Genomic DNA, 121,203 nt, shown 5'->3' with positions numbered 1-121,203 from the left:
AAGGGAAAAGGAGCAAGCAAACAGCAACAGGGAGGACACTCCCCTGCAGCACCGGGCATACCAGAGGCCGCAGCAGCAACCTCTCCCTAACCCCCTGGGGAACCTGACAGTCTCACAGGAATGGGCAGCGGTGATGGAGAAGGTTGAGACTGCGATCGAGGAGCTGCATGCCCAGGTCCAAACCATCGAGTCCATGCTGCAGAAGCATGAATGGGAGCTTGAGGGCCTTGGAGTGTGGATGGAGGAGGTGGAGGGTCGAACCAAGGCCTCGGAAGTGGCGATGGAGTCCTCATCTGGATGGATCCAGGAGCTGGAGCAGGGAGTGCGGGCCTTACGAGTCCAGGTCGATGACCTTAAAAATCGAGGTTGGAGGATGAATCTTTGGATTGTTGGGCTCCCGGAGGGTGAAGAAGATGGGCAGCCAGTCAGCTTCTTTGAAAACTGGCTGCCGCAGTTCCTGGGCCTTCAAATTAAATCCATACGGCTGCAGATTGAAAGGGCCTATTGGATTGTAGTGTACAGGTCTGAGCCAGTACAGCGCCCGCCCATCGGGTCCTAGTGCACATCCACACATAAAGTGTGGAAAAAAAGTGATAGAAGCCTCCAAATTACTGGGAAAACACTCACAGGCACTGCTGCACAAAGGGTCAAAAATCAAGCAGGATTCTCCGTCCCGGGGGTTCAAGGTTCTCTGAAAGGGGATATGGCTAAGTGTCTTGTTAAATGGTGCATCTGGAACATCAAGGGAAGTCATTCGCATGTTAAAAGGAAAAAAGTGCTTTCTAGCCATAAGAGGGAAAGGGTTGACATTACCCTCTTGCAGGAAACCCATCTAGGTGATGGGAAACACCTTAAGTTACCATAGCGGATTATGATCGGGTATTCTTTTCATCCTTTACTAGAAAGTAGGGGAGTGGTGGTACTTACCCAGAAAAATTGTTTGTTCACATTATTAGAGCAGGTGAAAGATGAGCAGGGACGGTTTGTGATACTTAAAGCCCTGATACATGGGGAGGAATATGGCATTTTAAATGTCCACTGTCCTCCGGCACATCCCCTCAAATTTTTGATTAGTGCCTTTTCTAACTTGAGTGCCTTTGGAACATGCACTATTATTATAGGGGAGGGGATTTCAATTGCCTTCTGGATCTCTCAGCGGACAGGATGCCTTGTGGGCCCCCAACAGTTTCTTCGCAGGCCAAGCAGGTGGTTGACTTATGTGAGGAGTTGGGGCTGGTGGATATTTGGAGATGTCTTCACTGGACCAGCAGGGACTTCACCTTTTTTTCCAAACCCACATAAACGTCACATGAGGATTGATTTTTTTTGGCTCTCTCGACCCTTCTGGATTCGATTATGTAAAATTGGGAACATAGCTACCTCTGATCACGCGGTGGTATATTTGGAGGCTAAAACCTAGAGTGAGGGCTAGGTTTACGGCACTGGCATCTGGATCCTTTTCTCCTTAAGGATTCCAAATTTGTGGAATACTTTTTGAGGGAGTTTCAGGAATTCTTGACTATCAACTCAGGCACAACTAGTAGTCCGTCCATGCTATGGAGACTGCGAAGGCCTTTGCTTGGGAATTAGCCATTTCCTGTTTGGCTAGCCGGAAATGGCAGAGGGGGAACAGCAGCGTCTACTTGAGACGCAGCTGAAAGCCACATTTTGTGAAGCCTTGGGTGACTAAGCTACAGCGGATCACGGCCCTCCAGGGTGCCTTGAATTCAATACTGACACAAAACGCAAAGAAAGAACTTGCTTTTGCTGGACAGAGGCTGTTCAAGTATGGGGAAAGGCCAGGGAAGTATTTAGCGTATCTGACTAGGAAAAAGCGTGCTCCCAATCCATTACTGCAATTAGAGACAGTGCAGGGTCCTTACATACGATGTCAAAAGGATTAACGAGGCTTTTTGGAGTTTGTACTTTGAGTTGTATTGGTCTGAAGGTTGCGAGGTCAGGTGGGCCAGGATGGAAGCCTTTTTCAAGAGCCTAGACCTCCTGGGGGTAACCCTGGAAGAGGCCTCTCTCCTTAATGCCACCTTGACAGTTCAGGAAATACAGGAGGCAGCTAGGCAACTTCAGAGTGGAAAAGTGCCTGGCCCTGATGGTCTCCCGGGTGAGTTTTATAAGGAGTTTATAGGGATTCTGTCAGGGTTGATGCTGGAAATGTACAATCACTTCTATATGCATGAATACCTACCACCATCTTTGAGAGAAGCTAATATTTCCTTAATTCTTAAGAAGGGGAAGGTTCCTGAGGATTGTGCCTCATACAGGCCCATCTCTCTATTAAATTCAGATTTTAAGATTCTGTCTAAGATTTTGATGCTGAGATTGAAGAAGGTGTTGCCCTATATTGTCAAAGAGGACCAGACAGGCTTTATAAGGGGTCAGAGGTCTTCTAATAATATTAGAAGGTTGCTGAATGTGATCCAAGCATGTCAGCAACGATCGATTCAGGGGTTGGTGATTTCCTTAGATGCAGAGAAAGCATTTGACTGGGTGGAATGGCCATATCTCTTTTATGTGTTAGAGCGGTTTGGTTTGGGTTGGGTGGGGTCTTTGCTATGTGGATGGAGGTTTTATATTACCACCCTCTGGTCGCGGTCATCACCAATGGGGTGAAGTCTGGGAACTTTAGGATTGGTAGGGGTAGTCGGCAAGGCTGCCCCCTCTCACCGTTGTTGTTTACAGTAGTGATAGAGCCGCTGGCAGTGGCCATTCATCAGAATGTCCATATAACTGCTCTGGAAGAGGGATCAAGGGTACACAAGATTACACTGTATGCAGATGATGTCCTTTTGTTTTTATCAGACCCGATAACCTCTGTACCACATCTGATAGAATGTATTAATTTATTTGGGGCTATTTCAGGATATAAGATTAGCTTTGCAAAGTCGGAGGCTATGCCTTTGGGGGACCTCAAGGAAGTGCCAGAGGTTGAAGGTGTCACTAGATTCCTCTTTAAGTGGTCATAGGCAGGGTTCCGATACCTAGGTATCTTTATTACCCCCATGTTTGATCGGTTATTTCAGACTAATTTTGCTCACCTGCTTGACGATATTAGGCAGGATCGGGAGACTCTTCCAATTTTGTGGTTGGGCCAAATAGCCCTCATTAATGTGGTTCTGTTATCCGAGCTGGGAATTTGTGTTGCAGATGTTTCGTCCCCTGTCTAGGTGACATCCTCAGTGCTTGGGAGCCTCCTGTGAAGCGCTTCTGTGATGTTTCCTTCGGCATTTGTAGTGGTTTGAATCTGCCGCTTCCGGTTGTCAGTTCCAGCTGTCCGTTGCAGTGGTCGGTATATTGGGTCCAGATCGATGTGCTTATTGATTGAATCTGTGGATGAGTGCCATGCCTCTCGGAATTCCCTGGCTGTTCTCTGTTTGGCTTGTCCTATAATAGTAGTGTTGTCCCAGTCGAATTCATGTTGCTTGTCAACTAAGGATAGCTGGTCGTGTCGTTTCGTGGCTAGTTGGTGTTCATGGATGCGGAATGTTAGCTGTCTTCCTGTTTGTCCTATGTAGTGTTTTGTGCAGTCCTTGCATGGGATTTTCTACACTACATTGGTTTTGCTCATGCTGGGTATCGGGTCTTTTGTTCTGGTGAGTTATTGTTCACTACAAAACACTACATAGGACAAACAGGAAGACAGCTAATGATCCGCATCCATGAACACAAACGAGCCACGAAACGACACGACCAGCTATCCTTAGTAGCCACACACACAGATGACAAGCAACATGAATTCGACTGGGACAACACTACCATTATAGGACACGCCAAACAGAGAACAGCCAGGGAATTCCTAGAGGCATGGCACTCATCCACAGATTCAATCAATAAGCACATCGACCTGGACCCAATATACAAGCCACTGCAGCGGACAGCTGGAACTGACAACCGGAAGCGGCAGATTCAAACCACTACAAATGCCGGAGGAAAGATCATGAAGCGCTTCACAGGCGGCTCCCAAGCACTGAGGATGTCACCTAGACAGAGGACGAAACATCTGCAACACAAATTCCCAGCTCGGCGAACAGAACCACAACAACGAACACCCGAGCTACAAATCTTCTCCCAAACTTTGAGCCCTCATTAAGGTGGATGTTCTTCCTTGTTTGCTTTCTCCCATGCATATGCGGCCTGTAATGTTTTTCAGGTCAACGCTGCGGAAACCTGTGGGTTGATTTAGTTCCTTTATCTGGCATCGAGGGCGACCCCTCACCAAACTTACTAAATTGCAGTTACCTCAAGGATAGAGAGGAGTTGATTTCCCAGACATCAGGAGGTATCAGTTGAGTTCCCTGCGGTCCTTTGATTGAGCAGGTAATGATCCAGGCTCAATATGGCTAGATTTTGAGGCCTCCAAGGGAAACTGCCCTCTTATTAACCTGTTCTTCATTGGTAAGATGAGGTCAGTTGTGGACCACTGCCAGAACCCCATTGTTATTAATATGGTCGAGGCATGGAGGGTGATGCGTCAGTGTGAGGACTGCTTATCCAAGACTTTGCTACTCACCCCCATACTTGGCATGTCGGGTTTCCGACCAAGGATGATGGACTCAGGGTTCAAACTATGGGCAGTGAGAGGAGTTTCCAGTTTGGGATACTTGTTTGAGGGTGAGGTTATGATGTCTTTTGAGCAACTGAGCTGCAAATACTGGTTGCCCAGCAGAGACCTTTTCCTTTTTCTTTCAGGTTAGGGATTTCATCCAGAAGAAGACTACGCTTCTCACTAAGCCCTATAAGACCGATACAGAGAGGATGTTGCTGCGTTCCACAAGCACCCTTTTGGTTAGTGCCCTCTATCGTCTACTGGATGGTAGGGCTTGGCAGAATATTAATCGGTTATATGAGGTTTGGGAGCAAGAGCTAGGAGTGGAGATCTCTTCTGAAACATGGGAGGACATATGGGGGAATGTGCGAAAGATCTCAATCTGTAATAGGACATGCGCTACACAATTAAAAGTTCTGCACAGTGTACGTTTGGCAGCTGACCGTCTGACGAATTTAAAAAAGGGGCATCCCTAATGTGTCCCAAATGTAAAATAAGTATCGGTACTCTTCCCATTGCTTCTGGACATGCCACAGGCTCTGTGCTTATTGGAACGCTTTGATAGGAGAGATAGGGAGGGTATTGAGGACCAAAATTAAAGTAGACCCGATATCTCTCCTCTTAGGTCTACCAAATTTATCAACTTAGATTAGATTAGATTACTTAGTGTGGAAACAGGCCCTTCAGCCCATCAAGTCCACACCGACCCGCCAAAGCGCAACCCACCCATACCCCTACATTTTCCCCTTACCTAACACTACAGGCAATTTAGCATGGACAAATTCACCCAACCTGCACATCTTTGGACTGTGGGAGGAAACCCACACAGACACGGGGAGAACGTGCAAACTCCACACAGTCAGTCGCCTGAGGTGGGAATTGAACCCGGGTCTCTGGCGCTGTGAGGCAGCAGTGCTAACCACTGTGCCACCGTGCTGCCCATGCACTTACTGTGCATGGAAGAATATTCTGATGAATTGGGTGTCTGAGAACCCACCGGGCTTGTTGGGATGGTGGAAATTAATTATGGAGCATATTCCCTTGGATTTTTTTACAAATATAGTGCACCTCACAACAGACCTTTTTTTATAAGAAATGAGTTATTTGGATACAGTTTTGTCTGCTTTCTTAACTCGGCCTTCCGTTTAACCAGGATGGTTAAGTTTGTTGAGTCCTGGGTCTTGGAAGGAGTCTCCTGAGTTAATGCGGTTATATATACAATGCTCCCGGTTTTTTTGGGAGCTTTGCGCTGAGCATTGTTATTTTATGTTCTTATGTGTTCATTTGTTTTTTTTTGCTTTATTTATTGGTATTGTTTTGCAGTGTCTGGTTTTGTTTTGTATTATAGGGAGGTTGGTAATTAGTAGACAGCAGTTGTATTGTAATTTGCGATTTTTTTTGAAGATTGGTATTCGTTATGTTTTCCATAACTTTATATTTTTGTAAAGTCAAAAAAAAGTTTTTTTTGCCAGTAAGTATATTTACAAAATAAAGCTCTAATACATGGAAAAGAGTATGGTGTCCGGAATGTTTATTGTCCCCCGGCACATCCTCTTAAATTTCTAATTGATGCAGTTGCTAAATTAATTAATGTTGGGGTGCACCGCATGATCCTTGGAGGGGACTTTAACCGCTTAATGGATCCCAGGTCAGACAGGATGCCAAGGGGCCTGACAGGTAGGTCCACGCAATCTAGACAGTTGGTGAACCTGTGTGAGGAGTTGGGATTAGTGGATGTGTGGAGGCATCTCCACCCTAATAGAAGACTTTATTTTTTATTCCAACCTGCACGAGTGCCACATGCGAATTGACATGTTCCTTATGCTGTTGGTTTGATTAGATTAGATTCCCTACAGTGTGGAAACAGGCCCATCGGCCCAACAAGTCCACACGGACCCTCCGACGAGAAACCCACCCAGACCCATTCCCCTCCATTCACCCCTGACTAATGCCCCTAACACTACGGGCAATTTAGCATGGCTAATTCACCTAACCTGCACATTTTTGGACTGTGGGAGGAAACCGGAGCACCCGGAGGAAACCCACGCAGACACGGGGAGAATGTGCAAACTCCACACTGACAGGGGCCCAAGGCTGGAATCAAACCTGGATCCTTGGCGCTGTGAGGCAGCAGTGCTAACCACAGAGCCACCATGTTTGGACAGAACATCGGCTTGCAAAATTGGGAATATAACTAGCTCAGACCATGCGCCAGTGTATTTAGATGTTAAAATCAAGGATGGCGGTATAGATGCACGGCACTGGAGATGGACCTATTCCTGTTAAGAGATAGCAGATTTGTTGAGTACATGGGATATCAACTCGGATACGGCCAGTAATCCGGCAATACTATGGGAGGCCACTAAGGCATATTTATGAGGCCTGATAATTTCGTATTCAATGACTAGAAGGAGGCAGAGGGAGGAGCAGCAACGGATGCTGGAGACACGGCTGAAGGTAGCTGAGGAAGCATATCATAATAGGACTTCATTGGTCAAGCTGCAGCGGGTCACGGCTCTCTGGGCTGCTCTGGACTCATTGCAAACACAGGTGGAAAAAAAGAAGAGGTCACCTTTGCTAAACAAAGATTGTTGGAACTTGGAGATAAGCCAGGTAGATATCTGACATATCTGGCTAGAAAGAAAATTGCTTCCCAATCCATTATATCTATCAGAGAGAGGTCTGGCACAGTTACCCATGAGTTGAAGATCAATGTTAGTTTTAGGGAATACAGAGGAACCTCAGTTATCCAAATGAGATGGGCGGGTGCTTTTTCGTTCAGATAATTGATTATTTGGTTAATTGATTCAATGCCTCTGCCCTGGGGCTCAGTTTTCTGTAAAGTCTGCTCCCTGTTCAGGAGACTAGACAGCAGCACACCATTAGCGAGCCCCCGCCCCACCGACCCCCTCTGCCCTCAACCCCATCCAACTCCCAGCCCATCCGACATCGCCCCTCCCTTCCACCCTGTCCAACACTGCCTCCCGCCTGTCCCCCCACCCCATCCAAAACCACCCCTCAGCCCATCCAACATCACCACCCTGCCCGACATCAGCTCTGAACCCTAACCCTGCCTGCTCCCCAACCCTGCCCCCACTCTGTCCAACACCGTCCCCACCTGCCCCCTCGAGCCCCAACACCGCCCCCCTGAACCCCATCCACCCCCACACCGTCCAACACCACTCCCCGACTGCCCCATTCCTGTCCCCCAAGCTCATCCAACACTAACCCCCCACCTCATCCAACAATGCCCCCACTTGCCCCCCAACATCATTCCCCCACCCACTCTCCAACCTCGTCCACCACTGCCTCCCTTCCGGGGCAGCCAGACTGGACACTAGCAACAAGACTGCTGTTACTACTACTGCCTGCTTTTTGGCCGGGGGGAAAAGAGAGAGAGAGAGAGAGAGAGACTCCAATTAGCGTACACACACACACACACTTTTTACTGCAACATTTTGACAGGTTCCACCTCTGCTCTGTACTGGACAATGTTAGAGAGATTATCAGGAGAAGGGGGGGGGGGGAGGTGGACCTTCCAGACTTGAAGAGATATCAAATAAGCAACCTGTTAGTATATGTGGGTGGATGAGTGGAGGGGGATTCAGAGTCGATTTGGCTTGATGTTGAAGCCTTGCAGTTGAGATGCCCCCTAGTTAATTATTATTCATGGATAGGATGAAATCCGTGATCAAGCAGTATAAGAACCCAATCATTTTAAATACAGTGAAAGCTTGCCGAATAATGAGGTAAGACAAGGGCAATTGGCTTAAGACCTCGCTGTTTACCCCGTTTGTGAGAGCCCAAGGATGTAAACCTGGGGCAATGGACTCTGGCTTTCTGTTATGGGAAAGTAAGGGAATCTCTCGTTTGGGAGATTTATTTGGTGGGGAGGGGGGGGATCTTGATGTCATTTAGCCAACTAAGTCAGAAATATGGATTGTCTAATAGGGACATTTTCTGGTACTTTCAGAAAAGGGATTATATACAGAGGAAGACCACGCTGCTGGCCCAGCCTTACAAGTCAGACGTGGAGACGAGTGCTCCGGTGTACAGTTCGTACTTTGTATCGTTTACAGAAAGGAGATGTGGAGAGACTCTGTAGGACTTGGAATCGGGAACTAAAAAAGGATATTTTATTGGAAACATGGGAAGATAAATGGGAAAATGTAAAGAAAATCTCAATATGTAACAAAGCGCAGGCCACGCAGTTGAAGATTTTACACAGGGCCCATATGGCGCCAGAGAGGCTAGCTAAGTTTAAGAGAGGAGCATCTCCAGGGTGTCCCAAATGTAAAATTAGTACAGACACTCTCCACACTGTTACTGGTCATGTTGCAGGATCCAGAGATACTGGAGTACCATAGTAAGGGAGCTGAACGAAATCCTGGGAATTGAAGTCAAAGTGGATCCGGTATTTCTTTTTTTGGGGTTACCAAATCTGCCCTCTCTGGGGGGAACACGGGAAGAGACTGTGTAATATTCTTAGCCACTGTGTGAGGAGAACATTTTAATGAATCGGACATTGGAAAAAACCCCAGGTCTTCTGGCGCGGCGCAGGCTGGTGATGGAGCATTTCCCCAAGACGACCTCTCAAATGTGGTGCACCACAAAACGGAGCAGTTTTAAAAGATGTGGTAGCCCTTTCTCAATTATATTGACACAGACTTATCAGCAATATTAATTAGGGCCATGATATAGCCGTGGGAATCAGTTTGGGGCCTGTGAGGCCCTGGGAGGGGGAGGCTGGGGGTAAAAAGATATGGGTACAATGACTTTAGAATGGAAGCTTTAGTGGAGGTGTGGCGAGTGAAATAGAATAATGTGATATAATTTAAGCTAATTTGAATTCAGCTTATTTTTAATTTTTATTTAATTTGATTGTAGTTTAGTTTAAGTAGATAAATTTGTTCTGGTAGAATAGTAGATAGTTTATCATTAATAGTATTCTGATATGATATTATTGTACTACCTCTATTTTTTTTAAATAGTTGTTTTGTAAAAGATTTGAAAAAGTTTTTAAGAAAAATATTTATATATAAAAAACAGAATGGTGGGATCCTGGGATGTGAGACTTTATGAACAATGAAGAATAAGAGATAATCTCACTGAAACCTACAAAATGATTAAAGGAATAGGTAGGTAGATACAGGAAAGATGTTTTGCCTGGTTGGGGAATCCAGAACAGGGGCACAATTTAAAAATAAATGGGGAGGCCACTTAGGACCAAGATAAGGAGAATTTGTTTTTACTCAGAGGGTTATGAATCTTTGGAATTCTCCAGAGGGATGCAGTAGCTCATGTTTAATGTAGAGTTTGATAAATTTTTGGTTATCAATATAGTAAAAAATTATAGAGATAGTGTGTTAAAAGGAACTAAAGTACTCAATCAGCCATGTTCATATTGAATAGTGAAGAATATTTTGTCAGAGAAACATAAATATGAGAATGCATGGCAACACCCTCTCTTCAGACACTGGCACATACTCAACCATATCATTGTCTGAGCAAGGAATTTCACATCACCCATGCGATATTAGGAGCTGACAACTTCTGGATTATTGCCCAATCCAATCCATTATCTCCTCAGCTTGGCCCAAACACCACAGCAGCAGTAGCATTACCATAGGAAATTCAATGTGGACATACTCGCTGATTTGCAAAGAAAGACCTATTCAGTCAGTACCTTACAAATCAACCTATGAGGTCCTATGAACAGGAACCATGATTTCTACAGCATTGGTCTCCTCTTTTATTAATCTGTTCTGCAGCAGAATTGTGGGACTCCGAGCCCAAGACTGTCAAATTAGGAGAAGCAGCATCTGCAAAACAGCTAACTATTTCAAGCATCGCTGACAGGCCCTAAGTACCCCATCCACCCATCTCAGCAAATGTCATCTGCCCAGTCTGTGGTATGGTGTGTAGATCCAGTATCAGATGATTTAGTCACCTCAGGACCAAAGGATTGCACAAGTCGATGGCATTGCCTATCCTTACTGGATTTACAGAGGGTCCAGCAGAGATTTTCCTCCACATCCACCCACCTCATCTACTGTAATCGTTGCTCTTGATGTGGTCTCCTCTACACTGGGGAGACAGGATGCCAACACGCAGAGTGCTTCAGGGAACAACTCTGGGACACACTGACCAATCAACCCCACCGCTCTGTGGCCGACTACTTCAACTCCCTCTCCTGCTTCCCCAAGGAAATGCAGTGCTGGGCCTCCTCCACCACCAAATCCAAGCTACCCGACAACTGGAGGAAGAACGCCTCATGTTCCGCCTTGGGACCCTTCAACCACACGGCATCAACATCAACTTCACTAGTTTCCAAATCTCCCCTACCCCTCCTCATCCCAGATCCAACCCGGCATCACCCTCTTGACCTGCCCATCTTAGTTTCCCACCTATCCACTCCACGCTCCCCACCAACCAATCACAATTACCGTCCACAAGCATCCATTTATCACATTCCCAGCTACCTTCCCCCACCCCCATCCTCCTATTTATCTCTAAGCCCCTTTTCTGATACAAAGATATTCTGGGCAGACCATCACTTAGAATTTTCACAATGTTTTAACTACAACACAAACTGACAGTCCGTCGTTTCTCAGGCAAATCCTGAAAGTTCCCATCAATTGGTATAAGGTTCAAGTTGGTGGTTCCACCACCAGCTTCTTAAGAGATCAGAGATTAAGGGATAATGGATCAGAGATTAAAAACCAGCCCAGCCAGCAATGGCTGCAGCCCAACATAAAGCAAGAAAACTCTATCCAACTGGGGAAAGCTATTAAAGAGTAAGCCCACTGACTATTGTGTTGCATTCCTGACTTGAACCACCTCCTGAAGCACACTCAGGGGAATGCTGCAATGGAAAACATAAATATGTACAAAAAAGTTCTATTTTATTTGATATATGATGAAAAGCTGTACAGAGCATATCATAATACCTGATGTGATGGCTTCATTCATGGTGAAGTAACAATACAATAAGGCACCATCGTGTCAGAATTAAACATCATTCGCAGTAACAATTTAGTGAATCATAAGAAAACATATTTACAGTTGTAATTCTTTTATAAAAACGTGAATAAAAATCCAAATAATTTTTAAAAATGTAATGAAAAATGTTTAAAAAATGGTATTTTAAAAATTAAAAGCATTTTCAAGTCAGAATTTTGACTTATGAGGAAGAGACTGGACTCGAAATAGTAATGGGAACTCCCTGAAATGTTTGGTTATTAGTTTCTTTCCACGCAGCTGACCCCCACTGAAGCATCAGGACAGCGGCAGGACCGACTCGATGGCGTTGCCAAACATAGATGGGTGCAGCCACCATTATTAACAGCACAGTGGTTCTGTCCTATCAAAATAAAGACAAACAGACAATATTGAAATTGTTTTACAAGTTTTCTCACAAAATAACAACTGGCATTTAGATATTAATTTCTGCGTTAGTGTCTAAAGATTGTGGACTGAAACCACACTCCAGGACTTTCAGTGTAACCATCAATGTTGACTCGCCTTTAGAGCACTGAGGGAGTACTGCACTGCCAGAGATTTCACATTTCAGAGGCTATTTTAAAGAGAAGATCCATCTGTTCTTTAAGATGTACATACAATATTCTGTGTCACAATATTGATGGGAACAGAAGTGGAGGAGTTCTCTGGTCTCCTGGTCTATTTTTTTAAATCCCTGAATCAATACCAGAGAATAGGTTATCTGGTCGTGATCATGTTGCTCTTTGTAGGAGCATGCTGCGTGTAAATGGACTAGCATATTTCCTACATTCCAACAGTGAATACACTTCAAAAAGCACTTCATTGTTTGCAAAGCACTTTGGTACACTACGTAGACATAAAAGGTGCTATAGAAATGGAAATCTTCGTTTTCACACCTTTAGCATAGTAAAACATATACCAGTTCAGGCAGCATCCAAGGAGCAGTAAAATTGACATTTCAGGCAAAAGCCCTTCATCAGGAATACGCATTCCTGATGAAGGGCTTTTGCCTGAAACGTTGATTTTACTGCTCCGTGGATGCTGCCTGAACTGCTGTGCTTTTCCAGCACCACTCTAATCTAGTCTCTGGTTTCCAGCATCTGCAGTCATTGTTTTTATCTAAAACATATACCATAATAAGTCAGTCAGATATTTGGCCCTTTGAGTTTGTTCTGCCATTCAATGAGATTGTGGTTGATCTGATAATCCTTAATGGCCTTTTCTTCATAACTGTTGATTCCCTTACTGATTAAAAACCTGTCTATCTCAGCCTTGAATATATTTAATAACCCAGCCTCTATTGCACTATGCAATAAAGGAGTCCACAGATTCAATGCCCTCAGAGAAAATACTCTTCCTCATCTATCTGTAAAAATGACCCTGACCCTGAGTTGCCTGCCACTTCAACACTGTGATCCATGGCCAACATTTCTGTTGCAAACCTGCTGCAACCTTCCAGTGAACCTCAGTGCAACTTAAAGAACAGAATCTAATCTACCCTTTGGGATCCTGCAGCCTCAATGACTCAACATTTATAGCCGGAGTCTGTCCTTCCATTTTTCTTTTTACTCACCTCCATAACCAGTCCTGTTACGACATGGGTTGATTTTAGCACAGCCTACCCATTGTCTTCTACCCTCTGTTCTCACTGTCACTTATTCAGTTTCTCTCTGATCTGGCCTAGTAGCACTAATCCCCTTGTCTGCCTACCCCTTTCAACTCTCTCGCTCTGTCTAGGCGCCGCCTCCACCAATCCACTCGCTGCCCCCCCCAAAATTTCTCCCAACCTCATCTTCAACATAATTTCCACTTTTTCCTAGCAGCTATCAGTTCTGAAGAAGAATCACTGGACTTAAATTGTCAACTCTGCTTTCTCCTTACAGATGCTGTCAGACCTGTTAAGTTTTGCTACCAGTCTCAAATGTCTTGAAGAAAGTTTGCCCTCTGGTCCTGGGCTCCTCTGTCACGAGGAGAAACAACTTTTCCACATCTACCTTGTCAAGTCCCAAAACATTTTGGTACGTTTCAATAAAATCATTCTCGTAAACCCCAAAGAGCACAGGCCCAACGTACTCAAGCTCTCCTCAAAAGAAAATCCCTCCCTACCAAGGATCAATTTAGTAAAACTTCCCTGGACTGCCTCCAGTGGCTGTACATCTTTCCTTAAATAAGGGGACCAAAACTATTCATAGTATTCTAGCTGGGGTCTAACTAGTGCCTTAAATCATTTCAATATAACCTCCTTATTTTTGTATCCCATTCCATAGGAATTAAAAACCAACATTCCATTAGGTTTCCCTATTACCTCCTGAAGTTGGAAGCCAGCTTTTGTGATTCATGGACAAAGACCACCACATCCTTTTGTACCGCAGCTTTCCACAGTCTTTCTCCATTCAATATTCAGCTCTTCTATTCTTCCTGTCAAAGTGCATCACCTCAATTTTTTTCCAACATTACACTATATCGGCAAAGTTTATGCCCACTCAATCTGTCACTGATCAAAAATGTGACATGCTAAATGTCTTCTGAGGGAATAAGAGAGGCAGGAGATTTAGGGAGGGAATCCAAAATGCAGATTCTAACCATATGAAAACATGGCGACTAATTGTGAAAAGCTAGAAAACAAAACTCAGGAAATAGGCAAGAGACAGGAAGAGCTCAAGTTTGTATGGGTACAGAATGATATGTAGATAAGCAGGAAGCAAGGCCATGGAAGGATTTGAACATGAGGATGTGAAATTTAAATTTAAGGTTAATGGAGGTCAGTGAGCACAGGGGTCAGTGGACTGATGTGTTAACTGGTTCTGGGCATCAATTCCACTCATAGAAAACGAGTCTCTGTGAGGTTAGATCACAATGGTACCCAGTATTGGCCTGTAGCACAGGCAGATGTTCTGATTGAAAACACTTCAAAGGATATACAATCAACGATGTGATGTAAATATCCAAAATAACCTACTCCGTTATCCAGTTGATGCATACATTCAAAAGATATAGATGCTGAAGCAGTGCACAGAATAGTGAGTGTTACCTGGTGGACACTGGGAATAAGCTGTGGTTATTCCATAGAGACGAGATTGTTTGGATGGCTGTTGCTCATCAGTCTCTCGTCCAAAGATACGATCTACAGCTATGACAGATTCTCTGCATGAATAGAACAATTAAGATACAATGAAAGACTTTCCAGTCAAGAGACCGGCTCAAGGTGTTACATTTCTTCAGCATATTATCATCAATACACGTTGAGAGACAATATACAAGTTCGAAGTGAAATATTACAGATGTTGGAAACAAGAACAAAAAGAGCTGGATGAAGCTGAAAAGGTCAAGCAGCACTTATGAAGAATGAAAGATTTAATGTTTCAGTGATTTCTCAACAACTTGCAGTGTTAACTGTCCCATTTATCTCCACAGATGCTACTTGGCCTGCTGTGTATTTCACATTATGCCTATGCCAATGCACTGCACTCTTCAAATAACAGAATGCACGTGATAGTCATTTAGCTCATTTTAGCCCCCACCCGCTTATGGTAATTCATCTGCAAAGACAAAACTTTATTCCACTAACTGCATAAAGTCACAGTAGATGCTGTGCAGACACTTCATAGCAATACTGTTCTTTCCTTCATAAACCATAACCTTAGCAACAACACTGGAACAGTTAGCAGACAGCACCATCGCCAAGCCCAACAAAATTAGCTCTTAAAGAAATTAGCTTTCACTTCTTAAAAACTTTCCTGCACATTAGCATGTTTTACAATTTTATTGGGATGCAAAAGGTGAAGAAACATTCAATTTGCAAATTAAAAGCAAAAAAGCTATTGAAACTATATCTATGAAGGTGAAACTCAACTAAAAATACTTGCATGTTAGGTAATGGAACATAATAGGTAAAATAAGAAATGATTTGCAGCTTAACGTGAAGGGATTCCTCTAACATGGCGCAATTTCAGATCAGTTATTTTGGGTTCAAATGTTCAAAATCTGAAACAAAAACATTAAATTCTGGAAATACCAAATAGATTTGTCAGCATCTTCGTTTACATAAATAGATTAGATTACATTACAGTGTGGAAACAGGCCCTTCGGCCCAACAAGTCCATACCGACCCGCCGAAGCGCAACCCACCCATACCCCTACATTTACCCCTTACCTAACACTACGGGCAATTTAGCATGGCCAATTCACCTGACCTGCACATTTTTGGACTGTGGGAGGAAACCGGAGCACCCGGAGGAAACCCACGCAGACACGGGGAGAACGTGCAAACTCCACACAGTCAGTCGCCTGAGGCGGGAATTGAACCCAGGTCTCTGGCGCTGTGAGGCAACAGTGCTAACCACTGTGCCACCGTGCCGCCCACAAATAGGTCCAGGGTCTGCACAAAAAACTTTCTAAACTGTCATCTAGTCTAATTTAAAACATACAATAAATTTGGTGGACAGGATAAGAAATGCCAAATGCAGTTTCCTTCAATAAAATTGATTATGGTCACAATTACAAATGGTCCAAGGCCAGATCTAGGTCAGTTATCAACAGTTGCATTTTCCCAGAAAACAATCAAAAAGGCTCCTGTCTAATGCATGAGGCACAATTTTGGTGAATCAGAAAAACTGGACTTATCCCTGGTGGGTTAGCTGGGAAGGATCAAAAAGGAATTTTTACATTAAGCTTTGCCTAAATTGGCCCAGGCTTTTGATTCTCCCTGGAAATCACATGGTTTTGATTAGGGTGGGATTGTATACACTGATGGTATCACAATTCGATTTGACCTCTGCTGCAGTTTGTAATTCATCTGCAAGACTGAAAAAGGCTGGGACACCCTTTGACTGGGAAAGAAATGCTGACAAATGACTCCATAGACATCTTCAAAACTATAAAAAGCTTACATAAAATAGACAGAAGGAAACAATTTCAGTGTGTGTGGAATCCAGAACTCAGGTCCATCAACAAAAGACAGTCACTAACAAATCCAAAAGGGAATTCAGGAGAAACCTCTTTAGTGAGAATGGTTAATACACGAACTCACCGCTGTAAGGAGTAGCTGAGATAAGGATAAGTTACTTCAATGCACGAGGGAAAAAGGAATAGGAGGATATTCTGAAAGGGGTTTTTGAAGAGCTTTGTGTGAAGCACATACATCCAACATGGAACTGTTGGACCAATGGCCAATCAATATGCTCTAAATAAGATGACATTCAAGGCACAATCTAGCATAATCTCAGAAAACCTAAATATAATGGATATTGTACCTTTTCCAGTCTGTATAGTACAAATTCCTTCCATAACTTGTAATCCCAAAGGGATAATGGATGCCGTCAAGTACTCGTTTGCGTCCAGTTCGATTCGGGTTCATGCATTCCAACCTTTGGGTTCCTGCAAGAATAACACAGTTACAAACCCCACATGGAAGAGTATAGCTCAGGCGAGAGAGAATGTGAATGAGTGCAAGAGAACAAACATGTCTTGTCAGCAATTTAATGGGAAGCTGCTACCCATTACAGATCAGAAACATGGTCGACAGGTAGCTTTGTTTTGGCAGCTCATTCACTGAAATAAAATTAAATTAGTAACCATTAAATACGCAAGCTGTACTGTAACAATTCATCCAAGTCAAATCCTGAGAAACCTCTAGAGGAGATTTCAAAAATCTATCACATTAAAGCAGTTTTCCACATCAAGAAAATGTCATCAGGAATGGTAAACTGGTCCTTTAGCGTGCATTCAGCAACATTATCACACAGCTGCAATAGGAGATGCATCCAGCTTTAGGCCAAGCTTTTACAAGTATTTTTGAAATTAGAGGCAAACCTGGTTTTTATCCCTTGGAGAAACATTCCGATGTTGTACTCCACTGCCAGCACTGAACTTCTGTTAGGCTAGATATAGTGCTTCAATATCACAGACACACAGGGCACTTATAATCAAGATCATAGCCTGATTATTTGCTGTCAAGCATTACATCTATGTCACTCATCATCCCTGCGTTTGCTGTCTGAATTTGGAGGTGTTGCTGAATTGGGCACCAATTTGAATTTCTCATCCTGTGTGGTTAAAACCTCCATGACCATAAATGGCCAATAGAACTTTCATAACTATGGCATGCTCTAAAACTGCTCAGCAAGCGATACATCAGGTGCAGCTGAATGTTCCCATAAAGAGAAAATGATCCAGTTATGGTATTGATTAGAGTGGTGCTGGAAATGCACAGCAGGTCAGGCAGCATCTGAGGAGCAGGAAAAATCGACATTTCGGGCAGGGGCCCTTCGTCAGGAATGAGGCTGGAAGCCTCGGGTTGGAGAGATAAATAGGAGGGGGTGGGGCTGGGGAGTGCAATAGGTGGATGGAGGAAGGGGTAAAGGTGATTGGTCGGAGAGAAATGGGTAGCCATGGGCATCTGCATGGGCCCCAGCTACATCGGTTTCTTTTTTGGCTACACAGAACAGTCCATCTTCCGCAGTTACACAGGCACCACTCCCCAACTTTTCCTCCGCTACATTGATGACCGTATCGGTGCTACCTTGTGCTCCCATGAGGAGGTTGAGCAGTTCATCAATTTCACCAACACATTCCACCCCCGACCTTAAATTCACCTGGACCATCTCTGACACCTCCCTCCCCTTCCTGGACCTCTCCATCTCCATCAACGACGACTGACTCAACACCGACTTTTATTTTTACAAACCCAACTCCCACAGCTACCTGGATTACATCTCCTCCCACCCTACCTCCTGCAAAAATGCTTACCCGTATTCCCAATTCCTCCACAGAACACACCAGATGGCCTGTAATTTCCCCTCCCACGTGGTTGAAGATGCCCTCCAACCCATCTCATCCACGTCCCACACCTCTGCCCTCAAACTGCACCCCTCCAACTGCAACAAGGACAGAACCCCCCCCCCCCCCCCCAGTCCTCACCTTCCACCCCACCAATCTCCGTATAAACCACATCATCCGCCGACATTTCTCCCACCTACAAACGGACCCCACCACCAAGGATATATTTCCTTCCCCACCCCTATCCGCTTTCCGCAAAAACCGTTCCCTCTGTGACTACCACATCAGGTACACAGCCCTCCAAACAACCCACCCTCCCCTCCTGGCACCTTCCCCTGCCATCACAGGAATTGCAAATCCTGTGCCCACACCTCCCCCCTTCACCTCCATCCAAGGCCCCAAAGGAGCCTTCCACATCCAAAGTTTCACATGCACTTCCACACATCATTTATTGCATCTGTTGCTCCCGATGCAGTCTCCTTTACATTGGGGAGACTGGACATCTTCTCATAGGACACTTCAGGGAACATCTCCAGGACACCCGCACCAATGAACACCACCGCCCTGTGGCCCAACATTTCAACGCCCCCTCCCACTCTGCCAAGGTCATGTAGGTGCTGGGCCTCCTCCACCGCCGCTCCCTCACCACCCGACACCTGGAGGAAGAACGCCTAATCTTCTGCCTCAGGACACTTCAACCCCAGGGCATCAATGTGGACTTCACCAGTTTCCTCATTTCCCCTCCCCCCCACCTTACCCTAGTTCCAACCTTCCAGCTGAACACCATCCTCATGACCGGTCCCACCTGTCAATCTTCCTTCCCACCTATCCGCTCTACCCTCCTCTCTGACCTATCACTTTTATCCTTTCCTCCATTCACTTATTGCACTCTTCGCTACCTTCTCCCCAGTCCCACACCCCCTCCCATTTATCTCTCCATCATGTAGCTTCCAGCCTCATTCCTGATGAAGGGCTTCTGCCTGAAACGCGATTTTCCAGCACCACTCTAATCTTGACTCCAATCTCCAGCATCTGCAGTCCTTGCTTTCGCCCAGTTGTGGTATTGTCTATCACATGGACTAAAAGACTAAATGACAACAACTTACACAATACTTTCAATGCAATAAAACACGCCAGGATGTTTAAGACATAATTAAATATTAAAACCATATAAGGCAATATTAGACAACCGAACACGGTTCAGGAAACAGGTGATAAAGAGCATCTCAAAAGGAAGACAGATAGATAGAGGCTCACGGGTTTGAGAGCTTAGGGGCTTAGCACATCAGAGCCATGAAAATTAGGGATGGCGATGGGGAGCCGGGAGGGGCACAAGTTAGAATAAGTGCAGCAGAGTTTCGAATGAGCTTACGTTGTACCAATGGTGGAAGATAAATGGCTCTTGATTATAAGTACCCTGTGCGGCTGTGATATTGAAGCACTCAATCTAGTCTAATAGAGGTTCAATGACAGCAGTGGAGTATAGATCAAAGTGTTTCTCTGAGGGATAAAAACCAAGTTCACCTTTAATTTCAAAAATACTTGTAAAAGGTTGGCCTAAAGCCATATGCATCTCATACTGCAGCTGTGTGAAAGGAGGAAGATATAAAAGCACTGGAATGGTCAAGCCTAAGGTTAACAAAAGCATGGATGAACTGAGAGAGGAACAAAGATCAGCTATGTCAGGTAGAGTTAGTTAGGCTGTTTTGGTGATGGAGAAGCTATGAGGTCAGAAACAGAGCTTAAGAGAAATAGGACACCATGGTTGCCAAAGGTCTAGTCCCAAACATTGATGAGATCCTCTATCAATACTGACGTACCACATCCACACCATCAGCTTTCATCTTCCACATAAACTTTTATATGGCAATTTACTGAATGCCAGTTCCCAGTTGTCCATCCTGCTTGTTACATCCTCAGAGAACACAATCAAATTTCTCAACATGATTTTCCTTCCATAATCAAACAGTCAACATGGATTTTTGCTATGATCTTCCAAATGCCCTGCTACTAGTTTAATAATATTTTCTAGCATTTTCCCATGACAGATATTCAGTTAAATGATGTGTAGTTTCCTGCTTTGTCTCTTTGCTTTCTTAATTAGAGATAAGAAGGAGTGGAGCTCTGAATGGTCGTGTTTTCAAATAAGCCTATTGGTCTATAACCCGGTGTCATGTGATTTTTGCATTTGTCCACCCAAGTCCAATACCGGCATCTCCACATCTTGATTGGCGATCCCACCATTGCAGTATTGGATGATTATAACCATTGCTTCCATTACCCGTTCCATTTTTTGCAGACCCAGAGATTTAGTCATCAGCATTTTGTCCCATTACTTGACTCAAACAATTGCCTTTTCCTGGCTTCCCATTATTAAATTTCCCAGTTTCATCCTTTAAGGGGTCAATGCTTATTTTTGCCACTCTTTTTGTATACTTGCAGAAGATTTTACAAGTCTGTTTTAATATTTCGTGCAAATTTTCTCTTAAACTTCAATTTCTCTCTTTAACCTTTTTTTTGTTATGGCTTGCTGGTTTCTAAAAATTTCCCAATCTTGTAGTTTACCACTAATCTTTGCTGCATTTCAGGTTTATACTATCCTTAACTTACTTACTTAGCTATGGATAGTGCACATCTTTCTTAGAGCTTTCTTTCTTAGTGGCATACATCATTATTGACAGCCTTAAAATATCTGCCACAGATGCTCTAAGCTTTTGCCTTTTAACCTATTTCCTCATTCCACCTCAGCCAACTTTGTCTTTATAGTTTTGTAACTGCCTTTAAGTTTTAAGGCACTATTTTCAGAACTACGTTTCTCACCCTCAAACTGAATTTGAAATTCTACATTATGATGGCTCTTACTTAGATCATTCTTTACCATGACATAATTAATTCTCTCTTATTACATCACACCAGGTCTAAAATAGCTTGTTTCTGTAATTTACATGCCATTCTACAATATAACTGCTATCAGTAAGCCTATAAACCAAGGTCTTATTTCTTATCTTCATCCATATTGATCCTCTCAACCTAAATCATTTATCAATACTGTACCAACCTTAGCCTTTACTACAGACCTATGTTGTTACATTACACTACTGCCTTGTCTTTTGTTTTTAAATTTCCAAATTGGCATTGGATAATTACTTAAACTGCAACAGTGCACGAACTTATTGGACAAAGGCAAGAAATTGGCACTAATTTAAAGCCCTTAGAGAGCCAGTGCAAAAATGATGGGCCGAAATAATTCTATGATTCCGTAAAAGCTTCCCCCCCACCACACACTATTTAGTTCAAAAATTTCTCTATATTCCTTGTTATATTCAACAGTACATTGGTCCCAGCATTTATCAGGTGAAGGACATCTCAATAGTATAGCTTCTTCTGTACCCAATAACAGTGTCTGTGCCACAGGAATCAAAGCCCATTCCTCCCACACCAATCCCTGAACCATATATTCAGCTCTCTGATCTTATTTACTTTGTGCCAATTTGTTTGCAGGTCCAGTAGTAACCTAGATATTACCACCTTTTAGGTACTGCTTTTTAAATTTACTTCTTTGCTGATTATTACCTTCAGTAGAATCTCTTTCTTGCCTTACTTATGTCATTGGTATCCACATGGGTCACAACTGGATCAATCTGCTAGCACTTCAAGATCCTCACCAGCGCTAAGGTGAAGCTTTAGCTCTTGCACCAGAGCAGGTGACACAGCCTTTTGGACTCTTACCCTCAGCTGCAAGGAATGATATCCATCCCCTCTATTTATACTATGCCGAATTACAACTACAACCCATTTCATTCCCACAAACAGATGGTTTCCTGCACCACAGTGACACAGTCCATTTTCTCATGCTGTCATCCATACAGACTGCAAGAATATCAAACCTGCTGGACAACTGCAATGGCTGAGGCGCCTCCATTGCTATCTTTGGATCTTCATATCAGCCTCTCTTATAGTCACACCTTCCTGTATTTGACCATAAATTATACTTGAACACGGGAGAAGCAGCGGGCCATTCAGCACATCAAGTCTACTCTGCAATTCTATACAGTCTGAGCTGACCAAATGCTCCACAGCTTTTACCCACACTATTACCATAACCCTGCATATGTCACTGGTAATGAGAAATCGATCAATCTCTACTTTAAACAAACTCAAAGACTGAACTTCCACAACCCACTATGAAGAGAATTCCAAAAATTCACAACTCTCCAAATAAAACAATTACTCCAAAGTCAGTCCAAGTGGCATCTCCTTTTTTTAAAGTTATATCCTCTGTTTGAAACACCTAAATGGGGGAAACAACTTATCAGCATCTACTCTTTCTATCAGTATGACTATTTTTCAATAACGTCACCTCTCATTCATTGAGTCATAGAGTCATACAACATAGAAACAGACCCTTCGGCCCACACTGACCATGTTCCCAAACTGAACTAATTCCATCTGCTTGCACCTGGCCCATATCCTGCCAAATGTTTCTTATTCATGAACTTATTCAAGTATGTTCTAAATGTTGTAACTGTATCTGCATCCACCACTTTCTCTGGCAGTTCATTCCACACACAAACCACTCTGTGTAAAAATATTGCCCCTCATGTCTGTTTTCCATCTTTCTCCTCTCACCTTAAAAATATGCCCTCTAGTTTTGAACTCCCCCACCTAGGAAAAGACCTTTGTCATTCACCTTCTCTCTGCCTCTCATGATTTTATAAACCTATATATGGTCACCCCTCAACTTCCTATGCTCCAGGGAAAAAAGTTCCATCCTTTCCAGTCTATTTTTATATCTGACACCCTCCAGTCCAGGCAACATCCTGGTAAAACATTTCTGAACTCTCTCCAATTTAATATCATCTTCCCTATACAGGGCAACCAGAACAGCATTCAGTACTCCAGAAAGGCCTCACAGATTTCACAAGGACATCCCAACACCTACACTCAAAAATCTGAGCAATGAAGGCAAGCTCGCTAAATAACTTCTTAATCACCCTGTCTACCTGTGATACAAATTGCAAAGAACTACGCAACTGAAACCCTAAGTCTATCAGTTTTACAACACTTACCAGTGCCATACCATTAACTGTATAAGTCATGTCCTTGTTTGTATTAATGAAATGCAATACCTCACACTTGACCAAATTAAACTCCACCTGCCACTCAGGCCCAGTTTGCTCAATTGCTTTTCAAAGGACGTCCCACCATTCCAGAAATAAGTGTGATGAATCTATAGCAATAGTACACATCCTGAGAAAGGGAGATCAAAACAGCACACACTACTCCAGATGTGGTCTAACAAGCTCTTATACAATTAACCCAAGATTTAATTCCTGTACTAAAATGCTCTTGGAATAAAGGTTAACATTTCATGAGCTTTCCTAATAGTCTGCTACACCTGCATGTCAACCTTCAGTGATTTATTAACAAGGACATCTAGGTCCCCTTGTACATCTAAACTGTCCAACCTCTTATCATTTAAGGAATATATTGCACATGTATATATCTCCTACCAAAGTGAGTAAACTCTCATTCCTCACATATTATATTCCATCTGCCATGTTCTTGTTCACTCACTAAACCTGTCTAAATGCTCCTGAAGCCATTTTACATTTTCCATACAACACACATCCCCTCTCTATCAAGTACAGTAAACCCCCTCTATTATCTGGTTCCAGAATTTTCATGCAGGTTAACAGGGCATTTACTACACCATCTACAAATTTGGAAGCAATACATTTGGTCCCCACTTCTAAATCATTCATAAATATTGCAAACAGTTGGGGACAAGTACTAATCATTACAGTACCCAACTAGTTACAGTCTACCTATGGACAGCATTGTGGCTCAGTTGTTAGCACTGCTACCTTGCAGCACCAGGGACCCGGGTTTGATTCTAGCCTTAGGTGACTGTCTGTGTGGAGTGTGCACATTCTCCCATGTCTGCGTGGGCTTCCTCAGGGTGCTCTGATTTCCTTCCACGATCCAAAGACTTGGAGGCGAGGGGAATTGTCATGCTAAATTGCCCATAGTGTTCAGTGATGTGTGGGTTAGGTGCATTAGTCAGGGGTAAATGTAGAGTGGTAGGGAAATGGGTCTGGGTGGGTTACTCTTCGGAGGTCGGTGTGGACTTATCGAGTCAAATGGCCTGTTTCCATGCTGTAGGGATTCTACCAACATGAGAATTACTCCTACTCTCTTTTCTGTCTAATCGACCTTGCTGGGGATCTTATCAAAAGTCTAGCATTTTCCATATTACTGACATAAGGCTAACAACTCTGTAGTTACCTGTTTTCTTACTAACTTATTTTTTGAATAACGGGTAGCTGCTTGCTAGCTGCCAATCTACAGAAATCATTCCAGAATCTATAGATTTTGGAAGCTGAACACCTACGCTTCAAGTAACCCTATAGCCATCTTCTTCAGAATTCAGATACAGAATATCAAGTCCCAGAGACTTACAGTACAATCATCTTACTCATGCGAAGTATTAGTTCTATTCCTAATTCTCCCTAGTCAAATCAATCTCTAATTCTGGGAGATTCCTTGTATCCTCCTCAGTGAAAATACGCACAAATGAATCAATTAGCTTCTCCGCCTTTTCTCTACCACCCTTTTTAAATTCACCTCACCCTGACTGTAATGGACCCACATTTGTCTTAACAGCATGGTGGCTCAGTGGTTAACACTGCTGCCTCAGTGCCAGGGACCCGGGTTCAATTCCACCCTTGGACAATTGTCTGTGTGGAGTACACACATTCTCGCAATGTCTGTGTGGGTTTCCTCCAGGTGTTCTGGTTTCCTCCCACAATCCAAATATGTGCAGGTCAGGTGGATTGGACATGTTAAAATGCCCATAGTATCCTGGAATGTGTAGGCTAGGTGGATTAGCCATGGGAAATGCAGGCTTATAGGGACAGAATAGGGTAGGAAGATGGCTCTGAGTAGGATGCTCTTCAGAAACGTGATGTGGACCTAATGGTCGATTGACCTGCTACCACACTGTAGGGATTCTATGATTCAAATGTTTCCTTTTTATGCACCTATGGAAGACTTTAAGAGTCTGATTTTTAAAAAATACTAGATTGAATTCTTATTCTATTCTCCCTTTCTTTATTGGTTTCTTGGTCCTCCTTTACTTCATTCAAAAAGATTCTAATCCTCTGATTCACTATGAACTCTGGCAGCATTATGACCCCCATCCTTTCAATTTCACACATTCCAATCAACTCCAGTTGATTGATTGAGTTTCTGCATCTTGAAGGGATGTATAGTTGCTTTAAGTCATCTAATAGTTTATTCTTAAAGACTATCCATTGCCTATTAATTGACTTTAATGTCTTTCCCAATCCACCCATCAGCCAATTTGTGCCTTATGCCTTCATAACTTCCCTTATTCAAATTTAATACCCTTGTTCAGAATGAACAACCTCACTTTCAACTTAACATAAAATTCTACCACATTCTGGTCAACAATCCCTGAAGGTTCTTTTACAATAAGACTGTTATTCAGTCCCTTTTTCATTACATAATGTTGGATCTAAAATAATATTTACTCTCGCTGGCTCAACAAACTGTTCTAGAACACGACCTCTAACATTCGCCAGAGACTCATCCTCCATAGATTTAATGCTCATTTTGTTTATCCAGTCTATATGCAGATTGAAGTCACCCATGCTCTCTGCTTCTCTCATTTCCTGATTAATACCACATCCCACACTACCACTACTAATTTGTGGCCTATAAATAATTCCAATCAATGTTTGCTGCCCTTTCTGTTTCTTAGCTTCACCTAAATGGATTGCATTTACCTTCCAATCTGTGATTCTCCCCCACCCATGTACTGATCCCAACCCTCTGTGTCTGTGCAAATTCCATCTCCTTTGCATTCCTAAACATCGAATATCCTTAAATACTGAATTCCCAGTCCTGGTCACGTGCAGCTATTTTTCTGTAATGACAATCAGATAATACCCATTTAAATCCACTTTATATCATCAACTTTGTCGGAAGCTCAGACTCCAGTTCATCTTCTCAGAACTAAGAGTACAAGAAATAAAATTCAAATATTAACTTTACAAATCACACTTTAAAAGTGGAAATTTTATCTAAGTTCAACATACCTGCATCAGCCCAGCACAACAATGCACTATAGGGGTCATAGGTCAATCCATTAGGCAGGCCAAGATCATTTTTCACAAGGATCCGTCTGTTGGTTCCATCCATGTATGAAGTCTCAATTTTGGGAGCAGCTCTATTCCAATCTGTCCAATACAGGTTACTAAAAGGACAAGTTTGAGAATTAGGTCCAATAGCACAATGAATTCATTAAATATGCATAGATTTTAGGGTAGGTAGGTGGGCATGCATTTTGGGGATGGGAATGAGAGTTGGAAACAACAGGCAAGTTTTGGGCTTCTTACGTAAAGATGTATTCACCTTAGAGGGTGCATAATGCTAATTTGATTGATTCCTGGGGTTGGGGATACATACTTGCATTTTAGGATGATCTGGAAAATACTTTGAAGACTTTGAACTATTTGGTTTGAGAATGGTTTTATCATGTAATTTGTTGCAAACTGAAGTTAACACTTTATTGTGTGCTGTACACAATCAAATCTTTAATGGAAATCAAGTGAATTTGGAGGGATAGCTAAGGAATGCTTTCAAAGAAATAAGAGAGGAGTTTAATCCCTTAATTACTGAAGAAAAAACATCTTTGAGAGGCCTCGAGGCCCTTTTGCTAATTTTTGCCTAGCAACTCTCCATTCACATAGATTGCTGTTCTACAAAGAGAAGGAAATATAACAGTATAAAACTCTTTGCTGAAATTTTGCTCTTAGTCAAAGTTCTTGGGAACCTGAGTGTTTCCAAATATCAGCTTTTCTGCCTACTTAGTAAAACCTGAAGTAGTAGGCTGTGGCCAATTTTCAAAGATGGGATTCCAAGTTGGTTAAAATCAGAAGTGAATACTTATGATCGATCTAAGCTGCTAGCAATTCAACTTTGTCAAAAAGAAATTCTGTGAAAAAGAAAATACTTGGACTTGATTATCCGCGTAGTGCTCCCTTCATAGTCGTACCACTGGTATGACAAGATTACCCGACATGGAGAGATCAAGTAGACAAGCCTATATTCCTGGAGTTAGAAGAATGAAAGCTGATCTAATTGAGAGATATCAAGACCTTTAAGAATTTTGTAAGGTGAGTGCGTACATTCCTTGTTGGCACTACAGGTCATAGTTTTAAAATAAAGTAGCAGCCATTTAGGTCAGGGATAAGGAGAAATTCCCTGTTGTGGGATGTCGCTCTACCTTGATAAAAATGATCAATGAATTTTTTTGAATGCTAAGGAAATTAAGGGATATTGAGATAAATTTGGAAAGCGAGTTTGAGTAGAAAATCAGACCGGAAGGGCCAAATGACCCACTTCTGTGCTTTCACTTTTTTCCTTACATTTGGCCAATCAATATTCCAATTAATCCCAGTCCCCTGCTCTTGCCACTTTACCTGCATTATTCAAAAACTTTTGAGACTTAACTATTGAGTCACTGCCTATCAAGCAATGTATTCCAGATCATAACTTGCTGCATAAAGTAAATGGCAACTCCCACCTGATTCTGCTTGTCAAACATCTTAAACCAGCATCCTCTGGTGAATGATCCTCCTTACTGATCTTCTCTCCTAAAGGAGGTAGCCATGTTGTGGAAGAGCCAGTGTTGGACTGGGGTGGACAAAGTAAAAAATTCAGAACCGCTACCTGATGAAGGAGCAGCACTCCGAAAGCTAGTGCTTCCAAATAAACCTGCTGTACTATAACCTGGTGTTGTGTGATTTTTAACTTTGTCCTTTAAGGCGAATAATCCCAGCTTCTTTTATCTTGCTACAAATCTGAATTCTCTCACCCTTGGTACAATTTCACAAGGTCTCCACTGTGCCACTCTATACCATAAAATAGAAACCATTGTGTTATGATACAATTTTAATATACTTGTGGAAAGATGAAAGATTGGTGTCAATATCTTAGCTACCCACCCTAAAATGCTCCTACAGCAGAATTAGCACTGCTGTCACGAGATCCTGTGCTCTGACACTTTACCAGCGTTGAGGTGAACTGCAATCTACATGAATCAGAAACATGAACATTGCTGTTGACTGATCAGATTTCCCTCATTTCCTTAGTCAGCTTGCAACAGCTCCTATCTCTCGATAATGATTTCTCTCATAATTGCTTGTGCAATATATGACTTGTGTTATATAAAAAAAAGCCGTGCTCAGCTTGAGCCGTGCTCAAGCTGTACTCAACTTGAATAATTCAAACACAGTGGGGTGCAGTTGGAGTCACAAATGTGCCATACCAGATCTCGACAGGAACTACATCTTACTGTTTTATGTTTAATGAAACACAATTAGCCAGTGGAACAGGAAACAAGATAACCTTGAGTCCAGAAAAATCTGTTCCACTGAAGTTCTGAGAGTGGGATAAACAATAACTGATGAAGTTTATTGCAGATAAGTAGTATTTTATACTCATTACTGGATTATGGGTGTTGTTGGTCTTTTGCTCATTCCTAGTTATGCTGTTGTGATAGCGAACCACCTTCTTGATCCACTGGGGGGAGTTTGATATGACCGAGAGGCTTGCTTGGGTCACTTCAATGTTCACTGACGTGAAAATGAAGTCACATAGGGGTCCAAACTAGTCACAGATGAAAGGTTACTGCTTCACAAAAGGACATTGATGAACAAATTGGGTTTAAACAACAATCCAACAGCTTTACAATCACTTTCAATAACCACTGCGTAATCACATTTTCTACCTCTTGAATCTATGTAAAGTTGTGAATTATGTCCTTCCTTCTATTCATTAAAGGTAGCTTAATGTCAACTGGTAGAAATGTTACCTGACAGTTAGAGAGTAATAGAGTCGTAGAGGTGTACAACATGGAAACAGACCCTTCGGTCCAACTGATCAATGCCACCAGATATCCTAATCTAATCTCGACCCATTTGCCTGCACTTGGCCCATATCCTTCTAAACCCTTCCTATTCAAATACCCATTCAGATATCTTTTAAATGCTGTAATTGTACTCACCTTCACCACTTCCTCTGGCAGCTCATTTCATACACACACCACACTCTGCATGAAAAGATTGCCCCTTAGGTCCCTTATAAATCTTTCCCCTCTCACTCTAAACCAATGCCGTCTAGTTCTGGACTCCCCCACCTCAGGAAAAAGATCTTGTCTATCTACCCTATCCATGCCCCTCTAGAGTTTATAACCTTCTATAAGATTGTTGGAGTTAACTGGCTCCCTTGAATCATATAAAACATGGGATGGCCATTTGTACCTGTACTGACACTCCACAAGAGCATTGGTCTCACTCTCCTTTCCTCCTCTACTTGAATGGATTTTTCCAAGTATGCCGTTTTTCCAAACAGAAAAGATTATTTCTTCTGTTTTCAATATCTCCTATGTAGTAGCTAAAGCATCTGAATCCAACTTCTGTTTCAAATGGGATGGGTTACAGCCAGCTTTAGGGGCTTTAAAAAGATTATACCATTAGGGAACCAACGAAAAAGGCAAAGAAATACTGATTTGTGTCGATAGAGAGACATTGATATTGATGGTAATCCCATAAACCAGATAACCCACCTTTCAAACATTTCCTTAAAAAAATGACTGTGAAATTATGTGAATCCAAGGTATTTAGAATTCAAAAAGAGGCACAAGGAAGGAATTCCTTGCACTTAATTGGCCATGAAATGCTTCGGGATCTTCTGAGGAAGTGAAAAGCACTAAGGAAATGCAACTTCTTTCTTCCTGACACATTGAGGACTTAAAGGAGTTTGGGAGAGCTTTCATTCTAGTACATACCCGTGGACAGGATCTGCAACAATTGCTCTTGGGTTCACAAGGTCATCAGTAAAGAGCACCCGCCTCTGGTCTCCGTCCATTCTAGCCACTTCAATTCTGTCTAGTCCAGAGTCTGTCCAGAAGATGTTGCGGCCCAGATGATCGACAGCTATGCCTTCAGGGCTCTCCAGATCTTTAACACAATAACAGAGACAAATAAAGTCCTAGCAGAGATGGCAAGTGAAGATCCAAATAAACAGCAAGGTATGACACAGGGCAGATACCAAATTAAAATGTTGATATTAAAAATACTGTATTATTACAAGTTAATCGTGGAATCTAAGCCATTTCCCACTCTTAGTATATTAACTATCTTCCACTATTAATACATTAGCAATCTTTAACTGGAGAACATTTATTTAAATAATTGGAAGCTCTCTTCCGAGTTGAATGACCCAGACTGTGTCAGTATTTCTCATCTGACAGAAGCGGACATAGCAGAAGCTCAAATCTATGAGCATGTTCAAGACAGAATTGATAGATTTCTGCATACTAATGATATCAAGAGATATGGGCAGAGTGGGGTTAAATGGCACAGAGATAAATGATCAGTGGGCGTTTTGCTCTGTTTCAGTTTGAAAGAGGTTTGAAGTGTAAGAATAACAAGTGAGGGAGACATTGGGTGAGAACAGCATTATATTTAAAAGCAAGATAAAATAGAAAAGGTTTAGTTCTCTAAATTTCAAACTTCTAGATTTTGAAAAATGTAGGAACTCTTTAGAATTTAGTCACCGATTCCCCATCCCAAAATGACATCAGAAGTTTTAAAACTTTACCGCTGCTTTCAGTGTGACTTTATATCACATGGTCTGTACCTGTCAGTTACAGCAGATATTTGTATAGATGGAGACTAATGGAGCTCCAGAATGAGACATGTGAATGTGTATATGGAAAATCAAAGGCAAGCCAAGTTCAGAAATCTCCAAAACTCAGTAGTTTGACATTTCTTAGCATGGGAGTTTCACTGCACTGAAATGTTAGCCTGGACTTTGTACCCAGGTACATGGACTAATATAATTTTGCTGAGCTGGCCTGTATAGTTATGTACTGCTGTCAATATAGTTACATTGTAGTGGCGTTTAACTTATACAGCAGCTTTAACTGTTCCAAGGCACATCACAGAAATGTGAAAAAGCAAAAATAGATTCCTATCAAAATGAAGGTACATAGGACAGGTGTCCAAATAATTGATCAGTCACCTTAAAGGAAAAGAGATAGGTCAAGAGATGGAGAAACTGAGGATGGAATTGAGGAGATTTCAATCCAGGCATCTGAAGGTGCAGCCACTTACTGTGGAGCAACAGAAGCTGGTAACGATCAACAGACTAGAACTGGAAGAATGCAAAATTCATAGGGGTTCAGGGGCTGGAGGTAATACAGAGATAGGGAGGGAATGAGACAATACAGGGATGTAAATGATAGGCATTCAACATTTATAAGCACAAAACTACCTGGAGGTTGAGAGTCAGAATGTCAGCAATAAGCAATGTTGAGCAATGTCTGTGTATATCTAAGAAACCTATACTCTTGCTTATTTCTGTAACGTTTCTGTAGAATCTATTCATATCAACAGATGGTCATTGTATGGACAAATAATCAGAGAAGCAGTATCCACATGTGATAACTGGATATTCTTTGGAGTGGGCGAGAGCATTCCAATAGAATACTGCTCCTTTGTGGTTGTAGTTTAAGGCTGGGAAGGTCATAAATCATAAATAAATTGCATATTAAAACATAGTTGGGGTTTGGCAGATTGGATCTGGGATCAAAGCTGCAGACAATGACACATTTGTTTTCCAGATTGGGTAATTATGCTTGGTCTTTACACAGTACAGCAAGGAAGTACTGTTGAACTAAACATTTAATCCTGGTAACCAAAATCACAGATTACACAAAACAAGAAAAAGAACAAATTGTGGTCAACAAGTTATATAGTATAGGCTTATGGGCTACGTCCATCAGGTCTCAACTGATCGTGCAGCTGGGAGACCAAAGGAGAGTGGGAAAGTCAGCATTCAGAACTTGATCACAAAGTAAAACTGTTTTGTTCTGGGGAGGTCGGCATTGTTGGCAGTGCCATTTATTTCCCACCCTCTAATTGCCTGATAGCTGATGGTGGGCTTACTATTTGCACAACCACAGATATCATGATGGTGAAGGGGTGTCCATACAGAATTTAAGTAAACATGGAGTGAATTCCTAACAAAGTACGCAGACAGATAGGAAGGGCTTATGCCCGAAACGTCGATTCTCCTGTTCCTTGGATGCTGCCTGACCTACTGTGCTTTTCCAGCAACACATTTTCAGACAGATAGGAAATGCAACTTGAGGCAGAGATAGGTCAAGGTAAGAAAAGTAGGTAAGAAACTCAAGAAAGAGAGGTATTTTCTAATGAAAATACTTTGAAAAGCGCAAATAAACAAACACACCAGGCAGGTGGATAAAAGACACAAAACACCAGGATCTCATTGCTTACGAATAGGGGCTTGGAGTACAACAGCAAAGAGTGTAGAAACATGTCAATTTTTGGTGACTAGAAGAATGCAACAGTTTCAGAAACCTAATATACCAGAACTAATTAAACAAAAAAATTTACAAGATTAATAAAGAAAGTTGCAGAATCAATAATGAGGACAATCAATTTAAAATACATGTTAAATTGAAAGAAATAGAGAAACATTTCTTTATTCAGATTTTTGCTACATGAAGGAGCTGGAATCAATGTAGTTTTGAGAAGGAAAATGGGATAAGTATTTGAGGGACAGAGAGAGAGAGAGAGAGAGAGAGAGAGAGAAAGAGAGAGAGAGAGAGAGAGTGCAAAGAGGTTGCTCTAACAAAGGTCCAGCATAAATACAACAAACAATATTAGATTTGCTAAGTGCTTAAATTGGATAAGGTCAAATGATCAAGGAAATCACAACTCTAACCTAATTGCTGTAGCCCTCAATTTCAGACAATATTCTTAAATTTGATTTTTTGGTAACCAACTGAGTGATTGTCCATAACAGAGTTTGGCTGCTGCGCTTGCATAGGCGTGGCTACTGACCTCATCTGGCTATGACAGGCCATGCCAATTACATCACTGCGTTCTGTGCTCCAGCTGGGAGGTGTTATCTCCAATGGTCACCTGCCCTGAGCTGCTACTGTTGCCCCTGTTCCCTCCACTTCAACCTGTGCCCATCATTCACCAATGCAGATATTCACATCAGACATTTCCAAGAATGTCCGTCGACTCCATGACACGTGCACTCTTTGCACAACCCGGAGATAGCATTCATAGAAATCGGTCTTTAAACAAAATAACTGGTATGGAATATTTCCTATGTAATAGGGAGGCAAGGCTTGAACTTTACTGCCTCATACACCACACGGGATAAATGTGGATTTCAACAGCTTCCTCATTTCCCTTTCCTCCTCCATCCACATTATCCCAGTCCCAAGTCTCCAACTCAGCATCACCCTCTGCACCCGTCCAAAACTACCCCCTCTGACCTATCACCTTCTCCCTCACCTTCATCCACCTATCGCTTTCTCAGCTACCCACGCCACAGCCCTTCCATTTATCTCTCAGCCTCGGCCCACAAGCCTCATTCCTGATGAAGGGCTTATGCCCGAAATGTCGATTCTCCTGCTCCTCGGATGCTGCCTGACCTAATGTGCTTTCCCAGCAACACAGGCTCATCCAAAAGACAGCATTGCCAACAATGTAGCACTTGTTAGGTATTGTATCAGGAGTATAGTGGGAAATGAACTCACAACCTCCTGACTCAGTAGGTATATTACCAACTAAGCCATGAATGATGCAAAAAGGCATGTAATACCAATTAACCATGCACCAAATAACTCCACCAAGAATTGGGATCAAATCTACAGACATAATTGGGACTGGTTTCAAAAAAGATATGGGCCTGGTGGAGACTTCATTTCCTGCTGTTCTTCGGTTTCATACCAACCTATTCCGATGATTGTAGAGGGCTCCCCTCCATGTCGGCTAGCTCGGTTGATGGTGCGCCCAGCAATGTCAGTCCAGTACACCATGTTGTCTACACAGTCATATGCAACACCAATGACCACTTTATCCTATAAACAGAAGAAATAACAAATTATACAGAGAACAGACTATTTATAGGACATTGAAAGAAGACTTGTGAATAATTTAGTGGCTTGAGACAAGGAATTATTGAAGTGATTACCATTACAGAAATCATGTCCAAGTGTTTCACCTTCAAAGAGCTTTGGGAGTGAAATATGAACACATTTCATGTTCTGTTAAATTTTACATCTAATTTGGTTGCTGATTTTAACAAGTCTCCAAATTAGAACCCAATACATTTCAAACAAAGCAAATTTGTCAATGAGGAACATGAGAATAAACTAATGCTTGAGCCTTTGAAGACAGCACCCAGTGTTGCATGTGGGCTATATGGATGCAAATGTTTTCACCAAACTCCTGCATTCCAATGATGCCTTTATGGACTGTGATAGTTTCCTCCAGATGCTGACAAACTTTCTACATCACACAGTCAGAATCAGTCCAAGGTTATTTTTTTTTCCCAAATACTCTCCCAGCTGTGAACTTTCCCATGCCAAATAAAACCTGGCTCAGACACAGGATCTCTGAGCTGCTGCTAGGCAGATTAATTTACTACACCGACCTAGTTTCACTACTTTATGTCAAACATGGCCCAGTTGGAACATCCTTGCCATAGAATATTTTGGTTCAGGACTCCCACACCAGGACTTGGAAAATCCAGGCTGACACTCCTGTACTGCAGCATTGAGGGGGGTTGCTGTTTTATCACAGGTACTGCCTTATGGTTGAGATGTCAGAGTAAGATCCCATCTGCCCTAACAGGAAGATCTAAAAGTTATAGTAACGCTATTTTGAAAAAAAAACCCAGAGAGATACCAATGGTCACTATTTATTTCTCTGTAAACATCACAAATAGAGATTATATGTTATAACATCACATTGCTGTTTGCCTGAGTTTGCTGTGGGCATATTGGAAGGCCTGTTTCCTACATTACAAGTGACCATATCTTGGAATGCTTAATTGGATGTGAAGTGCTTTGGAAAGTGCTGGAACTGCAAAAGTGACTACATAAATGAAAGCTTTTAATCCCCTTTAATCCAATATTATACATAAATAAAAATGAAGCATCTGCCAAAAGACTCAATGCATGAATACCTTATCATCAAGAAAACTGCAACTCCTGCTTCTGTTACTGCTGAACAGCCTTCAACCTAATAGTGTAGCACCACTGGATCAGCAATTTGAATATATATGGCACCAATAATTAAGTAAAATGTCCCATAGAGCGCTTTAGACATGAAACTGACACCAAGCCAAATAAGATGATATTAGAACAAGTCACCAAATTTTTGGTCCAGAAGATGGAGTTTGGAAGAAAAGAGAGATAGAATGAAGAAGAGTTTTAGGGAGGAAATCCCAGAGTATTGGGCATTGGCAGCTGTGGGCATAGAATGAGAATCGGGAATGCTCAAAAGGCCAGAACTAGAAGTCATCTGGATGGGTATATGAATAAGAAGGATTCAGATGGATATGGGCCAAATGTTGACAACTGGGACTAAATTAATTTAGAATATCTGTTCAGCATGCACGAATTGGACTGAAGAGTCTGTTTCTGTGCTGTATATCTCTATGACTATGATTCTAAAATACAGAGTTCTGTGTGTTGGAAGGCTGAAACAAGTTTCAGAAATAAAAAGGGGAAGGATCAATGAATAATTTAAAAACAAGCCAAATGTGTCATATAAAAACTCCAGGATTACAAACTTCATTTTTGTAATGATAACGGTGTTTTGAAAATTAGCAGAGGGACCACAACGTTTGGCCCACTGGCACCTTTCTACAGATCTAAAATACTTTCTTTTGAACAAAGCCTGCAGAAGTAACAACATTTCAGACCTCACAGGCATTAGCAACACGAAAGGGAAAGTGCTCACCACTGACTTCAAAGAAAGCTGACCACAAAGATCTAGCAATTGTTGTGGTATGAACTTCCATTTTCCTAACCCCAGTTTGAATCTGGTATCAAACCAAGGGGATCTTCCTGATGGTGTAGTAATGCCACCAACTAGGATAAGCAGTCAACCACAGTCCAGCATTCTCACAGACAGCAAATAAGAAAGCAAAAGTACAATTACTTTTCCCTTTCTATCAAAAACTTTAAAAAGAGCAAATTAAATGATTCAGGCACATGGCATTCAGGTAGATTTTTCTAAACTAATCAAATTGGAGAAATTTGACATTTCAAATATAAAACTAGCTTTCCACAGACAATGAAGGCTCTTCAGCTGAATTTTATACAGTCACATTTCATTGAACAAGGTGCAATTAGAGATTCTAGAAATAGCATAAAAGCTTTGCGCTTGTTTAGTGATCTCTACTTGCTTTGCCATGCAGGGGAGTTTCAAATCAATGGCAGTAACTTCTGGATTCCCACACAAATCTGCACATCTGAAATCTACAGAAATTGTTGCCAATTTCAGAGTAATGATTATAAACATTGTGGCAGTATTAATAGCAAAACTGTCAAAGTCTGGACCATTGATTGGAGTTAGCAAATTGCTGCCAGTCAACACTGGAATACACATGAACTGGAACAGACATAACGTTCCAAATGTTAACAATTTGCTACATAGTTTGGCTTTTGGACAAGTTTATTGAGGTCTGCCTCATGTTTGGAGGATACGTTTTGTACAATCAAATAATCATTTACAAAATAAATTTCAACATAACTATCCTCATATAATTTCATCAACTAAAATGGAAAAAAGTAGTCACTTGGATGGAAGGTGTTTGTTGTTTTTATGGCTTGGAAATTAATCTGAAATAAGTTAACTTGCTGATTTTTTTTTCAAAGACAAACATGACTACTGAAACCCTTTCCAATAATTGTGTAAAGAATTTGAATACCACTTCAAATTACCTTTTTTTTTTAAAAACGGGCTTGCATATATGTTGTACAATGTGGCATGTATAATAGATTGTCCTTACATCAGTCAATTGATAAACAATGATATCAATTCCCAACACAGTGAAGCATCATTTCATTTATGCAATAGTGTGGGTAGTCACACAACATTTCAGCTATTCTCTTTTGTTGCAGTTATATTGAGCAAACTATTTTGAATGTTGCACCCAGAGAAATAATTTGAGGATTGCCAACATGTTATCTGAATAAATATTCTTCACTTATTCGTCTTCCTTCCGAAAGAATAATGGACACTGTAAACTTGATGTTTTATATTAGCACAAATTCTATAGTATTCTGAAATATTTGCTGATGACAAAACATTTTGCAAGCATTGTGAACTGTGGAGAGGATTGTGGTAGACTTCAAAAGGGATACAGGCTGGTGGAATGGGCAGACAAGGGGCAGATGTCATTTGATGCAAAGAAGTGAGAAATTATACATTTTTAAAGGAAGCACAAGGAGAAGCAATATAATAAAAATAATGCAGGAACAAGGTGACCTAGGTATATATTACTGAAATTATTGAAGGCAGTAAACTGATCCAGAAAATGTAAAAAGATGTATTCTGGGCTTTACAAATAGAGACAGAGCACAAAAACAAAAGAATTATGGTGAATGTTTAGTTCAGCTTCAACTGGAGTATTGTGTTCAATTCAGGGCACCACACAAGGATGTGAGGGCATTGAATGTGGTTTCTGATTACTTACTCTGACTTGACCTCTCAGAAGGTGTAAAAAAAAACAAGAGTTCAGAGATGAAAGTCTTGTGTCTGTAGTTAGACTGAAAAGCTGGAGCTGTTCACCATTAAAAAGGTTGACAGGAGATTTGATAGAAGTACTCAAACTCTTGAGAGGTCAAGTCAGAGTAAGTAATCAGAAACCACATTCAATAGCAGATGAATTAAGGACATGAAGGTACAGATTCAAGGTGATCGATAAAAGAACTAGGGGCATCATGAGATATTTCTTTATGCAGCAAGTGGTAAGGATTTAAATGGAAAGGTAAGCAGGCCATTCATTCCCTCGAGCCCAGTCATTATTCAACAGAATCGTGGCTAATCTGATCGTGACCTCAACTCCACTTTCTTGTGGTAACTACTTGTGATAACCTTTGAGTCTCTTGTTAGTAAAGAATCTACCTACTTCTGTTTTAAAACCATCCAATGACCCTGTCTCCACCACTCTCTGGGGGAGTTCAACAGACCTTTAGAGAGAACGCATTCTTGAATGCAAGTTGGAGACAGCTTTCAAAAAAGAATTGGAAAATTCACCAAAGGGATTTTTTTTTTGCAGGGCTAAGGGGAAATGGCAGGGTGAGTGGAACTAGTTGTGTAGCTCTTACAGAGACAATGCAAGAATCAATATCATTGTTCTGCTTCACAAAGAGATGGCATTCTGCAAAATATTTTAAAATATCCCTGCATCTGCCTGTCCTTGAAAATTTTTCACCATCCTTCAGCTGAAACCTAACTAATGAATTACAAAGCTTTCCTGTAGGTTTCCCATTTTGGTACTCTATGCCTCTATCTATAAAGCCCCGGATCTGTATTTTTAAAAATATAAACTGCTTCATGAACTTGACTGCCACCTTCAAAAGGATCTGTGTTCATACAGCCTCAGGTCACTCTGCTACTGCACTCTCTTTATTGTTGTACCATTTAATTTACATTGCCTCTCCTGATTTTTCCTTCTAGTACAGAAACCTATTACAAAACAACTATTCTCATTTGTTTCTGTTGATATAGAATATGCAGAAACAAATACACGTTCTCAGATACTCTTGTGGCTTTTGTGGATTTTTATGGCAGGTCAATAGCAATGTTGGGGGGGGGGGGGGGTAGAGAGGAGGGATAGTGAAGGAGTGACATTAAACAGTTGCTGACCTCAGTGTGTTTCAATTAATGAGGGAGCTGGGGAGGGGGGAGCTTGTGGTGGTGTGAGCTGGAAATGGAGTGGGGGCTGGGCAGTACTAACTTTAATAGTGCCTTGGAGCAGCCAAATCTGCCTAAGACCAGCTGCCTTCACATTCTTGCTTAGTCATTGGAAGCAGTAAAATCTGTTCAGGTAGGTGCACATGTTGCAGAATTCTCTGGATACAAATAAAATTATATCTCTTGAAGTACCAGAATTCTTTTACTCAGACAGTCAATACTACTACTTCAGTATCAGCAAGCAGTCCCAATAAAATAACCAAATAAAACTTCTGCCAGTTCCTGTCATTCTCCGAAAGGTAGATGTGCATTAAAAAAAGGCAACAATCAAATTATTTGCATTCAGTTGGCCATAAATGTCAGAGCCTTCTGGTTAGGAGGATAACCATTTAACTATTTGAGCTACAGTTGACATTGAACAAGTCTGCAACTTGTTCAAGATCTACAGCAGTTCATTCTTGCACATTGCCAATTTTAATTGGTCCAACATTGATAGCTCTACTTTCAGCCGCTAAGGCCTGAACTTGAAACTCCCTCCCCATATATCTCCCAGTCACACCTACTTTGAGATATTGTTAAAATCCATCTCTTAGACCAAGCTTCTGGTTAGCACTGCTAATATCTCTGTTTGAGGACAGCTATCAATTTTTGATTGATCAAGCTCCTATGAACAACCTTGAGACACTTACAAAGTTAAAGCTCCACATATATACATTTTGCTATTGCAGTAACAGCTACAAATTGGTTAAGAGTTCAAACCTGGGTGGAGAAACATCCACAAATCAGAGTAAATAACCTCTGCTCAAAAGGGGCAAGGACGGGAAACAGAGAATATGGTTAGCATCATTTTAACAAGAACAACACACAAAGAATAGTGCTGTGAAGAGAGATGTGCTACTGAAGTTTTACACCTTGCATCAGGACAAATGTAAACTTTCTAAATTTCAACTTATGACAACAATTGGTACTACAGGAGAAAATGTGCTGACTGGCTGACAGTTTGGCTGAAGCTTGCCATGCTGACAGCAATGAGGAACTTTGGGCTTTTCAAGCTCTGGATTAATTCAAAGAGGAGAACATTCCTTGGGTTTGGACAGAGCAGGTCCCTGTCTATGAATTTCTTTAAGAAGTTATTTGATCAACTGAAATTTGGCACTCTTGACTGTAACATGGAAAACTTCAGCAACTTGTCTGTATTCAACCTCGTACTAACAAGTGATTGTTTATACAGAAAGGCATTAACCTGCTTTAAAATACTTTTTTATGACTGCAAGGTGATCCAAAGCACTTCCAGTCAATTAATTATTTTTTGAAATATAGTTACTGTCATAATGCAGGAAGCACAGACAGACAACTTGCACATCACATGATCACACAAACTGCAATGAATGACTCATTATGTCACTGTTGTTTTTTCCATCATGCCATAGAATTTGGTAAGCCCACACAAGGACAGGCAGGACCTCAGTTTAATATCTTTTTCAAAGTTTAGCATTTCCAGCAGTGCATTTCTCCCTCAGGACTGCACAGGCAGAGGTGCCGAGAATACATGCTCAAGTTTAGAATATTATGGAGGTGCCGGTGTTGGACTGGGGTGGACAAACTCAGAAGTCACACAACACCAGGCTATAGTCCAACAGGTCACTTCACCTGATGAAGGGACAGCACTCTGAATGCTTGTGATTTGAAATCTGTTGGACTATATCCTGTTGTTGTGTGACTTCTGACCAAATTTAAAATAACACAACTTAATCTATTACCTAAACTTGGTACTTGAACATTTTGATAAAACAAAATAGTCACAAGATGGCAACCTTGGTGTATACTGGATCACTTATATGTTTAAAACAAAATTCACGAAAAATCTGCACAGATTATCAGAAAACTGTACAGTTACATTACGTTTATCTGATAGACTTTTGACAAAGTAAATGTTTTGACACACTGCTTACAGGAACGTGAAGTAAAGTCTTTGCTTCATTTTTCTTCAGGCTGGAACCTTCCACTGGGATGTAGTCTATTTTTCCACTTTGTGCATAGAGGAGGTGTGTGCCTGGGGGCAGTGGAATGACATCTGGTCTAGGTGTAGGCCCAACTATCACAGGAGGAGTGACTGCCTCAAGGCCTGTCAGAACAGTAGAAGAAAACCAGATGGTCATGTTTAGATAGCACTCCATCACACTATTTAAACAAACACACGTTGAGGGCAGTACATGAATTAATTCAGCCAGCTTTTTTTCTTCAGAAATGTGATACAATAATAAAATGATTTGGGGTACAGACACAAAATCATTAAGAATAACAGCATATGTTTAACAAGGCCACTAAAGTGCAAGTTGAGATTCTTTTCAAACCAAATTGAACTGAAAAGCAAGAAAGTTACGTTGAATTTATATAGACCTTGGCGAGATCATACTTGGAGAACTGTGGATACATAGAATAACAAATATAATATTGTTTTCCATTACTGAATATTGAGATTCTGGAGAAATGGCAGAGAAGATTTACAAGGTATGATGTCAGAGCTGAGAAGTGATTACTATAAAAAAGAAAGTAGAAAATGGGTTGTTGGTAGCAGGGTGGTAATGTCTTTGGATTAGTAACCCAGAGACCCAGGATAACACCCGTGGGCATAAAGTGTCAAATCCCATCACAGCAGTCAGTAGAATTTAAATTCAATTAATAAATCTAGAATATAAAACTAGTCTCTGTAATGATAACTATTACTGATTGCTGTAAAAACCATCTGGTTTTTAATACCTTATATAGAATGAAATCTGCTATCCTTACCTGATCTGGCCAACATGCAATGGCATATCCAGAGCTTACAGCATTAGAAAGAGCACTATCATGGAGGTGATTTTAACCAAGGATAAGAATCTTAGAACTGGGATATTTAGAAACTGGGAGCTAAAAGCACAAACGATCATAGGTAATAGAATATGTTAAGAGTTAATGTAAAGACAGCAGATTTTAGGATGTCTTACAATTTAGAGGGCCGAAGAGACTTCTCCATATATTGCTGGCAATGGGATTTATTAAAAGATTGCAACATGGCTGAAGCATTCAGTTCAGAATATCAGATAATAGCTTAGTTGATGCTTTGTTACAAATCTTTATACTGTTCTTGGCCTTAAACCTTTATCTTAGTAGTGCTTCAATAGATTCAATTACAATTTTCAAGCTTTCCCAGTCAGATTTAGCTGTTCACATATTTCACATGACCATCAGGTTCTCTGTCCTCCATGTGGCTGTACATTACATAACTGGGAATGTGTATATACCTTAAAAGGACAAGAGCTTATCCCAAACCAAAGACATGTGTTAACTAAGTGCTATTTTCGGTTGAAGTGCAGACTTGTGGCATAAACTGCTATAAAGAGTAAACTTTTCATGCAGCTGTGATTCTGACCTCTGAATGTGGAAACCCTTCTTTAGAAAAGTAGACTATTACATCAAGAGTGTTTTTTAAAAAAAACAAACCTACTGGAATATTTAAGAACTTGTCTCTTCCAGAGCTACTTGCCAGATCAGAATAATAACTGCTATTTTTAAAAAATGATTTTCACATGATCAAAAATAGTCAATTTACTGTCAAACAGGTTCACAAAGTGATAATTTTGTTTTTTGTATTTGTTGCCTTATAAGTATTAAAGTTCACTTCTCATTAGCTGTACTATGAATAACCCCCTACTTGCAAGTATTTACTGCAATGAATAGCAAATTCCAGAAATACCATCTCTTTTGTAAACATAGCAAGGGGAAAAAAATCTACTGCAGTTCAGCTCTTTTTACTGTACAAAGAATGGGAGCAGAGAACTGCACTGTATTACTGGCCACTCCACCAGTATTAACTGATGCTACGCAAGATACACTCGCTTCATGAGCAAGCTGAGACCCCATGCTTTCAAACTCTCAAATGAATTAATATTTTCTCAAGCCATGTCACTGGAAGGAATGTGGATAGCAGGAGGAAGTTGGAAGAAAATGTTTCAAGCAATTTTATTTCCCATAGGATCTATCAAAATGACTGTATTTGAAAACAACTACACTCAAGCTAACTTGAGCATGTGATGAAGCCGTTCCACGGGTAACCAGCTGTATGAATGGCTTACAAAGAATCCAGCAGTAAATGGAAAAGTTTTAGATGCACATACCTTCAACTCCATTCAATTTTGACAACTTACATAGGTCCCACTCTTTTCATGCTATCATTAGCAGCAATGCCTTCAATTATCTAGGCCGCAAACACTAAAATTTCCTTGGTAAGCATCGCTCTGCTTCTCACCCCTCATTTATGACCCTCCTCAAAATCTTTGGTCAAGGCTTTGTCACCAATCCTATGCTCCTTTCTTTCCCTCAATATCTCTATCCTGTGAAGCACCTTCATATGATTCACCACATTTAAAAGACGCTAGACAAAAACAGTTTGAGGTCAAGTAAATATTGTAAACAATACCTAGCCTCTCATATTTCCTATATCACAGATATTTAGAACATCAACGATTAACATCTCTGGTTTCAAACAGGCCATTTTACATGGATTATTTGTAGTCATTTTTAATAACTTAATCCAAGAGCGCCAATACTTACATGGGGGTCGAACTCCATGGCTAGTCCTGGTTCCTGCAATTTCATTACCATTTGTGTCGACACACCAGCAGCTCTCTTGGCTTGTGAGGCACTGGACTGGCACATAATTCCCATGGACATCACACTCAGGGATGTAGAAGCCAGCAGGCCTGGGTCCTCTTGGCTGCAAACTACTCACAATACTGTCCTTGTGAAGCTCACATTGCGTTTTCTCGGAGCCTGTTCAGCAACAAATAGAAAATGCAATAGTTTAAGGTCTGAGTTCACACAGAATGGCTGACTATCTTAACTGGGCATAGGCTGGATATTCAGATATATCAGACACAATAATAATATCTTTGAAAAAAACATAACCAGATCTTACTAAATGTTTTCAAACAGACTCTATTTCACTGTTGTCTTGATCCTTAAATTGTTTGCCATACTAACACCACTCTTTGTCAATGAAGTTGGTAGGTAGAAAGCACCTGCCAAACAAAGGGGCAGAGGAAATTGAAAGAAGGATCAATTCCTCAATCATGATTAAATGGACCTCATCAGATAGAACCGTATACCCAAATTCTGCTAAGGCCTAATACCTGCTCCCCTGACTTGCAACCCTGCTCTTAAATATCCAACTGCCCATCTAATCCTTAATCTTACTGCCGTCCATCCATAATTACCTGTTGGTACTACCTGCCAAACCACAAGTTAACACAAGAAAAAAAAATTAAATGACACTCAGCTTTTCCAAGCCATTTAATTCTACAAATTCTTTCAAAGTCTGTTTCCCATCCTCCAGTTGGGATTTGTAACCTAGTCTCTGTTGGATGGTCGAAGTCATCAATACTTTGTGCCACCACAGCAACTTTTCCTTTCTTTCTGACCAAACACACCCACAAGCACAGAACAACCAATTTTCAACACAGTTCACCCCAAACTTTTCCCCATAGTACTATATTCTAATGGTTCCACTTATATCCACTTGTCCATTCAGACCCACTTTCATGACTGAAAGTAAAGTCTAGTGGCCTGGTCAATATGTATCACCTAATCAATATCATTGAAGCATATGTTCATGAATGACAAATGAATGTCAGATTAATCTTAAAATGAACTCATTACACAAAGATGTCTGCTCCAAAGATTACAGGAGTACCTCCACTCTGGGCACAACTTTCTACTCATAAACCCAACCTAATCAGCAATTATGTATGACCCCTTGGCTAAAAGCATCTGGAAGGGCACCCATAACATACCCACCCACAGATTTCCATGAAGTCCCACAAGCTGTCACTCCAAACTGAACACCTTATCCAGAATTGAGTTTTGGATCAGTAACTGTTGCCATCAGTCAGCATTGGGAAATAAAAGCCAGTTTCTCTGGCTGCCAGTAAAGAAGTCACATAGACAGACTTCTTCATGTAGTCCAGCTGTTTCCCTTTATTCTTTGGAACTTGACCAAATCAATCCTTACCCTTTTTAAATTCTAGGGAATACAATTTTGGTTTTTGCAATCTCTCTCCAGTCAAGACATTATTTTAACATATCAACCATATTTACAATTTCCAAACAGAGTTTGGGAACTGGACATCCAGCTTTGAATTGGGTCAGTACATAGATACTTCGGCAAGGAAGTATAGAACTGGCTCAAGAAAGTCAAGCCCTACTCATGAGAACTAGCATCAAGATAAGACAGTCAACATGTTCATGATTAGGACCAAATCATAAAATTTTCCTATTTCATCCTTCTATGTCTGCTTTCAGGATCTGGTGTGTGGGAGCAAAAGCACCCAGGGACTGAAGCGCGTTTATTTTATATCCTGCCTAGACACACTGTTGGGTTATTCTTTTCTGCAGGCAAATCCCCCACAGTTTCCAGACATGTGGTAGTTTTCATCTCCAACCACAGTCTGGACTACAGTCATGCCTAATGTTTACATGCTGTCAGGTTCTGGAGCTAATTAACAATTGAGATGCAACATTTAACAGGGATTAATTTTTCTCCACTTATTGAAGTTTCTTCACAGCTTGTAAAAAAGGAATCAATGACATATTGCCAAAACATATAAAAAATTAACCAGGACAGAGTTCCAAAAGATGATTATGGGACATTGGCTCAGATGGGGTTCCCAAAACATCCATTGGTTTAATGGCAGTCAAATATTGATGCTGTCCAGCTATTTCTACTGAGGACATAACTCCTCGATTGTGAATTGCCACCAGTTGGAGGATTTGCATTGCCCACTGTTAGCCTTGTAAGCCTACTGCGTGTTTCACAAAACATGTCATAAATTAGTTACCTATTAAATTTGCTACAGATATTTAGGGCTGGTACTTAAAGAACCTTTTAATGAGATAATTTATGCTCCTTGATGCCGCTAACTTGCTGGTTAGAAAAGTTAACAGCTTGAATGTGGTGTTTCATTTCTACAGTCATTACTTTTCAAAATTTGATAATTTGTTAAATTTTTTCCCTTTTCTCTCTTTTCTATCTTTCTTGATTCAATCTTTCCTTCTCTTGATTTCTCTTTCTGTACCCAATTTAACTCCAACTCATCCTCCTTAGCTGTTACAGAATCATAGATGCCTACAGCACAGAAAACAGCCCTTTGGCCCAGTATTCTGCACCAGTCAAAAACGAACATCTAACTCTTCTAATTCCATTTTGCAACACTTTGCCCATACCTTTGTGTGCCTTGGCATTAAACATGCACATCCGATCATTCTAAAATGGTGGTTTCTGTCTCTACCATTACAAACACACCAAAAGCACTTAACTGGCTGTAAATTGGATTAGGAAATTCTCATGTAGGAAAGGGTCCATAAAGGGTCCACCTTTTATTGCTGCCCCCACTACTCAGGAAGTAAAATATGTTTCAATCTGAGAACCTTGTATAGAGACAGTGTTAGTGATGGACATAGAAGGTAAAACATCCCTCCATATTTGGCCACACCTTTATTAACATATAAGATCTAAACTATATTCAAAAATAAAGACCTTTAAGTAATTTGTCCTTCTCCAATTCAAAGAGCTTAAAATCTGCTGACATCCCTTCAATGTTCCAAACTGTGCTTCTAGAAAAAGTATTCACCTCATGAATAGCTAAATTCTGCAGTAATTCCTTTCATGTGACACTCTGACAGCTGCATTTTATAAAAGTAAATTTCTGACTCTCTGAAAATGATACAGATTATTGTCCCAACAAAGAAAACTATTTAAATAATAATAGACTTGACAGAAAGGCAAATGCATACTTTAACAAGGACTTTCTGGTAGTTTGCCTAATCTAGGGTCAGCATATAAACTGTGCTGCTTTTGTACTTAAAAAACTATTTGACTTTTAACATTACAACACCAAAGAAATTCCAAGTATCCAAGTGTTTGTTATGTCACCTGCTTTTGTGAAAAATAGTTTAAAAGCAGTATACTCTCTTACAACTCACAAGCAGGCATGTATTTAGATCAGCAATAGAGTCATAGAGATATACAATACGGAGACAGACCTTTTGGTCCAACTCATCAATGCCAGATATCCTAACCTAATCTAGTCCCATTTGCCAGTACTTGGTCCATATCCCTCTAAACCCTTCCTATTCATATACCCATCACAATGCCTTTTAAATGTTGTAACTGTACCAGTCACCACCACTTTCTCTGGCAGCTCATTCCATACACATACTACCCTCTGCGTGAAAATGTTGCCCCTTAGGTCCCTTATAAATCTTTCCCGTCTCACCCTAAAACTATGCCTCTAGTTCTGAACTCCCCCTCCCCAGGGGAAAGACCCTCTCTATTTACCCTATCCATGCCCCTCATGATTTTATAAACCTCTATAAGGTCACCCCTCAGCCTCCGATGCTCCAAGGAAAAAACAGCCCCAGTCTATTCAGTCTCTCCCTACAGCTCAAAACTTCCAACCTTGGCAACACCTTTGTAAGATTTGTAATACAGAAAAATTATTTTGTTGATATTATTTGTCTGTTATAAAAACTTGGGTCTTTTGTTAATTGAAGCTTTAAGGTCCTTTCCAGAGACTTGAGCACATGAAGCAGGTTGCCATTCCCAGTGCAGCTCTGAAGGAGTGCTGTACTGCTGGAGGTTCTCTCTTTTGACTGCAGTGTTAAACTGAGGCTCCATTTTGCCCAGTAAGATGGATGAAAATATACCATGATCTCATCATTTTCACATTGATGCCAGTGTGCAAATTTGAAACTGCATTTCCAGCATCATAATTGCAAATGCATTTCAAAAGCTACCTAATTGTCTGCAAAGTGTATTGGGATATCCTGATGTTGAGGAAGTCACCACAAAAATGCAAGCCCTTACTTTCTTTGGCGTTGTAGAAAAAAATTCAGTCCATCAGGTGAAGTACACACTAAAATTTAAGGGCATATCAAATTGAATATTTTCCCCTCTTTTCTTTTGTAAGATTATAATAAATGAGTAGACAAGTTCCCATAGTGCAGCAGCAGTGTACCCACCCCAAGCCAGGAGGCCTAGGCCCAAGTCCCACCCACTCGAGAAGTGTTATGCTGAAAATTAGTGGAATAAGATGATTAACATCAGATGGTAGCGTTCCAATTTAATGAACTGACTGCATTGGGCATTAGCTACCCACGACTAAGAGTCAAACTTATTTACCTGGCTGAGCAGTTGGGACGAAAGTTAAACTGCTTTTCAATAGTGATGGGAATTGGATAAAAGTGAAGGGGGTAATTTTCTGGGCCATAAGAAATATCAGAGGAGATTGAGTAATGTAGTGGAACAATATTCCAGACAGCTGACTGTGTGGGGACAAAATCTAAATTTTACACACAACAGAAATCTTGCATATGGTACATTGTTCGCCAGTCCCCAGATTTCAATCGCTAACTTTTAGAAATTTATGAGAATGTGACTGAGTGAAGATTGAAGTGAGTGAAATGATTTCCTTACCTATAGGTGTACACTGGAACCCATCACCTTGATAGCCAGGGGAACAACGGCAAGTGAAGGATCCAGGTGTATTGTAGCACTGAGCATATCGATGGCATCGGTTTGGCTGGCATTCATCAATATCTTGAAAGAGGAAAATGGTTTCTTGTAACTGAAGACGTGACAACACAAGTAGCCATTTAACACCTCCGTCTGTTCTGATATTCAATGGGATGATGGCTCATCTGTTACTTTACTCCATCTACTATTTTTTGTTTTGTAACTTCTTCTAACCAAATTCTACTAAACAGAGTTTCAATTGATGAACACCTATCCCACTCCCCCAAAAACCTCCAGCCTCAACAGGATAGAGAGAGAGTAACTCAGATTATTGAAATCCTTTGTGGAAAAATGTGTTTCTCAACATCATTCCTACCCACCAGCCCCACTCCCATGACCTCTCTCTAAAGTTAAATATGGCCCCTTGCTCTCAACTCCAACACCATTAACAAAAATAGTTTCTCTCTACCCTTTATTCACCATAAGCAACTCAATTAAATCATCTCATGGTGTGTACCTAAAGCAAATTAAATGTAGGCTTGCATAAATTTAACCTTATTGAGCCATTAAAAATAATCAATATTGTCATTTCAACCAAAAACGGCCCAGTTCTCTGAAATCTATGCAATTGATTTTTCATATGCATAATATAACTCTAATTAGTGAAACACAGGACGTTGTACATAATGTTGTCTTTTAAAAAAAAACCTTGGCATTAATTTCATTCAGTTACAGCAATAAAAGTCCTGGTTGCTGTTAGTCAGAAACATTGAGCACAGTGCAGCCATGTTCTGAGCTCTTCACAGCATACAATGAGCATTCAGTCCACCCTGCCTTTGCTTGCTCTTTGATTAAGTTACTTCACTGTTGTTGCCCATAGCTCTGCAAATGCATCCTTTTGAAGTGCTTTTCCAAATTCTCTTTCAACTTGCTTTCACCAGGTTTTCAAGCAGCACATTCCAGATCACAACAACTTGCTGTGGAAACAAATATCCTAATCTTCCTTCTGGACCTTTCACTGATCACTTTAAATCTGTATCTTCTGGTTACTGACACATCTGCCAATTGAAATCATTTCTCTTTATTTAGTCTATCAAAACCTCTCAATTTTCTCTTGGCTTCTCCCTCCAAGGAGAACAATCTCAGGCCTTTTATTCTGCTTGTATAACTGAAATCCATCATCATTTTAGTATGGAAAGAATATTCAGTTTTACTGCATTTCGATTTGTTTATTTGGCCCATTACCATCACCATCACCCCTTTTGTCATTTAATTCTCCTGCCTTCCTCCAAACACAAGGGATGCTCCTCTTGTTCTCCTCTCCACCTTCATCCTCCTTTCCTGCAGCTCTGTGCTTAGTCATAAACTGTTACATAAACTTCTAATGACAGATCACTGATCTAAACTCTTCCTTGCTTCACAGTTGCTACTTAATCTGCTGAGTATTTCCAATACTTACTTTGGAATTTCATTATTGCCAGTAATTTGCTTTTGTTCTATTTAATTTCAATTGATGCAACTGCTCAGTGAATCTTTGTGCTTCTTATTAACATAATAGTTTAAAGTATTACTTCCACCCTTAGAATCCTTTGGTAGCCTCTAAAAGTTGTGCAACAAGTGGACCTGACCCCTCCCAAATGGGCCTGTAGCAATGGATGCCCAAAACCATTTTGACCGATACAATTTTTGGAATTAATGTGTAAAAAACCCTGAAGTGATGGTAAAATACTGATGATGCAAATCTGAAGAGAGAATGCTGGAGAAACTCAATACATCAGACAGCATCCATGGAGAGGGAAATAGAGAGTTAATGTTTTGAGTCCAGTATGACACTTTTCATAGTGAAAAGTAGTTGCTCTGAATATCACATTTGAAATGTTAACTCGGTTTCTCTTCCCATGGATGCTGCCAGATCTATTGAGTTTCTCCAGCATTGTGTTTGTTAAAAATATCTAATCCTTCCCCACCCTCTGCAACTCTGATTCATGCACATGTTCAGGAAGAAAACTGACAGGTGTTTCAACTGAAGCAGGATTTTCCATACCAACACAGGATTTTCCATCGCCCGAGAAACCAGGTAAGCAGACACACATGAAATCTGAGCCACCAGTGTAAATGCAGCGAGCACGGTCAGGCGAGTCACAGTTGTGTCTTTCAGTTTGGCAGGGATTGTTAGGCCGCTGAACAGCTACAAGAATAAAAACAATCGATTAAAACTTATACTTTATTTACCCTTCAGGAAGAGGGGATCTTCCTGCTCACAACCTTTAGTAATGAGCAAGGAGCTTGTATTTGTTTTGTGCCTTTAACACTGGTAAATATTCCAATGTGCTTCACAGGAATAATATCAAAAAATGTGTTGACACCAGGACACACAAAGCGACAATAAGGAGGTGTCTAAAAGCTTAGTCAAAGAGATAGGCTTGAAGGAACAATTCAAAGGTAGTGAGAGGAATAGAGAAAAAGAAATTACAAAGTCTTGGCAGCTAACAGTAGCAGAATGGAAATCAGGGGTGTGCAACAGGTCAGAACTGGGGGAGTATTGCTATTTTAGTGCATTGGAGAGCAGGAGGATGTGAAATAGATAGGAAAGAGTGAGACCACAGACAGTGTGGAAATAAAATCTCCTTGATCCTGGTTTAAATTTTATCAGAATTGAAATAGCATAGCATTTTGTTCCATTAGACTGAATATTGTAAAAACAAGATCTTCTTAACATCTTGATAATTGAGTAAACCAAACTGCAGCCATTTTGCCATTTCTTCCACTGCAAGTTTTGTTTTAAAACATGATTTTCAATTTAAGTCAAAGCAGGAACAATGAGCATTGGAAGAAAGGGGTTTGCAGTGTCGAGAAATTTATTTTAAGGACTCCGAAAACAAACAAAGTATCAGATGCTCAAGAGTCAGAATGTATTGGAGGTTCTCCACCCACATTCACATATGACTTCAGCAGCTGCAATCTGACCGTTGGACATTGCACTAATTAAGACAGGAACACCGGGGAGGGGGGGGGCATCAGATCAGGGGGTTGGTGTCTTTTTGGGGGGGGGGCGCGGTTGCATTTTTACAGAGTAAGTTGAACTGGTTCAACTTCATATTACTTCAGAATTTGGCACTTTTACCTTTGGCTCAATCTACTTGGTGGATTCATCTTTATATAAACAAGCAGTAGAACAAGTTTTAATAGTTTAAAATGCAAACATGTGATCTTTGTCATTTCTGCCAAATCCTACAACACAGACTCCTCAATGACAAATCTTTTAGCTCAGTTTCTTGTACATGTCTCAGTCCAAAACTACCAATGTCGATTTCAACAACCAAACAGCCAGTTAACTCTGTCTTTACACTGCACTATTAGTTTAAGTGATTGGTGAAAAGCCCCTGAGATGTACCTTTGATGACCAGATTGTGCATAGTTAGCTAATCTCATGTGAGATGTAAGTACTCTCAAAGGGTTAGGAATGGGTATCAAAAAGCCAGAGTTCCCATTACGCAAGAAACAATCTGGAGAGGTGGCTTCTGGTATTATGAGAGGAAAAGATAACAAGTAATCAGGAAAGCTAATAGAATGTTATATTTTACTGCAAAAGGAATTAAATTCAACAGTAGGGTAGTTACACTTCTGTCATACAGGACATTGGTGAGACCACATCTGGAGTACTACTTACAGTACTGGTTACCATATTTAGAGAAGGATGGTAATACATTAAAAACAGTTCTTAGAAGGGTCACAAGACCTGAAATGAGCAAGACCTGAAATCTCATAAGGATTGGCTAGGCCTGTATTTTCTTGAGTTTAGAAAAGTCAGAGGTAACTAATTGAAATATATAAGATCCTGAAGGGATTTTCCAGGGTGTGTGTGGAAAGAATGTTTTCTCTTGAGGGAGAATCTAGAACTAGGGATCATGGTTGAAAAATAAGGGATCACCCATTTAAAACAGAAAAAAACCAGGTAAGGTGTGTGGAAAGAGTAAGTTAAGGCATGGAGCAGGGGGTTCAAAGAGAGAGATTTTGGGGCATGCACGTGTCTGTGCACATTTATGTCTTTGTATTTGTGCACGCACATCTGTGTTTGCAAGGTTTTGTGCGCAAGTATGTCTGGTGTTAAGCAGTGGAAGACAGAAAAAAAATCCATTCATTCCCACGGCCAAATCTTGCATAATTATTTCCTTTCTTTTCCACTGGTTATCTATTTCCTGTTTTAATCTATTTGGATGTAATGTTTTTATACTCTTTGTTTTCAAAGATACTGAATTATTTTGACATGCCTAAATGATCCTGGTGAATGATACTCCAAATCTCAGCTCTACTCATTCAGATTTCTGCAGCCAAAATGTAGAATAAACTATTTTGCTGCTGTGTGTTAAACTGTATGAGGAATGATCAGGATGAATTACAAGCTGCTGCTATTTAAAATAGTAAAATTACAGCTCCATTCACATCTTCTTCATTTAGCTCACACTCAAAACTCTGATCCTTGAACTAACTTTGGCGAAAACTGTGGATCTTTAAAACAACTCAAAGAACAGTCTCTACTATATGATTGTCAATCTCAACTCCACCTTCTCAGCCAATCACCATACCTCCCAATTCCCCCAGTGTTCACAAATCCTATCTATCTCCCACCTTGATTACATTCATTGCTTAAGCATCCCCAGCTCCTGGATGTTGAGAATTCCAAAGACTTACAATCTTCTGAGTGAACAAATTTCTCTTCATCCAAGTCCTAAATAGTTGCACACCCTATCTTGATATGTTGGCACAAAGTTGAGATTCAAGAGTTCACAGAATATTTTGCGTTGTTTTTGTTGTATTTCCTTGTTTCAGAAAAATGCAAACCAAATGGAGGCAGACACAGAGGTTGAACACTGAGTTTAGCAAAGACGTTGCTTTAGCTTCCTTATACCAGCATGTACATGCAAAAGAAATAAATCACGTGACAGTGTATCACTTCCTACAATATTAGCATAAATACAGTCATAGAGATGTACAGCATGGAAACAGACCCTTCGGTCCAACTTGTCCGTGCCGACCAGATATCCCAACCCAATCTATTCCCACTTGCCCATAACCCTCTAAACCCTTCCTATTCATATACCTATCCAGATACCTTTTAAATGCTGCAATTGTACCAGCTTCCATCACTTCCTCTGGCAGCTCATTCCATACATGTACCACCCTCTGCGTGAAAGGTCTCTTATATCTTTCCCCTCTCACCCTAAACCTATGCCCTCTAGTTCTGGACTCCCAAACCCGAGGGAAAAGACTTTGTCTATTTATCCTATCCATGCACCTGCATGATTTTATAAACCTCTATAGGTTACCCCTCAGCCTCTGATGCTCCAGGGAATACAGCCCCAGCCTATCCAGCCTCTCCCCATTACTCAAATCCTCCAACCCTTGTAACATTCTTGTATATCTTTTCTGAATCCTTTCAAGTTTCACAACATTGTTCTAACAGAGGGAGACCAGAATTGTACACAATATTCCAAAAGTGGCCTAACCAATGTTCCGTACAACCACAACATAACCTCCCAACTCCCATACTCAATGCTCTGACCAATAAAGGAAAAGCATACCAAATGCCTTCTTCACTATCCTATCTACCTGCAACTCCACTTTCAAGAAAATGTCTGTATTTAACATATTTACAAATGTACAATCAAAAGACATAACAATTTCCATCTGTTGCAGTTTTTAGCTACCTTCTTAATCCTACACCTTGTAATATATTATAAGGTTTGAGCACTTTATTACATTACCCTCTTTGCTCCTCCCTCTGTTGGGCAGGTGTAAGTTAAGGTAGAGCAATATGGCTGTCTGTTGAGAGTCCACATGTTAACCTTTTCTCAGTGCAAGACACAGAAAGATTGCAACGAGGTGGGGATGGAATTTTCCTTTACACATTTTTTGAGAAATTATTGAGTGAAGTACATTATAACATATTGTTGGAACTTCTAAATTTGATTTTGAATAGGTTTCAGCTACTTGAAAGACTGCTTTCTGTGCTCAGTCAGCATGATAAATACATTTTGGGAACAATGGGGGAATTCAACCCTTACAAAAAGAGTCAGTATAATTACAAAAGGTTACACATTTGGCTGATAAATTGAACAAGTATTTTGCATCTGCCTTCAGTCTAGAGGACACAAAGAATATCCAAGAAGGAGCTATAAAACAGGAAATGGGAGGAAGGGCAGAACCTAGGAAAATCACAATCACTAGAGAAATGATACTAATTAAATTGTTTGAACTGTGGGCTGACAAGTGTCTGGGTCCTAATGGACTCCATCCTAGGATCTTAAAGGAACTGCTTAGTGAGATGATTGATGCATTGGGTTCAAAATTCCCTTGATTCAGGGATATCAAATAACTCCTGTGCTGAAAGAGTCAGGGAGACAAAGTAGGGATTACAGGCCAATCAACTTAACATTTATCATGGGTAATATGTTAGAGTCTATTAATAAAGAAATTATAACAAATATAAATTCAATGCAATTACGCAGGGTCAACATGATTTTGCAAAATTAGATTAAATTCCCAACAGTATGGAAATAGGCCCTTCAGCCCAAACCAACCTTCCAAAGAGTAACCCACCCCCCTATCACTAACACTATGGGCAATTTAGCATGGCCAATTCACCTGACCTCCACATCTTTTGGATTGTGGGAGGAAACCAGCACACACGGAGGAAACCCACCCAGAGAACATGCAAACTCTATATGGACAGTCACCCAAGGCAGGAATCTAACCCAGGTCCCAGGCACTGTGAAGCAGCAGTGCTAACCATTGAACCACCTTGCTGCCGTGAGTCTTTTGGGTTAGCAAGTGGTGTGCCATTGGGATTAGTGCTATGACCCCAACTGCTCATTATTTATATAAATGACTTAGATAAAGGAATGGAAGATATGGTTACCAAATTTGCTGATGACACAAAAATAGGAAAGAATATAAGATGTGAAGAGGACACAAGGAGGTTATAGGAATATATTAGCATGTTACGGGAATGGCAAAAATGTGCCAAATGGATTACATGTGAAAATGTAAGTCCTTTTTGGCAGTGGCAGATAGTATTATTATCTAAATAGTGATAAATTGCGGAGTTCAGAGATGCAAAAGGATCTTGAGGTGCTTGTACATGGAATGCAAAAGATTAATATGCAGGTAGAGTAAGTAGTTAGGAAAGCTAATAGAAGGTTATCATTTATCATGGGTGGAATGGAATATAAAAACAGTGCACAGATGAAACCACATTTAGAGTGCTCCGCACAGTCCTGTTCACTTACTTAACGAGGATGCGAATGCATTGGAGATAGTTCAGAAACAGAAACAAAAATAAAAATAAACAAGTGTAGAACTGGGGGTACTATTTTAAAGTTAGGGGTTTTCCTTTTAGGTCAGAGATGAGGGGAATTATTTTCTCTCCTGTTGTGCTACTGAGGCAGAGTTCCAAAGAAGGTGGTGGTGGAGAAAGGGTCACTGAATGTTTTTAAGATAAAGATGGACAGAATCTTGTTAGGGGAATGAAGGGTTATCAGGAAAGATGGGTGTGTGAAATTCTTATTGAATGAAGGAGCAGGTTTCGAGGGCTAAATGGTGTACATTTGCTCCTAATTAATGTTTGTATGACATTCTAATTATCATTAAGACAGAGGGACAGCACATTATACAGGTGAACAAAGTCCAAGATCAACTTCAAGAATATATAGTGTTTAGAACCCACTATGAATGCAAGAAACAATTAGTTTTAGTATGTGATACTTCACCGTAGGAGTGAGGTGTGGCATTCTCTTACATAATGAGAGATGGTGTAGAGAAACTTGTAATATATATCTTACTGACCTGAACAAACACAGAATTCAGTCTTTTTTTTTGAATAATTTTATCATCAATCATATATTGTGTTCTGAGTTTGACAAAGACTTGTACAAAGCAAGTTCACTTTGTTTAATAATTGACTATCAAATGCTTACAATCATAAAAGAAGGGAGCACATCATTACAGAATTATGGTCTCAGAAATGGACGTTGAATTTGATAGTCGACAAGTAAAAGAAATTAAAATTAGCAGGTCATTTAAATGTGGCCATCTTTTCAAATTTCCCAATAAGACTTATTCATTCGCAGCCAGTTACAACTATCATCTCAGTGTCTCAGAAAAGTTTATGATAAAACTCACAATACATGGTGCTCAATAAAGCATTCATGGTGCTCAATAAAGCATTCAATTATGTCATGACTGATTGGCCTAAAGTGCATGATGAGAAATTCAAGGAGTATTTCAAATGTAAAAGTGAATTGAGCCTAGATTGAGCTTGTCTCTAGTAGGATGCAAGAGTTCTTCTTCCACCAAGGTTTTGAGAGAGATGAAGAACTACATCAAAAGCATTTACCAAGAGTCCAGCAATGCACAAAGCTTTTGCTACTGTTACTCAGTAGACAGCAATTTCAAAAGGATATCAGGGAAATAAAATTGACTAACTGGCTGGATGACTTCTGGGACTAGGGCTCAAACACGTAGATATACCCCGTGGATATGTCTCCTATCACACCTGACTGTGTTGTTCATCCTGCTTACTTTGATCTACCTCACCATCCTCAGTTAAATTAGTCAGCTGGAAGAAGAAACTCAGCCAGAAACTAACCATAGACTCTACACTCCTACAGGAGCCAAGAAATTAATGAAGCCTGATTGTGTTGCGAAAGAACTATGTGAATTGTTGCGCAGAATGAATTTTCATTTATCAAATGCCGCTAACTTTGTGCATGGGAAATCATGTCTCACAAACTTGATGAAGATTGATGAGGGCAGAGCAGTAGATGTGATCTATATGGACTTCAGTAAGGCATTCGACAAGGTTCCCCATTGGAGACTGATTAGCAGGGTTGGATCTCATGGAATACAGGGAGAACTAGCCATTTGGATACAGAACTGGCTCAAAGGCAGAAGACAGAGGATGGTGGTGGAGGGTTGTTTTTCAGACTGGAGGCCTGTGACCAGTGGAGTGCCACAAGGATCGGTGCTGGGCCCTCTACCTTTTGACATTTACATAAATGATTTGGATGTGAGCATAAGAGGTACAGTTAGTAAGTTTGCAGATGACACCAAAATTGGAGATGTAGTGGACAGCGACGAGGGTTACCTCAGATTACAACAGGATCTGGACCAGATAGGTCAATGGGCTGAGGAGTGGCAGATGGAGTTTAATTCAGATAAATGCGAGGTGCTGCATTTTGGGAAAGCAAATCTTAGCAGGACTTATACACTTAATGGTAAGGTCCTAGGGAGTGTTGCTGAACAAAGAGACCTTGGAGTGCAGGTTCATAGCTCCTTGAAAGTGGAGTCGCAGGTAGATAGGATAGTGAAGGCGGCGTTTGGTATGCTTTCCTTTATTGGTCAGAGTATTGAGTACAGGAGTTGGGAGGTCATGTTGCGGCTGTACAGGACATTGATTAGGCCACAGTTGGAATATTGCGTGCAATTCTGGTCTCCTTCCTATTGGAAAGATGTTGTGAAACTTGAAAGGGTTCAGAAAAGATCTACAAGGACGTTGCCAGGGATGGAGGATCTGAGCTACAGAGAGAGGCTGAACAGGCTGGGGCTGTTTTCCCTGGAGGGTCGGAGGCTGAGGGGTGACCTTATAGAGGTTTACAAAATTATGAGGAGAATGGATAGGACAAATAGGCAAAGTCTTTTCCCAGGGGTCGGGGAGTCCAGAACTACAGGGCATAGGTTTAGGGTGAGAGGGGAAAGATATAAAAGAGACCTAAGGGGTAACTTTTTCACGCAGAGGGTGGTACGTGTATGGAATGAGCTGCCAGAGGATGTGGTGGAGGCTGGTACAATTGCAACATTTAAGGGGCATTTGGATGGGTATATGATTAGGAAGGGTTTGGAGGGATATGGGCTGGGCGCTGGCAAGTGGGACTAGATTGGGTTGGGATATCTGGTCAGCATGGACAAGTTGGACCGAAGGGTCTGTTTCCATGCTGTACATCTCTATGACTCTATAATTGCCCAAGAGGCTCAAGGGTGAGCCAGTGTATGTAAACAGGGCATAATTCTCAATGTTCTAAGTTATTGGATAGGTACAGTTATGCTTATAGATATGCGTAAAGAAGATAGTATATTGTGGTCTACGTACAACGGGGAACCCAGATAATCAGAGAATTAGACTATCCATCTGAGATTTGATACTTGCCTGTACGAGACTGTGGACTGAGTCTGTGATCCCATTTTCACTAGATGCTTCAAGGAATCAACAGAACGGACAGTGGTCAAGCAACCACAGGCCCAAAATTGGACATTCTAAACTGGCCAGAAAAATCCGGCCCAACAGAAAATTGGCCAAACTAAACTAAACAGCACCCAGCAGCTACAGAGTACAATGGAAGGTCAAAGAGGCACAAAGGTTCGGGGGAACCAATTAAACCAGCCCAAGGATTGTGTACTGAAGAAGTATCAATCAGACTTTCAGACTACTTGACTTCCAGCCAGTACCAGAGTATGTGCATTTTACACCTCCCTGGCATGGCAATAACAAAGGGTGTTGGCACAATATCAATAGATGATTTTGCCCAGCTCATGACCCCATCAGCGAAAGGCCACAGAACATTCTGTGGCATGGGGCAAAGTGGGTTAAATCACACATACCTGGAAGCCACCCCTTCAACAATGACTGACAGAGACAATTCATAACAAGATTCAATGCCATGTGGCAAATCAAGAAGACCCACCCTGACCTGCGAGACACATTTTAGCAGAAGAGAGCCAGGTTTACGTTGGAGAGAAAGATCCAATGGCCCAACTCAAATACATGCGTCATTGCAGGTAATATCCTTTAGAGAGTAAATATTATGGGAATTTGGGAAATGTTCACATTGTGTTTTCAATAAGAAATATTTTGTTAATAAAATATAGTTGAACCGCAAACCAAATTCTGTGTCCCTTTGTCCACCTACTCAAGTGCCGTGAGGCAATGTATTTTTAACACATTGACTAGTCAAAGTGTCCAAAGCTCAGACAACAACATAAAAATACCACCACATAAAAGTCAAAGTGTTATGCAACATGGAAACAAACCCCTCAGTCCAAGTCATTGCACCAAGCGGACATCCCAATCTGAGCATGTTCCATTTGCCAGCAGATGGACCATATCCTTCTAACCCTTCCTATTCAAATACGTCAAGATGCCTTTTAAATTTTGCCATTGTGCCTGCTTCCTCCAACAGTTCTTCTGGAAGCTCATTTCATAGATGCACCACCCTCTGTGTGAAAAAGTTACCAAACAGGTCCTTTTTAAAATCTTTCCCCTCTCACCTTAAACCTATGTCCCCTATTTGGACTCCCCTACCCTAGGAAAAAGACCATGGCTAGTCACTCTATCCATGCCTCTTATAATTTTATAAACTTCTATAAAGGTTACCCCTCAGTCTCTGATGCTCCAGGGAGGAAAGCCCCAGCTTATTCAGCCTCTTCCTCTCAGCAAACCCTCCAGTGCTGGCAACATCCTGTAAATCCTTTCTGCACCATCTCAAGTTTAACAACATTCTTCCTATAGAAGGATGACCAGAATTATACAGTATTCCAAAGGTGGCCTCACCAATGTCCAGTACAACCTGAACTTGACATCCCAATTCCTATACTCAATGTTCTGAAAGGCAAGTATGCCAAACACCATCTTCCCCAGCCTTGTCTATCTGTGACTTCACTTTCAAGGAACTACGTACCTGCATCACTAGGCCTCTTTATTCAGCAACACTCCCCAGGGTCCGACCATTAACTCGGAGAAAGTGAGGACTGCAGATGCTGGAGATCAGAGTCGAGAGTGTGCTGCTGGAAAAGCACAGCCAGTCAGCAGCATCCCAGGAGCAGCAGAATCGACATTTTGAGCATAAGTTCATTCCGTCAATTCTCCTGCTCCTCAGATGCTGCCTGATCAGCTGTGCTTTTCCAGCACCACACTCTCGATTCTTACCATTAACTGTATAAGTCCTCCCCTAATTTGCCTTAACAAAATGCAACACTTCACATTTATCTAAATTAAAAGTCCATGTGCCACTCCTTGGCCCATTGGCACATCTGATCATGTTGTACTCAGAGATAATCTTCTCAATTAACCAACTATTTTGGTGTCATCTGAAAACTTACTAATCATACCTCCTATATTCACAATCAAAACCATTTATACAAATGATGAAAAGCAGTAGACCCAGCACTGATTCTTTTGTCACCCAGCACTGTTTCTTACAGGACAAATTGTAAAACAGCCTTTGTAGAATTATTTGTGAAGTGACAAGCTAGGCTGAAATATCCACATTTCTCTTTGCCACAGGATTGACAATTCTCTAAATCTCTTACAGATTAACTGCAGTCTCTTAAAAAAATTTGCTCACCTAACCTTATGAGTTAGTAATTAAACACAGGGACAAGGTTCAATTTGATTAAGGAGGAGAAAGTGAGGTCTGCAGATGCTGGAGATCAAAGTTGAAGAAGGGCCTGTGCCCGAAACGTCGAATCTCCTGTTCCCTGGATGCTGCCTGACCTGCTGTGCTGTTCCAGCAATAAAGTTTCAATTTGATTAAACCAACCTCAAAAAAAGGAAAGTAAGACAGAGTAAAAATGAGTCACGAGACACTAGCATGAAACTTAATAATCAGAAGGTCATGCTGAAAGACCACTGAGATAAGTAGTAGTATGTGATTGGAATTGTTGCAAAAAGTGTATTCATGTATCCAGTGAGGACTGGAGAGAAATTGTCTGTATCATGCAGATTGATTTCCTTGAAACAGGAAATCTGACAAAGGAAAGTCGGAGATGTCTCCTATATTCTCATTTTTCCTTACAGCCCAAATGAATGTCAGAAAGAAAGTCAAAAAGAGTGAGTGTCTTCTCATATTACAGAATTCACAAGGAGACCAAAGTATGTCATGGCCTTTGATTAAGACTAAATATCACTGGATCTCACAGAATCCTAACAATTAAATGGAGTCAAGCTAACAGAAACAGAAGGAAAAAACCTAGAGAGGAAGAGAAAGAAGTTGAAAAATGTGATGCTGGAAAAACACAGCAGGCCAGGCAGCATCCGAGGAGCAGGAGAACCGACGTTTCAGGCATAAGCCCTTCTTCAGGAATGTCCTGAAGAAGGGCTTATGCCCAAAATGTCGATTCTCCTTCTCCTCGGATGCTGCCTGGCCTGCTGTGTTTTTCCAGCATCATATTTTTCAACTCTGGTCTCCAGCATCTGCAGTCCTCACTTTCTCCTAGAAAGAGAAAGAAGCCAATTAGATTCATTGAAATTATGCAGGAAAAAGAAAATAAAAAGTTTTTCTTCTTTTTATTATTTCTTGTCAAATGATGGCATAGTCATTAAATATATATTGATGGAAAAAGAATTACTCTGGTAGAATCAGTTATTTGTGTTTTGGTGTAGTTACAGCTAAACAAGTATGCCATGACAAATATTATTGATGTTAGTTTAGTCATAAAGTATCTTGGGAACATGCATCATTTTATATTTAATTTATTTTTTAAGTGGGGAGGAAATTGATACTACAAAGTTTGAGCATTTTATATTGTCACCCTCTGTTGGGGCGATGTAAATAAACATAGTTCAAAATGGCTGCCTGGTCAACTCCACCTTAATCCTTTCTCAGTGTAATACATAATTCTGAGTAATGAAAACTCCTAAACTGGGAACAAATGCAATGGTTCACCAAAGATCAACACAGCAATGGATTAAGTAATTGGATAAGGAGACTGAATTGTAAGTCATTAAATGGAGAGAAAAAAAGAATTTAAGAGTGCAGCCAAAGTGATGAACAGGGATGAAGTGTTAATGGGTCCTTAGCAGAGGTAAACATTGCATTCAAGCATAAACACCGAATGAAAAGAGTGGGTCTGTTGGCCTCTAAGTAAGTTTAGAAGTCGACTCCTCATCCCATGAACGGACAAAAGGCATGAATTTTGTAAAGATGGAATGAAAAAACCAACAATGGTTTTGCTCAAACAGACATGGATAAAGTTCTTAATGTTAATAAGGTCAGTAACCAGAAGACAGAGATTTAAGGCAATCAGCAAAAGAAATAGAAAGGAGATGAAGGAATTTTTATTGTTTTGTTTTTAAATCTGGCCACGCAGCTAGTTTTGATCCAGAATGCACTGCCCCAATTTCTTTCAAACAGGAATTGGATAAATACGCGGGAGACAAACAAAAAAACGCAGTTTGTGGCAAATGACTAAGAGAGTGGAAATAATTAAATAGCTCTTTCAAAAAGGTCAGCACAGACATGATATGGGCTGAACAAGCATCTTATCAGTCATACAATCCTCGGTTTCTGATGCCTCATTTACTGTTTTAAAACAAACAGATCTTCTATTTCCACTGTATAATTGTTTTGACTTCCATAGGTTCTTCCTAAGTACATTGTGAAAAACACTGCAAATATAAATAACGTTTCATATTCAAGAAGTACAACTTACCCACACAGGTTCGGCCATCTTCTGCAAACTGATAACCTGTGAAACATTCACATCGGAAAGTTCCTGGCTGATTGTTACAGACAGCGTAATTTCCACAAATGGAAGGATCGTCTCTGCATTCATCAACATCTGATAAGGAATAATAGCACATGGAACTTTATTCGGCAGAGATCAAGGAACATAATTGCTTTTTAAGCTTAGTAATAATTTTAAAAATGGAAATGTTTAGATACACACATAGTTTTATGCCATTTAATGCAATTTATTTTTTGCCTTACCCAAAATTTAAGATTAAAACCAAAAGAACTGCAAATGCTGTAAATCAGAAACAAAAACAGAATTTGCTGAAAAAGCTCAGCAAGTCTGTCAGCATCTGTGAAGAGAAATTTGAGTTAATGTTTTGGGTCCAGTGACCCTTCCTCAGAACATGCAGTTTCCTTTGCACGTGGTTTGTAATCCAAATGTGGTAGGGCTGACTTTTACATGGGATATATGGAAAATACAAGATTTGTTTGGCCAAAAACAGGGGAACAGAAGATCAACCTTTACATGAGTATATAAGGTATGTCAAACCTTTGGTTGTGAACTTTTCTTCAAGAGGAACAACTCAAATTTTTATAGCACCTTTTAACTTAGTAAAATATCTAGAAGGCTCATCACAGGTTCTGTTATTAGACAAAATTTGATACTGCACCACAGAAGGAAATACTGTGACAGAAAGGCAAGAGGTGATAGACTTAAGAAAGAATATTCAGAGCAAATGGAGATAATTATAATTTAGACTTCTCAATTTAAGAACTTCTTTAGGCTGCTCCACACTAGGAATCATTCCATGTCAAAGCCAGTCTCTGGTATTTATAGTTTTTTAAGCAACAACCAATATGCTTTACAGAATATAACTCATATTTGCCCATCTTTCAGCTAACATTTCCAATGTATTCAGTATGCAAAGAATATATGTACTACAGAAACTGAATAAAATACAGCCATGTCAGTATTATTCTGAGTTATGTACTCTTTGATCAGCGGTTTCTGCACTTCCCTTTTGTCCCTCGCCCAAAATCCCGATTCACTCTGCCTGAGTCCTGAACTCATATCTTCAGTTATTTTTCTTACATTACCTCGGGCCCTCTCAGTTGTTTTAGACGTCTACTGATAGATGTGTTTCTGCAACTTGGTAGGAATTGCTGAACAATCCTGACTGTACTAATAGAGACTAGGAGAAAGTGAGGAATGCAGATGCTGGAGATCCGAGTCAAAAAGTGTGGTGCTGGAAAAGTACAGCAGGTCAGGCAGCATCCGAGAAACGTTTTGGGGCATAAGCCCTTCATCCGGAGTGACACTAACAACCATTTTAAGGTAATCAGTCTCACTTATTTAGTAACATACATTTATTTGCAAGAATTTGTTCTTTGAAAATGCAAGATTTTTTCAACACTTCCACCTTTTCTTGAATTCCTGGAATCTGGAAAACCTAGTTTACCGTCATTTGACATTCTTGTCATTCTTGTATTTGTCCTATGAACAAAGCCAAATGCTTAAGTGACAAGTCTCATTCTAGCAATATAAATTGAATTGAACAGATTCCCCTCTCCCAGAAATTCACCAAAACTGAAGACAGTCCCCATGAAATGTAAATAAAGACATCTGCAACTATTCTGGTTTGAACTCATGCAGATATTTACAAGTAACAGGAGAGACAGAAACCTCACCACAACTTCAGATTCTACAACTCCTTCAGGCTAAAATTCAGAGAAACACAGATTTGTTATAGTGCTGATGGAGACTTTTCAGGCCATTGTGTCTGTCCCAGCTCTCCAAACGAGCAATTCCTTTAGTGCCATTTTTCTACCTTCTCCTGGTAACTCTGCATAGTCTTCTTTTTCAGTTAAGAGTTTAATCCCTTCTGAATATTTCAAATGAATCTTATACCATAGTCTCATGCAACACATTCAAGACATCAATGATGAGGAGGGGCAGTGCTTTAGCAGCAATATCACTGCACTGGTAATCCAGAGATCCAGGCTAAAGCACTGGGGACACAGATTGAAATTCCTCTGTGCAAGCATGCAGAATTTAAAATTAATTTTATAAACCTGGAACATAAAACTAACATCAGTAATAGAGACCTGTGAAATTATCACCAACTGCTGTAAAGACACACTTGGTTCACCAATGTCCTTCAGAGAAGAAACTCTGGGATACTAATCTGCTTTAGTTCCCCTGTGACTCCAAACATACAGTCATATGGTTGGCTCTTAAATACCCTTTGACCTTACCTAGCAAGCTACTCTGTTCAAGTGCAATTAGGGATGGACAACAAATTCTGGCCTTTCCAGCAATGCCAACATCATCAATTCATAAAATTTTAAGACACCCACTGCATGAAAAAAACTTTTCTTTCCACTATTTTGTTAATTTACAGCAATAGGAAGACAAGTATATGGTAATAGGGGAGGTGACGTCAATTTCGAGAAGGGTCATGTACAATAGAAACACTGGCACAGGCCAGCTGGGTCAAATGGACACTGTATGGTATAAATCCAATACAAAATGACCAGCACCAATTGAGAAAGCTCCCAACATGATCACATATGGAGGGGGAAGGACATTAATGTTGTTCTTCTCTGAAGGTGATAGGACCAAAGAGAATATTTTAAAGAAGTTGCAGCCTGTTTCACCAATTTCCTTTGTACCATAGCAAGTCTGGCCATCTCCATAAAAACCAGCAGAACATTCACAAGTGAACCGATTCCCCTGTCCTGGGCGACATGCGGCGTTGGTGTCACATCCGTGGGTTCCCGTGTAGCATGGGTTCTGGTTCACCAAACTCGAATCGTCTGTAAAAATGGGAAAGAATTAGAATTCAGCCCCACAAATAGCACTTTTCCTCAAACTTCGACTGATACCACAGGAAAATTAAAGGGGTATTATTATGTTGCCTATTTCACCTTAAGCTGAACAACATGCATGGCTTAAGCAGCCCTTCTGATGTATTGTTACATTTGAACTTCCATGGCAACTTATGTAGAATAACCCATCCTTCAACTGTGTTCTTCCAACAAATACAAACCTGTTTTTAAATAGCATCTTTAAAGTAGGAAAATAACGAAAGGTACATTATCAAACATCATAAAACATAATTGGACACTGATCCACATAAGGAGCTCTTGGGCAAATGAACAAAAGCTTGGTCAAAGAGGTAGATTTCAATGGGTCTCTGAAAGGGAATTGAAGGAGGCAGAAGGATCTAGGAAATTCCAGAGCTTTGGCTGCTGAAGGTACATCTACTAAGTTGTAAGAGATTGAAACTGGGATACACCAGAATGAGAATTGAAGGAGCACAGGGATCTGTGCTCTTCATTGAAAGATTTTCATGAAAAACCTCTGCAGTTGAATGCAATTTATTTTGTTATTCCTAATGTTAGGGTGCAAATAGATACATTCTCTCAGTTCTGTGGGACTAGATTGGGTTGGGATATCTGGTCAGCATGGACAAGTTGGACCGAAGGGTCTGTTTCCGCGCTGTACATCTCTCTGATTCTAAATGAATGTTTGATTTTCAAATTTTGAATTAAAAAAAAGCAGACACTGACTGAAATGCAGTATAACTAATTTCAATGAACAACAATTTTGGGAGCACATGAATGTAAAAGGGGCCAGATGACTGGGGATCAAGAACTGATATCAGGCACCACAAAACCCCTTGCAGAGACACACACACAGACACATGAAATGTGGTCGAACTCTCACTTCAAGTTACAAGGTGATGGGTTAAAAGGTGTACTGAATCAAACTGAACATACAATCGAGGAAGGACTATGGGATTGCTGCACTGTCACAGAAGCTCTCTTTCAGATTATACATTAAACTGAGGTGCCAGATGTATGTAAAAGATTCCAGATGCTGTTTAAAGACCTCCCGGGCGCCTTGACAAATATCTCTCTCTCAACCAACATCACTACAACAGACAACCTGATCATTGATCCATTGCGGAAGACAGGAAATTCTTGTGACACAATTTAATTTATTTTATTCTGATCTCTCTTTTGCTTCTCTGATTTCATGAGCCTTACTAATTGTTAGCAGCTTGGATAACAAAATGACTGATTATTCTATTTGCTGAAGTCAAGGAAACAATATGGTGATGTAAACTGTATCTAGCAAACCAATTTCCAGGGTTTATGTTCAACCCTGAACCTCACTGCAACTAAATGAATATCTGATAACAGGTTAGGCTCACTTCTAACCTCTGACACTGGAGAAATATATACAAGGTAAAAGCTTAACAATGTACCAGCAGCTTTGGAGACTTATAAATTAAATGTGGCTAATGTTACTGGAAAACCTGGGTGAATAAGTTTTAAACTCTAATTATAGATGCATTATAGTTTGTCATAACAAAGTACTTACTACTGATCTGTGAAGTTCAGCAACTGATTTAACATCTAACATTTTCGTGGACAGAAACATTGACTTAAAAATAGTTTCAGGAATCACCTAATCAGAGCCAGCCAACTGTACAGGTTAATCAGGCAGTTACCTATTGTGACAGGTTTTAAAAAGATCACATTTTAAATCCAATTTAAATAAAGATAAAGTCACATTCTAAACTTCTGGGGGTGGGGGTGGGGGTGGGGGTGCAGTGGGAGCAATCATAATTCACCAACAGCACCAAACGCCCTTTATCTGAACCACACAAGCTGGATAAAAGTCACAATGCACATAAAACTGACATGGATTTGATCAAAGATAGGCTTCAGCTAAAATTCACACTTTCTTCAAGGCCAATAAAATCAATTGATCAGATCCTGAGGGGAAGCGTGAAAAGATTTTCACCACCAATTTGATTTACACAACCATGAGAATCCTCACATGTTTGAGATGAAACATCTACTGCAATTATCAAACCTGGAAACAATTACCTCCACAGTCTTGGACTATACAACAGCTTCTTTTTCTTGGATTTTTCTTAACTAAACCAGGATAGATGGAATTAAGAATGCAGACTTGAACACAGTCTTAAGAAGAACAGTGCTCAGCTTGACAGCATTAACTAGAAAAGATGAAGAGCAAACTGAGGACTTCAAATAAATAACTAATATTAACTACTGCTGATTGCACTCAAGACTCCAACTTACCAACTGCTGTCTCAAGTTTCAATAACATGCCTTGGGAACACCCATAGGATGTCAAGAAGTTTTAAAATATTTTTCTTAATACTGGACACTATCCCCTTCTAACTTTGTACACGTATGCTTTCATACATATGTGCTTTCATACATATGAAAAAGGTCCAAGTGACAACAGGGAGGCTATTATGCTTGATGTTGCCTCTTTATTATTTCTCTTCAGTTAGCAAGTATTAAACTTGTTGCTTTAACTCAAGAAAACCTTGTGATTGGTTACTTATTGTTTATAAAGAAAAGTTACTGAACTACGTTTTAACTGACTAGAGAAAGATACAGCTTTGTGCCAAAAACAACTTAAATCTTTGTTGACATCAACCAAGGAGGCTGAAAAAAGGAAACTCATTCACCCATAATCAGAATGCATCAGTATATTCTTATAGGTATTATAATAAGGAATTAAACTGAACCACAGTGATCAGCAGAATTGAACCACATTTGCTGCTCGTTAGGCAACGAGATTTTTAACATATCAATTGTCAATATAGATTGCAGGCCACTATGCCTCTGTTATGAGATCAGTTCAGGTTTTGCAATGATTTATTTCTTTACACTGCACTGGGTCAACTTTAAACTACTACAATTCTATAGCAAGGGAGAAACTGGATATTTCATAGAATCAAGGAGCAGAGGAGGAGGCCATTTGGTGCACTATGTCAGTTTTGCCTCTGAAAAAAAATCTAATTAATCCTTTTTCTCCCCCCACATTTTTCTTTCCTTTTCATTTCCATTTTGAAAGTTACCACTACATTTCCTTCCATCACCTTGCGAGCACGGCATTCCAGATAATCACTTCCCGATTACCCCAGTAATTCTCTTCACCCTTCCCTCCGATTCTTACGCGAATTATCTTACATCCTATTTGTTGCCCCCTCCTTCCAATACAAAACAGTGTTTCCTTACTTAACTCTATCAAAATCATTGATGATTTTGAACAATTTTATCAAATCTTCCCTTGACTTCACTGGTAATGGACAAGCCCAACTTTCCCAACTATCCACATATCTGAAGTCCCTCATCCCTGCTGTTATTCTAGAAAATCAAAGGCTTGAACATCCTCCCTAGAGAGGTGCTCAGAATTGGCCGTTATACTATAGCAGGTGTCCAACCTTCATTTTATACAGATTTGGTGCAATTTACCCACTCTTCACTCCCATGGCTACAGAGCAAATAATTACAAGATCAACAGGAGTAAAAAAATTAAGTTCTACAGGTTCTTTAGTTATTGATCTTATTTAGTCATCTATACACACAAACAACATTGAAAACACTAAATAGACAGTCCAAAAAGGCACTGTGTTGACAAAGCATGAATTTAAGCAGAGAATTTAACTGGGGAAAAATGATCAATCCTGCCTCATATCACTATTCCAAGAATACTTCTATCATTCAGCATGCAGGAAGTTCAAATATTGTTAACAGACCAATAAAACCTTCAAGCCACATGCACTGTAATTCCGCTCATTACAATCTTGTTCAAGCCTAGAAACTTCAAACCTGATGTTCAGTCCTAGGGTAAACTACAGAAAGTTAACTACTGAAATACAAGCTATTTCAATACTATCTTTACTGGCTGCTTTTGGAGCACATCAATTTATTGAACTGCAGCCAAACAGTTCTCCTTCCATGAAGTGAATAAAACAGCAACTGAAGAAATATTTGTGGGTTCTCCATAAGTAACTGGGCTGCCTTGCTACATTTGGTCTCAACTCCTGTATTTTGCTGTAAAGTGGTAATTTAGAGTAACCAAAATTCAGATCTAATTGTTCTCAACAATGTTTAGTGGCTTTCTTTAAAAATAAGCAACTTCCTCTTCCTTAATTACTATGACCAGAGAAAACATCTCCCCTCAGGGCAACTTTGCAGGAAATCCCACTCTGGGCCCCTTAATGACTCAAACCAACAAATACCTCTTGCAAAATTTATATGCCTGATGGAAACATGCTGTGGAATAAGAAAAGGCTGCCTCAAAAAATGCAAAGTCAGCTTGTCTTCTGCAAAAGCTCATAACAATTAATGGAACAGAAGAGAGAGAGCATTTTGCACTAGTTGATTAAATGGCAATGAAGGAGTAATTAAAGTGTTAACTTTGAATGCAAATTTTGCTGCACAATCAGATACTTTAACCTTTAAAAATAAGATGCATCTATGGCTGCTATTTCACAAGTTGAGGACATCCAAAAGCATTTTACAGCGAAGTACCTTTTGAATTGTGGATACTGCTGTAATGCAGGAAATGTGGCAGCCACCTTCTACACACAAGCTCCCACAAAAGGATTGCAATAATGACCACACAATCTATTTGAGTGATATTGGTTGAAGGATAAATATAGGGCAGCATAGAGGGCTGCCCCACTCCTCTTCAAAATATCATCATGGGATCCAATTCACCATCCAACAGTATAGACAGAGCTTAGATTTTAACATTAGTTGTAAATGCAGCAACTCTAAGAGTGCAGCCCTCCCTCAATCACTATATTGAGAGAATTATTCTGCATTTTGCAGTCATGCGTCAGGTGTGGGACTTGAACCCACAAGCTCTGAGAAGGTAACAGGGAGCTTTTTGCCTTCTTCACACTGCTGGGAGGATTGTGCTTTTACATTTTCTCCACCGATTTGAAAACTTGATAAACTCTTGTCTGTTGAACCAGAAATGCTATAGCATGAGCATAAGAGATGGAACCACCCCAACAAATAGTTAACAGTTCTAAAAGGAACTTGTAACATTTGAATACTCAGAATTTGTGCTATCTTTTGTCATGAATAAAAGCCAAGTGAATTAATACATGCAAAAGAAGAAGCATTTTAAAAATAGTTTTGAATTAATTATAAAGGCCCAAACATGTAGCACGGCTGATCTTGCTCTCTCTTTAGATATCATAACTAAGAGGCCACTGATTACCATGGATTTTCTCTGGGTTTATGTTGGTCCATGATTATATTTGGCAAGAGACTCTTAAGTGGTTTGTCATGCCTGCTAGTGGACAGCTGACCAAGAAACGGTCCTGTTCTTACTGCATCTCATCAGGCATATTGAATAGATGTAGAAGTTGATACTCAACCTGTTTAGCCACATTATGATCGCCCCTCCCTTTACCATTAAGGTCCTATGGTAGGGCTTGAACAAAGTCTACCAATGAAACATACAGCTCCTACACCATTGGCTACAATTTTGATATATGTAAATGATACACTGCAGTGTCAAAGAGAAAAATAAGAGGAAATGTTTTAAGGTTACATAAGTAGAAGAAACAATTTGTGACCAAGCTTCCTGCGCAGCTGCACATCACTAATATTGTCAACTTAACTTACATTTTTTGCATCTTTCACATAATCAGAGCATTCCAGAATTATTTACAGTCAATGAATACCTATGAATTATGGTCACATTGTAAATTAGAAGGTGTGGCAACCAATTTTCTCAAAGGAAGAATCTCATAACACTCTCACAAATGAAGAACTTTTGAAGTGGACTTTTTGACATTGCTGTATACAGAACGGTCTGCCTGATTCCTCACGTAAGTTACTGTGCTTTAAAACTACTTTCCTGGCTCTCACAATGCTTTGAGATCTCTGCAGGTAGTGCGACAAGTCCTTTGTAAGAAAAATAAAAATTGTGCCAAATATTAAAGCACCTTTCTTCAGAAGAGCACAACCAAGCTGGGAAGAAGCCTCACTCCTATATCTATTATTAATTTTAGCTGAAGTTGCTCAAGGTAATCAGGAATGGCAATCTTCATAAAACTGAAATTTTAAATTGAATTCTAACCTGCTACTATTTAGATCAATTAAAGACTTTAATCAGATATGAGGACTCTCCTTTACAATAGTAGTTCTGGAAACCTCTCCACCCTTTGGAACTAGGAGAATCAGCAACCAATGAAGCACTTGAAATGTACTTATGCTAGGAACTGTTTTGGGTTGGACTAAGCACTTTGGTCTTGCTTATAAAAATGTAATTTAGATAGCAAAATCAACTAACACAGCCTTTATTTACACAGTATGGACTACTGTAAGCCTACAGGCTGGAAGCTTTTCACTTGTATATTGCTAGGAATGCAAACTGCTCCTGAGTTCCATAACTTAACAGTGCGTCAGTTTGGGGTCAGAGAGAGGTTGGCTGTGGTATGTTCTCTTTTCAAGCATCAGTTATCTAATTAGCCATCTGCAACAAGCTTCAAAACTGATCCAATTGACATTTGTTTTTTTTTAAACTAAAAGCCTATATTTTCCAAACAAGCAAGAGATTACATTTTTTTCCTGTACACTGTGACACTGAATGGGAGAACAAAAGGTCAAATTTACGTTTTCAGTCGGAGTACACATAACTGCATTGTTTTTCTGCTGCCAAATCAGTCTGTTCAGCTCAAGTAGTCCATGAGACTCAAAGTTTGTGAGAAGATTTGTAGCTCGGGTGCTCGTTGCTGTGGTTCTGTTCGCCGGGCTGGAAGTTTTTGTTGCAAATGTTTCGTCCCCTGTCTAGGTGACACCCTCAGTGCTTGGGAGCCTCCTGTGAAGCGCTTCTGTGGTGCTTCCTCTGGCATTTATAGTGGCCATCCACAAACTCCATCAACAAACACATCGACCTGGACCCAATATACCGGCCACTACAGCAGACAGCTGGAACTGACAACCGGAAGCGGCAACGACAGGCCACTATAAATGCCGGAGGAAACACCACAGAAGCGCTTCACAGGAGGCTCCCAAGCACTGAGGATGTCACCTAGACAGGGGACGAAACGTTTGCAACAAAAACTTCCAGCTCGGCGAACAGAACCACAGCAGTCCATGAGACTCTTTCTGCCTTACTTCATCTCATCCTTGCAACATACTCTCCAATTCCCTTCTGCTTTACGTACTTAACCGACTTCCCTTTGAGTGCAGCTATGCTATTCACATCAACCAAATCCATGGTAGTAAGTTACTCCTTTTAATCACTGTCTCGTCAAGAGGTATCTCCTGAATTTCTTATTGGTATTATAAGGACTACATTAAGTTTGTGGGCCTAGTATTGACCACTCTCACAAGGTGAAACATCATCTCTATATCTACCCTACCAAACCTTTTCATATTTGTATATACTTCTGTTAGGACATTCTGATTGTATAGAAAAGTTGCTGTTTGTTCAGTCTTTCCTGATATTTTTAACTTCTTGATTCTCATGTCATCATTGCAAATTTGTTTTTTTAAACATTTCCTTCAGCATTGCTATTTCTCCAGGAGTGGAAGGGATAAATAATAAAATTGGAAATAGAAGCTGAAATATAAAAAGATTTAAAGCCTTACCATGCTGATCAATAGTGACCATAAAATATTAACCTGCTTTTGAGGGCTAAAGAAAACCGTTGCTAGAATGCATCTTTTCAACAACAAAGTACAGGTACTCCCTGCTTTTCGAACGTTTGCTTTCCCCAATTTTGCTTTTACAAAAGACCTACTTTAGTATCTGTTTTCATGAATCTAAAGAGGATTTTCATTTTTATGAGAAATGGTGATACTTTTCCCCATATAAATCATGCACCTTCACTTACGCCATTTTCAGCTTACAAAAGGTTTCCTGGGAATGCTCTACTTTCGGATAGCAGGGGTTACCTGTATTTGCAATAAGTCTGTGTTGGCAGGTGCAAGTGTTTTGGGGAAACAATTTCTAATCAGATTTATACATTCACTCTCATCAATTTGTTTTTTCTGTTTTGAGGATTTAAGACTTTTCCAATGTTTGAAAGCATAATAGAAACTAGGAGCAAGAGTAGACCATTTGGCTCTTCAAAATGATCATGGCTGATCTTCTATCTCAATGCCATATTCCTACTTTATTCTCACTCCTCTTGATGCCTTTAATATTTAAAAATCCAGTTAAATGTCTATGACAACATATTTCAATTTTATGTGAAGCTGAATATATCGAAAACACTTACCCTGGATGTACACATTCAAAAGCAGACAATGATTCTGAAAATCTCACCGCTGGTCCAAACACATCATTTTAGGAGTGACACAGTATATCAATCCTCCATATAGTTACTGTTGAAACCCTCATCCATGCCTTTGTCGCAGAATTGTGTTGGAAGCCATTCAGTCCATCATACCTGTATTGGTGCTCTTGAGTACTTCAACTTAATGCCAATCTCCTGCTTTTCCACCCCACTCATATCCTTGCACATTAATTAAATAGAAGCAATCATCCAATGCCATCTTGAATGTCTCAGCTGAACCTGCCTCTACCACAGCTACAGGCAATGAATTCCACACCCAAACTATTCACTCTGAAAAAGTTTTTTCCTCATCTCACTTCTTTACAAAATACTTTAAAAACTAGGAACACATGAACAGGAGTAAGCCATTTAGCAATTCAGGCCTGTCTCACCATTCAATGAGATCATGGCTGATCTGTGGCCTCACTCCATATATCTGCCTTTGTCTATATCCCTTAATTAGATTAACTAAAAATTCTCTCTCAGATTTAAAATTTACAACTGATCTTGCATCCACTGCTATTTCTGGAAAACAGTTCCAAACCTCTACCATCCTCTGTATGTAGAGGTGCTTCATAATATTTCTCCTGAATGGCCTGGCCCTAATTCTCAGACTTTGTCCTCTAGTTCTCGAATCTCCAACCAGTGGAAGCAGTTGATCTTATATACCCTGTCTTTTCTTGCTAAAACCATGAAGACTGCAATCAGATCAACACTTCTGAATTGTACAGAAAACAGGCCTAATTTATATAATCTCCCATAATAACACCTGAAGCCCACATATCGTTCTTGTGCTCCCTCCAAGGCTAATATGACCTTGTTATGGTGTGGTACTCTCACTACTTCAAGTGGGGACTAACCAGGATTTTGTATAACTGCCGCATAACGTTTTCATCCTTGCACTCCAGCCCTCTAGACAGAAAGACCAGCCATTTCATTACCTTTCTTGATTATTTTCTGCACCTGTTTGTGAAACTTTAAAGATCTATGCACCTAACTCCCAAGTTTCTTTGAACATTGAATGTATTCAACTTCATTCCATCTAGAAAGTACCCTGATCTATCCTTATTTGGTTAAAAATGGATGACCTCACACTGGATTATACTAAACTCCACCTGCCATAGTTATGTCCATTCACTTAATCTATCAATAGCCCTACGTTTATGCTCTCATAGCATAAATTTAGGGCTATTGATAGATTAAGTCAATGTCTATAATGTCTATAATGGCTACAATGTCTATAATGCTGCCTAACTTTATTTCATCAGTAAATCCTGATATAATACTTCTATACCTTTATAGAAGTCATTTGTGAATAATGTTAAGCTAACTGGTCTGCAATTCCTGGTTTTTCTCTTTCACCTTTCTTAGAAGTGGAGTGAAATGTGGAATTTTCCAATCCAGAAGTATAACGCCTGTATCTGGAGAATTCTGTAAGATTATAGTTAGGACGCCTACAATGTGCTCCCCTACTTTCTTTAACACCCTCGAATCCCAGGGAATTTGATATCTTTAATTCCATTTATTTCCTCCCTACTGATGTCTTACTTAGGTTAATTTTATTCCGTACCTGTCATCAATCCACTGTTAATTTTCCTGGGACTTCCAGCAAGCTATCCTTCTTTTCTACTCTAAGTATTGAGGCAAAGTAATTATTCAACATAAAAGACTAAAAACTGTGGATGCTGTAAATCAGAAACAAAAACAAAAATTGTTGTAAAAGCTCAGCAGTTCTGGCAGCAACTATGGAGAGAAAGCAGAGAAGTCAGAACTAGATCTGAAGAAGAGTCACGACTCAAAACATTAACTCTCCTTTCTCTCCACAGATGCTGCCAGATCTGCCAAGTTTCTCCAGTAATTTCTGTTATTGTTCCTAATTATTCAACATCTGCTCTTTTCCCATGGCCATTGTCAATAGCCCCACTTTTAGTCTTTAGTTGTCCAACATCTTTACTAACCATCTGCTTTCCCTTTATGTAATAATAACATTTCTTCCTATTGATTTTGAAGTCCCTGGCAAGTTTCCTTTCGTGACGTTTATCACGGCTCTTATAAGCTGCTCTGTAGAGAAAGTGAGATTGCTGTTGATGCTGGATAGCAAAATCAAAAAGTGTAGTGCTGGAAAAGTACATCCAAGGAGCAGTAGAGTCAACACTTCAAGCATAAGCTCTTCAACAGGAATCAGCTGCTCTGTTGCCTTTAGCTGATCTATGCATCTTTTCTATTCAGCAGGATCTTGGGTTTTTATAAGGCCGTTCCTTTAGTTTTACGCTGCCCCTTATCTCTTTAGCTGTCTATGGCTGTTTTTTGTTCTGTGAAGTGGAGCTATTTTGTCTCTGGACATAAAAGTTTTCTTCTTGAATCAGTTCCTAAATGGGAACAGTTTCTCCCCATCTACTCTGTCTATTTATCCCACTTCTTTCCAATGATTCAGCTCATCCACAGTTCTATGGTCTGTATCCTAACTAATTCAGCCATCACATTGGGACTAGCTAGTCTACCTTGCAACATCGTCAGATATTAAACCCAATTTAAAGTCACCATCCTTATTTTCAAATCCCTCTAAGGCCTACCAAATGTCTCAGCTCTGCAATCTCCTCCTGCACTGCCAAGCACCAAGAATTCTGTGCTCATTCAATTCTGGCACAATTTGCTTTTCTTCAGCCATGCAAAAAACTGCCAAGGGCCTATGCTCTGAAGTTCCTTAAATCTTGCAGTTTCTCTCTCCTCCTCAAGGTGCCCCTTAAATCAAATTTCCGCTGGTGTCTTGATATCTCTCTATGTACCACAGTGTAAACTTTTGCCTGACTGACTGTGCTCCTATAGAGCACCAAGATATTTTGTGATAATGAAAATGCTGTACAACAAAAAGCATGTTATAGCTCTTCTGACCCAAAGCAACCAATTAGGGGCAGCAAGTTAATCTCATGGAAGCAAAGGTCAAATCATTATCACGCCTCACGAACAGCAGGTTTCAAATCTGCACTGACAAAGATTTGAGAATAACAACCTCCTCTCTTAGCTGGTGATGGACAAGGATAATGGAAAATAATGCCTTTAAAAGAACTCAAGAAGAAAGAAAGGAAAAACTAGATGTGTACACAATGTTCTATACCATATAATGTAAAAACCACATTGAGTAGCTTCAGAGTATGATGGAATGCTTGTGGAATTTCTCAAACTAAGTTAATACTCTCATTTTCTCAATTTCCATTATCTGACGATTAGTCATTAGGCTGCCCTTTGTAAGACACAATAAAGTACTTCAATCTTTTTTGGAGAAATCATCAAAAATCTTAGCTTAAAGGGCAAAGGAAGTTTTTGGAATATAAAGTCCCAACCTATATTTAGGCTACACTGGAAACTGCCAATTCACAGTGATTCCCACTGAATTAATTATAGATAAAGGCCAACTCTAAACACATCTTCAAATTACTCATTCACCTTTCAAGCCCAAATCCTATCTTCTACTGTAGGAGTCCCTGGGGGGAAAAAAAAGTTCAATTACAACTACACTTTAAAATCTCAAATGAATAGCCTCTACCCACATTGCTGCAATTACTGATCTGCTCAAATATATTCTCACCTCCACTTTTGATGTCCTAATCCCTACCAAAACTATTACAAGCTCTCTTGCCATGCCCATAAACCCTTGTTATGGCAGTCACCTACGCTCCCTTTGATCCAAGAGGCACAAGCTTGAAAGGATAAATCAGAATTCATCCACCGTTAGATTTGGTTAGATGACTTCAAACACTCTCAGGTTCTGCCCTTGTGCTCTAATACAGCTCACTGCTTCAGGATCATTCTAGAACCCACATTTTCTTTTCTTTAAACCATGGTCTGAAACTCCATTCACTGTCCTTTACAGCCTCAACTCCAACAAGTGGAAAGAGTTTATGGACTGTTTAAAAAAGATTGAAATAATCTCATTGGCTGTCTCTGCCACGTTAAGGAACATAGAAAATAGGAACAGGAGAAGGCCATTCAGCCCTTCGAGGTTGGTCTGCCAGCCTAAATGGTCACAGCCGATCATCCTACTCATGGCCCTGTTCCTGCTTTTTCCCCATACCTTTTCATCCCTTTAGCCCCAAGAACTATATACAAATATTTCCTGAAAACAGTCACTGTTTAGCCTCAACCATTTTCTGTTCTAGAGAATTCCACAGGCTCACCACTCTCTGGGTTAAGAAACTTTCCCTCATCTGAGCCTTAAAGTGCCTACTCTGTAATCTCAGACTGTGACCAATCATTCCGGACTCCGTGATCATTTGGGAGATCCCTCCTGAATTTACCACCAATTCCTGTTACAATTTTATGGTTTCTATGAGATTCTCCCCTCATTCTTGTAAACTCCTGTGAATTTAGCTCTAACTGATCTAATCTCTTTTCCTTCATCAATCAATGTACATTCCCCATTTTTGAGATTTTAATGGTCAATCCTGCTCTAGGCCTGAACTTGAGCCCTACACTAGTCTTATCTATCTCTGCTCAATCCTTCCCAGAGGTCTTCTTTCCCACAAGACCCTTGTGCTGCTCCTTTGATCCTGTTCCCATTAAACCAGTGAAGCCTTAAATACACTGACTGGTCTCTAAATGGAACTGTACCAAAGGTATCGTATTGATTCAGGAACACGGGAAATCAGAATTACTAAATGGATTTATCTACCCCAAGCTCAACCAATTATTTAATATGCTGGTAGGTCACCAGGAGAGGTGCAAGCACAATGGGCCAAATGGCCTCCTTTTGCATTGTAAAACTGCAGTTATGACCACTGCATTTCATTATAAGTGGGCTTGAATGGTATGCCTTCATGCTGTAAATTCTATGCAACAGGATGAACAACCATTTTTCTTAATTAGATATTTCATAATATCTCCAACAGGGCTGACAATCAAGATCATTTTTAAAGAGTCTGAATTGAAACAAGTCAACCCCATTGTCATGAGCATGTAAAATAATCTCTCTTTATTCTATACTCAAAAGCAAAATGTTGTACTGTAAAACTGGTAATTAGCTAACAACCATTCATTGTACATCTCTTCTGCAACGTATTTTGAAATTGTACTTCACTTGGTAAATAGTACAGACAAATACCTTGAACTGGCCCAATCTTGTTGCTCATTGCATATCGGAGTATCTGCTCATTTTTATCATATAGGACAAACGTGCGGTCAACAGACAGCTGCTGAGTGGCAGGTACAAGTCGTGCATCATCATCATCATAGATACAGCCCTGGAAGGTGATAGTCTGTTTCAATTGGAAGGAATAACTCCGTGAGGTTCCACCAGGAAATTCTATTGTGTACTGTATGTTTGAAGAGGAAGTGATCGCTGTAGGGAGAAGAAAATAAAGATAATCATTCTCAGATTTCAGGAATCAGTTACATTGTTAAACAAATATTTTTTTAAATAACTTGATTTCATACCATGACTTTCACAACCTCATTATGATATCTCAAGCCTGCTCCATCATTTATTAATGTCATGGTTGATGTGATTACACTATATCTGCACCGACAACTTCTCATCTCCTCACTTAGTAAAGATTGAGCCACATCTGTCATAAAAATATTCAGATTCAAAGACTCATGATCCTCAGTAAACAAAAAAAAGACACAATTGGGGCTGGGTTTAACCAAAGATAAACCTTCACGGTCACTTCAGCTGATGCACGAATTGATCCTGGATTGTTGACACCACTCTGCAATGCAAGCAACTAAGCTAACCGTCCCTTAACTGGGCAGAAATAACGCACTGAGTGGTCATGAAATGCCAGAATGGATTTGGAGGAAGAAAAGAAACTTCAAGGAATTCCATCCCTCCAAGCTGATCGCTGATCTAATATTGTGACTTGCATCATGAATCTCATCAGAAGCACAAAACATAGTGCACCACATTATCTACAGTTATAAAAAGTCAACATTTAATATGATTAAAAGGAGTTGATAGAGTACATCAGAGGGAAAATATTTCCTGTGGTGGAAGGACCTCAGAACAAAAGGAGCATAATCATAAAACTGGAACTGGCTATTCAGAGAGTAATGTCAGAAAACACTTTGGAGATGTAAGAACACAACATTTGAAGATACGATGAAGCAAATAAACTGAGAAATTTGCTATAAAAATATTAAATGCTGGAAAACTCAGCAGGTCTGGCAACATCTGTGAAGAGAAAAACACAGTTAACCTCCTGATTCCGATACGACACTTCAGAACAAAAGAAAATTTGTTAAATGCTCAGAAGTGTTAAAGGACATGCATTTTCTGAACTACAACCACTGTTTAAAAAGCAACAATCAATGTTTGTAATCCTGATATGGCAGAAGGAAGCTAGTCTGTTGACTGCTGATTTTCTGAAAGAGCCATTGAATTAATCCCACTTCCTGCATTTTCCCCAAAGCCCTGGAAGTTTCTCCTTTTCAAGTTCGCACCAATGCAATGTATGTTACTATTATAATGCCCATGTCTGCAACACGCCACTTTCCCACACCCACTGGAAATCAAACAGGATTGTAATTGCTTGTTTGTATAATCCTCAACACACAGATTTTTAAAATCCTGTCTACAACGGAAATATCCAAGGAAATTATTTTTTAAAGAAAATCACACAAAGCATTTCTTTCAGTGAACTGCCACTATAATTTATCAAGTGGACTTTGCTTGCAGCAGTGTCTTGGAAACTAATATTAAATTCTTACATGACATGCACTGGCATATTAAACAAAGTCGTTATCAGGCCTGGGGCATGGGAACCCAGATTGTAGCTTCAGGGTGCAGGGCCTGGAGTGTAGGGAGGTTAGGAACATGGCCTCAATTTCCAAGGAGGGTGCCTGTAAACAGGAAAGTGGCTTGAAGTGTGTATACTTCAATGCAAGAAGTATACGAAATAAGGTAGGTGAACTTGCAGCGTGGGTTGGTACCTGGGACTTCGATGTTGTGGCTATTACGGAGACATGGCTAGAACAGGGACAGGATTGGCTGTTGCAGGTTCCAGGATTTAAATGTTTTAGTAGGGTCAGAGGTGGGGGTAAAAGAGGGGGAGGTGTGGCATTGCTTGTCAAAGATAGTATTACAGTGGTGGAAAGGACGATGGATGAGGACTTGCCATCTGAGGTAGTTTGGGCTGAGGTTAGGAATAGGAAAGGTGAGGTCACCCTGTTAGGAGTCTTTTACAGGCCTCCTAATAGTCCTAGAATCATTGAAGAAAGGATAGGGAAGGTGATTCAGGAGATGAGTGACAGTAATAGGGTGGTTGTTATGGGGGACTTTAACTTTCCTGATATTGATTGGGAAAGCTATAGCTCAAGTTCGTTAGATGGGTCAGTGTTTGTTCAATGTGTGCAGGAGAGTTTCCTGACACAATATGTAGACAGGCCAACAAGAGGTGAGGCCATACTGGATTTGGTTCTGGGTAACGAACCAGGCCAGGTGTTAGAATTAGAGGTAGGTGAGCACTTTGGGGATAGTGACCATAATTCGGTGATTTTTACTCTCGTGATGGAGAGGGATAAGTGTATACTACAGGGCAAGAGTTATAGCTGGGGTCAGGGAAATTATGATGCGGTGAGGCATGACTTAGGATGTGTGGCTTGGAAAAGTAGACTCCAAGGCAAGAGTGTAAATGATATGTGGAGCTTGTTCAAGGAGCAACTATTGAGTGTCCTTGATAATTATGTACCTGTCAGGCAGGGAGGAAAGGGTCATGCGAGGGAGCCGTGGTTTAATAAGGAATTGGAATCCCTTGTTAAATGGAAGAGGGCGGCCTATCTCAAGATGAGACGTGAAGGTTCAATTGTGGCAATTGAGAGGTATAGGGTAGCCAGGAAGGACCTGAAGAGAGAGCTAAGAGCATCAAGGAGGGGACATGAAAGGTCCTTAGTCGGTAGGATTAGGGAAAACCCTAAGGCTTTCTATAGGTATGTTAGGAATAAAAGAATGACTAGGGTAGGAATAGGTCCAGTCAAGGATAGTAGTGGGAAGTTGCGTGTGGAGGCGGAAGAGATTGGGGAGACACTGAATGAATACTTTTCTTCAGTATTTACTCAGGAACAGGGCATTGTCATCGATGTGAATACTGAGTCACAAATAAGTAGAATGGATGGCTTTGAGGTATGTAGAGAAGAGGTGTTGGAAATCCTGGAAAAGGTGAAAATAGATAAGTCCCCTGGGCCTGATGGCATTTATCCTAGGATTCTCTGGGAAGCAAGGGAGGAGATTGCAGAGCCATTGGCCTTGATTTTTATGTCCTCTTTGTCTACAGGAGTAGTGCCAGAAGACTGGAGGATAGCAAATGTGGTTCCCTTGTTCAAAAAGGGGAGTAGGGATAACCCTAGTAACTATAGGCCGGTGAGTCTCACTTCTGTTGTGGGCAAAGTCTTAGAGAGAATTGTAAGGGATAGGATTTATGCACATCTGGATAGGAATAATGTGATCAAGGATAGTCAGCATGGTTTTGTGAAGGGCAGGTCGTGCCTCACAAACCTTATTGAATTCTTTGAAAAGGTGACGAAGGAGGTTGATGAGGGGAAAGCGGTAGATGTGGTATATATGGATTTTAGTAAGGCGTTTGATAAGGTTCCCCATGGTAGGCTACTGCAGAAAATACGGAGATATGGCATCGAGGGTGAGTTGGAGGTTTGGATTAGGAATTGGCTGGATGGAAGAAGACAGAGGGTAGTAGTTGATGGCAAAGTTTCTTCATGGAGTGCCGTCACTAGCGGTGTTCCGCAAGGATCTGTTTTGGGACCATTGCTGTTTGTCATTTTTATAAATGACCTGGAAGAGGGGTTAGAAGGTTGGGTGAGCAAGTTTGCGGATGATACGAAAGTCGGAGGAGTTGTTGACAGTGAGGAAGGATGTGGCAGGTTACAGCAGGATATAGAGAAGCTGCAGAGCTGGGCAGAAAGGTGGCAAATGGAATTCAATGTAGCTAAGTGTGAGGTGATTCACTTTGGGAAGAATAACAAAAAGATGGGGTACTGGGCTAATGGTCGGATACTTGGTAGTGTGGATGAGCAGAGGAATCTTGGTGTCCATGTACACAGATCTCTGAAAGTTGCCACCCAGGTAAATAGTGCGGTGAGGAAGGCATATGGCGTACTGGCTTTTATTGGTAGAGGAATTGAGTTCCGGAGTCCTGAGGTCATGATGCAGTTGTATAAGACTCTGGTGCGGCCGCATCTGGAATATTGTGTGCAGTTTTGGTCGCCATACTATAGGAAGGATGTGGAGGCACTGGAACGGGTGCAGAGGAGGTTTACCAGGATGTTGCCTGGTATGGAAGGAAGATCGTATGAGGAAAGACTGAGACACTTGGGGCTGTTTTCATTAGAGAAAAGAAGGTTTAGGGGTGACTTGATTGAGGTGTACAAGATGATTAGGGGGTTAGATAGGGTTGACAGTGTGAACCTTTTCCCGCGTATGGAGTCGGGTATTACAAGGGGGCATAGCTTTAAATTAAGGGGGGGTAGATATAGGACTGAAGTTAGGGGTAGGTTCTTCACTCAGCGAGTTGTAAGTTCATGGAATGCCCTGCCAGTAGCAGTGGTGGACTCTCCCTCTTTATGGGCATTTAAGCGGGCATTGGATAGGTATATGGAGGATAGTGGGTTAGTATAGGTTAGGTGGGCTTGGATCGGCGCAACATCGAGGACCAAAGGGCCTGTACTGCGCTGTATTGTTCTATGTTCTATGTCTATGTTAATGGAAGCAAACTATCAATATCTGTCAATCATTTGGTTAGGGCCATGCCAGTGAGTCCTAGGAGGTAGGCTAACAGAATAAAACTGACAGATTGAGCTTGGGATCCTCTGTGGTACCTGGCAGTGTTCCTGCATTCATCAAACCACCAGAACATAAAAGAGAAAAAAAATTCCACACCATTTCTCCAGCAGCTGACAGCTGACACAGAACTAGTGGAGGGAAAAAGATAAGTTCTTCTCCAAAGGTAACTCTTGTGTAGAGCTAAATAGAAGATGTGATAAAAAGTTTCTACCCAACATGTTGAGTTTTCTTCGCCCGTCCATCTTTTAGCTCATTTCCAATGGACCTGAACTTGTCAGTGATTTGTTCAATGTTTATCAATATTGTTTGACTATAAATGAGAAAGAACTTTCCTGTTTGCTTACCAGAGCTTGAGTAGTGGTACAATTCATTGTATGGTTCTATATGCACAGTTGACTCCTGTGGAATTTCAGGGACTCGTCCTTCCAGGGAGGTGGTGATGGTGAGATGGTTATGCTCATCAATACCACTGAAATGTTGATTGATGGTAAGCTTCTCATTACCAGGTGTAAAAGTCACCTCCGCTCGACGGCTGAACTCACCACCTGGTGGGAAATAAAACACCAAGACCAGCCAGTTACAACCAGTATCACAACATGGAATAACATATGGTAATATAACAATTCGAACTTATATAGCATCCCTCATGTCTGGAGTCACTGCAAAGAACTGGAAGCAGTCACACATCTGATACTCAGCTACATAAAACAATAATAGGTCAAGTTTGGTCAAAGAGGTGTGTTTTTTGGGAAGGTGTGTCCTAAAAGAAGGGGTGAAAAGGCACCAGAGGTTTATAAAGGCAATTCAAGAGCTTAGGGCCCAGGCAAATGAAGATACAGCACCTGATAGTAGTCTCAAGCAAATCAGCGATTCACAAGAGGAATTAGAGGAATGCAGTGCTCTCTCAGCAGGTTGTATGCAGTGGAGGTGGTTATAGAGACAGGGAGGATTGTGGGACTGGAGCAGGTTACAGAGTGAGGGAGGGTGGGAGAGGTTCAGGGAGGTTACAGAGAAAGGAAAGGTTGTAGGGGTTGCAAGAGGTTACAGGAATGGGAATGAAATGACATCAAGAACTCCAATGCCGAACCCAAGAATCCAGTGCTTGACATTGTATGGGGCAATACTATAGCTAAGTACTGTTCATGTGTATATAAAAGAGTGATTTGGTGACAGGATACCAATCTCTGTCAAGTTATTTCAGTGCCAACAAGAGGAAAGCCTGCTCCTTAAGAAATTCACTTGCAACAGTCCTCTTAAGATTGGGGTAAGCATTTTGTAGATCATGCCTTTTGTTTGGATAGCTTGATTCATTCATTCTTGCTGGGCCCAGTATGTGGAAAGAGTACTTTTTTTTCAGGCAACCGACATTGTGGCAGACGAGAAACAAGTAATTCCCCAGATTGATTTGTGGAGCTGCAGCTTTTTCTGCTATTAGGAGTCTAACTTTCCATGAGGTACCAGATACTAAAATCTTTCAAGACTTGTCTGACATAGTTAAGGAACATTATGATCCCAAACCTCCTTTAATTCTGAGATGCTATCACTTTTACTTGGCAATTCAAGAATGTGGGATATCCATATCAGAGTTTTTGACTAGGTTAAAACGACTGGCAGAAGCCTGTGAATTCAGTTTAACCCTGAATGAGTTGCTTAGAGACCATCTGGTATGTGAGATGAATGATGTAACTATGAATGATGTAATACCTGCTAGCTGAAGCTCAACTTGACTTCAAACAGGATTACAACTAGTTTTGTCATTGGAAAATGCAGTAAGTGGAGCACGAGTTGCAAGGTATTATGATAGAAGTGGACAGGGGAAACTGAGGACTGCAGGCACTGAAGATCAGAGTCAAGATTAGAGTGGTGCTGGAAAAGCACAGCAGGTCAGGCAGAATCCGAGGAGCAGGAAAATCAACATTTCCGGCAGGAGCCCTTCATCAGGAATGAGGGTGAGGGTGTCCACTTCCACCAAGATTAGAGTGGTGCTGTGCCTTTCCAGCACCACTCTAATCTTGATGGAAGTGGACACCCTCACCAATCTGACTGAGCTTGGGAACACCATTTGAGTGCAGAAAATTGCATAGCCTCACTCAGGAAATATTCTGATCAGAGTGACTCTGGGTCTGCCCACAGCAAACCCCTAAAACAAAGTCAAGCTTTGCTGAAAGGGTTAACATTTTCTTAGGATTCTGGCTGGCAAGTCATATAGCTGTTGCTGGTATATGGACTCAAGATAGCAAACTGTCCTGCTAGACCTAAATTTAGTAAGATTGTAAGACAGACCAGTACAGAACAACCTCGATGATATGAATGAGATGGGCGGGCAGTATTTTGTTCGGATAATTGATTGTTTAGATAACTAGTCCAATGCCTCTCCTCTGACACAGTTTTCTGAAGTTTCCTTTTTCCCCCTCTCTGCCTGCCTTGCTCCCTCTGTCTCAGGATTTGGAGGAGCCGGTGTTGGACTGGGGTGTATAAAGTTAAAAATTACACAACACCAGGTTATGGTCCAACAGGTTTATTTGGAAGCACTAGCTTTCAGAGCATCGCTCCTTCATCATCTGCTTCACTTCAACGGGATTGACAGAGTGAGCACTTTTTGAGTCTGCTCCCCATTCAGGAGACCAGGCAGCAGCGCAGTGGGTCAGTAAACACCACCCCCTCCCCCCCTATGTAGTATGCTTTCAACTCTCCACGTTTCCAGCCAGCGGATGGACTAAATTGGCCAAATACCTCTTATCTCTTCTCCCCAATGGCACTCTGGAACAAAATGAATTAATGGACTGTGACCTCCTGGTTAGACACAGCCACCATGTTATCTTTAAAACAAAGCATGTTTGAAAACTCACCTCCTTTCAGATTTGGAGACTTCAAACCTGCTGTCGAGAATGTGAAAAGTACAAACCAAGTAAGGGATTTCCAGTCTCTGATCTTTTATTTTCCATTTGTTTGCTGTTCAGAGGCAGGTATTGGGGTGGTGTGAATCAGATGAAGATTTGTGTCAAACCCATTTTCCTATTTCCTCAGAGAAAATTGACAATTTTCACATCTGTCAGTTGCAAAGTTAGGGGATTGCTGCAAAGCTGCTGTGTGTGTGTGTGTGTGTGCGCTCTGAAAACAGTTTTAACACAGCTCCCCCCACCCCCACTGCGCTAGGGTTAGAAATCACAATTGAGAAACACACTATGCAGCGCTATGAATTTGCCCACAGTGTCATTCTGTCTGTCTTCGTTTAGAGAGAGAGAGAGCGAGAGTCCAGGACTGTTCTCGGCAGCGTTTCTGTAATCCGAATTCACTTTTAATCATTGTAAACAAAAGACGCGATCGTTGCATCAGTGTCGGTAACACCTCTTTGATGTAACGTGTTTACAGGATCTTGAGATTTTGTTCGAATAATCCAAAATTCAGATAATTGATGTTTGGATAACCGAGGATGTTCTGTATTCAGGAGTGTATCCTGGAGAGTTCATACCCTGCAAAATCCCCCTGCATCTATCTAGTATGGAACAGTTTAAATTGCTTAGCAACATCCAAATCAGAAGCAATCAAGATAAATGTCTAGTTAAACAGGCATCCGGTTCTAATGGAGGTCGATACTGGTGGGGCCATATCAGTGATCACAGAACCAGTTTTTTAAACAAAGTTCGCTCTGAATACCAACCCTTAACTTTGCACAAGACCACAGCTAGGCTGAACTCTTATACCAGGGAAACATTACAGATTATGGGTAAAACTTCAGCGAAGCAACTGGGTTAGTTAGCAGTGATTGTAATAAAAGGCTCAGGCCTAAGTATGATGGGGTGAAATTGTTTGCAACAGATTCACCTAGATTGGTTCAAAGTTTTTCAATTAGAAAATTGAATGAAGTCTGAATGAAGTCCTAATTAAATACCTGGAAGTATACAGGAAGGGTGAGGGATGATCAGAGGAGCCAAGGCAACTTTGCATGTTGACCAGGTCACAATTGCATGATTCCACAAGGCCCACTCAGTGCCATTTGCCTTACGGGTAAAAGTAGAAGGAGAAATCAGAAGGCTGGAAAATGAAGGTTCATCAAACCAGTCTAATTTGGGTAATGGGCAGCACCAGGAGTACCAATTTTGAAGCCCAATAGGTGGGGATTTTAAACAAACAGTAAACCATTTTTTTTACAGCTGGATAAATATCCAATCCCTCAGATGGAGGATTTATACACAAAGCTGACGGGGGACGGGGGAGGGCGCTGTCCTTCATGAAGCTGGTCATAAACTGATTATGTGCATTTCCACTTAGACCAAGATTCCCAAAAGTATGATATAATTAAAAACTGTAAGGGCTTGTACCGATATATGAGACTGCCATTTGGGGTATCGTCTTAGAGACAAAAAAACTGCAGATGCTGGAATCCAAGGGAGATAAGCAGGAGGCTGAAAGAACACAACAAGCCAGACAGCTTCAGGAGGTGGAGAAGTTAGCGTTTCACATGTAACCCTTCTTTCAGTCCTGAAGCGAGGTTACACCCGAAACGTTGACTTCTCCACCTCCTGACGCTGCCTGACTTGCTGTGTTCTTCCAGCCTCCTCCTTGTCTATGTGGGGTATCATCAGCCTGTTCAATTTTTCAGCGGATGATGGGGGACATTTTGAAAGGTCTACCTCAGATCACCATTTACCTAGTGATGCTCTGATAACAGGGAAAACTAATAAAGTAACACTTAGAGAACTCGAATGTTGTCCCAAACCATACTTCTAAGAGAGGTATATGCCTAAAAAGGGAAAGATGTGTGTTCCAGGGCCCACAAGTGACCTACTTGGGTTACAGAGTTGATAAGAGCAGGTTACACCCATTGGACAATAATGTGAGGGTGATCAAATGTCTGTCCAGGAGCTTAGGACATATTTTGGTCTGGTAAATATGACGGAAAGTTCATATATAACCTGGCATCAACTCCTTAAATAAAGGGTCAGCCTTGAAAATGGTCGCATAGACAAACCTTAGTTTTCAATAAAGGACAGGAAATGGCTACCATCCTCTAAGGTGTTGGCACACTGTGATTCCAGGAAGGATCTGGTATCGACATGTAATGCATCCCCATGTGGCATCAAGGTGGTATTAGCTCATAGGTGGCCTAATGGAGAGGAATGCCCAATAGCTTATGCATCTAAGACTTTGGCTAATGCAGTGCGTAAATATGCCCAGAGAGAAAAAGGAGGATTGCTGGTCATATTTGGAGTCAGGAAGTTCTATCAATACCATTATGAACAAAAATTCATGTTAATCACAAACCCCTACTCGGTGTGCCTAAAGACGACCAGGCAGTGCTGCCCATAGATTTGGGCTGCATTCAGTGTTGGGCTCTAATACTAAGTGCCAATAATTACAAGTTGGAACACTGTCTGGGAGGCAGAGTAGTGGATGCAGATGCATTGAGCTGTCTCCCGTTAATAGATATAGCACCGGTGATAGCCACCATGTAAGAGTCTGTAATGATGATACATTTTCTGGACACACTCTCCTCCCTCCTCTCCCCCCCCGCCAGTCATAGCTAACGTCATCAGATTTTGGACCCAAAACGATCCAGTCCTATCCAAACTGAAAGGCCTGATATTAAATGGAGGGAATCCAAAGGGCTGGCAAACTAGAATTAAAATATTTTTGGACCTGGACAGACCAGCTCATAGTTGAGGATTGGATATGGTTAAGATGAGTCAGAGTGATTGTCCTGAGCAAACTCCTGAATTCTGGCTGAACTCCACAAGGGTCATCCAGGGGTCTACAAAATGAAGATGTTGACAGATGTTCTGTCTGGTGCCACAGGATTGGATGCAGAAATAGCTGTGTTAGTGGGACAGGGCACAGTGTATCAACAAGAACAAAAATTACCACCAGCAGCTCCCCCAGATCTACAGCAATGGCTGGGTAAACCTTGGACTCCATTACATGTCAATTATGCAGGACCTTTCATGGTATCAATGTTCTTGGTCATTGGAGATGCCCAACTCCTGGTCGTACGTGCATAGGGTCCATTTGTCAAACACTGGGACAGCGATAGAAAAATTGCGTATATCTTTTGCAACACACGGAGTCCACTAGGAGAAAGTGAGGACTGCAGATGCTGGAGATCAGAGCTGAAAAATGTGTTACTGGAAAAGCGCAGCAGGTCAGGCAGCATCCAAGGAGCAGGAGAATCAACGTAGAACGGCTTATGCCCGAAACGTCGATTCTCCCGCTCCTTGGATGCTGCCTGACCTGCTGCGCTTTTCCAGCAACACATTTTTCAACACACGGAATCCTGCAAGTGTTGGTTACAGATAACGGGTCGTTGTTTACTAACAGGGAATCTGGTTATTTCTTAACAGGTCGAATGGAATTTGTCATAGAAGGGCAGCTCCATACCAATTGTGGGTGGCACGGTGGCACAGTGGTTAGCATTGCTGCCTCACAGGCCAGAGACCCGGGTTCAATTCCCGCCTCAGGCGACTGACTGTGTGGAGTTTGCACGTTCTCCCCGTGTCTGCGTGGGTTTCCTCCGGGTGCTCCGGTTTCCTCCCACAGTCCAAAGATGTGCATGTCAGGTGAATTGGCCATGCTAAATTGCCCGTAGTGTTATGTAAGGGGTAAATGTAGGGGTATGGGTGGGTTACGCTTCAGCGGGCCGGTGTGGACGTGTTGGGCCGAAGGGCCTGTTTCCATACTGTAATGTAATCTAATCTAAAATCTAAACCATCATCCAATGGCCTGGCAGAAAGAGTGGTCCAAACTTTGCCTCGGTAAACACCAAGTTCTTGTTTGATTATAGGACCATCCGACATGCAACTGCAAGGATAGCAGCAGCAGAGTTGCTAATCAGTAGAAGACTTCGCACCAAGTTAAGTCTGATCTTCCCATACCCAAGGCTCTGGTGCCTGACTCTATATGAGGTAGTACTATAGTCAAAACTGTTCATATGTAAATAAACTTGGTGACGGGATACAGGCCTCTGCTGAGTTATTTAAGGGGGAGATAAAGTACTGAAGCAATTTGAACACCAGTACTAAATATTACAGGCAAGGCAGTGGGAACTGATGATTAGAACAGGAGATGGACGCAGAAACACAACACGTGCAATACAGTCTTGCAGTGACAGAATATCACTATTCCGCAAGTTCCCTCAAGAGGTTTGGATTCAATTAATATGGTAACCATATGGATGAAGACAGATGTTATAAGTTCCCAAATGATTGTAGAACATACAATGATCTGCAATTTTGCAAATGTTCCACTTTGGCCCTGTCAACAGGATTTCCACAAGGATTTCTTAAATTTAATCACAAGGCCAAACTTTGTATATTGGAGCCCCTATTGTAACAAAAGGGCATTTCCTGTGTTCAGACAGAGTTTGTTCAAACTCAGTATATGCAACATGAAAACACAGTGCCTTTTTTTATTGCTATATGGGATGTTGGTGCCACTGGCAAGGACATCATTTATTGCCCATTCCTATTTGTCCTTGAGCTGAGAGGTTTGTTCAGCCATTTCAAATTGCTGTGGAGTCACATGTAAGCCAGACCAGGCAAGGATGACAGATTTCCTTGTCTGAAAGATGACAATTTATTTTTAGTGACAATTGACAGTGGTTACATGGTTACCATGAGACTAGTTTTATTTAAAATTGCAGATTTTACTGAATTCAAATTATACCATCTAGCATGGGGAGATTCAAATCCATGTTCCTAGAAGATTCCTGAAGAAGGGCTTATGCCCGAAACGTCGATTCTCCTGCTCCTTGAATGCTGCCTGACCTGCTGCGCTTTTCCAGCAACACATTTTTAAGCTCGGATCTCCAGCATCTGTAGTCCTCACTTTCTCCTAGAACAATAGGCCTAGTTCTCAAATTATTCTCAACGTGTTTATCAACAGAATTTTCTAGGTAACGGAGAATGAAAAAGATGACAGTTCTATAAACATGCAAAAGGTTAGAACAATCTGCAAAACCCTGAAATGGATTGCTGCAATTATCTTCATAGCTCCTCCAAGCCAAATTGTTCATGTGGCTTGATGACCTAAACAGTGTTGATATTCTTGAAAAGGATCAGTTACCCCAACTAATCTTTTTGACACTGAAGAAGATGATAAAGTTCATATTCCAGCCAAAGAGCCTCCCAAAACTCAGGATCATAAATACAAGATAGTTTCTTCTGATTGTTAGATTTATTAGTGACTATCTTAACTCAGAGTGAATAGAATGCAGAACTCACCACCCAAAATGACCAGTTACTGTGCTGTAAATTATATGTAGTTCTTTGTAAGAGATGTGAAATACAGGAATTAGATTTAGCTCACAGCACACAGATGGAACTGGAGAAGACATCTGATCTTTAAGATGACTGAAGTAGACATACTTTCGCTGGCAGGGAGTTCAGAACAATGGGCCTAATATTAAAATTTGAGCTAGGCCACTCAGCAGCGAAAGCAGAAGGACATTTTCACTCAAAACATGAACAGTACGAACACTCAAAACAGATTGGTGAAGATAGCTGCTTGTGAAAAGCTGAGGTTGTGCCTGGAGTGCAATTTCCAGAATCGAGGGGAATGTAGTCCCAGGGAAGGAGAACGATCAGGCAGAACATGAGCAGTTAAGACGGTCCATGATGGAGCAGCATGAGGTTTCAAGTTCAATTGTAAACTTTAAGAAAACAAATTACTGGTCTCTGACCAGATCATAATTTATATTTGATAGTCTGGTCTGGGATCATATCATGGACAACACAAAACTTTGTCCATGGAAACAAATGCTGAGAAAGGTTAGCTCGAGAAAAGACAACATTACAGCAGTTAGATTTTCTTTAGCCCTTCACTTCTATTCCACAAGTTTAATGGAGCTAATAATTTATGGTAAAAGATGTATTTGCAGACTGTCACTGAAAGATTAACATTTCCATCTGTCTGTTCAACTTTTCTCTTACTCGAGGAGCTGCTTTCCTCTGGTGGGATGACAGATCTGGCACTGTTTCAGTACTCCTGGTTACACCATTGTAAACAGAAAGATGGAGTGGTTTGTTGTTGACAACAGAATTTGGTCATTTTTCTGGGAAATACTGTAATACAGCCTCCAGAAAACAATGATTAGTGATTGTAGCAAAATGTGTCTCTATTAAATTTTACAAAAGGATTTTTAAACTATTCTCTCAAATTGTCATTGATATAAACCTCACCATTACTGACATTTGGATCAATCTCCCTCATTCTTCATATTTCATGTCAATACCCAAACCTTCCTACTGTTATCGTTCCCAGAAAACACATTACCCCAGCTTGCTCTGCAGCATTTAATCAAAGTTCCCTCCCCTCTCCACCTATCAACTTAGTCAAATGTTAACCAGTTGTTTCATTTCTGCTTTAGAGACTCTTGTCTGCACCAGATCCTTTGTAGTCCTTTATCTTCCCATCGTTTCCTATAAAAATTTCACGGTATTAAACTGGGTGACTGCATCATGTTGACCACCTGCAAAGGTAAATTTGATCACCTCATGACCATCCCTTACAATGCTTTCTTTTCCTCACTGCTTTCCACTCAACAAGGCAAGGGAAATTTCAAAGATACTTTTGCCATTGTAACAGTAGAGGCGTTTTGAGAAGGGACTTTAACAGAGCTTCAAACTGAAGTAGCTGAAGGCACGGCTGCCAATGGTGGAACAATCAAAGTCAGTAACAATCAAAGTCAGTAACAATCAAAGTCAGTAACAATCAAAGTCAGTAACAATCAAAGTCAGTAACAATCCATCTCGTATGTACATAACCCAGTATTTTGGAGTGGAGACTACTTACCAACAATACTGAATCCATTTTCATAGCCAGGTTGCTCCAGAGCAAACATCCAACCAATGATACTTCCAACAGATGACAGTGGCAGAAGAGACCAGCCTAGGGTTGTAGGGATTCGGCTTATAGCTGTATATGATCGCCCATCGTTTACCACCACATACGAATGCAGGTCGATGTTTTCAAACTGAATAGGTACTGGATTGGTTCCTACAAAAATCTTTGCATTTACCTTTCCATTGACACGCTGGGGAGATCCTGTTTAAAAAAGAAGTCAGAAGATTTTTAAACTCACTTCTGGATGGAATTTAAAAGCAAGTTCTTGTGTACGTTTGAAGCCTCAGTGAAAGAACAAAATGTTGGAGAAACTCAGCAGACTTAGCACCGCCTGTGCAGAGAAAAATATTTTGAGTCCAATATAACTTTTTCAAACTCATAGAAACAGGCGTAGGCCATTCAGCCTGCTACCCCTATTCAATTAGATCATAGTTAATAATGCAGTAAAGTGGTATTGAGATGGATTATCTCCCCATAATTACAGTCTTCAGATCTATCAATTTGTGTCTTGAACATGTTCAAGTATCATAAACCTCTGGCGTAGAGAATTCCTAGGATTCACCACTTTCTGAATTAAGAAATCCTTCCTCATCCCAACCTCAAAATGGCCCACATCATGGTTTGGGATCATGTCATTAAATGAATGAACTCAGCAGTTCCAAAGTAGGATTGTATTGGACTCAAAATATTACTCTGCTTCCCTCTCTGCAGATGCTGTCAGATTTGCTGAGTTTTTTTCTAATACTGTGTATTTTTATTTCAGGATTTAATCTGTTTAACAGATGAATTGATCAGCTAGGGCTTTCTACATCTATTGCTATCCAGTGATTTTCAGGTCAGTGTGAAATGGATAAGAATAATGATGCAAACATGATATTTATTTTCTTGTCATAGGTATGAGAACAGACTGTCCACTAACAGTACAAGAGTGTCGAAGAAGTCTTCTACAGCCATAAGGATAGTAAAGGGTACAAGTGGAGGGGAAGGTCAATGATGGATCAAAAAAAAATCTAAAAATAGAGACCGAGGTACGAAATAAATACTTTGCGTCCTTCTTTAACAAATAAAAAAGATATTGGCAAAGTCCAAGTGAGTGAAGCAGTAGTTTAGATACTGAATAAGCTAAAAATTGTTATAGAAATATTAGATAGGCTGACTATACCAAGGTATAAAGTCACTAAGACTGATGGCATCCATCTGAGGATACTAAGGAAAGCAAGAGTAAATTGTGTATATACTGACCATAAACTTCCAATTCTCCTTAGATATGGGAGTGATGTCACAAAATTAGAGAGAATTGCAAATACTACTGCATTGTACAAAAACTGGTGGTAGGATAAACCCAGCAACTACAGCCCAGCCAGTGTAGCATTAGTGGTGAAACGCCTTTTATAAATGATAACCCAGGTCAAAATTAGCAGTCATTTGAATAAATCAGATTAATAAAGGAAAAACAACGTGGATGGTCACAGGCAAATCATGTTTAACCTGTGTTTTGTGATGAAATAACAGCAGGCTGATTAGAGAAAGGTGGTTTATATGGTGTACCTAGGCTTCCAAAAGGTGCTTGATAAATTGCCACGTAATAGAACTGCAGCTCATAAAAGGCAGAGTGCCAGCAGAGATATGAAGATGGTGAACTGAGAAGGACGGTAATAGATTTCAACAGGATATAGATGGCTGATGGAATGCACAGACAAGTGGCAATGAAATTTATTGCAGCAGAATTTAAAGTGATATATTTTGGCTAGAAGAACAAGGACAGCAACATAAAATAAACAGGTACAATTCTAAAGGAGTAGTGTAGGAAAGGAGACATCGATGAGTAGACGTGCTCAAATTGTTGATTGAAGTAGAGAAAGATGAGAGAGTGGTTTGAAAATAAAGGCATACAGAAGTCCAGAGAGTCTGTTCGTCAGTTGAAGCACTGAATTACAAAAGCAAGGAAGTTATCATTAGATTAGATTAAATTCCCTACAATGTGGAAACAGCCCTTCAGCCCAACAACTCCACACCGACCCTCCAAACAGTAACCCACCCAGACCCATTTCCCTACCTTATATCTACCTCTGATTAATGCACGTACCATTATGGACAATTGAGCATAGCCAATTCACCCGACCTGCACATCTTGGGATTGTGGGAGGAAACCGGGAGCACCCAGAGGAAACCCACACAGACTCAGGGAGAATGTGCAAACTTTCCACAGACAGTCGCCTGAGGTGGGAATCAAACCCAGGTCCCTGGTGCTGTGAGGCTGCAGTGCTAACCACTGAGCCACCACACTGCCCACAGAACCATGTCTAAAGCATTGGTTCTGCCTTAACTGAAATATTGTGTCCAAATCCAGTACTGCACTTTAGGGAGGTTGCGAATTTCTTTTGAAGACAGGATGCAGCAATGATTTACAAGAATACCTCCAGGGACGAGGGATATCAGTTACATGGATAGATTGGAGAAACAAGGGCTGTCCTCCTTTATGAACGGGAAGTCAAGAGGAGACTTGACAAAGATCTTGAAGTTCATGTGGAGTCTAGACAAAAGTAGATAGGAAGAAATTTTTCCCACTGGTAGAAATTCCACACAAGGATCACGTACCAAAAGAAAAAGTAATAACAGAAAAGTCAAATTTGTGCAGGAGTGGTTAGGATATGGATTGCACTGCCTGATAGTATCATAGGGACAAATGCAATCATAGCTTACAAAAGGAAATTAGATAAACACCTGAAAAGAAAAATATTTCAAGGCTATGGAGAAAGGGGCAGGGAAGTGACATAAGTTGTTCCTAGAGGGAGATGTTTCAGAAATGACAGAGCAATCATCCTTCATTGGTGCTGTAACAATTCTACGATTCAAGAGGCTGTGGGTGCTGAGATCAATTAGAGCTTCAAGATTGATTACTCACTATCATTGATTAGGTAATGGCATCAATAGGTAGTATTTGAGGTAAGAGAATAACTGGATAAATGCAGCTGAAGTACAGATTAGGTACAGGCAGCACGGTGGCTCAGTGGTTAGCACTGCTACCTCACAGCACCAGGGTCCCAGGTTCGATTCCAGCTGCAGGCAACTGTCTGTGTGGAGTTTGCACATTCTCCCTTTTTCTGTGTGGGTTTCCTCCCACAGTCCAAAGATGTGCAGGTTAGGTAAATTGGCCTGTAGTGTTAGGTGCATTAGTCAGGGGTAAATGTAGGGGAATGTATCTGGTTGGGTTGCTCTTTGGAGGGTCGGTGTGGACTTGTTAGGCCGAAGGGCCTGTTTCCACACTGTAGGTAATCTAATCTAAACAACCTAAAACAGAAGATGCTGGAAAAGCTGAGCAGGTCTGGCAGCATCTGTAAAGAGAAATCAAAGTTAACATTTTGGATCCGGTGAACCTAAAAAGGACCCAAAGACTGCTCTTTCTAAAGATTACGCATTCAAATACTGCATTCCATTTCTATGTTTTTTCTCTTTCACTAAACTAAGCTTTTTGATCTTGGAATGAAGAATGGGAAGCAGACCAGACTTACCTTCCGCAACACACTGCTTTCCATTTCCATAATAACCCGGATTACAGTGACAGCAGAAACCTGCAACATAGTCTCTGCACTGGCCATGAATCGAACACACATGACGGCTGTTGGCACAGGTGAGCTGTCTTTCTGTATTGTATGAGAAAACTGAGAAAGAGGAAAAAAAATATACCATGAACAAACTTACAGAAAAAAAATTTTCAACCTTAGCTAAATTAGGTTACATTTGGGTGGCACTAACAGAGGTTAGATAGGGATGGGCAGATAAAATGGGTCTCTCATTTATTTACATTTTCAACTGTCAAGAAAAAGACAGATACAGTAGAAGTAGATGCATCTAATAAAGGCCTAATATCAAGAGTACTATACCAATGAACACTTGAAATGGCATGGCATATAAGACTACAGGCTAAGTGCTAGAAAACGGGATTGGAATAGATAGATGCTTGATGATCGGTGAGGGTATAATAGACCAAAGGCCCTCTTTTCATGATGTAAAACTCGATTACTCTATTACAATCTATATCAATTACTTGGATGATGGGACCAAATCTGTGATAGCTAAAATTGCTAATAGCACAAAGATAGGCAGAAAGTGTTAAGAGGACATGAAGACTCGATAAAAGGAATTTAGACAAGTTAAGTGAGGCAGAACAAATTTGTCACATGGAACATATTGTGAGTACACATGGACTTGTTCTCTTTAGCAGAAAAGTATAGAAAAACAGTATACTATTTAAAATCGAGTGAGACTGTAGAACTCAAATGGTACAGAAGGACCTGGATCATGTATCAAGTTTTCACACAGGGTACACCAGATGATTAGGAAGGCAAATTGATGTTTATTGCAAGGGAAATTGAATATCAAAGTAGTGAAGGGTTCCTGCAGCTCTATAGGACCTTAGTTAGACTACAGCTAGAGTGCTAAGCACAGCATTGTTCTCCTTAAGAAAAGATACAATTGCATTCAAACGGAGTTCATTCAACCGATTTCTGTGATGAAACAGCAAGGTTATGATGAAAGGCTGAACAAGCTAGGGCTACACCTATTGGAATTTAGAAGATTGAGAGGTGGTCTTATTGAAACTTAAAACAATCGTAAAGGAACCTGACAAAGTGAATGTCAGCAGGGAGGCAGGGTGTGGGGGGGAAGGAGAAATAAATGTTGGGTGTCTTGGTAGAATTTATAAATGAGAAATGACTAATTTAAGACAGGGAAGATAAAATAATTTTTATCTCAGAGAACAGTTACGTTTGTGGAATTCTCTTCCCAGAAAGCAGTGGAGTCCCAGTAATTGGATTTATTCAAGGCTGAATCTGATTGATTTTTGATTATCAGGTTGAGTTGGGAATTATGAGTCAGGAATTATGATGTGGGGTGGGGAGGGGGTGCGTCCACAAACTGCATAGAGCAGAGCAGGATCAAAAAGGGCCAACTGGCCTTCTCCTGCTTCAAATTCTAGGTGTACTTCAGGGGGAAGAGACACGTGTGGAGCTGCTTGTTACAGCAAATATCATGCCAAGTGGATTCCCATGACAAGCAGGTCCAGAGGGCCACACAGACCTATATCACTGGCACATTCCACACCATGGAAAAGCAACATCAACTGTTTTACCAAATAGGAAACATGTTATGAATTTTTTGCCTAAGTATTACCTGGGCTACTATTTCCAGAGGAGTGCAGAGTACAGGACTGTCACAGGAAAATGATTTTCACATCTGCTGTATTAGAACTTCCCAAAGCCTTTCACAGCATCATAACTGGTCAGAATTTGATGTTTAGATACATAAGGAGATACATGGGAACAGGTAATCAAAATATTAATTAAAGGGGTTGATTCTAAGAAATATTTCAAAATAACAGAGAACAGTTGAAAGGTGATGAAATTTCAGATCTTAAAGTCTAGGCAGCTGAAGATATGGTTGCCATTTGCTGAGTGAAGAAAATTGGGATGCATGAGACCAGAACAGAGGAGCACAGAAACTTTGGAGGAATGATAGAGCTTAGTGATAGATTCGAGAAGCCATGGAGAGATTCAAACTTATGGATATGAATGTTAAAGTCAAGGTATCAGCAATTATACTGATACAGGATGGAAAAGGTTCCGATCCAAAATTAAAACCATATACTTAAAGTGGCACTCAGCCAACCACCGTGACAGGCAAGTTCTCCTGCAGAATAGGATTTTAACCAGACCAGAAAGAAAGCGGTTTGAGCATATTTTAAGACAAAAGATAAAATTACAAATCCAACAGCACTTTAGGAAATGCCAGTACAAAAACTTAAGAACAGTTTATCTTGTAAAACATTATTGATGTAAATTATTCATGAGAAAGGCAAATTCCTTAGCACAATATATCTGTTTTCAGTTGATTAAATCATTGAGCAAGGCGAAAATGAGGACTGCAGATGGTGGAGATTAGAGTCGAAAGTGTGGTGCAGGAAAAGCACAGCAGGTCAGGCAGCATCCAAGGAGCAGGAAAATCAATGTATCGGACAAAAGTCCTTCATCAGGCATTCCTGATGAAGGGCTTTTTTCTGAAACATTGATTTTCCTTCTCCTTGGATGCTGCCTGACCTGCTGTGTTTTTCCTGCGCCACACCCTCGACTCTAAAGCAGTGAGCAGCTGAGTCAGATTGAAAGTATCAAAGTCTTCTATCACTGGCATTTATGAGTCAGCTAATCGACTACAGCAGTGTTAAGGGTACTAAATATTATTCTTCATGTACCCAGCTGGGGTGGGGAAAAGAACTGGCCAGGATTGCTGTCCCTAATCACTACCCAGCAAAAAGGTCTGGTTGAGAACAGATTGAGCCTAACACAAACACAACCTATAAAAAGTAATCTTCACGCAAGTTCCAGGCAATGGTTATCATTGATGATATTGAAAGCAGAAAACCTGATGACATTCAATAGCATTTCCATTGCCAAATCACTCTCAATCTTCTGCAGGGTTGGGGTGTGGAAGGACTAGGATGGTGGGGAGTCACCCAAGGTGACCAGAGATTCAACTGGACAAGCTACATAAATCTTTGGATAACTGGAGAGGCTCATAGACTGGGTATTCTGAGGTTCACTGATTGACTCATATCATGACTGCATACAGCCTCTCCACCAAGTTACACATTGGGAGTTTGATCCTCCATGTGGGCTGCAATTTGTCCCATCCAACAAATGTAATACTAAGACTAGTCAAGATTTCTTTGACTGCATCTCCATGCAAATTCTAACATGTAGAATCTCTGCAGTGTTTTGGAATAACAACAACTGCATTACTATTTCTTCACTACTACTGGGAAAAGTCCTGGAATTCCTTCCTTAACCACATTGTCATAGGCTGCAGAAGTTCAAATTATCTTGCTGCCATCTTCTCAGAGGTAATTAGGAATAAATGTTAGTCTTGCCAGCAATGCCTAGACTTTGAGAGCATTTTAAATTCATTTTGAATAGTCACAATAGATGCGATTCTACCAGCGCACTCCCATGCTGAAACTACATCCCACCAAGGGATTTTCCAGGAATGGGGAATAAATGGAAAACCAATTGAGGATGGAGAAACCACATTTCAGAAAGAAAAAGTCACAAAGCTGGGTGGCAGGGTGAAATGTGAGGAGGATGTTAGGAGAATACAGGGTGACCTGGACAGGCTAGGTGAGTGGATGGATGCATGGCAGATACAGTTTAATGTGGATAAATGTGTGGTTATCCACTTTGGTGGCAAGAAAATGAAGGCAGATTACTACCTAAATGGAGTCAAGTTAGGTAAAGGGGCAGTACAACGAGATCTAGGTGTTCTTATACATCAGTCAATGAAAGCAAGCATGCAGGTACAGCAGGCAGTGAAGAAAGCTAATAGCATGCTGGCCTTCATAACAAGAGGAATTGAGTATAGAAGCAAAGAGGTCCTTCTGCATCTGGAATATTGTGCGCAGTTTTGATCTCCAAATTTGAGGAAAGACATTCTGGCTATTGAGGGAGTGCAGCGTAGGTTCACGAGGTCAATTCCCGGAATGGCAGGACTATCTTACGCTGAAAGATTGGAGCGACTGGGCTTGTATACGCTTGAGTTTAGAAGGCTGAGAGGGGATCTGATTGAGAGGTATAAGATTATTAAAGGATTGGACACTCTGGATGCAGGAAGCATGTTTCCGCTGATGGGTGAGTCCCGAACCAGAGGACACAGTTTAAAAATAAGGGGTAGGCCACTTAGAACAGAGTTGAGGAGAAACTACTTCACCCAGAGAGTGGTGGGTGAATGGAATGCTCTGCCCCAGAGGGCTGTGGAGGCCAAGTCTCTGGATACCTTCAAGAAAGAGTTGGGTAGAGCTCTTAAGGATAGTGGAATCAAGGGTTATGGGGATAAGGCAGGAACAGGATACTGATTGAGGATGATCAGCCATGATCATGATGAATGGTGGTGCAGGCTCGAAGGGCAGAATGGCCTACTCCTGCACCTGTTGTCTATAAAAATCAAGACATCAAGAAAGGAGAAAGTGGAATTCAAGAAAATACAGGATACATTCAGAATTTTAAAATCATACAGTGGCTTTTTCAATTTCAGGACTGAATTTGGCTAAAATCATGAAACACAATATCTGCACACATTACTACCCTTAGATCAAACTCATTCATTGAGCAAATTCACAAGTATTTCAAGAAAAGAGAGTTGGTTGGAGGGATGCATTGTGCCACAAGTTGCATTTCCTTTCCTCACCCTTTATGTTGTAATATTCTTGTGCTTCATCTTGTGCTGAAGTGCAAAATAATAATGTTATGGTATGGAAAGCAGGGCAACTGAGACCTCATGAATGCCAGGACCAACAACATATTTATTAACCACCGAAATTTAAAGGACAGAGAAATAACAGAGAAGGCAAGAGCACAAATTAATGTCAACTGCATGCAGAAAAATAAATACAGGGTTAGGGTGGATTGGAAGGAGACCCTTATTTGATAAAATTTTGGATTAAAATTTCTCTAGGACTAATTTACTGCCTGGAGGAGAGAGTCAACAGTTTTATTGTTACCTTTCCAGGCCAAGCCTCTTAATTTTCATGTCAGACCCATAAACCGCATCACGAACAAAGTGTATCTCACTGCATGCCACAATAACTCATATTAACAGGACAAATACAGCAATTTCAAGACCGCAGTTGGGAAGTTCATGACAGAATTTTTCCTCAGTTTTGTTAAAGAGGAGTGATGGAAAACACTTAGCAATTTGTGATCATTCACAACTGCATATAATTTGTTCATCACAAATTACTAGATCATTTTATGCACTCACCCAATTTATGGATTTTATATATAGATAGTTTGTAACAAGTATACATAATCAACAAATCATCATACCATTCCCAGTCACATCCAACTCTGTATCCAACAGTTCAACTCTGCGCTGGGGAAACTGTGGATGCTGGAACTGGACTGGCTTTACTTTGATGTGTGTGCGAACCGGAAACTCCTCCACATAGCGGGGTTCTTCTGGAGCCAAGTTTTCCACATTCTGCTGTGAAGCTACCTTGTACACTACAGCATCCTCTGGTATGCCAACTTTTTCTTCTTCAGGAAGATTATATTCTGGGTCTGATCCATTCTCGGTTATATCCACATAGGAGTTCCTCTGATGGTCAATGGTTGGAACAGTACTAAAAGTACTCTGCACATAATCAGTACGGAACATGCTTACAACAGCAGAAAAAATGGTCTGGTTAGAAGAACTGCCCAGGTGGAAGATCCAAACTCCTTGTTCTCCAGCATTACTGTCTCTGTGAAAATAATAGTTTTATTTTTCCTTTACAGAATGCATTGAAATTGCCATGTTATAAAACTTTCCTTCAAGCATGCATTTTTTTTCCCACTAAATTCCCACTTATTAGGGTCAACCTTATTTTTAAATCTCCTACAAAGTGGAAACATCTTTAAGCTAATCTGATTATCACTTTTAAAAACCTCCTTTTGGCCATCCTTTTCCTAATAATAATTCGTTATAATCAATTAGTTCTGATATCATACTTATTAATCTTGCACTTTTTCCATTGCCTCTACATGCTGTGTGTGTCAGCCATGCTTCTGTTGGTAGCCCACACGTCTGAATCACAAGGTTCCAGTTCCATGCAAGAGTTTCAAATCAAAACAAGTTTAGCATTCAAGACAAATTTAAGACAAGTTTAGCATTACTTGTCTGTTTTTTAATTCTGGGAAACATAGAACATAGAACAATACAGTGCAGAACAGGTCCTTCGGCCCTCGATGTTGCACTGACCTGTGAACTAATTTAAGCCCATCATCCTACACTATCCCATCATCATCCATATGCTTATCCAAGGACTGTTTAAATGTTCCTAATGTGGATGAGTTAACTACATTGGCAGGCAAGGCATTCCATGCCCTTACCACTCTGGAGTAAAGAACCTACCTCTGACATCTATCTTAAATCTATCACCCGTCAATTTGCAGCTATGCCCCCTCATACAAGCAGATGTCATCATCCTTGGAAAAAGACTCTCACTGTCCACCCTATCTAATCCTCTGATCATCTTCTATGTCTCTATTAAATCCCTTCTTAGCCTTCTTCTCCCCAATGAAAACAGACCCAAGTCCCTCAGCCTTTCCTTATAAGACTTTCACTCCAGACCAAACAACATCCTGGTAAATCTCTTCTCCACCTTTTCCAATGCTTCCACATCCTTCCTGTAATGGGGCGACCAGAACTGCACACAATATTCCAAGTGTGGCAGCACTAGCATTTTGTACAGTTACAACAAGACATCACGACTCTGGAACTCAATCAATAAAACCTAACACACCGTATGCCTTCTTAACAGCACTCTCAACCTGGGTGACAACTTTCAGGGATCTATGTACATGGACACCAAGATGTCTCTGCACATCTACACTACCAAGAATCTTTCCATTGACCCAGTATTCTGCCTTCCTGTTATTCTTCCCAAAGTGAATCAACTCACATTTATCTGCATTGAACTCCATTTGCCAACTTTCAGCCCAATTCTGCAGTTAATCCCAAGACTCCCTACAACCTGCAACATTCTTCCACACTATCCGCCACTCCATGACTTTAGTATCCACCTATGCTTGCATCCAAGTCATTTATAAAAATGACAAACAGCAATGGTTCCAAAACAGATGGTTCCTTGTGGCACACCACTAGTAACCGGACTCTAGGCTGACCATGTTCCATCAACCACCACTCATTGCCTTCTGACAGAAAGCCAGTGTCTAATCCAAACTGCTAAATCACCTTCAATCCCATGCCTCCACATTTTGTCCAATAGCCTACCATGTGGAACCTTATCAAAGGCTTTACTGAAGTCCACATACACCACATCAACTGCCCTACCCTCATCCACATGCTTGGTCACCTTCTCAAAAATCTCAATAAGCTTTGTGAGACACGACCTGCCCATGACGAATCCATGTTGACTATTTAACCAAATTGTTACTTACTAGAGGATTATAAATCCTATCTCAAGACTTTTCCTACAACAGACGCAAGGCTCACTGGTCTATAACTACCTGGGTCATCTTTACCTCCTTTCTTGAACAAGGGCATAACATTTGTAATCCTCCTGTCCTCTTGTACTAAACCTGTAGACAATGACGACTATAAACACTGAGACTAATTAACAATGCAACATTTTACCACATGTATGAGTTTAACATGCGCATCAATTAGTGGCACTATCTTACCTTGACTTTTCTTTTGATATTTATGCATCTGTTGAAGACTTTACATTGTTTTATAATCTAATACTGTTGTTTCACCTTGCTTCCCCATTTTTAAAAAAAAACTATTTGTAATATATCATCCTTAACCGATATTATTTTATTTTAATGCAAAATGAAAAAGAACTGGCGGCCATACTAGTCTGAAAACACCTGATCTCGGAAGCTAAGCAGACTTAGGTCTGGTTAGTACTTGGATGGGAGACCGCCTGGGAATACCAGGTGCAGTAGGCTTTTAAGGTCGGCACGGTGGCTCAGTGGTTAGCACTGCAGCCTCACAGCACCAGGGTCCCAGGTTTGATTCCAGCCTCTGGTGACTGTCTGTGTGGAGTTTGCACATTCTCCCCGTGTCTGCGTGGGTTTTCTCCGGTGGTCCGGTTTCCTTCCACAGTCCAAAGTTGTGCAGGTTAGGTGAATTGCCCATAGCTGAAAAATGTGTTGCTGGCAAAAGCGCAGCAGGTCTGGCAGCATCCAAGGAGCAGGAGAATCGACGTTTCGGGCATAAGCCCTTCCTGAAGAAGGGCTTATGCCCAAAACATCAATTCTCCTGCTCCTTGGATGCTGCCTGACCTGCTGCGCTTTTGACAGCAACACATTTTTCAGCTCTGATCTCCAGCATCTGCAGTCCTCACTTTCTCCTAAATTGCCCATAGTGCGAGGCGCATTAGTCAGAGAGAATGGGTCTGGGTGGGTTACTCTTTGGAGGGTCGGTGTGGACTGGCTGGGCCGAAGGGCCTGTTTCCACACTGTAGGAAATCTAATCTAATTTAAACTGCAGATGTTGGAGATCTGAAATAAAGGCAGAAATAGCTGAAGAAACTCAGCTGCTCTGGCAGCATTATGGAGAGAAAATACAGTTCAAGTTCCAAGCCCCAGTGTCTCTTCTTCAGAACTAATAGCAGCTGAGAAAAGGTGATGATCATAAATACTTCCTCTAGGCATTTCTGCCTTTGTTAGTTATCATTTTTCACTCTTGCTTTTAATGTTTATGTAGTCAGTGTATGCCCTAAGTTGCAATTCATTCATACTCTTTGTTCTTCAACATCTCACTGGGTGCTGATAGTGTAGAATAAAAACTGCATGATGATATGTAGCTGAAGACATGGATTACTAAATGAGACATAATCAGATTACAAACTACAGCTAATCAAAAATCTCTGGGGATCTAAAAAAAGGCATACAGTTACAGACTTGAAGATAGCCTACTGTTTTTCAACGTAATGGAAGAATTTACAACCATTGTCAGAATGGAGGAAAATGGTTTTGATAACAAACTTGAAGAAAACATGCTGCCTTGGCAGAGAAATGGCTTGAACTGCGTGTAACATTGTTACATTGAAGGTTACAAAGATAGCATTTTAGTAACAAACACATTTATCCATGAGAGAAGAAGGACCGAAAGTCTTAACACATCAACAGAAAATCTTTAATGTAGGTTGGTTTTCTACAAATGTAAAAGGGCAGCTATCACCCTAATTAGTATATTAATCTTTAAATTCAATGCAATCGTACTGGAAGCAAACAATGGAATGCACATCCTGCGTATGCACAGATAGTGTCAGTCTGTAACTGTTTAAAGTGAGAGATGCTTTAAATGCAGCTCTGCTTTCTATAACCAAACAATGCTCCCTGCTACACTTGATGCTCTGTAACTGTTTCCATTTCAACATATTTTTGGAGCTATATTTATGATGGAAAGTTTTAAGATGAAGGCTTGCAATTAATGAAGCAATGCTGTTTTTTTCAACAGTTATTCCAGTAGCGAATTCAAAAAGCCTGAAAGTGACACCTGTCAAAACATTTTTACAAAATTCATAAAATAATTAGGACAAAAATTAAGAACCAATGTGGAACTCAAAACCTTGACCTTGGAATTAAAAGAGTTCCATTACCACCAAGTGAGGCTGTGTAGGAAATTTCTGCATTTATCCAAATTGCTCTCTTGTTCAAAGAAATGCAATTTTAATGAAGTAGCTGTGGTTACATAAGGTCTACAAGTGGCAGCTCTTAGGTATTTTAAAAATCACTGCACCACTTGCTACCCATCAACAGGAATGACACCAGAAACAGATGTGTGCATACCAGTGATTGCATTGTAGGCTGAATACACACAACAGTTCCTGACAACTTTCTGGTTGTCAGCAGGAGTCTTATCATCAAATGAAAGGATTGTCTGGTAACCTCATCTTTGACACTATATACTGTTCCTGCTTGAATAAGGACTGAAACATGTGGAGATCAGCATGGTCCTTTCTATGCATCACAGCTGCATAAACCATCCATTCTATGCATATACTGTATACTTACCACAACATACAAGCTTAGCCAAGATATGAAAGGTCACTAACGAAATAAGCTTATATACAAGATTCCATTCCCACTAGGCATCAAATGTAAGTGGTACACTGAAGAACAGTTTAGTCATTTAGTTTTTCATGCCTATTCTGCCAATCAATTAGATCATGGCTTCTCAACTCTAATTACCAGTCTTGGTACCAAAATCCTCAGCACCCTTTCCTAACTAAAATATATCCAAAATTACAGCCTTGAATTTCTTAACCAAACCCAAAGCCTTAGCAGCTTTTTAGGAGACACAGGTTCAGACTTTCATAACCCTTTGAGGGGTTGAAAATGCCAGTCCCAATTGCGAACTTTTCTGATCCCCATGTTCCAGGCTTTCCCCCCATGCCGGGGAAAATAATCTGTATATTTCCATTCCAATTCTTAGGCATCTTAAAATGTCTCAGTTAAGTCACTTAATCTTATAAACAGGAGGGAACAATGCAACATGTTCTTAAAACGGAAGCTGTCAAACAAAGAAAACCAAAGTCAATAAGCTTTCCTGACCACCATAAACATAAGGACATGAGGACACATTTTCTCTTGAGATCCTTATATATTTAAAAAAATGTCAAAAAACTTTACATGGCAACAAAGAACAGCAATAGCTTTTTTCACTTAGGGTGGAAATCACAACAGGATAGAATCACAAAATTCTACAGCACCAAAAGAGGACGTTCAGATCATTGTGTTTTATCAACTGAGCTATTTAATTCACACCAATATTCCTTCTCCAAAGCCCTGTAAGTTTCTCTTTGACAAATATTTGTCCAATTTCTGTCTGACAGAAGGAATAAAGATTAAGAGACATTTCAGATGAAGAAATGTTAAATTTGCTTACTGGTAAAGGTTTTTAACAGATTGTTCGCTGCCAGATGTAACTGCATACGACGGTCCCTCGAGTGTAAATAGCACAAAACTGCTTTCCCCTCTGCTGAAGCCCACTCGAGCTGGTAATTCTAAGTCAATGTTATTTGCTGATTTGGAACGTGTTCCATAAAACTGCAAGCCATCTTCAGGGTAGAGCAGAATAGCATAGGAGCTGGATTCATCAGAAGCCAATATCACCTGGAAGGTATTTCTCTGGTAACACAAAAAGCCATCAAGATATCATTTCACATAGAGTCATAGAGATGTACAGCATTGAAACAGACCCTTCGGTCCAACCCTTCCATGCCGACCGGATAGTCCAACCCAATCTAGTCCACCTGCAAGCACCCGGCTCATATCCCTCCAAACCCTTCCTATTCATATACCCATCCAAATGCCTCTTAAATGTTGCAATTGTACCAGCCTCCACCACATCCTCTGGCAGCTCATTCCACACACGTACCACCCTATGCGTGAAAAAGTTGCACCTTAGGTCTCTTTTATATCTTTCCTCTCTCACCCTAAACCTATGCCCTGTAGTTCTGGACTCCCCGACCCCTGGGAAAAGACTTGTCTATTTATCCTATCCATGCCCCTCATAATTTTGTAAACCTCTATAAGGTCACCCCTCAGCCTCCGACCCTCCAGGGAAAACAGCCCCAGCCTGTTCAGCCTCTCCCTGTAGCTCAGATCCTCCAACCCTGGCATCATCCTTGTAAATCTTTTCAAGTTTCACATCTTTCCGATAGGAAGGAGATCAGAATTGCACACAATATTCCAACAGTGGCCTAATCAATGTCCTGTACAGCCGCAACATGATCTCTCGACTCCTGTACTCAATACTCTGTACAATAAAGGAAAGCATACCAAACGCCGCCTTCACTATCCTATCTACCTGCGACTCCATTTTCAAGGAGCTATGAACCTGCACTCCAAGGTCTCTTTGTTCAGCAACATCCCTAGGACCTTACCATTAAGTATATAAGTCCTGCTAAGATTTGCTTTCCCAAAATGCAGCACCTCGAATTTATCTGAATTAAACTCCATCTGCTACTTCTCAGCCCATTGGCCCATCTGGTCAAGATCCTGTTGTAATCTAAGGTAACCCTCTTTGCTGTCCACTACACTTCCAATTTTGGTGTCATCTGCAAACTTACCAACTGTATCTCTTATGCTCGCATCCAAATCATTTATGTAAATGACAAAAGGTAGAGGGCCCAGCACCGATCCTTGTGGCACTCCACTGGTCACAGGCCTCCAGTCTGAAAAACAACCCTCCACCACCACCCTCTGTCTTCTACCTTTGAGCCAGTTCTGTATCCAAATGGCTAGTTCTCCCTGTATTCCATGAGAATGTTGGAAGTTATAACAAATTAATCTGCTATGGCTCAGTGTGAATATTCTGACCTCTGAATCAGATAGTTGTGAGTTCAAGCCACCCCCCCCCCCCAGCAACTTGATACATTTACTCTAGGCTGATAACTCCAGACTCCATTGCACTGCTGAAGGTGCTGAGCTTTGGGTGAGACATTAAATCAAAGGGACAGAACAGATCCCACTGCAGTATTTCAGAGACCTGGTCAATTTATCCCACAATGAACACTCAAATCAGTGATCCAGTCATTATAACATGATTGTTTGCAGGAACTTCCACAAAGGGCTCCCAAACTATTTTACAGCCGTTCCCTACATGACCAATGCACAATGGCAGCAGTATGTGCAGGATGCACTGCAACAGCTCACCAAGACCCCTTGGATAGCACCTTCCAAACCTGATATCTCTACCATCAAGAAGGACAAGGGCAGCAGATACCTGGGACATCAGCTGCAAGTTCCCTTCCAACCCACACATCATGTCGACTAGGAACTGTACCATTGTTCCTTCACTATCACTGAGTCAAAGTCTTTGAACTCATTTCCAGAAGCACTGTGGGTATTACCAACATCACATGGGCTGCAGCAGATCAAAAACAGTGCTCATCTCCACCTTCTCAAGGGCAGTTGAGGATGGGAAATAAACATCATCCTAGGCAGTGACATTTGCACAATCAGAGACTGAATTTTACAAGCCAGGAAGACAATTGGTGAAGAAGTCACTGATCAATCCAAGCACACTTTTTGAACAAACTCTATGGATGACTATGTTGGGACAGTTTATAGCACTGCTTCCCAACTTTTTTCTCCCCCCTCAACCACTTAGGCCCAATTTCAAAGCTTGAAAATTGTCATGACCTGATTGTGAGAAGTGTCAGAATGTTCCATGGTGGGGTCATGGTCCAGGGGGAGAAAGGAGGAGCTATTTGAGAGTTGGCGCTTAGCCTCTGCAATGTAGAGGTCAGTCCGCAAAACAATAACAGCACCATCCTTATTGACAGGCTTGATTACAAAGTCAGGGTTGTATCTGAAAGGACAGACTGCAGTCAGTTCAGAAGGAGATATGGGTCAAATGGGTAAGGGGTCAGGGGCAAAGAAATTGAGGTGACCAATATCATGTGATAGTTCTCAATGAATGGGTCATGTGCAGGTGAACAGCCAGAGGGTGGGATCCAAATGGGGGAAAAGTGTTGGAGGTGGGCAAAGGGGTCTTTGGCATAGGGAGAAGACTCTTATCCAAAGAAATAGGTATGGAGGCAAAGACAACAGAAGAACTCATGTTGTGCCCAAAACCAAGTCCTTTGTGGAGTATATAACGCTCAGCATCGGAGAATAGAAGATCATAATAAATACTTAACAAGAGGTGGAGTTGGGAGAGAGGGGATGAAATCAAAGGGAAGAGGCAGAAAGCTAGGTTTTAGAGGGGTATGGGAATCCCCAAGTTGCTGCATCTTATGTATTCCTTTATGCCTGAAAGGAAAAGAAAAAAGGTTTCTTGTCAGAACAGCAAATGAGTTGGAGGATAAAGGGGAACTGGGGAAGCAGGGCAGCACTATGTGGTGTTGTTGGAGCGAGAGGTCGAAATAGTGCCAGGTGTCACCATATGCACAGTGTGGGAATCTTAGGATCCGATGAGAACAGCTGTCTGAGGCAAGTCTCAGGATTGTGCACTAAAAATTTACTCCCACTCATTTGAAGAAGTCAATTTTACTAATAGTCACTCCAGCACTGGTACTGTATTCCAAGCAATCTCTGGCTTTACCATAATCTAAATCCTGAACATTAAGCATTTCATATAGTTATAGAAGGGATTTTGTTAAGGCACATATCATGATCTCATCTAAATATCAGCACGTACCTATACCAGGAGACAGTGAACATCCATTTGGAATGCGCCATAATGTTTTAACATCCCCTCCCTAGCCTAGGGCATTTATTGCAAATGTGACCCTTTTCCTGGATCATTAGCTAACTCAGCAGAGGACAGGATTTACTTCCAACATGAAACCCAGTAAGTAACTTCTCCTTCTGATTTCCCATTTATTTCACTCTAGGATTGTACCGAGCTCATTACCTTATTCTGTGGTTGGTCTCCTCGTCTGAGCTCCTCATGAGCGGTCACATTGGCCCAAGTGGCAATGAAAATGTTGTCTGGATTGAAGTTTAGGTCAGGGAAACCTTTGCTTATCATCAATGCAGTACGATGGAGGATTTGTGGTGATGACTCCTGCCTGTAGTAGATCTTCCCCACTTCATCAGAAGTGTCCAGATCAGCCAGAAATGCTGCAATCGCACCAAATCTTGGTGGAAAAGTGTCGACATAATTTACTTCTGCAGAAGGTTTGCTGATGGTAATGATTCCATTTGTGTTTACCTTTAGTCACACAACAGATCACAGGTATGATTTTCAAAATTATATACATATATATTTTTAAAAACAGAAAATAATTCTTCTTGCGCTGTACGACCCTAATTACACGTGAAATCACAGCTCACAGCCACCAGAAACGAGATCATTCAGCACCTCCATCCTGTACTGCCATTCAAATATACTATAACTGGTCTGTGTCTCAGCCATAACATCTTCTGATGTCCTTTCACACACATAAAAAAATCAAATTTTCTACTAACTCCATTACCTAGATCTTTTCTGACAAAGTATGTACCAGTTTGGTTCATTACTGAATAAATTAACTCAAAGTTCAAGGTTGTGTCCCTTCAGCTCGATCCTCTCCACCCACCCTCCTCCCAAGAGGAAATAATCTCTGCTAATATACTCTCCTTAGAACATGCTAAACTACTTGGTTTTCGGAATTACTGCCCTGAAGGATGCAACCAGATGAAACCCTATTTTCTCCAATCACCTGCAATATGCACACTAAAAACAGAAACAGCTTCTCGCGGGAATCAAATTGCCTGACTTTAGACTCGAGAACTAACTTTCCACACAAACTTGATCAACGGGCAGTTAAACCAGATCCAGAAAACTAAATTGAAAAAGAAAACACACAGGAGGCTGATGATCGAAGAAACAGAGAGATTGTTGAAAATAAACAAATTCCTACGCCGACCACCTTAAATGAGGGATGGACTCATTTCTGATGTCGGTCATTCCATCTTCACTTAATTTTTATAGGTGGATATTTCAACATGTGCACAACTGCACGAATATATGTAACATATTTATCTGCCTTCACGCAACAGTTTAATCTGATGTTATCACGAAAACTGAACCAATGAAGTTTACGGTTGACGCTAACTAAAAAGTCTTTGAAAGGCTGGTCTAAACGGTTGAAATTCCAATTAAAACGAACATATTTATTAATCATTAGATAGTGGGCACAAGTAGGGTTTTTTTGCCCCTCGCCTTGGAACCATCGACAAAATAAATAATAAAATATTTGATCAATGGTTTCTCACAGGAATGAAATCCTCCCTCCCCGCCCATCCAGAAAAAAATCACAAGATTTCTTCCCAGCAGCAAACTTGGGAAGACTTTTTTGTTAACTTTTTTTTTCCGGATGAGGAATTACCAGGTACTTACATAAAGGTTTCTAACAGTCCTGTCGAATAGACGCAGCGTTTGGCCCAACTTGACCGGCTCCGAGGTGACATCGTCCCCGGGAGCTAGCAACTTGTCCCCAGCGTCCTCCCCATGAGGGTAAAGTTCTCCTGAGGAGAGACCGCTCACAACAGCCGCCCGTAGCAGGACAGCCAGGAGCCACACTCTCTCCATCGGCATCATGCCCACAATCCAGACCGCTCCACAACTCACTGTGCCCAACTGACTGTCCGCGCCCACTCCCCACAGCAAACAGCGCCAGACCAGCCCCAGTAAACCACTGCAGCGCCCAATCACCAACACTCACTCCGCCCAGCTCAGCCTGAACGACAGCTCAACCCAGCCCGTTGCAACCTCAACCTCTCCGGAACCGCCTTTGGCTCATTGAAGACCACACGTTCAGTCACTCTCAAACTCCCGCTTCATGCACACGATCGTATTCATTCAAAACAGTCAGACACACGTGCATTTATTATATTAGAGTCATAGAGATGTACAGGGCGGAAACAGACCCTTCGGTCCAACTCGTCTATGCCGGCCAGATATCCTACGCTAATCTACTCCCATTTGCCAACACTTGGCCCATATCCCTCTAAACTGTTCCTATTCATATACCCATCCAGATGCCTTTTAAATGTTGCAATTGTACCAGCCTCCACCACTTCCTCTGGCAGCTCATTCCATACATACACCACCTTCTGTGTGAAAAAGTTGCCCTTTAGGTCCCTTTTATATCTTTCCCCTCTCAATCTAAATCTATGCCCTCTAGTTCTGGACTATCCCACCCCAGGGTGTTTATCCTATTCATGCCTCTCATGATTTTATAAACCTCTATAAAGTCACCCTTCAGCTTCAGATGCACCAAGGAAAACAGTTCCAGCCTATTCAGCCTCTCCCTACAACTCAAATCCTCCAACCCTGGCAATATCATTGTAAATCTTTTCTGAACCCTTCCAAGTTTCACAACATCCTTCCGATAGTATTAACCTGATTTATAAAAGTATTAGAACTTAAGAAGTCCACAAATATAATCTTACGTCGCTTCGACACTGCCCTCCGTTTTAAAGATAAACTAATATTCAGTTGAAGCATACAACAACTAGATTAGGTTTTAACTATCTTCTCTCAAGCAGGGCGATTGTCCTGCAGTCAGCATCACAGTGAACCAATCCAGGGAAAGTCAGCAGTTATAAGGTACTCAGCTTTGTATATTGGCAGTAACGTAGCTAATGAGTTTCAACTGACATGAAACCATTACCTGGAGTATGTTGGGTATGTCTTTATTCCTCTTATCGAGCGCTTTGTATGTGGTGTCCCTGCCAACACGGTCCATCTTTGACCTCTAGATGAAGTGGAAGATGGCTTGGGTGACTGCAAAAGCACAGGTTCAAGGAATGAGTCAGACCTGCACCCCATACAATAACACCAAGAGTATCTCACACTGATGACCAGGGTTTCTACCCAAAATGTAGAGGGAGCAGTGCTCCCATTAGCCAAGTTTCTGCCTCACCATGGCGGCACACTCCTTCCAAGTTTTTGCACACACCCAGCCTGTCCAAACCATATTCCCAGCATCTTCTGTCCTGACGGTGAAGGGTACAAAGGATTGATTGGCCCAGTCCCAAAGAACATAGCCTTGCTCTTGCCTCCTTGGCTCCTGAGGCCAGTTTAAACTGGTTGCAGATGCTCATGCTGACAGTGAAATTGAGCAGAAAATGGCAATGTGATCCACATACAGGATGTAAATCACACACAAACATTGTTATTGCAGTCTCAATCAATGATGGACAATGAGAAATCTTCCCAATCAGATCTGAAATCTGGCAAGGTTGACCATTTCCTGATGCCTTGTTTGCGTGTTGCATTGAACCTTTTACTGAGGAAGGGGTGACTATTCCAGGCAGGGAGACTTGCAGGTCATCCTCTATATAGATGCATGTTGTTTCCTGCTCGGATCTGCTGTCAGTGCACAGACACATAAGCATATGCAACCATTTCAAACTGGTCTCGGGAGCCAAGGTAAGTTGAGGCAAGAACAAGGCCATGTTTTTTAGAACTTTGACCGACTGATCTTATACCCTTCACCATCAGGGCAGATGATCTGATGGTCAGGAGAGGCCAAGGCATGTACCAAACGTGGGAGGAGGTTATCATCAAGGTGAGGCAGAAACTGGGCAGACCGGAGTACTACTCCCTCTCCATTGTGGGTGAAAAACCTTGTCATCAGGTGTGAGGTACTGTTGGTGTAGTTGTAGATGCCTTAGATCTAACCTATTCCCCAAGCCTGCACCACCCCAATCATCTGACCCACCTTCCACTTCATCTGGCGATCAAAGATGGACTGTGTCCACAGGGACAGCATAGAAAATGTTCTAGATAACAGGGTAAGAAGGTACCAATGCTACCCTCATCCTCATGACCACCTTTGTGAATGGACCCTCAGTACAGAAGCACCAAGAGAAGTACTGAGGTTTTACTACCCTAAGTGTTGCAAAGGAGGGGTCTGGATATGTTGCTGTGGAGTGCTTCCAGTAGTTAGACCAATCTGTATCGCCTGTTGTTCATGGAAAAATTTGCAAAGAAAAGCACCTGTGACCACAAGACAATCAGGAAGTGATCAGTATGGAGCGTCCTCGAGACTCTGTGGGAAAAGAGGGTTGATCCTGTCAAAGTCATTGGGGAGATTGCCTCGTCACCAGAACATCCCAACAAGCATCGAGACATAGCTTAGCTGCTGGTGAGAAGAGCACTGCCCATCAGATCCTTCATTGTATGCCCAGTCTTTGTGTGCCATCGCACAATATCTTCAAAGCACTGCACTAGTGAGGAGTCTGTCACTCACCTTCTTCTGGAAAGCGCCTTTGTAAAGAAGGTCTGGAGAGCAATGTAATGGTTTTTGTCAAGGTTTGTCCCGAGCAGCTCTGTGACACAGGAGTCTATGCTCTATGGGCTGTTTTCTGGGACACAAACTGAGAAAAATATTGACTGTTATAGAGTCATAGAGTCATAGAGATGTACAGCATGGAAACAGACCCTCAGTCCAACCTGTCCATGCCGACCAGATATCCAAACCTAATCTAGTCCCACCTTCCAGCACCTGGCCCATATCCCTCCAAACCCTTCCTATTCATATACCCATCCAAATGCCTCTTAAATGTTGCAATTGTACCAGTTTCTACCACATCCCCTGGCAGCTCATTCCAAACACATACCACTCTATGCATGAAAAAATTGCCCCTTAGGTCTCTTTATTGGCCCATCTGGTCCAGATCCTGTTATAATCTAAGGTAACCCTCTTTGCTGTCCACTACACCTCCAATTTTGGTGTCATCTGCAAACTTACTAACTGTACCTCTTATGCTCGCATTCAAATCATTTATGTAAATGACAAAAAGTAGAGGGCCCAGCACCGATCCTTGTGGCACTCCACTGGTCACAGGCCTCCAGTCTGAAAAACAACCCTCCACCACCACCCTCTGTCTTCTACCCTTGAGCCAGTTCTGTATCCAAATGGCTAGTTCTCCCTGTATTCCATGAGATCTAACCTTGCTAATCAGTCTCCCATGGGGAACCTTGTCGAATGCCTTACTGAATATCACATCTACTGCTCTGCCCTCATCAATCTTCTATGTTACTTCTTCAAAAACCTCAATCAAGTCTGTGAGACATGATTTCCCACACACAAAGCCTGGTGAAACTTGTCGGTCTTCTGCTATAAACAGTTGACCTCAACTAAGTGTTGCAGACTGGCACATTTGAAGGGACTGGCACACTACATGCTGAGTGTTTAGAAAAAAATTTACAGGATGTAACTGGGACTGGAGGGTTTGAGTTATAGAGATAGGCTCGATGGGGACTTTTTTCACTGAAGCGTAGGTGGTTGAGGGGTGACCTTATAGAAGTTTACAAAATCATGAAGGGCGGAGGTGATGCATATGTTTAAGGTGAGAGAAAAACAATTTTAAAAAGGTGGTTTGTTTGCAGATTGAACTGGGAGAGTACGTGGTGGATACAGGTACAATTAAAAAAGATTAAAAGACATTTGGATATGTTCATGAATAAGAAAGATTTGGAGGGATACAGACCAAATGCATGCAAGTGAGACTTGCTCAGTTTGGGACCATGGTCAGCATGGACTAGTTGGACCAAAGGGTCATTTTCCATGCTGTATGACTCTATAACCCTAAGGATTGTGGCAACTGCAACTAAGGCGCAGTGGGGAAAGACCATTATTGTAAGGTCTTTCTGCCGAAATATAACAAAGGTCCATTCAGTTCTTAGATCCACCACATTGCCTCAAAATAAGTGTAAATAGTTCTCTGCATGAGTAGAAAATGTATTTGTTTTGCAGCTGCAAAGAAGCTTTCAAAAATGTCAAATTCAAAAGTATTTTTTTTCTCTCTCTGCAAAGACAGTATTGAATTAGAATAGGACCTTTAGTGTGTACTTACAGATAATCTTTAATGAATAAATTTAAATTTTGCAATTTAAAAAATGGGCAGAACATCCTGCAGTCAGCATTGCAGTGAAGCTGACTGTGGTGACTATCCTGCAATCAGTATCGGGGGGTAAGCAGGTTGGGGAGAGTATCCTGCAGTCAGCATCGTGGTGATGCAAGCTGTGGAGAGTATCCTGCAGTCAGCATCGTGGTGATGCAGGCTGGGGAGAGTATCCTGCAGTCAGCATCGTGGTGATGCAGGCTGGGGAGAGTATCCTGCAGTCAGCATCGTGGTGATGCAAACTGGAGAGAGTATCCTCTGCTGGAGTGCTGCGGGTTCGATGCAGTGGACGTGTACTGCCAGCAGGATTTCCCTGGGGCAGGCTATTTCGACGTGACCTTCAGGAGTGTGAAGAATTGCGAGCAGCTCCTGAAGGTCTTCAAGTAGAAGGAAGGGGAACCTCTGTTCTCCATCTTGTCAGCGGTCCCGTTGTGTGTGCTTCCTGCGCAGAGGAGTCGGGTTGTTACCCCCACGTCCCAGCAGCTGATGTCCTGACCTTCCTGAGAAGATATGTCCAGGTCAAGGGAGAAAGCACGGATGTGGTCGATCCTTTCAGGATCTGGACCAGCAAGCGGCAGGCCAGGGTAACCCTGAGGGTCGATGCCAGTAGGAACATCCTCCACCCACCCTCCAGCTTTGCAATCAGAGGAAGCAGAGGTTACCTGACATACGCAGGGCAGCCGAAAGTGTGCTGAACCTACGGGAGGTCAGGCCACATGGTGATGGATTGTAAGATGACCATCTGTCGAAACTGCTAGCAGGAAGGCCACCCGACCAAGGAATGTAAAGAGGCCAAGAACTGTAATCTGTGCGGAGAGGCAGGCCACATGTACAAGACCTGCCCAAGATGAGGGGCCGCCACATACGCACAGATGGCCGGAGGTGGCAATGCGAGCCGTGAACCGCATAAAACTAGCAAGATATCACAAACCAGCAGGGGAATGGTGTCTGGTGGCACCCAGAAGGAAGGTCAGGCAGTAGCGGAGCAGACGGCAGACAGCGGGGAGGTGCAGCAGCCGATCCAAGCTCCTTCAAGACAGAGGAAGGAAATGGAAGAGAAGGGAACAAGGAAGGCAGAGGATTGGATTACTGTCAAAAGCAGGAAGAGGAAACCTCACCAGGCTCCCAAAGCCACCTAGCAAAGGGGGAAACGACACCTACACGACAAGGATACAGGCAGCTGTTCCGACGGTGAGGACGGGTGCAAGGAGGGTCGGCACCAGAGGAAGAGACAGAGCGCGGCGTGGGAGAAAGGAGGGCAGCACTGCCCAAACAGGAAAAGACGATCCCTCTGAGGGGATGGGTAAAGACCACCCCCCACCCGGTGAGAACCAAGAGTTATCCACCGCCCCACAGTTCCAGGTAACTGGGAGCAGCGGTCCTGTGATAGCCCCGCTGTCAGACAGAGAACTGGACCGTGCGGACCCTGGGCCCAACCCGAAGACACCAGAGCGGGGAAATGGCCCCAGCGTGGAGCCGGACAGCTACCTCAGCCCTGGGAGGGTCCAGCAGTTTGCTGTCACCACGGGGATGCACACAGCTACCCCAGAGAGGCAAGACCAGCAGCAAATGGACACTGGTAGCCTCGTAAACTGTTAAAATGGTGATAAAAATTGCCAGCATCAATGTGTGTAGCATCAAATCTGCTACACAATGTGTTTCTATGATGGCCTTCCTGGCCAACGTTAAAGCCGATGTCCTGTTTCTGCAGGAGTGTGGGATACTGCACCTCAGCAGATACAGGAGATGGTCAAGCACGTGGGCCCATGCGCCGTCAGTTTGGTCAGGGGGCAATGACAGCCGCGCCTCTGGCCTGGTTATCCTGTTGCGAGGAGGCAACTTCACCATCTCCGAGGACAAGGAGGTGGTGGGCGGGCGCCTCCTTGTCACTGACGTCATGTACAGGAATGCTCCCCTGAGACTGATTAATGTGTACGCCCCAGTGGATAAAAGTGAATGGTTGGACGTCCTGCAGCAGCTTCCACTGTTGCTGGCTACGTCCAGGCCGGTCATTCTGGCCGGAGACTTCAACTGTGTCATTGATGCAAATGGATGATCCGGCGGGGGGGACAGTAATCTGGACATCACGTCCAGACTCCTGATGGAAACGGTAAAAATGCCAAGCTGCATGACATCATCAGCACCCCTGCAGAAGGAGCACAGCGTAGATACACCTGGTCACGGGCAGACGGGTCTATATGCTCAAGGATAGATTACCTGTTTGTGTCCCAAACGTTCTCGGTCAGATTCACCGACGTCAAGCCGGTGTTCTTCTCTGACCACTGCCTCCTGCTGGCCGACTGTCAACTACAGGACGAGCAGGAGGCTGGTAAGGGAACGTGGAAGATGAACACAAAGCTGTTGACCCTGGGAAACATTGAGGAGCTCAACAGGGACTACATAGGTTGGAGAACCGTGAAGCCCCAGCAGTAAAAGGGAACAGTAAAAGGGAAACAGTAAAAGGGAACATCAAGAGGTTCTTCATCCTCAAAGGTGTTCAGGAGGCGAGAGAGAGACGGGGAAAACTGTCCCAGCTTCAGGAAAGTATGCAGAACCTGCTCCTGCTGCAGATGATGGGGGTCGATGTCACAGACGACCTCAAGGAGGTGAAGGGCCAGCAAGTCTCGCTCTTTGCCTCGGAGTCCTCCAAGATAATCTTCAAGTCCAGGGTCCGCTCCGTGGAGCAGGTCGAGACTTGCTCACTTTTCTTCTTCCAGAAGGTGCACAAAGAGAGCTCCGTTCTCAGCAGCCTGAAGGAAGAAGATGGCTCGATAACGTCATCTCAGGCTGACATTATGAGGATCAGCAAAGTCTGTATGACTCAAAGCCAACCAACAGCGCGGCCTCCCAGTCGTTCCTGTCCTCCATCACGGAGGTCTTAGACAATAGAACACGGGAGAGGCTGGACCAGCCGCTATCTCTGGACGCACTGACCAAGGCCCTCAAGTCCTTCGAAAAGAATAAAACTCCTGGAAACGACAGCTTACCGGTCGAGCTCTATTCTGCTCTATGGGACTAGATTGGCCAGGACCTGCTGGAGGTGTATGTCAGTATGCTTCTGGCAGGTACCATGAGCGAATCCATGAGAAAAGACATCATCACCCTCATCTACAAGCGGAAGGGGGAGAGGGAGGAAATCAGAAATTGGAGACCAATCTCCCTATTGAATGTGGATTACAAAATTTTGTCAAAGGTTAACGCCAACCGGGTCAGGTCTGCTTTGGTGTTGGTGATTCACCCTGACCAAACCTGTGCTGTACCGGGCAGGAAGATCGCTGAGAGT

General features: G+C 41.3%; 1 protein-coding gene and 1 pseudogene across 1 annotated transcript; one reads left to right on the top strand and one right to left on the bottom strand.

Moving 5' to 3' along the window:
- Nucleotides 1–11,449: 11,449 nt before the first annotated feature.
- LOC122542349 (nidogen-1) lies at nucleotides 11,450–113,640 on the bottom strand. Its single transcript, XM_043680037.2, has 20 exons — nucleotides 113,404–113,640; nucleotides 111,934–112,233; nucleotides 108,457–108,698; nucleotides 102,882–103,297; nucleotides 97,524–97,673; nucleotides 93,961–94,212; nucleotides 84,519–84,719; nucleotides 79,486–79,722; nucleotides 65,920–66,063; nucleotides 63,224–63,352; nucleotides 50,784–50,927; nucleotides 48,701–48,823; nucleotides 43,783–44,001; nucleotides 41,142–41,314; nucleotides 34,211–34,337; nucleotides 30,219–30,390; nucleotides 26,464–26,621; nucleotides 16,816–16,939; nucleotides 14,595–14,707; nucleotides 11,450–11,924 (listed from the first exon to the last, which is right to left on the bottom strand). Exons 1-20 carry the CDS (start codon nucleotides 113,602–113,604, stop codon nucleotides 11,803–11,805), a joined length of 3,747 nt encoding a protein of 1,248 aa, XP_043535972.2. The 5' UTR covers nucleotides 113,605–113,640; the 3' UTR covers nucleotides 11,450–11,802.
- Nucleotides 105,401–105,509, top strand: LOC122548696 (5S ribosomal RNA; annotated as a pseudogene).
- Nucleotides 113,641–121,203: the final 7,563 nt, after the last annotated feature.

The sequence above is a fragment of the Chiloscyllium plagiosum genome, unplaced genomic scaffold (assembly GCF_037043375.1).
Source record: "Chiloscyllium plagiosum isolate Xiang-an unplaced genomic scaffold, Cpla_swu_hap1 HiC_scaffold_3, whole genome shotgun sequence".
NCBI classification, from domain to species: Eukaryota; Metazoa; Chordata; class Chondrichthyes; order Orectolobiformes; family Hemiscylliidae; genus Chiloscyllium; species Chiloscyllium plagiosum.
This window is presented reverse-complemented; position numbering and strand designations above follow the sequence as displayed.

Bases quoted from the DNA above. Each gene is read 5' to 3' on its own strand.
- LOC122542349 (XM_043680037.2), bottom strand. From the start codon at position 113,604: ATGATGCCGATGGAGAGAGTGTGGCTCCTGGCTGTCCTGCTACGGGCG. The intron at 94,213-97,523 runs GTAAGTCTGGTC...TTTTTTAAACAG, and splicing joins AAAGCAGTGTGTTGCGGAAG to GATCTCCCCAGCGTGTCAAT. The intron at 44,002-48,700 runs GTAAGGAAATCA...GTTGCTGAACAG, and splicing joins GTTCCAGTGTACACCTATAG to GCTCCGAGAAAACGCAATGT.